Raw genomic sequence first — 144,179 nt, forward strand, 5'->3', positions numbered from 1 at the left:
CAAAGGTCTGAGATGATCAGGGCAGTTCCATAAAAGTCTGAAAACGTTGGGTACTTTATGGAAGTTTCGAAAATTTCTGTAGCATTTCGAAAACTTTGATCCATTTAATAAACATCAGAAAAAATAATGGAGGACTTTTACAGATGTTCCAGAATTTGAGAGTCTTGCGAACGTCAGACAAATTGCGAGAACTTGAATGAGCTTCAGGAAAATTTAGAAAAAATTTGATTAGTTCTTTTAACATATAACCGTTGAGCTACGTTGTGCATGATTTTAATTTGTGCATGATGTAGTGTTTATTAGATTAAGTGTTTGTCGGTAGGATTTAATTTAGGTTATCCAAAATTGTTGTTAATGAGTAGGGATTGTCAGAAGTAAGAGTCCAATTATTGAAAATATGAATGGGTAAGGTATCGAATGGGTGGTGAAAAAAATCAACTGTGGTAGGAAAATGGAAGCCGGAGGATCGAGCACAGATGTTTGGTCATAGTTGACACCGAGGAAAAATGGAGTTAGGAATGCCATGATCACTTTAAAAACGGCGTTCGTGTAAGACACAAGTGAGTGATAAATTTGGAAGTAAATCTACTGTAGTGCCTAGAATAGTGTGTCAATTTGGACTTCAACTACACCATTTCATTCAGGTAAATGGAACTCGAGTTATGCTCCATTAACAAGTCCAACTTACACTCTTGATTAATTCAACAGGGGCTTTTGTACTTCTGTATTTTTGTACATGTTGTGCCTTTTGTTAGAGTTAGTGAGGAATAAAAGTAAGAAGAAACGAGTGAGCGTGAAGTGCGATAGACCGTATGTAAACGGGATCCGATTGGTTTGAAAATTTTGATATAGCTAGAGGTATAAATATGAGGTAGGGGAAATGTTGGCTTCGGCAATACCTTTACCTATTATCATCAGGGGGGTAAACAACGGCCTTGAGAGCTCAATTTCAGCATGTAGATACATTGTGTTTCAGAGCATCTATTGGCCAAATTTGAATGCTCTAAGACTTTGTCTACCCCCTGACGATAAAAGGTTAAGGTATTGCCGAAGTCAACATTCCCCCTACCTAAGCTCGTTAATAGCATTCTTGTGACGGACTTTGGAGAGAGCGGACGGTCAGCAAAGAACGAACAACAAAGACAGAAAGACAGAAGGGATAGCAGCACTAGCGGACCAACAGAGGGAGCAGCAGATTCATAGAACCGTGACCGAGGCTGAAAACCTCGGTCCAGTCACGACAATGGTGCAACTCGGTAAGTTGAAGCAGATGGAGTCGTCTTGCGAGGATGCTTTCTCGCAAATTCTCGCGAGAGGGTAGTTGAAACTCCCCCGAGAGGGTAGATGGAATACCTCCGAAAGGGTAGATGAAATTCCCCGGAGACGGTAGAGTAAATTCCCCTAATCCTCAATTAAGGAGAGTAAGAGAGAGGAAGAATGTAGTAGATGGAGTTAGTGTGGAATAGAAATGAGTAGAATCGAGTGAGCAAAGACAGAATGGATAGCAGCACTAGCGGACCAACAGAGGGAGCAGCAGATTCGTGGAACTGTGACTGAGACTGGAAACCTCGATCCGGTTACTACAAAGGATCACCAGCTAAGCGTCAGATTCGTGGAACCGTGGTCGAGTTCAACACCCTGGTACGTACCAGAACAAGTGATCATTTCACCACACCAATAGCCCAAACACAACCAACTTTACACCAATACAATAATTTTAATAAATTTCATTTCTCATCAAAAAACTATCTAAATTCTTCAATATCCCGAATCCAAGCAATTCCACAGTTTGCACACAACAAGGATGTGGAAGCAAACTCTGAGGAGTAATTCGACGGCAAAGCCTAGATCAGGACGATTTCATGAAAGCAAAGGAAACACTTTGGATTACATAGGGCCCTTCGAAGTCAAAGTTGGACGCAGCGTGTTGAAAAGGTGGATCTGTCTATTCACTTGTCTCTCAGCCCCTACAGCTGGTCCACAGTCTTTCAGCCACATCCGAGCGACGAGGTGTTGGAAACGATCATGTTGGAGGTGGAAGCTATCGTCAACTTGCGACCGCTGGCCTACGTTCCCTTGAAGGCACCAGACGAAGAGGCACTCACGCCAAACCACTTTCTCCTGTACGGATCAACCGGCATCAAGTAACCAACAATCGATCCTGTAAACGGGAACATCCTTCGAGACAGCTGGAAACTTGCGCAGCACATCATGGACGAATTCTGGCACAGATGAATGCGGGAATATCTTCCGATGCTAATGAGGCAAACGAAATGGTTCCAAGCAATAAAGCCGCTGGAACCTGGCGATCTAGTCGTGATAGTCGACGAACATTCGAGGAATCGATGGAATCGAGGACGTATTTTGTAGAGCTTTCCGGATAAATCTGGGCAGGTGAGATGTGCTACGGTGCAGACAGCTAGGGGAGTGTTCGGTAGACCTACGGTGAAGATAGGAGTTCTGGACGTTAAAGACAACGACAAGAGGAAAGAAGAAGTCGCTGTGGATACGGAAGTGGTTTACGGGTCGGGGAATGTCGCCGACACCCCTCGTTGCGGTGATTTGTTAGTGAACCAACTGACGAGCGAAACGCCACTGCCGGGCGAAGTGAACGGTATGACAGATGTAGTAAACAATACATGCACACCGTTAGTTTTTATTTACTTATTTGTTTATGTTTATGGAGCAGGGAAAATCCTGCTGGAGTTGAGTGTCAAACTCCTCATCTTTTCTTAAATTACAAAAATAAGTTCAACGATATTTTCACATGACATGAGACACCTGCAGTGAGTTTGCACTCTGTTAAAGAGATGAGGTTATGAAAGCTTTTCTAATATTTATACAGATAGGCAGTTAGGTAGTATCTAAGGACTATTGTCGGTGCGCAGTTCAACAGATGAAGGTGGACAGTTGCTAGTGAACGGAACGTGGACTGCGATTAATCGGCCAGAAGTCGAAGGTATATGATGCCAGGCTAAGGATGTCTTAGTGAAGCAGAGCCGGTGGGAGCGTCGACTCAGCTAGACATTGAAAGCTTAGGATATCATGCTGACAGAGAGTTGGTGATCAATCAGACCGAAGGGCAGATGATGACCGCTGAGAGCGTTGGAACAGCTAAACATCAGAAACGAAGGGTGCCAAGCTAACATTGCGGATCTGACAGAGACCTGGTGATTCACCAGACCGAAGATGATGGCCGCTTGGAACGTCGAATCAGTTACATGTCGGGACGTAGGACACCGTGCTATCAATCTTGCTGACAAAGAGCTGATATTCAAACCGATCGAAGGGTTAGGAGCTGTGAATTAAATTGCACTTAAATTGCACAGTTTATTTCTCGTAGTAATTGATTACAAATAAATTTCATTATATAGAACGCTAAATATTAGAAAACTGCTATAGTAGTATCACACAGTGAGTGAAAAACTAATGATCACGAGGTATGTTACCTGTAAATAGAATTTTTTTTATTGATTGTCATTTAAGTGTTAACCTAAAATGGACCTTAATTGAATTTACTTGCCTGTAGATTTATCTGAACTCGTCCTTCCTGGGTTAATCGAAGATCAAAAGCAAAGAGAAGATAATACCAAAAATGTAAGATTAGATAAGTTTACTTAGCTTGAATTTGTTCCTAATTGTATAATTTAATAAATTAATAAAATTAGCAACTGAAAAGACCGGTGTTTGCTCCGACTTACGGGAACAATTTCTTTTCCATCGATCTTGTTCCAACACCTGGACCCTACCTACTCATGAACCGGAGACCGAAGGAAGGCATGATCAGAGATTTAAAGCCTCAGAAAATCCCGACGACACCAACTGGGATTGAACCCAGGCCCTTTGGAGTGAGAGGCAGTCACACTTACCACTACATCACCGGCACCACTAATCTAGCAATAGTTTTTCTCGAAAATCTATCGGTTGTAATGGATGAAACGAAGTGGTTTTTGTAATGTAATGTGCAGAAATCGATTGCACTAGGTTCCATAAACGTCAGACTACAGGAAATGTTAATTTTTCCCCAATTTATCTTTTAGTCATTCCAGTTCCACAGTCTCCAATTGAGTGAATTCGAAGGAAGAGTTTAAGGTTATCTGCGTATGTTAATCGTGGTCGCTCAATTACTAGATTCACGTCGTTGAAGTAAGTCAGGAAAATCAGCGGTTCCAGGTGACTATTTACGCTGGGGTATGCCGGACGTATCAGTGAACATACGGGACTGGTGATCACCAATGACAACAGTAAGATAGCGATCGGTGAGGTACGACTGAAACCATAGCAAAAGGCAGCCGTGGATACCAAGCCTGCCCAGTTTTGCGATAGATATGCGGTGATTCAATTTATCGAAGGCTACAGATAAGTCAGTATAAATGACATCCGTTTGAACACGACCCGACATACTATAAGAGATGCAGGAAGTAAGGCACAGCAAGTTAGTGGCAGTGGAGCGACCAGCCATGAAACCATGCTGGTCGATACTAATATACGGCTTACAGTGAGCAAGTAACGGTTCCATAACAACGAGTTCGAACAATTTAGCAACAGCGCTAAGCGAAGTAATGCCACGGTAGTTGCCAACGTCCTGTTTGTTGCCTTTCTTGTACACTGGAAACATGTGCGCTAGCTTCCAACAGGATGCGAAAACGCTGACGTCCACGGACCGTTGAAAAACGTGCAGCAGTGGAGACAAAAAACTGTCAAAGTGCGTTTTGAGGAACTCCGATGGAATTCCGTAAGGACCCGGATTGTACGACGACTTGAGTTTCGAGGAAGCCCTGGAAAACATCTTGCGATTGATATGAATTCTGCTCATGGTTTGACCAGAGAGTGGTACATAACTGGCAGCCAGTCGGGCATGGTCGTCACTCAGTCTCCCGTCCGTGAAGACATTAGCAAATTTTCAAGAGAACAGCTGACAGATATCTTGCGTAGATGAGGCCACGTTACCGTTATGTATCATAGACGACGGCAGGCTTAACGTTGTTCGTTGACAAACTTCCAAAACTGCTTGGGACGTGACTTGAGCTTTCTCTGCAATCCACGTCGATACTGAAGAGAACACCGTTTCGCAACTCGTTTGTATTCGTGATTGATCCTGACATAGCGACGTTGAAGGGATAGTGTGCGGTGCTTGGTGAACTTCCTAAGAGCGGCTCTCTTTCTGGATTTCAGTCGACGAAATTCGCTCGTATGCCATGGTGGATGGGTCATATGATGATGAATCTTTTTCGGAACGTGTCTGTCAATGATATATGCCAAGACATTGGAAATAGTTTGAGCGGCGGACTCAATGTCAACGGTGTCCAATAAGTCGTCCCAATCTAAATTGGAGAGTAACTCGGCGATACTACCATGGTCGGCATTGCGAAAATCGTAGGAAAAGGTGGCAGGTGAAATATTCAAATCATGCATCAGCTTAGTTCTTAACGTCACCAGTAGTGGCGGGTGGTGCTGATCCAGTCTCACCAGAGGAGTGGGTGCCTCGCATAAGAAAGGAGATATGTCCTGGGTGGTTTACAAGGTTACACATGGGCCGGGAACAACGGCTTTACTTCGCTTCCGAAAGAAGAAGTGACCAGACATTTTTATGCCTCAGAAAAATCCCACTGACCTCAGCTGGGATTGAACCCAGACCCATTAGGGTGAGAAAGCAGTCATGATTACCACTACACCACCGGCGCCGGCTAAAAACATCCTCAATGTATCTGTAATCGCAAACAAAAACTGAACCATTTCGTGTGTTCTTCGAAGCACAAACGCTTATCATCAACAACCGTATACTAATATTCTGTTAAATTGTTCATAAAATCGATTACGCTATGAGGCTATTTATGAACTACGATTTTGAGAGGTTTTATGGGAACACCCCTCCCCCCCCCCCCATACGTACGTAGTTTATTAACAGCCCCTAGGTAGTTTTGATCGCTGACACAAGTGATTATGGTGAGAGGCTAGGATGAGGTGAACAGAAAAGTTAACTTTTCCCATAACTTCAAAAGGCCAGTCAATTTGTGGAAGAATGATCTGGACCTGATTTAAAATCTACTGCGCTGGGCAGGGTTGCATCCACTCACTTGCTGTAATAATTTTTTTTCGGTATTATGAAATCATTAGATATTGTAACGATATGTTGTACTTGTGAGTAATAAGAAGAGGGTGTAAAGTATGTGTTTGACTCATAAACCCTGTTAATTTCGCTTGCAGAGCATCACAATCAGCGATCTTATGATTCGTGAGCGTTCACTCAGAGTGAGTGCTCACGAATCGTAAAATCACTGATTGCGGCGCACTGAAAGCAATATTGACAGGTGTTATGCGTCAAACACATACTTAACGATCTCTTCTTGTTATCATTATAACTTCTAAGGATTTCATAATTCAGAAAAACAATTTTATATAGCAAGTGAGTGGAAGTAACCCTGGCGCTGGGTGGAGCAAAATCCTTATTTTTAACGTGATTTTTCGCGCTATTCTAAGACAGTAGCATTGTACGTGGGGGAAGCTCTCAGTGTAGTGATTAACATCCATACAGCTCACTCCAAAACCACGAGTTTAAATCTCATCCCCGGACGAGTTACCGAAAAATAGGAAAATGGCAAAGAAGAGCATTTTACGTTACGGATCTGCTCCACCACATCCACCCTGATGATATGCTTTATGACGAAGGTACCAAGCGAACGAGGATCCAACCGCTTTCCAGAAGTCGGTGATTCTGTGCATTAGAAATTAATCCACTTCAATCGGAATTTATTCCATCTGATGCCCTAGGGAACCCCTCCAAGCCGGGAACGGGAATCCACTGCACAAGCAATGAAAAATAATTATCCCTTTTTTGAACCCACCACTCTTCATCATTTGTCGACCACGAAAACCAAACAGAGCCGGTTGAAAATTTTCCTCCGCTAAGCCTCGGAATCAGGCGAAAGGTTTACTTTGCAGATTTAAAGGAAAAAACGATTGATTTTTACTTGCGGTTGGTGCCGACGATGAATGTTCTCACTGTGTACATTTTTTGGTTGCTTTCAATTTCCTCTCACAGCAAATCGTCGTAGAATATTTGCTTTCCACAAATGGAGTCGCTGCTGCTGTTGCTGTTTTTTTTTCTGTTTGCTCTCTCCAGTGACTTCCGCGCTCGAAGTGAAGATTTGAATTTTCGCTTATGCTGTCACTTGCGATTTTCCGTGATGGCATGTTTGCCGAGCGGTGCAATTTTCCTACCAAATAAAAATACGTGTACAACACATACACTCTCACTGCCCCGATAACGACGAGCGAAATGTTAGTTTTCTTCTCGGGGAAAATGGCAAAAAAGAAGAAGAAGAAGAAGAAGGTTGGAAGAAAAGGAGAAGCAAAGTTGTTGGACCGACCTAACATCATCACAGCGGGAGGAAGGCGGAACAAAAAATAACGAAACATCGCACAAGTCAAATAATGTTTCGATACTTGTTTAGCTGAGCGGATTAAGGAGATACCCGCGCCCGGTGCGGTGCGCTGGAAGGGAAATGGAAAACTATTTCTTTTACCGCTCGCAAAGACGTCAGGACGATCTTCCGTCGTTTCCAAAGGAAAAGTTGTTGCAACGTCTTTTGTGAAAAGAGTATGTATCGGATGGCTCTCACTAAACTGAAAGCGGCAGCAGCAACAGCAGTAGCAGTTTGTTTGGAAATCAAGAATAATCAAAACTGATTCAATTTGCAATTTTCGATTGGTAATTTTTTAGTCTCTCACTCTCTCTCGGAAGGAGCGGCTTTCGCTAAGTTTGTGCTCTTCTTGTTTGGAGCTGATTTGTTTGCTTAGGAAGCTTTGAAAAAAACATCTGCTTTGGGAATATAATTGGATTCTTAGACATTAATTTGTTGGACATTAAAAATAAGCGATCGTCACGCACATGCATCAATATTAAACAAAATCAAAATAGTCTTTGAGAAACGTTTTGGAAGTTGTATCCAATATTGATTGTAACGTACAGGAATTCCCAGAAGAACGTGCTGGATGATGCAGTTCTCGCACCACTACATTTCAGCATACGTTCAACCAATTGGTGTACCAAAAACTAGTCACCTACAAACAATTATCTCAATTGCTTGGAGCACTGCTGATAAAACCGGTGGGTGAACTTGTATCGCTCGATGTCGATTGCGCTATTGACATTTATTTATCGGACCACGTTAAAGCTCATTTTAATACTAAGTAACGCAAAAAAATGACTTTTTCACATACCCAAGTATGAAACGTCATTTTTTTAATATACGTATAGTATACAAAGATTGAAATAATAGGCGAACTTGAAAACCTCAAGTCTCTTATTGTTTAAAACTTACTTTTGCCAAAATTTCTGAAAACCATGAGGGAGGGGGGGGTGTATTTTTATGATGTTTGGATATAATATCGACCAATCTCTTCCGATCGAAACCTAAAAGCAATTCGCGAAAAACGGCTATAGGTTTATGTAGTGTAGGTCATAAGTATGTATATATGCATGTACAATCCCATGCAGAAAATATGTTTAGAATTGTCTTTTAAACTGTAACTTTTTTTAAAAGGAATGAGAAGCAAAGAATCAAGCGAGTTTGATGTGATGGATTTTTAAAATTAATAATCGATGTAGTCCTTACTATTTGATGCAGTACCATAATTTAAATGATGATGATGATGGTGATGATGATGATGATGATGATGATGATGATGATGATGATGATGATGATGATGATGATGATGATGATGATGATGACGATGATGATGATGGTCCCACCTTTTACCCCTACAAAGGTTTGAGCTAGACGATTTATCTTTAAGATAATTAAATATGATAATTTAACCAGGTTTGCAAACAAAATCGAACTGGTTTCAGTTACAGATATAAATTTCTTCTAGAGTTTACAGTTGCTTCACAACGATATGAATGTGGAAAAGCTCAGGCGCCCACCTCTTAGCTCGCCTTTTTGATGTAAAGGGTGATACGGTCAAAATTTGGTCAATATCAACTTGACGTATTTCTTTCAATTTTGAATTTAAAAAACCTGAACACCCCTCATTTTGAAGGTGTGTGTGTGTAGAATGTTGCTCCTATTTTGGTTTTGGAATTCACTCTACAGTTGTCAAAATGCCGTCCAAGCAAGAAGAGCAGCGTATCAAAATTTTGCTCGCGCATCGCGAAAATCCGAGCTACTCGCACGCAAAGTTGGCAAAATCGCTAAAAGTTGCCAAATCAACCGTTACAAATGTAATTAAAGTGTTTGGGGAACGTTTGTCGACAGCCAGGAAGTCTGGATCGGGGGGAAATCGAAAACCGGAAGCCGCTGAGACGACAAAGAGAGTTGCCGGTAGTTTCAAGCGAAACTCTAACCTCTCTCTCCGAGATGCCGCAAATAAGCTGGGTGTATCGTCTACAACCGTGCATCGAGCCAAAAAACGAGCCGGACTATCGACTTACAAGAAGGTAGTGACTCCAAATCGCGATGATAAACAAAATACGACGGCCAAAGCGCGATCCCGGAGGCTGTACACGACGATGCTGACGAAGTTTGACTGCGTGGTAATGGACAACGAAACCTACGTCAAAGCCGACTACAAGCAGCTTCCGGGACAGGAGTTTTATACGGCAAAAGGAAGGGGAAAGGTAGCAGATGTTTTCAAGCACATGAAACTGTCAAAGTTCGCAAAGAAATATCTGGTTTGGCAAGCCATCTGTACCTGTGGCTTGAAAAGCAGCATTTTCATAGCTTTCGGGACTGTCAACCAAGAAATTTACGTGAAAGAGTGTTTGAATAAACGTCTGCTGCCTTTCCTGAAGAAACACGGTTGTTCCGTACTGTTTTGGCCGGATTTGGCATCTTGCCATTACGGTAAAAAGGCCATGGAGTGGTACGCCGCCAACAACGTGCAGGTGGTTCCCAAGGACAAGAACCCTCCCAACACGCCAGAGCTCCGCCCAATTGAGAAATACTGGGCTATTGTCAAGCGGAACCTAAAGAAGACCAAAAAAACTGCTAAGGGCGAGCAGCAGTTCAAGGCAAACTGGCTTTCTGCGGCGAAGAAGGTGGACAAGGTGGCTGTACAAAATCTGATGGCAGGGGTCAAGCGTAAGGCCCGGCAATTCGGATTTGGAAAAGCGGAAGCCTAACTGAATATTTTTCTTGAATTTTATACTAATTGAACTTGAAAAAGAAATTTAATTTGATTTTTTAAATAAACGATATCACCGATTTACACGCGTTTTCCCTTGACCAAATTTTGACCGTATCACCCTTTATTACAAGCAATCAAGAGTTAATGACCAGTCCGCATCGTGCTCTCTTGCCGTGCGGATCTATTTGCTTTTTGCTGAAGGAAGTGTTACTACTACCTAAAGCTACAACAAATTTAAACAGCACTTTTCAGTGCTCAACCTGTAAAAAATTTCTACCTTGTTCAACTCTTATTCCTCTTCGATCCTTGTTTGGACCCTACCCGAGGTAATCCTTCTTGGATATCGATTTGGAAAATTCCTCTTCGATCCTTCAGATTCTTATAGTAATCTGCTTGGAAGTCGATTTGGATAAAAATTTACTGCCGCCATGGCGCCTAAACGCAAAAGAAAGGGGCAAACTCTTGACCCCCCTTCTGATGAAATTAATTTGAGTAATCAATTTGATTTGCTCACGGATGATGAGAATGATCCATCATCCAAGAAAAATTCTAGTAAACTTTCCCGGCTTAATGCCAAGAAGGAAAAGATTCCCCCTATTGTGATAACCACTACCGATTTCCATGCTCTTCGCATGGAACTTTTGAATTTCGTGAAAGTTAAGTTTTCACTACAAATTGGACGTCGGGGTGAATGCCGTGTATTGGCTGAAACCTTGGACGGATTTAAATGTCTTCTCAAGTATCTTACTGAGAAGAAGCACAAATTTTTTACTTACGACACCAAAACTGAACGTGTGTTCAAGGTTGTCATGAAAGGACTGCCCAGTGGTGAATCCCTGGATCAGATCAAAGATGAACTGGCAAAATTACTTGGAGTTGTGCCACTCCAAGTAATCAAAATGAAAATGAAATCCCGTCCTGGCGATTCACGCAACGGGATTTCTAATGATTTTTATTTAGTTCACTTCAAGTCTAGTGAACTAAACAACCTTAAGGCCTTAGAAAAAGCTAGCCTTATGCTCCATGTCCGAGTGAAGTGGGAACACTTCAGGAAGACTGGAGGAAATTTCCAAAACCTCACCCAGTGCCGTAAGTGCCAGGGATGGGGTCACGGAACTAAAAATTGCTACATGCCAGCTAAATGCATGAATTGTGGTGATTCCTCTCACGCAAAGGACGACTGTCCTGTGAAGGAAGATCCTAAGAAATTTAAATGTTCAAATTGTGGTGAAAACCACAAATCCAATTTTTGGGAATGTAAGACTCGCAAAGCGATCCTACAATCTCGTTCTAACCGTCAGGTAGGAAACGCTCCACGTTTCCGACCAGGTACAAATTCCTCTGCTGTTAACAACGGTCAGCGAGGAACAAATTCTACATTCGTACCCGTAGGTACAAATATCTCCCCTGCTTCAAATGTTTCATCTGTACCTACTCCCCTCGCTGCTAACAATGTTCAGCGAGTTAATGGAGCTACCTATGCTGCTATTGCAGCGGGTAGAAATCAAAATACTAACCAACGTTCTAATGGAAATTTTGACAATTTTGACTTAGGAAGCATTACTGCCCCCAAAATGGAATTTTTACAGAATTCATTAATTGACATGATTTCTGATATGCTTAAATCTAACTCCATGTTTGATGCTATTCAAACTGGAGTAAAATTTGCAAATAATATTGTCATGACTTTAAAATTCAGTAATGGATTTTAAAGCATTAAATATTGTAAATTGGAATGCTCGATCTCTTAAAGATAATGAAGACGAGCTATTTAACTTTTTAAGAGTTCATAACGTGCATATTGCCGTTATAACTGAAACGTTCCTTAAACCTGCCCATAAGGTTAAGAAGGACGCAAATTACTTGATTTATAGAAATGATCGTCTTGATGGACCCTGTGGTGGCGTTGCCATCATTATTCATAGACGAATCAAACATAAAATTCTTTCTTCATTTGAAACCAAAGTTTTTGAAACTTTGGGGGTTTCTGTTGAAACAAAATTTGGACAACTTACGTTTATAGCTGCCTATTTGCCATTCCAATGCGTAGGCCAGCAAAAGAATTTTCTCAAGGGTGACCTCCAGAAACTTACCCGTCATAGGTCTAAATTCTTCATTATTGGTGATTTTAATGCAAAACACCGCTCATGGAATAATGCTCAAAGCAATTCCAATGGTAATATTCTGTTTGATGATTGTTCTGCAGGTTATTACACTATTCAATATCCAAACAGCCCAACATGCTTTTCTTCTGCAAGAAATCCCTCCACTATTGATTTGGTCTTAACTGATTCATGTCAACTTTGTAGCCAATTGGTTGCCCATGCTGACTTCGGTTCTGATCACCTTCCAGTAACTTTTGAAATATCCCAAGAAATAGTTTGTAATCCCAACAGCTCTACTTTCAATTACCATAGGGCTGATTGGGAGCAATATCGAACATTTATGGAATATAACTTCGATCCAAACATTCCTTTGCAAACCAAAGATGAAATTAATTATGCTCTTGAAACTTTGACTACTTCTATAGTTGAAGCAAGAGCTGCCTCAGTACCAAAATGCGAGGTTAAATTCGATTCAATTATAATAGACGACGATCTTCAGCTCTTGATCCGTCTTAAAAATGTCCGTAGGAGACAATATCAAAGAACACGCGATCCTGCCATGAAAGTTATCTGGCGGGATTTACAAAAACAAATTAAAAAGCGATTCTCTGCCCTGAGGAACAAAACTTTTGAAAATAATATTTCTAAATTAGACCCGAGTTCCAAACCCTTTTGGAAACTCACAAAAATTTTGAAAAAACCTCAAAAGCCTATTCCAGCGCTTAAAGAAGGGGGTAAAATTTTGATCACAAATTTGGAAAAAGCTCAGAAACTTGCTAAGCAATTCGAGAGTTCCCATAATTTCAGTTTGGGTCTTACTAGTCCTATTGAGAATCAGGTTGCTCGGGATTTTCTGAATATTTTCTCTCGGGAAAATATTTTTGATGATTCCTGGGGGACTGATTTGGACGAAGTAAGGTCTATAACTAAAAATTTTCAAAATATGAAAGCTCCAGGTGATGATGGAATTTTCTATATCCTCATCAAAAAACTCCCAGAGAGTACCTTGTCTTTCTTGGTAAAATTATTTAACAGATGTTTCCATTTGGCATACTTTCCTGATAAATGGAAAAATGCAAAAGTTGTTCCAATTTTGAAGCCGGATAAAAATCCAGCTGAAGCTTCTAGCTACCGTCCAATAAGTTTGCTTTCTTCAATAAGTAAACTTTTTGAAAAGATAATTTTGAATAGAATGATGCTTCACATCAATACGAACTCAATTTTTGCAGATGAGCAGTTTGGATTTCGCCATGGGCATTCAACTACTCATCAACTCTTAAGAGTTAACAATTTAATTCGTTCAAACAAATCTGAAGGCCACTCAACTGGAGTTGCTCTTCTAGACATAGAAAAAGCATTCGACAGTGTTTGGCATGAAGGTTTGATTGCTAAATTGAAAAAGTTTAATTTTCCACTTTATATTATGAAATTAGTTCAAAATTATTTAACTGACAGAACTCTGCAGGTAAATTATCAAAATTCCAAATCTAATCGACTACCTGTTAGAGCAGGAGTTCCTCAGGGTAGCATTCTTGGGCCTATATTGTATAACATTTTCACTTCGGACCTCCCTGATTTGCCTCAGGGTTGCCACAAATCTTTGTTCGCTGATGACACAGGCATTTCCGCTAAAGGAAGAAGTCTTCGTGTTATTTGCAGCAGACTGCAGAAAAGTTTAGATATTTTCTCTTCTTATTTACAAAAATGGAAGATTTCTCCCAACGCTTCCAAAACTCAACTTATAATATTTCCACATAAGCCTAGAGCTTCGTTTTTGAAACCTAGTAGTAGTCACATAGTCACTATGAACGGAGTTCCAATTTCCTGGTCAAACCAAGTGAAATATCTTGGATTAATACTTGACCAAAAATTAACTTTTAAAGATCACATTGAGGGCATCCAAGCCAAATGTAACAAATATATTAAATGTTTGTATCCTCTTATAAACAGGAAATCCAAACTTTGCCTGACGAATAAACTTCTAATATTTAAACAAGTTTTTAGACCGGCCATGCTTTACGCTGTGCCAATATGGTCTAGTTGCTGCACTACCAGGAAAAAAGCACTTCAAAGGATTCAGAACAAAATTCTGAAAATGATTTTGAAGTTGCCTCCCTGGTACAGTACTACCGAAGTACATAGAATTTCGAATGTTGAGACTTTAGCACAAATGTCCAACAAAATAATTAATAATTTCAGGCAAAAATCGTTGCAATCCTCAATTGCAACGATTAATTCCCTTTATACTTAGATAAGATTTAGTTTTAGTTTTTAGTTTTAAGATATCAATTGTTATACTGACATGCAGGTTAAAAAAACCTGTTTAAAATACTGAATTGCCAAGACATGAACAATGTAAAAACACTTAGATATATATCATAACAATTAAGGCTGGTACGTTACTGCAGTAACTGGAGCACCTAGGTTAAAATGAAATGTAATTTATTTTGAATTTGGAACAAATAAAGAGTTAAAAAAAAAAAAAAAAAAAAAAAGAGTTAATGACCAATCAACAAAGCATCCTATTACACTAGTAACCCCGCAATCTGATGCTATCATAATTTTCAGCAATGTCAGGAATGCTCACGAACCCCCAACATTTGCCAGAAAACTGTAGTATATCTAGATAACATTAACGAAAGTTAACGAAACAATCATGTATTTCCGGTTAGGTTGATAGAGGTCCTATCAGGCAACACTAATGTAAATTATATAAAAGCAGAACAACCCATTGTATCGGTCTCTTTTTCCTTGACCGCTCTCGAGCAGATAACACCACTGTAAATATAGGTAAGAATAAAGTGCTAGATCGTACGAGTGTGTTTCACTACATAACCTCCGAATGCCCCCGAATAGAACAATTGTGGCGACGAAGGTTGTAGGATTGAAAGCGTGCACAAGTGTAGTGAATTGAAAAGACCACGTGCTGCGTACCGATAGTAACGGAGTTGAAGACAGGGCTACCGTTTGTTAAGCACAAGTGAATCGTGAACAGTATCGTCCGCGTACAAATTCGTATCCAGTTTTGAAGACACGTGTCGTGTGTCGTGTAACGGAGTGGAGTGAAAAGCTACCGTTTGTACAATACGAGTGAGACGCGATAAGTGAGGTTAAAAATGACCGAAGAAAACAAGCCCGTAGTGAGGAATTTCGGATCGTTCGAGAATTACGTCGCGGGTGACGATTTCGAGGTGTATGAGGAAAGGATGATTCAACACTTTCTTTTGCACGACATTCCGGAAAATAGAAAAGTGGCGTTTCTTTTGACGCATTTAGGTATGGACACTTATGCTATTCTAAAGAAGCTCTTGCAACCAGTGAGTCCTAGTGCGAAATCGTACGCCGAGTTAGTGACGGCACTAAAAAAACACTTCAGGCCAGATGTGAATAAGATTTCGGAGCGCTACCGGTTTCATCAAGCGGATCAAAAGGCGGGTCAATTGGTGACTGAATATGTAGTGGAGCTGAAAGCTCTCGCGGAAAAGTGTGAGTTCGATGCGTTTTTGAAAGAAGCGTTACGTGATAGATTCGTGTTCGGTATTTACGACAGCAGGCTTCGTACTCATCTGCTAAAGCAGAAAGATTTAACGTTCGACAAAGCGGTGGAAGATGCGCTGAACTGGGAACTGGCCGAAAGAGATAATAAGGTGCGTGAAAACGTGTTAAGTGCCCACGTGGTGCGATCGGGTAAGCCCAACCGAAATAGAAGCAAAAGTCGTTCGAAATTTGCTAGTGGCAATGGCGGTCAGAAAAATCAAAATTTCCGAAGAAAAATCTGTGACAAATGTGGTCGTGATCATGAACAAGGCAAGTGCCCAGCGAAAAGCTGGAAATGCTACGCGTGTGGTAAGCAGGGCCATACGGCAAACGTGTTTTACAGCAAAAGTTCAAATCAGTATCGTAGTGGTAGTCGAGAACCCAGGAGGAACCAAACCGTTGGTACGGTTGATGCTGGTGAGGAGCTCGCAGCAGAAATCGCCAACCTCCGGATGCAGCTGAACTTGGTGGAGAATGAAACTCCATTGAGAAAAAGCAGTGTGGTGACGGAAGTGTTATTCGTTGAAGGTCAACCGATTGAATTCGAAATAGACAGCGGGGCCTGTGCTACAGTGATAAACGATCGGTTGTATCAGAAGTGCTTTTCGAACTTACCGCTGTTCAAGATAAACGATGAATTTTCAACCGTGACGGGACAGGGTATCAAGGTGATCGGAGGATTTAGTGCAAATGTGTCGAAGAATCAACGTGGTCCGAGTGAAAAGCTAGTGCTAGTGGTGATCGAAAGTAACAAGGCTTTCAGACCGCTACTTGGACGTACATGGATGGACGTCATGTGGCCCGGATGGAGGAGTAAGTTCAAGGAGAGTATCGTGAGTATGAACCATGTTGAAAGTTCCCTTGTTGATTCCATCCGATTGAAATATCCAAACGTTATTTGTAACGACAATACTCCCATTCGAGATTTCGAAGCGGAGGTTATCATGGAAGATAATGTAAGTCCTATCTTCCACGTGGCATATTCACCTCCTTTTCAACAACGCCCTGCCATTGAAGCGGAGTTGAACCGGCTTTGTGAGGAAAATATTTTGAAGAGAGTCTCACATAGTAAGTGGGCTTCTCCCATAGTAGTTGTACCCAAATCCAACGGGAGTTTGAGGTTATGCATTGACTGCAAAGTGACGATTAATCCATATTTACGATCAGAACATTACCCGTTACCGAGAATCGACGATATTTTCGCTCGACTGGCGAATTGCACATTCTTTTGCGTGATTGATCTTCGGGGTGCATATCAGCAGCTGAATGTTTCAGAGAATTCGCGGCAGTTTCTTACGATTAATACCCACGTTGGACTTTTCCAATATGTTCGATTGCCATTCGGTGTGGCAAGTGCGCCATCGATCTTCCAAAGCTTTATGGATCAGATTTTGGGGAACGTAGAGGGTTGCGTGTCCTATCTAGATGACGTACTAATTGGAGCAAGCACGTTAGAACAGTGTAGGCGTATTTTGGATCGTGTGCTAGAAATTTTGAGCCGGTATAATGTGAAGATTAACATGGAAAAAAGCAAGTTTTTCTTGGAATCAGTGGATTATTTAGGTCACACTATTAGCAAAGATGGCATTAGGCCAAACCAATCAAAAGTAGATGCAATTGTTAATGCCCCCTCTCCGACAAACATTAGTGAACTGCAATCATACCTTGGCTTGTTAAATTACTACTCGAAGTTTATACCAAATATCTCAGCAGAGTTGAGAGTTCTGTACAGATTGCTGCGGAAAGATGTACAATTTGTCTGGGACGCGGATTGTGAAGAGTGTTTTTCAAGAAGCAAACAGCTCATTTTAGAGAATAACTTGTTACAGCTCTATGATCCTCAAAAACCGATTGTAGTCGCAGCAGATGCAAGTCCTTATGGTGTGGGTGCTGTCTTATCCCACATTGTAGACGGAGAAGAAAAACCAGTTCTTTTTGCCTCGTGTACGTTATCTCCTGCTGAAAAGAATTATTCACAGCTTCACCGGGAAGCTTTAGCAATAATTTTTGCTGTAAAGCGATTCCACAAATACATTTACGGGCATCGCTTCAAGCTGGTATCAGACTGTGAGGCGTTGAAGGAAATTTACCACCCTCGGAAAGGAACATCAGTGATTTCGGCGTCTAGGCTACAAAGGTGGGCGGTGATTTTGTCCATGTACGACTATGAGTTTGAGTACAGACCAAGTCGATGTTTGGCAAATGCTGATGCTTTGTCCAGATTACCAGTATCTGACGGAACAGATATTGAGGAACTGTCCATAAACGTGTTGGAGCAATGTCCTGAATTACCCTTGAAAACAAGTGATGTAGCAGATTTTACGGCGAGAGATGAAACTCTTGCTCAAGTGTTGGATTTTGTACTGTCGGGATGGCCTAATCAAGTTCCGGTAAAATTGAAGTATTATTTTAATTTGCGTAAGTCGTTAAGCTGCCAAGACAATTGTTTATTTTACGGTGATCGATTAATTATTCCGAAGATTTTGCAAAATATTGTACTAAAGATGTTACACACTAATCATGATGGCATTGTGAGAGGAAAAATGTTAGCTAGAGGTTTATTTTGGTGGAAAGGAATGCAAAATGACGTTGAGGATTATTTTAAGCAATGTGAAGTGTGTGATCTAAGACGAAGTGTTCCAAAGGAAACGGTCGTGTCCAAATGGCCAAGTTGTGCGAGCCCCATGGAAAGAATCCATATTGACTTTTTTGACTTTGAAGGTAAAAAGGTGCTATTGAGTATTGATTCATTCACTAAATTTATTGAGGCTACAGTAATGAACGGAACTAACGCTAGTCAGGTGAATGAGAAGTTGGACGATTTTTTCAAATTTGTTGGTTTGCCAGAACAAATTGTGTCCGATAATGGACCACCGTTTAATTCGAGTGAATTTGTACGATATTGGGAATCGCTTAATGTCAAGGTAACAAAATCACCAGTGTACCATCCGCAATCAAACGGAGCAGCTGAACGAGGAGTTCAAACGGTGAAGAATTTTTTGAAAATTATTAGATCAACAGTTGAAGAAAAAATCATTGTCACGAAAACTAAACGAAATACTTGCTTGGTACAACAGTACACCAACAACTGTTACAGGGAAATCCCCAAGTGAATTAATTTTTCGTTATAAACCTAGAACGGTCTTAACTACCATAAATCCAAAGTTTGTATCGTATGACAAGAAGAACAAGAAGTGAAGAACAGTAAAAGTGTGAAATTTGATGAATCCAAAAACGAAGAATATGTATATGATTTGAGGAACAGTGAACGCAAAAATGATAATTGTAATCCCAAGAAAGACTTTAAAAAAGGGGAAAAGATAATGTACAGAAACCATTTGAAGGAAATCGTGAGATGGATTCCAGCCATAATTGTGGAACGTATTGGTAGTTTAATGTATAAGATAAAGTTGATTGAAAATGGAAGCATAAAAAATGTACATGAGAATCAGATAAGATATCCAAGTTCACATGTTGATAAACATCTAACGAAATTGCCGGAGAAAATGACAGAAAATGTAACTTCTAAACGTAAGCGAAGTGAATCACTAGGAGATTCACCACCAAGTAAAATTCAAATCGATATGAAACGAGAAAGAAGTGAATCCATGAACGATGAAATTTTCCTCAGAAGATCAATAAGACCAAAAAGATTTCCGGACAGGTTTAGATTTGAAGATTACTGAAAAAAGTAATTTCATGTTAAAAAGGGGAAAGTTGTAGTATATCTAGATAACATTAACGAAAGTTAACGAAACAATCATGTATTTCCGGTTAGGTTGATAGAGGTCCTATCAGGCAACACTAATGTAAATTATATAAAAGCAGAACAACCCATTGTATCGGTCTCTTTTTCCTTGACCGCTCTCGAGCAGATAACACCACTGTAAATATAGGTAAGAATAAAGTGCTAGATCGTACGAGTGTGTTTCACTACATAACCTCCGAATGCCCCCGAATAGAACAAAAACTTACTTCTAATCAAGGTATCTTCCAAATAAGCTTCAAAATTGCATTTTTTTTTTATCAAATGTTAAATTCAGTCCTCTCCATAATACGCGCGCGAGGCTCAAACCTTTGTAGACTACTTTTTTTTTAATTAATCTACTATAAAATCAAATATTAAAAATCCATCATCACCATCGTGACGAACAGAAATAGTTTTTGCAGTGCTACAATAATTATTAAAAATAAGTCGTTATGACAGCTATCCATATAAAACAATCCGTTAGAGATAACTTCGTCAAGATACATAATTTGTCAATTAATAAAAAAAAATCACTGGATAACTGTTCAAAAGACAGTTTAACGTGTGAAATGTAGTGTCTTTTAAATTCTGTATGTGTTGCTGAACGTTGTATATGTCTAGGCATCGAATTGAAAACATTTATGTCTTTATAATATAATGAATTTTGTGAAGCACAAGTCAAGAAATGTGGTGTTCTTATTTCGGTCGCGTTAGCAAGTATTATATCTATGAAAGTCACTTCCTCTTTCAATTCGATCACACTAATATAGAGGCAGCAAACCGTTAACTGCTTTAAAAATGAACACCATAGTCAAATAAACAATATTATTTGTTTCACCGACAACCATTGTAAGGCGTCTAGCATCAAAGTTGAGGAAGTGAATCTATTACATCTCATTTATTTTATTCTGCAAGCGCTGCAATCTCGATATTTGTGTTGCATTGAACAGAAATAATATTGAGGAGCAAAAGTCTAGATGAGGAGAGATGATTGATTTGTATAGCTGTATTTTACTGGCAAAAGTTAAATCGTTTTTCATTCGACATTGAATTCCATACTTCTTGGCCATTTTCTTGATGACATTGTCAATGTGAGAGTTGAACTTAAGTTTGTCATCAATAATCACGCCAAGATATTTAATCTCCTGAACGCGATCAATAGTCTCATCATCAATTACAACAGAGACGTTCTCATTTACTCGATTCCGCGAAATTACCATAAATTTAGTTTTACTTGTTATCAATTTCACTTGCTTATACTTCAACCATCTTCTCAGAGAACGCAAATCTTCATTCAAGTGTAAAACGGCATCATCTATATCCTTAGCTGCAATGAATAACACAGTATCATCTGCAAAAAGATTAATGTCGCAAAATCGTAAAACACGTCGCAAGTCATTAATATACATAATAAATAACAGGGGCCCTAATACACTTCCCTGGGGCACTCCAAGGTTATTCCCCACGGGACTGGAAACAGAATCATAAAAAACAGTTCGTTGAGTTCTGTCAGACAAATAGCTTTCAAACCATTTATATGCAGTACTCGTAATTCCAAAGCGCTTGATTGATCTTAACAATAAGGGCCTAGAAATTGTTTCAAAAGCACGTTTATGATCCAAAAAAAAACAGCAACAATCGTATCTTTACACTCCAAGTTATTTTTCCACTTCACTAATACCAAATTCAACGCGGTTTCACAAGATTAGCCTTCCCGATATCCTGATTGTTCTGGTATCAACAAACTATTACTATTTGAATACTCCAACAGCTGGCCTTTAACAACACGTTCTAATTTTTTTCTCTAATGTGTGCAACATGTTGATGGGACGAAACTCTTCGGCTTTAATCGTTCCAGCAACTTTTTGAATAGGAACCACTAAGGATTCCTTCCAAATTGTGTGGCACATGTCCAGTTTGTAATGATTCATTAATAAGGTCCAGCAAGATGTGGCCAATGACATGAAAGCAATCTTGAATAACTCTAGCATTAACATTATCTACTCCAGCCGAGTTTTCTAATGAAAAACAAATAACTCTTAGTTCATCTAATGTGATTGGGTGAAAAACTTCAAATCTACAACTACTATTAACTGGCTGTTTTATTTCGTCAGGTTCATCGACCAATTCAATAGATTGATTAATCAATGAAACGCTATCTACGAAATAATCATTAAACTTAGCTGCAATTACTTGTTCTGACTGTTCTAATGTGCCATTAAAAGTTATGGACCGCGTTTTGCAATTACTACGCTTTAATAAAGATTTCAAAATTTTCCATAATTCTTTGCTGTTGTTTTGATGCTGATCAATCTTCCTTTGAACAACGAGTTTTCTTTATCGATAGTGAATACTTATTACGCGCGATTGGGTACCTATTCCAATGATTGTCATTATTTGATCTACAAAACTTTTTGTACCATTTATCCCTTTTCCGTTTAAGACGCAAAAGATCCAAATTGTACCAGCTGTTCGAGTTTTTCAAAGAAACAAACTTTTGCTCAACTAGTTGATTGGTACACGTTTTCAAAGCGTTATTAAGAACAGCTGTAGATTCATCTAAGTTACCGGCCGCGAATGGAAAATCCAGGGGTCTCTCAACAAGATTCGAAACAGCTTGCTTCGAATATTTCCTCCAGCACTTCAATTTTACAAAATTATCGTTATCGTTAACATGGTCTAAGACATTAATCACTAAAGTCTCATGATCGGTTATTTTCAAATCAGTATCCGTAACTGAACAAATGGAATCAAAATTGTAATAAACGTGGTTAAAGTTCTACTGTGCCTGGAAATACGCGTACACTGGAGTCGCTTTTTACGCGGTTTTTTCTTACACGGTCTTTTTTTACGCGGTTTTTTTTACGCGGATTTCGGAATTTACGCGGTTTTTTTTACGCGGATTCCGGAATTTACGCGGTTTTTTTTACGCGGGACGTATCACCCGCGTAAAAAGCGACTCCAGTGTATATTCATTAACCGTTTGCTTTAAATTAAAAAAAACTCAGCTAAACGCTTCAATTGATACGAATTATGGTTATCACGCCAATTAATATTAAAATCGCCAGCCAATATATTTAATTTACTAGAATCAAGGAATATCTCGAGCCAGTTATGAGAATGATACAAACACCATAATTACCCATCTTCATGCCACGTACAACTGTAATGCCCAAGAACCAGTTGCCATCAATAACTTCGTTGGTACGAACTGAACTGAACTGATTCTTTGATATAAATAGCAACACCACCAGTGTGTCTAGAATGTGATAAACAAGCAGCAACACTATATCCCGGAATACTATTTTGATCAAAAGCTACAGTTTCTACAATATGAGTTTCAGCTAATAAAACTAAAAGAGGACGTTTTTCCTCAACAATCTCACGTAATGCTACGTAGTTTGTTGACAAGCCCGCAATATTCAAGTATAAAAAATTGAATTGATTCACATTCCTGGAACTTGGCTGCTATTTATTGAAACGCAAGTTGCTTCTCTTCTGATCAAAAAGTCTTTTATAGAGCAAACATTCCGAGCTAAATGCGGCATGGTTGACGTCCAAGTTCATTTTTCGTTCTTTATTCATTTTCAAACAATTTATACATTTCACTCATTTCATTTCATTTTCACTCACATTTCACTGTACGTACACTCCGACGTTTTGTGTTGTTGGCTGCACCTAGAGCATCTATCACAATTTTTGCAATCCATGCTCTTGTGCCCAAATTCTCCACATTTGAAGCATCTCAACACATTAATCGCGGGAACTATCGAGCACCGATCAAACCCTGCATTTACTTTTTTCGCATATAACAAACATTTATACGTATCGAAATCGACTTCAATTATAACACTAAACTTGTTGTAAGTGCATGGATTTTCAAACATGTTCAATACTTTTATCATTTAAACATCATTTATAGCGATGTCTTCATTTTGACTTTTTAAATAGTCAATGAAGACATCGGAGGAATACTGATCGCTCATGCCCACTATTTTCAATCTTGGCACCGAAGTGGGAACAACAGCACTATATTTTTCACCCAGATTGCTTTCAATACCAGTTTTTACATAATTTAGATAAGCTCCTGTTGCACACTCAACAATAATGGAGCCATCTTTACCATTCCTGAAATTACTGATTTTGTGTGTTTTTGGATCAAACTGTGTTTTCAAAAACTTACGAGTATCTTCGCAGGCTTGTTTGGACTCTTTTGGTTTGATCACAATGACCGGACGAGTCTTGCGATTACTCTGTTTGTTACTGTCAATGTTACTGTTACTGTTACTAATATTTTTACTTTTACTTGCACGACTATGTCTTTTTACAACATCCGCAAACTTCGCATCGCAACTCTGATCTGATAGACAATTATCACACTTGAACAGAACATTTGCATTGTCTGTGATAAACTTTGCCTGAGTCCGCGTAAGTGTAGTGCATTTGGAATGAAATACACGAGCACACTTACCCACACAGATAACTGGCAAATTACTTACCAAAATCCCCAAATTACATATTGCACACTCAGCCATATATCACCTATACACATAAACTTTACATGCAACACTACAGAGACACAAGTAAACACGAACGAAAGCAGAAATTTACAATGCCGTAGCTTACTAAAATTGTACCAAATAGCTTGCCGGGCGAAGGAAAAAAACAAAAATTGAACGAGAACCAGCGGCAGCAGCAACCGTTCTGTAAGTGTTTGGCATCGAATTTAAAACATTTATTCCTTTAAAAATTATTGAATTTTGTGAAGCACAAGTCAAGAAATGTGGTGTTCTTATTTCAACCGCGTTTCTAGTATTATATCTATGAAAGTCACTTCCTCTTTCAATTCGATCACACAAATATCGAGGTAACAAACCGTTAACTACTTTAAAAATGAACACCATAGTCAAATATACAATTCTTTGCTTCACCGACAACCATTGTAAGGCGTCTAGCATCAAAGTTGAGGAAGTGGATCTATTACATCTCAAAATCAAACGCATAATTTTATTCTGCAAGCGCTGTATTCTCGATATTTGTTTTGCATTGGCCAAAAATAAAATGGAAGGACAAAAGTCAAGATGAGGAGAGATGATTGATTTGCATACCTGTATTTTACTGGCAATAGTTAAATCGTTTTTCAGTCAACATAGATTTCCATACTTTTTGGCAATTTTCTTGATGACATTGTCAATGTGAGAGTTGAACTTAAGTGTGTCATCAATAATCACACCAAGATATTTAATCGCCCGAACGCGATCAATAGTCTAATCAACAATTACAACAGAGACGTTCTCATTTAATCCACACATAAGGACAAGTTGACTCAATTTCTGAGACCCACCTGAGGGCAACCCGAGGCCCACCAGGTAGGTGTGGAGTTACTTGTTAATGCTGTATAAGAGGTTGATTGGTTGGTTGGTTGGTCGTCTTTATGAAGAGGGAATTTGGGCAAAGTAGACTTTTTCAGAGATTTTGAGCAAGACGAGCTAGTTTCCTAATGTTTTCGATCCAGACAGGTGGAGTGTAATATTCAAACAGTACAGGAGTAATTCGGGTAAAATAGACCATTATCTGCAGTGTTCCATTTTTTAACGTGCAAATATGTTTCACAAATATGTTTCATCCATGAAATGTTTTAAATTACCCACACAGATTTGAAGTACGGTACATTATACGAGGATTTTCTCAGATTTCCAATAGATTTGCCATGATTTATTACTTAAGAATATCTAGTTTTTAAGGATCTCAGACAGCTACAAAAATAAATTGCTTTTTAAGTAGGAAAACCGAAAATGGAGCATGTAACGAAATAATGAAAGATTTTGCACGATAATAACTCAGCTGCCCCTGGACCAATTCCAATAATTTTATCACCAATCGATCATAAAAGTTTCTATACAACAATAACAGTCGAGTATTAGTACAAGACACTGAAGAAGTCTGTGCATTGTAGACGAAATACGCGTATCTGTCAAGTATAAGCAAATAAAGTAGTGGAATTAAATGGAAAATACTAATCCTTCTCTTTTCATTAAACAATAACAGCGCTTCCGACTTTTGATTTATTAACGAAAAACTATTGAAAAGTGGTATATTTCAAGCATTGTTCAAAATCGTCGAAATAACTAACAAATCCACAAATTACGTACATGCATATGCTGCTTTCCCAGCACTGTCATCAGAGAGTCATTAGTAGACGAAACAAGTTGAAGTGGCATTCGCCTCTGATCTTCGGGCATGTGGGAATAGGGATGATGCAATTGCGTAATATTTTGCACACTCATCGCCATATTCAGAACCACACAAAATGCTCTCCAGAGTTGTAATGTTGTAACCAAACTTGGAAACACTTGCACCCCAGTGATTTTGATCGATTTTCTTCATCGACTTTCTGTTTCGGTAATAACTCGACGGCAAACACATTCATTGATACGTTTGTTGTTCTGGATGATAGAAGAGCATAGCAGAAATAGTGCGAAATAGGTTAGTGAAGCCATGGTCATCAAAAGAGGAAATCGATGAAGAGAATTTACTTCCCCTCTCTGCTTCTAAGCCCCTTAATTCAGTCGTCGTCATAGCAATGAAAACTAGCATCGCACGGCTTTTGGTTCTTGGATTACACTTGCTGGTTTCAATTCTGCTGTTCGATACTTTCGAAGGACCACCAAAAAACATGAAATTACACTATTTTCTAGGGATGCCTAAAAGTCCAATTATTCGATTAACGATTATTCGTAAAGAATTTTCAATTATTCGATCACGTAACCCTTATATATACTCGTTTGATTTAGTGCAGTAGAGTAAATAAATAAAATTATTAACTTATCTGAACAAGCAAAGAGAAGAACCATGACGTGAAACAGGATCATAAATTCGCCAAAAAAGTGTTAAGCGTCTTTCTGCTAAAGGCTAAAATTTACCAACTTGTTGGGAGAAGGAATTTAACGAGAACAACCAAAAAGAAGAGGAGCTTTAGCTGGGTGGACACTGATGTGCTGCGGTCTTCAAACCTGTCGCAGACACCAGTTCAACCCCTGTCCAGCAGCAGACGGGCCGAGACTCTTGCGAATGACCAATCATTGAACCGAAGAATATGGGATTATCCGGTCCGATTTGCTGATCCAGCTGCCTACACGTCATCATCATATTTCAAACCTGTACTTCCATCGGCCCTGTTCAGGGCCACCAAGATTCTGAACATGTCCCAACTAAAATTCATATCAAAAGGTTCTTGTCAGGGCAATCCCAGTCATACTAGAGTATAAACGGAGAGAAGCCTACGCAAATTCCTATTCCTAAACAAAACACAAGCTCCTGCTGCAATTAACAAATAACATTTATTATATAAGACCACGTAGTCCTAAGTCACCATTGCGTATAACCCCATAGGGCTGTTCCTTGTAGTTTTTTTTTTTGCAGGATTTTGCCCACTGTGCGATGGCAAGCTTTCTTTTTGAGAATCAATTTTAATACAGTCAGCAATGCTAAAAATTACAAGACCAAATTTCGTTCTGTATAAGCAATTCATTGTATTCTAATCCAATTTCAACCGGACTTACCATTCAGACAACTCAATAGAAAAGCCAATTTCCAACTAGTTACATGTCATCAATGAGGGTTATTTTCGGATCTCTGTCAACTAGATTGAGTACTTGTTTCGTATTTCAATTCATCGTAAATTTTTTATTAGTCCTACTTTATGTACAAAAATAATACACTCAATCGGCACCTTCTCGCGTATGTACAAAATATACATGTCTAACAACTGGCTCAAGTGTATCAAATATGGATATTACAATTGTCTACACCGCTTCTATCCCCTAATACTAGCTGTTCCACTTGGTTCTTTTCTAGTTAAATAATTCGAAACCCTGGCAGTTATCGCGTCAATCGCCGACCATTCCTTCTGCTTCTGCCCCCCTGCCATCATCCATTGATTGGTCGTTTCGCTTTAAATACTATTCAACAGAATCTGTTCAAATGACTAGCGATTTTCTCGACAAGAAAACCGAACAAAATCTACCGCTTCACAATAAAGAAAACCTGTACAAAAATATTCATTTCTTTCTCCCGTTCCTTCTTTCCTCATCTCGGTCATTCTCGCTATCGCTATACACAGTCTTGTTTTTCTATGGTCTCTCCTCGGGGTGCCCTCTCCCGGTGCGTCCCTGGACTACATATTTCCTTAGGTTTCCTCTTTCTTATTTACGCTATTTTACTACCTATCACCAATCACAGCGCATCATCTCGCTCATTTCACCTTCACATCATCGTCATCATCATTGTCGTCATCATCATCATCACAGCACCGCCGCTAACCTGACCGTATTGATGAAGATCACAAAGAGCGCCACCTTGGAGACCACGGTTGTGGTGCCGGACTGTGCCATTCCGGCCGTCGTTGAGCTGCGGATTGACTTGCTCCGCGCCGCACCCTCGATCACATTGTTGTTGTCGTCCTCCTCCATCATGGTCCAGCTGGGCCCGTTGGACGCATCCCGGTCGGTGGCGAACCGGTTGACACTGTTGAAGCCACCGCTGCTGCCAGACGACGAACTCGAAACGCCACACGTGGGCGTCGGTCGCCAAACACGGGTCAGGTTCGGAGCATAGGCGTCGATGTTGTCGGTGCCCTGCGGAACGAAATCGGAGGAAAGAAAAAAAATCGCGGTAAGTAATAAATTCCGGTGCCGGGGAGACAGGGACACAAGGGTTTTTTTTCCCCCAAGTGCAGTGAAAACTATTGGGGAAAGTGGTTTCCCCCTCTTTGCCGGAGGATAAAGGAAATCTCAATATTTGCATAAAATTGATTTATAAAGTACTTTGCCAAACTATTGTATAATAAATAATCCTCTTAGCGATTTGCCCGGGAAGGGATGCTGAAAATGAGAAGCAGTTGAAAGGCAAAGTTTTCCGCAAGCTCCTTGAAGCGGTTTGGAATCGGTTTTGTGATTTCTGACGAACAGGGAAAATTAATTTTCTCTCATCAGTTTAACAACCGGAACGGAAGGGAAATTAGGTTAGACTGTTTTTCGGGGAGAGTTGCAAAAGTTTTCCATTTGAAAAGGGGTTAATAGTTTTCGGTGGTCAGTGTTTGATCATTGAACCGTGTCATTTTTCGACTTACCGGGATGGGAGTGTTCCGGGCGCTCCAGCAGAGCGGCTTGAAGGCACCCTTTCGTATCACATACTGGAACGCGTTGAAGTTGACTCTCCAATCGTAGGAGAGGAGGCGTTCCTCCAGGGTCATGCCGGCGATTTCCGGAGGCGATGCTATCCGGATTGGGTTCGCTCCGGTGGCCAGCTCGTTGATACCGACGGCGTGCAGCACCGTTGGCAGACTAGGGATTGAGTGGCAGGACGTGAGCTCCTTCTGGCGTGGATAGTACAAACTGAGAACCAAGCAAGTTTCATCTCGAGACGTGTATCCTCCGAGGGCGATCGTTTTTCTCGACGTGCTATCATAGGAACATTCAGCGATCAAGCGATCGCCTGGCAGTGCTTTGACTGGGCTGTGCAGTCTCCGGAATTCCTGATAATTTGCATCCACGTTCAAATCGTGAGCGATCGTGGGCAATTCCTCGCGGTACCGGATCTGCCTCAGTCGGACCTGCTTGCCCATATGGCTGGTTTGCATCATGACGGCGAATATGTTGATCCCAGGTCGAGGGAACGCCCGCTGGGTGCACTCTTCGATGCAATGGCCCTCGGAAACGACCTTTTCCTGACCCGGCGGGATGATGTGGCGCCAGTTGGGTTGAATGCCAACCGACAGGACACCGGCGTCGTGCTTCCGCAGGGTCGTCGAGTAGTACAGCCGCAGGCCGGAGTTGTCCATCCGGGGGCGCATGTCGATCGAGTTGCTCTGGAAGCCCATGTAGTGCGTTTCCATCATGTAGAAGCGGGCCTGGTACGAGTCCAGCGGGTAGCCGGCTTCCAGCGGAAAGGTGAATCCCTGTGGTGAAGGAGAGACGGGAATGTGGGTATGAAAAATTGGGTAATTTTTTTCTTAAGGAGGTGGCAGAAGACAAAATGTGATCCAAAAAAATTAATAGAATTCTAGAATTCAGCCCCTTCATGGAACATTGACAATGTTTTTCGGAATTTTGGGAACGAAGTTTTACCGCTCAAGATCGAAGAGGCACTAATTTGAAGCAAAGCTTGCAAATGTTCATTGCACGCTAAAATGCTATTTTTCCGAAATTAGGAAACTAAAATACTTTATGGGGGTGACCCCGGCGTAGTGGTTAGCATCCATACCTCTCACGCCAAAGTCACGAGTTCAAATCTCAACCCCGGACAAGTAACGAATGACCCAAGAGCGTTAAAGTGACTATAATAATATATAATAATAATTTATATAGAGGAAATGGCTCTTATGTTGGCCTATGGATCTAAGACTGAGCCCACCGCTAAAAATCTGATATTTATAAATTTTATCTAGATGAACGCGTCATTGGGACGGTACTAATGGATATTTTTGGTCGCTTTTGAAAATTTAGTCGATTGCTGAATTTATGTATGGGCCCAAGTTAGGGGCATTCAGGTCAACATTACATCCATTTCCCCTATGTAAGAAGAAAGAACAGAAGGTAAAGTTTGTGTATGACACATTCAACCTGTCAATTCTGCATTCAGAGGGTCACAATTAGCGATTTTAGCTTTAAGAGCGATCGCGATGAGTGAGTGCTCACTGTTATAGCTAATCGCTAATTGTGACACGCTGGAAGTGAAATTGACTGGTTTTATGTGTCATACCTCCCTTAGCTCAGTCGGTAAAGGCGCAGCTACAAAGCAAGACCATGCTGGAGGTGGCTGGGTTCGATTCCCGGTCCGGTCTAGCAATTTTTCGGATTGGAAAATTTCTCGACTTCCCTGGGCATAGAAGTATGATTGGACTTGCCACACAATTATACCAATGCAAAAATGGTACAGGCATCGAAAGCTCTCAATTAATAACTGTGGAAGTGCATCTAGAACACTAAGTTGAGAGCACGCAATAAGCTAATATGCGATATGCTATAAGCTTGAAATGCGAAGAAGAAGATGTGTCATACTGAAACTGTACCTCCTTTTCTGAATTTCACAGATAAAACATATCGTTATAATATATCATAGTTTCATAATTCCTAATTACAACATTTAAGATATGATGAGTAATTGCAGACCTGATTTGAAGGATTTCTTAAGTGTTAGGGAGTTGAACTTATGCAAAATAAGATTTAAAATAAGATTCTAACTGGCAATAACCTAATATTTTTTCAAACGTTCCAGGTTAAATGTTAATTTCGTCAAAAACATAAGATGCCTAATGAGTAGCAATCAAATCATTCAGTACAAGTTAAATTTAGAGCTGGTTTCCCAGCAGAGCTTATAATTGTGTGTAACTTTGAAATGGAAACACTATTTAGTTCCTTCTAATCAAAATAAGGGACTGGTAAATCTTGTCAGCAATCAGCTCGCCATAAAACTGAAAAGTACACATTTTTCGGGTGTTGACTTTATGCTTTATGGATGTTTCTTTAAAATATCTAAACTTTCCTTATCCTATGTGAAGTTGTCATTCATTTAGTTCCCTAATTTTTCAAAAAAAAATTTGGAACTTTCTTACGTTAAAAGACTAATTTGACGATTGCAAAAACTTTAAACAAGGTTCGGGATACTCAGGGAATTTTCGAAAACTCAAGCATAGTTCCAAGATCTTCAGGGGTATCCAGAGCTCTTCAGAGAAGTTTAGAGATGTTTAGGCGGTATCATTATTTTCAGGAATATTGTTAACTACCCCGGCCTATTAAGCACAACCCGCACTTAGTCTTAATCTAGAGCAGCTTAGCACCAAACGTAATGTTATTATTACTGATGGCTTTCAAATTTATTTACCTTTCCGTACATACCGTAAGATTTGATAAAGAGAAACAAATTGTTGAGATATTGTTAAAAGTCTAACACTGCTTCTTGAAGCCAAACTCGGCCTACGGATTCTAAACTCGGCCTAACGCATTGAAACGCCAATGAATTCACTTCGGCCTATCGCATGAAGATAAAGATTGATAAATGGGCGCTTAGGCCAAAGTAGTTTTCTACCGTATTCAGAGTACTCAGAGGGAGATTAGAGAACATTAAAGCGGTTCCATAGATTAATTACACGAACTTTTAAGAAGTTCCGAGAAATAATCGGAAATTCCGAGACATTCAAGAATGCCTCATAAATTGCAGAACAATTGCGGGATCTTCAGGGAATTTTCATGAATATCTGGATAATCAAGGGAACGTTAGAGAAGATCCAAGAATTTCTTGAAACATTAGGGAATTCGATGCAGGAACGAAAACTGCAGACAAGTTTTAGGATAGGATCAGGAAAGATTAGATATGTCAAGGAAAGTTCCACGAGCTTCAGGCACGCTAGACTAAAATCAAAGACTTCAAATCAAGAAGACTGGCAACTCTGCCAGAATCCAAGCAACATATACAGTAGCGCTGCACTCGAGCAAAGGTGGAAGTACTGCATAGAAAAATAAGCAAATACACAAACCATTCTTCTGAGGTTGTAATCTTTGCTATAAAATCGTTCGAAGCAATAACCTTTGAACGGCAGATGACGCGATTGTGTCGGTCTCATAGTGGTCGCATGAGAAAATGGAAGAGTTGCCATATATGATATGCTGTCTTTGCTTAAATGCTGTTATCAGCTTTATGCCGATGATCTCCAAATTTACATCTCTGGCAACGTTGCCAGATTGTTTTAAAGCTTTACGGTATCAAAGGTAATAAAAAATCTGTATTTATCGGTATTTACTATTTAATTAATTCTATATTTTTACCGTTTTTAAAGCGAAAATTTTAACAATGGTGATGACTGGGATTTGAGGGGAATTGCTTTGTTTAACTTAACGACATTCGACAGTCTTATTTTTTAAATAAATTTTTAAAACTATCGTTTTCCTCAAGTGCTGATCAAAATTGTGAGAAAGTAGTTTTTTTTTCAATTATATATCATTAAAAAAACAAAATATGGAAAATCAGCCACAACAACGACTATTAGCAGATTATATCGTAGTCGTTGCAGTGTTTTAAGACCGAGAAAGCCGTTAATCAAAGCAAAATTTTAGCTTTTGTACAATGATCGGAAAATTCCGGAAGAAAGCTCAGGGGAATGTTGGAATTAGCTTCTGAACGAAGCCGAAAAAACATCCAGCGAAAGACGAAATAAGCTCTCTTGGATGAAGTTCGAGGAAAGTTCTAAGTAAAGTCTGAAGAACATCCGGGAATCTTCCAAGACACGAATTGAGAATCATGTGGTGAAAATTTAAATAAACTATCGGAAAAAATCGGATGTCACATCTAAAGGAAGCCAGAAATGTTTCGGAAACTGGAAGTAAATTTTCAGAAGTAGCCATTTCCAGGGAGAGCTAGAAGAAGCTCGGAAAAACCTTCCAATAGAAGTCGACCAAAAAAACCTGGCTTATGGTCAAACTTCCAGAATAAGACGAAATAAATTTCTGGGAGAATTAATTGAACTTCCTGGAAAAGACGAAAGAAACTTCCTGGAGACGCTGGCAGAAACTTCCTAAGGCAGATTGGAAGAAACATCTGAAAAAAGTCGGAAGCCAGAGCGCTTACGGAACAGTCGAAAGAAACAAGGACATAATTCCGGAAGAAAGATATTCCTGGTGGATGTTCTTATGATCCAGAAAATTTTCCTGATATTCATAAAACATCTCTGAACACTCCGCAATTTTCCTGAAGTTTTCGGAACATTCCTGAAATGCACTTAGAAATATTCCATAATTCCTCGAAATTCCTTAAAAGTTCTTGTAATGTTTCTGAAATTAGGGGCTGTTTAGGAGTTCTCTGGTCATCCTCGAAGTGCTCGGAACTTCCCTTATTATAAAAATACTACCGGAATATCTCTAATCATCTTTGAAGGTCTCTGGACTATCTTAAAGATTACGAAATCTCTTAAGTGTTCTCACAATTTTCTTGAATTTATTGTAACATCAGAATCTGATCTTCTCGATTTTTTTTTTTTTAATTTTTAAAAGTTATCGACACTGCCATTAAAGAGCATAGAACTTCCCATAAAATGTTCTCACAATGTTCTAATGTTCATGTAACTTCCCTTACGTTTCTGCTAAATTGCATGAGCCCCTCAGGACATTGCTGAAGATTTCGGAAATTGCCTGAGTTTCTCGAAACTTCTTTATAATTTCAGCAATTTCATTAATTAATTGATCTGTCCTGATGATGTCTGAGCTTCACTAAAGGTCATGAAAACCATTAAATTTCTCTGAAGCTCTTTGGACTTGTGAAAATTCAAAAATATGTATGAATTTTCCTCAAGTTCACTGGAGTTCGCTGGACTTTTCCGAAATTCTTGGGTTTTTGAATTTTAACAGAAGTAAATGAAACTGTCTTTAATTTATCGAAACTTACACAAAAGTCTGGACTTTTCTGAAGTTTCAGAACTTCTTGAATGTGCCTGCAACTAGTGTGGATTTGCAATAAAAATCTGATAGCATCCTTGAAGTTCCGGGAAAGTTGAAAAAACTGGCGGGAGAAGATGAATGAATCATTCGAGCTGAAGAAGCTTCCCAGGTAAGGTGGAAGAAAATTCCAGGGAAAGTTAGATATTTAAAAAATGTTTCTCGTTTCCCTAGAAATTACCGGAAAGAGCCATCGACTATTTCTCGATTGATGGGTGTCCAAAAACGGTGAGGAAAAGCAAACATTAGCCGAAAGATTGTCAAGCACAAGGCACCTTAGAGATGATTGTTTAGAATTTTGAAGGCGAAAAAAATATGAGGTATTCAAAGAGATACAAGTCTCGCACAAAAAATATCTCGGTATTCTGAGGAACCTTATATGTATATACCGATATATCCGGTATATCTGGCAACGCTGATCTTTGGTGCTGTACATGATGTAGGATAGTACCTGAAGACCATCGAGCGATGAGCGACATCGAACCACCTTTTCCCAACTCCAAAAAAGGCGCAAGCGATCGTCTTCTGCAAAGACGCCACAATAATAGGGTATAGTGCTACTTCGTCGTAATCACCCATTTCCGTTCTATCGATCAGAAATGATCAAAAATATCAATGATTTCACCGTGCACAAATCAATAATTGGTTAGTTCCGATGCGTAAGTTCAGTAGCTACAACATAAATCCTATTAGAGCTCATTGTATGAATATTTACGCTCATTGTTCTCAAAACAAAAGAAGCGCTCCTAGCGTATCCCCTTTTCTACGTGCTATGTGCTAAAACTATAATAGCAAAACGTTTTCACTCATTTTTTTGCAAAAACATCTTTGCTTACAAGATTAATTACGATTGCCATTGAAACATTTGCGATAACCCGTAAAATGAGCGATTTTAGCGGTGTATGACGAAGAAAAGCTGAGATACGACGGACCAGCGTGAAGCCCTATCTAATGTCTGAAATTTAGAGATCTATAAGGCCCTAAAACTTGAGATTTTTGTTTTTGAAGCTGCGATTTTTTTAACTTTAATATTGAGATTTTTAGTTAACGGGCTAGTTTATCTCAAGATGAAATTGCGAAGTCTGATATGACTGAGGACTTTTTAAACAAACCTTTGCTTCTAACAATTTTACGGATTTCCAGTTTGTTTAAATTTTCCGCAAATTGTCAACGATTAAGGATCTTATTTAGCAGAATTGTGATTACAACATGATTTCAAAATCATATGATTAAAAGATTTCATAAACAACGCTGGTTTAATAACTCTTATTATTAAAAAGACTGACTGCTGAAGTTCATAGAAACTCCCTAAAGTTCGTAGAACTTCCCTGAAGCGTTAAGGTATTTACTGAAGGTTTCATTGAAGTTTGTATTGCCTGAATTTCATGGGACTTCCCCGAAGTTCGAAGGACTTTTTTTAAGATCTTTGGACTTCCCTGAAGTTCAGAGTTTTTTTGAAATTCATAAGGATTTCTTAAATATCGTAGAAGTACCACGAAGTTCGTAGAAATTCTCAGAAGTTCGTAAGACTTCTTCCAAGTTCGAAGAACTTTCTCGAAGATCTGAGGACTTAACTGAATATATGAGGACCCTAAATTTAGCAGAGCTTCCCTGAAGTTCATAAGGCTTTAAATATCGAAGGGTTTTTCAAATGTTTGTGGGTCTTTCCTTAATTTCTTGGAAATTCCCTGAAGTTTGGAGAGCTCCCATGAATTTCGTAGGACTACCTGTAGTTCAATCGACTTTTCGGAAGTTCTAGGAACTTTTTTGAGCTTGAAGAACTATGTTAAGTTCAGAGGACTTCCCAAGAGTATTGAAGACTTCTCTGAAGCTCGAAAAAAATCCATAAGTGTCATAGGATTATTATTATGTTTTAAGCAATGCCTAAATATCGTAGAAGTTACATTAAATCTGTGGAAAATACTGTAAAATTCGTAGTTATTCCCCAAAGATTAAAGGACTTTCCTAAAGTTCGTAAGACTTCTCTAGAATTTGTAGAACTTCTCTGAAGGTTCAGAGAGATTTCCTGACCGTCTTAGGTCATCACAGTAGTTCACAGCATTTTCCTGAAACTTGTAAGACTTTCCAGAATTTTGTAGAACTTGCATGAAGTTCGAATGCCTTATCTGAAGTTTATAGAAATAGAGCTTTTTTATTGAACATGTTGAACAGGTACTTCAAAGTAGTTACGCGTCGGCACTGCTTAAGTCTGCTATCAATAAAGCAAAAATCATACATGCTATTGATTCGAGAAAAAATTAAATTAAATATAAATACAAAATATATTTACTAAATTATCAGGGTAAATTTTGTTCATCAATGTTTACTTGTGTGAAAGATTTGGCTTGTACAAAATGGTGGACTTATGAAATTCCTGGTTTTTTTTCCGGTTTTTCCTGGTGAAAATAAATTCCTGACTTTTTCCCGGTTTTCTGGTTTTCCTGGTTCACTTGCCACCCTTTTAGTGTGTGTGTGTGTGTGTGTGTGTGTGTGTGTGTGTGTGTGTGTGTGTGTGTGTGTGTGTGTGTGTGTGTGTGTGTGTGTGTGTCATCCTCTATCCCTCCACTTCACCCGGGAGCTCATTCCCGATGCTTCCACGCATATATATATTTTTTTTTTTTCTTCACTTGCCACCCTGTTAGTAGGACGGAAATTAGATCCAAAACCCTACCGAATACATACATCGTTTTCTGCGGAGAGACAATTGCGCTTTTTTATTGTGTTGTGAACCTTGATGGATAGGTGCCTCAATTGACGACAATTGACCTCAGTGGAAGAATCAGGTGAATGTTGTAGCAACCCAAGTCTTCAGTACGCTGCGTACCAGTCAGTTTCACCAGTCCTGTCCACCCCAATCAGAAGAAAATTAGTTCAATCGGTGATACCGCAGTAGGTGCCGCTGTTTACAATCCGGGACTGTCTGCGGCGTTTAAAGATCAGCTGGAACGCTGTTTCAAAGCAGCAGTTCTATTAGTCTACAAAATCGGGCGCAGGGAGTCAACAGTCGCTGTACTTAGTACAATACTAGGACACGACCTGATAACGAACTATCACCCGAGGATATGCTGTTTCGTGCGGCAAGGATTTGTTGGGAATCTGCCCGACTATCTACAGCAACAGCAACAGAAACGAGCACGTTCATTCATCATACCTTGACTCACTACCTCAGATAGAAATACTGAGTGCATACTCATAGCAGGGCCCATCATTTGGAACCAGCTCCCTCTGTCGACTAAACAACAAAGCACGATACTCACATTTACAGGAGCTCTATAAAGGCAAGGGTCCTGATAAAGAGTTCATCCACCAGGATTGCGTTAGGCTAAATAAACTACAATACAATACAATACAAGACCCTATTTGAAAAAAAAAATTAAATCGGGCAAACAAATCTGACATAGGGGAAATGACGGCTTCGGCATGACAGACTATTTTCGGCAACCCAAATTGAAACACTATTTTCACTGGATTTTCTTACGAAAACACTTCGCTGAATGCATGCAAACGATTCTTTATGCTTTCAGCTTCAACTTGACTATATTTTTACCACCGAGAAAAAGCAATCTAGCAGGGTTTTCTTGAAATGAAACACACGCACTACAAATTGTAGCTGATTTCGAGTTGCCGATAATAGAACAGCAGATTTACATGCAGTTCAAATGGAACGGTTGCCGAAGAAAAACTGGTTGCCGACAATACTCGCTCTCACTAGAGAAGATTGGAGCTTTGTTAAAGCGTTTCAAAACAGTTTTTGACAATTCTTTCGACTGAAATTGTTAGAGCAGCTGGCAGCAAAAGATTGTAAACAAACCAATACTGCATATGTGTGCGTTCCATAGAGAAAAAGGGTATAGAAAGAAGGTCGCTGCTTAGGTTGCCGAGAATACGTAAATTCCCCTACGTAATTATCGTGGTATAGCTATTATCTCTTGCATTCCGAAACTTTTCGAGGCGATTGTAAATGAATAGCTATTTCTTCAAAATAAAAACAGAATAACTACTATGCTTCTTTAAAGACCGTTCAACAACTACGAATTTGCTCGAATTAATTAATTATTCCTTTAATGCACTGGATGATCGAATTTACATACCCATGCTTATTTTTAAACTTAAAAAATGGGAGCTCCTTACGCACTCCTCAAGTGGCTTGAATCATATTTAACTGACCGCCATCAAATAGTACAATACAAAGGAAAGACATCAAATCCTGTTGATGTCACTTCAGGAGTTCCTCAAGGCTCCCATTTAGGTCCGCTTTTATTTATTATCTTCGTCAATGACATATCTTTCATTATTAAGAAATTGAAAGTTTTAATCTATGCTGACGACATTAAACTTTTTTCAGAAATAAAGACATCATCACATTTAAAGAGAAAATACAGATATTCCATACTTGGTGTCAAAAAAGCCTGCTTCAATTAAATATAAAAAATGTAACTCAATTACCATTAGTAGAAAACGAATCCTACCCGATATAACAATCACTTTAGGAAACCTGATCGTAGAAAAGTGTGATAGAGTCAGGGATCTAGGTGTTATTTTGTACTCAAAACTTACTTTCACAGATCATTATAACACAATTATTAACAGAGCTAACAACATGCTGGGTTTCATAAAACGTTTCGATACGTATACGATAAAAACATTGTACATTGCTTATGTTAGGCCGTTATTAGCATAGTTTGGTTTCATCCACACACGAAGAAAGAATACAGTCCGTTCAAAAGCAGCTTCTATTGCATGCACTCCGCAAGTTAGGTTGGACTGTATTTCCTCTGCCATCTTACACAGCTCGGTGTATGCTCATTAATATCCAAACATTAAAAGAGCGTCGTGAATTTGCTTTGACTTCAGTCGTAAACGATATCGTATCACATCGCATTGATTCAATAGAACTAGTGTCATCCTTAAATTTATATACACCATGTAGGCATTCACGAAATAGAAATATATTTGCTATAAACTGTCATCGTACGAATTATGCCAAATTTGGACCCTTGAACTAAATGATGGACACATATAATAAGCACTGCAATAACATTGACTTTACAATGACAAAAACAAAATTAAAGCAATATTTTAATTCCTCGCATAACGTCAGCTAGAGGTAATTTTTTTTAATTTGTTCTCAAGACATACTATAAAAATATAAACAAAGACAAAATTGTAAAAATAGCACTGAAGACAATAATTGTAAAACGGTCTACACTGATTGACGACAAATAAATAAATAAATATTTCTGGAGGATCTAGAAAAAAAAAATCAAAACAATATTCCACGGCCAAGTTCGAGTGGTAGGAAACATCATTTTAAACTGCTCGAATGATATGATCCATTGAATCAGAAAGGCGCAATTCAAGCTCCTTTTTCATTATAAATTAACAGAAGCTCTGACTAGAGGCCTCCCGATTGGGCAGGATGTCCTGTTCATCGTCATCACGCTACGTCAAAATAATTAAAAAATCCTCGTCGAGGTAAATTATACATTCAAAGCGCACTGTCTGCACCACCAGGAAACGTACACCATCTATCCAAATCAGTGAAATCAACCGTGTCTGCCAAACAAACAGAATCCAAATAAAAAAAATTGTATCAAAATAATCCATTTATATTTCATACCCATCGCACACAAAATCCAAACAAACGCACACAAAAAAAGAACCTCCTACAGGGAACAAAAAGCGTGAAACAACACGGGCTATACAATAGGCCCACGAAGCACAATAATACCACATAATGGGCATCAAACACAGGAGAAATTATTATTATTCCAAAACAGTTTTTAAACGACCCACCAACGACCGAACGCGTTCGCGAGAGTTTGCTCAGCTCACTCGCGTCTTCCGCATTACCACCACCGATCTCCGAATGCCCATTATATTTTAACAGTCGAATGCGCGTCGCCCGGAGGCTTCGTTCTTACTACCACAAACCGCGAATACTATTGTTCGGCTCCCGACATTCTTGGAATGACGACGACAACGATGATGATGACGTGACGACCAACAAGGTTGACAGATTGATGCCTTCCAATGAGCGCGAGCGAGCGAGCACAAAAAAAAAACACTGAATCATAATACGAAGGTATGTATATATACCTAACAACGTACTACAAACATTCACCAGACAGCAGCCGAAGAAGCCGAGATGAAATAAAAGCATAATAATAAAGAATTCATAATCGTGAAAAAAGCACTTTGAATGAAAACAATGATAAATTTTTCAAACGGCGCGCACATTTGCGCGTTATTTGGAATACTGAATAGGCAGGTAATCTACGGTCGCTGACAGGACGGATGGACGGACGGACGGACGGACGGACGGACGGACTGCGATTGATGGACGATTGTCCCCCAACTTCTTCATGCGCTGGGAGGGCGTGAAAAATGGGGACATTGTTCCACCGCGGACCATGAATCAGGTGACACGTGATTTGTCTTCTGCGCTGAGTGAGCAAGTAGTAGGCAGTAGTGGCGGGACTTACCTCGGAACCGCGAGACCAGGCGGCCACAATCGAATTGCAGGTCAGCAGCTCCTTCTCGGCTTTCAGGCACGATCGGCCAAACTCGCGGGACATGATCTCCAGCTCCGGCGTCGAGCCCTGGCACTCGTACAGCACGATGTGCTTCATGAACGGGAGATTCGAGCGGGATTCGATCACGGGTTCGTACTGAAACGGAAGGAGAAAAAAGAAGAGGAAAAAGATGTAAAGAAACGATCATCATCATCAGTCTTTTTGGATTCATTGCTTGGTTGGTTGGTTGGTTGGATGAAGAGATGCAAAAATGTTTCTCGAATTTGGACGTTGTCTTTTATATGTACATTGAATCGAAACAGAGGAAGAGAGACAGAGAGGGAGAGCAAATCGGAGCAATGGGAAATAAAGATTGTTTTTAATTGTTTCGAGATTCGTGAGAATCGACTTAATTAATGGCGATGGGCTGACGGCTGGGAATGGGAAATCGGTGCAGCAGCAGCAGCAGCAGCAGCAGTAGCATAAACTTCTCCAAACCGAAGCAAACACAATAAAAACGATTAAAGTTTATGTTGCTTCCCGGGTCTCCTAGGTTGGTTGTCTGTGTTGAGGAAAGTTTTTCTTCCTCCGTAGCAAAGAGGAAAACCCAAATTGGTGAGAAACATTTTCTTTTGGGGAGCTTCTTCTCCAAAAGAGGGTTTATGAAGTTATAAAAATTAAGCTTTTGAGTAGGGTTAAACTGGGTGCGGTATTGTGTGGACTATAATGACGTGGGTAAAAATTATAGTTGAAAATCAAACTTGGCAATAGGGGCATGGATGGGGATTTGAGGGGAACCGTTGTCAATACAGACATCACATTTTATGCAATGAACATCGAAATGTGCGTCGAATGTGTCTTTCTAAAATTTAAGTTAGGTATCACGTATCTGTTAATCTGTCAATCTTTCAATGTGTCAATCAGTCAATCTGTTAATCTGATATTCAGCTCCATAAAAAAAATCTATCCGATGTTCTCCATGATGGTAAATTTGGAACTGGTTACCCAATAAGAATTACCGTTTGTGCCCTTGTAGGAAAATATGAATAAATCATAAATGGTTCTAATTTCTACGCCAAGTTACACAGCAAAAAAATTATTTTAATATTACATCCAAGAGGATGCACTTCAATCATGTCGAAAATCTCATGTAATTTTTATGGCCACTAAAATAAACAAATGCAGTAAAAGCAGTGTAATGTCATTTCATGCACTGTATTAAAGATATTTTTTTCCTTTTTGGCAAATAACATTACACCATATTTTTGACACGACTGAAGTGCATCCACTTCGATTTGATATTAAAATTAATTTTTTGCTGTGTAGTCTTTGAACACATAAGCGGGCACAGAAGAAGTGGCAAACATCTTCCAAACTGGCACCGACACACGGAGGGGTATTTGTTCTACGCTAGCTGGCCTAAAGTCAATTTCTCAAAATAAGCCAAAACAGATTCTGAATTTTAGGTATATTTTTCTTGTTTCATAATTCCATCAGATGCGTGTGGATATGAATTCTGATACGAGTGTGCTCCACAGTTGAGAATAGTTTGTGGATCCAATGCAACTATAGTTTGGCAAAACCCAACTCCATCTTCACCTCGCTACTGTCGCCCAATACGCATTATGTGTATCGAGGAATCATCTGAGGTAATTAATGAAGACATCACATATATTAAAAATGAAATTGATTCGCTATGGTTACAACAACATTTACATTAAATGGCAAGCAGTTCACTATTAGACATACTTTTATGCTCACTATGGTTAATGCGAAAGTGTGTAATGCAGCAGCTGAAACGACATCAACGATGAAATATTATGTATGTGGCGCAAGTTCAAAGGAATTCAATAATCTTGGTGTTAAAAAATAAATAAACACAGATTTTCTTAAATTCGGATTATCCAGTTTTCATGCCAGGATTCGTATTTTTTACATCTTTCTTACAAGTTGCCGATCAAAAAATGGCGGTAAACTGGCAATGAAAGGCAAATCGTCAAAGAAAGAAAAGAACACATTCAAGAAAACTTCAGAAAGAAATTAGGACTCCTTATGGAATTTCCAAAACCAGGCTTTGGAAATTCGGATGGCAACCCTAGTCTTAGATTCTTTGCTGATTCGGAAACCGCTGCTCAAATAACAGGGTTGATTTTAATTTAATCTACCGGCTTAAAGTTATTATTGGAGACACTAGCTAGTGGTTTCAAAATTGATACGGAAAAATTTGAAACATTTACTCAAGAAACAGCGGAGACATACGTTCGAATGTATCCACGGTATTCTGTGACTCCAATTCTGCATATAATTTTAATCCACAGTTATAGAACATGCACTGCTGCAAATCAAGGTTGCAAAGACTCATTTCAGCTAAAACAATGTTTTTCTAAATTATGAAATAATTAGATGCCATGATCAAATTTTGAATTGGTAGGATACAAGAAGAGGTTGCAAAGAATGTGTTTGACATATTAAACCTGTTTATTTCACTTCATGAGAATCACAATCAGCGATTTTTCACAAACTCACTCACTCACTCACTCACTCACTCAGCGATCAGCAAATCGCTGATTGTGACTCATAGAAAGCAAAATTTACAGGTTTTATGTTTCCAACGCATACTTTGTAACCTCTTCTTGTAAGTTGCAAGTAAAACATGCCATCATACCATCTTTTGGTTTTATTATTCCGAAAAACATAATTTTAGCTGAAATGAGTCTTTGCAACCTTGCTGCAAATATGACAGTTGTCAAAAGAAGCTATACAACATGGATGTACTGAATAGACTGCTGCTTAGTTCTGATCCTGAAATCACAGGTAAACAGCGTTATGATTATCATACGTGAAAGACAATAAATATTATTTTAGGATTAATAAAAATCCCTCAAAAAATGTCAAGGGTTTTTACGACAGAAACATTGCAAATGTTACTCTCAGAGGACTTCATGCAAAAAAACGAAGATCAGCTGGAAAAATTTGAGATGGAAGAAACATATGAAACAGACATAAAGTCATTAGGCATAATGGACGTTAGGCATAATATACGTTAGGCATAATGGACGTTAGGCATAAAATACCTTGCTGCTGTGCAACTCTAGAAACCTGTTTCGAGCATGGGAAACTATGCTTAAATTAGGCTAAGCATTGAAAAAAAAAATGATACAAGTTAAACAAACATAGTTTATTTAATAAGCACAGTTTGGAATCCATTATTTATCATATCATAAGTAACGTAGCTACATATTTACTTAGATCCAAAATTAGTAGCGATAGCGGTTAAGTAATCTGGCAATAAAAACTCAGCATAGTTTTGAACTATATCTTGAAATCAATCAGATCTAGAAATAAAAAAAAATCACTCATTTGTTGTAATACATTCTTACACACACATTGCAATTGTCAAAGAAGAAAAGGTTTTCCTCAAATAACAGCTCATGAAATAAAGAATGGTAAATTCTGTGATTTTTCATTCAATTACAAAAAAACAGCTAAGGTTGAATAAAATATGATGCCAAAAAACAACTCATGAAATGAAGAATGGTGAATTTTCAAAAAAAAAAATTGAAAAATTCAAAAACAAAAAAACATACCTGCTGCTTATAGGATTTCCTGCCATACTTTTCGATACAACGATTCTGTTTTTGTTGTCATCAGAATGAAAACTAGCGGAACCGTCTGCTGATGTGAGGGAGCGATACTTTCATGAACAGTAACGAGTTGCCGAAACAAACAAGGAACTGTGGCAAACGTACCATCTGTAACCCAATACTTTGCCTGTCCAAGACGTCGCAAGTTTTCATGAGTTCCAAAAATTAAGGCTCACCGAAGTCAGCAGTCAATAGACGGTCCCCATTATCATCCTTCTCGAATTCATCGGGTAGATTATGCCTAGCGTCCATTATGCCTAACGCCCTTTATGCCCAACGTCCATTATGCCTATCGTACATTATGCCTAACGACCGTATGCCTAACGTCGTGCACCCTGTTTTTGTGATTGAATTGTAAAATATGTTGTTGCTGTATTATACTCGGTGTAATATAATTATTTTCCTAAGGTGAAAGTTGATGGAATCCACAAATTGCCGCTATTTTGTTTATTTTGCCATACCACTTCGAATTTTTGGCGCCTCGAATCTTTACAAAGTTTCCGTGCATGTATGTACGCTGCAGTGCTGCAAAAGAGTGATTATAATTTGGCACAAGAAATCCTTTTAGTTTCTGAGATCTGTGCCGTCAAAAATTCGAAGTAGCAAAGCAAAATAAACATAATAGCGGCCATTTGTGGATTCCATCAACTTTTACCTTAAATCTCAAATCTAAATATAAATATCTTGTTCTTTTTTAGCTGAACTTATTTTACAATGGCTGATTGTAAAACGTCAAAAAATCTTAAAACGCTATTATTTTCAACATTTATAACCATATCGCCAATTTTTCCAGGAGTTTCGAAAAGTTTGGCCTTTTGTTCACGGAAAATTCAGCATATTTGTGGTTCTGTGTCAAAATTTCAGCTCAATTGATCATAACAGAACAACAGTTACAACATGTCAAATTCGGCAAGTTTGTAAACATAGTTCGGCCTTTCGTGCTTTTTTATTAACCGCAGATGTAAGAGTATTTATATATTTTTTTATTTAAAGTATTATTCGTTCCCAACATTTCATCCTTTGACGGTAACTAAATCCTAAGAATACTTAACGACTTACAAATTAAAAAAAAACATCCTTATAACATGATCCTCCTCCTCCAAAACATGACGCCACCCTTGTTTGACCAAACAATTTTATTATCCTTGAATAATAAGATGTATGTGACTAGTTAGAGCGGTTAAATATTTTTGGCCAGCTAGAATTAATAAATACCCCACAGTGCGACATGCGACATTTTATTAGCATGTAAGTAATATATGTATACTAGACTGATGAGAAATTTGACTTTTTCGCTCCACAGTGCTTAAATGGTTTCAAATCGGGTCCTGATTAGCCTCCCAAAGTTACATCTCATTTGGTTAGAAACAGGCTTCGCACAAGCCATTTGAAGTTTACATGTAAATTACTATGGGAAATCTGAACTTTTTGTTCATTGCCTTCTAGCCTTTTTCCATATTGAGCTACGAAACAGTTCGATAGCCATTCTTATAGAAAATTTTCTCAGCTACAACTTTGCTCCAGATCGTTTCTATGTAAAACGCGACAGGAAAAAGTTATTAATTATTTAAGAGATTGATAAACTTATGACATGATCAAGCAGCTGCTCTGTAGGCAACACTGTATTTTGCAGTGTGACATAGTAGCCATGATTTTTGTGTCCTATTCAACGCCCCAGAAATACCAATGTTGCCTGCTGAGCAGTTGATTGAGCATGATCATAAGACATCAGCGCAGTGAACCATTGATAACTTTCGATCCTTGCATTGAATCAAAAAGTGGTCTTAAGCAAAAGAGAGAAAATTCCCTACAAGTACAATTGAAAGTTTTTGAAGCAGACCGATATGGTGAATTATTAGATAGACATGAACAAAAATCTTGGTTTTACCATAGTAATTCCCGTACAAACTTCAAATGGTTTGTGCCATCTCAGTCTCTCACCAAATGGGTTCAAATTTTGAGAGGTTAGTCAGGATCCGATTTGGAATCGTTTAAGTATTGTGGAGCGAAAATTTCAAATGTTGCATCACTCTAATGTATATACTAATAAAATTCCCGGGCATCCATTTAGGGTGTCCCAAAGCTCCAAAAACAGCACGCAGCGAGTTCGCCAGCCGTCACCCCTGCTGCGCTTGAACATTTATGAGTCAACTAAACAAAGGATTCATAATTTAGGGGCCTCATAGCCTACACAGCTTAAAAAAGTAGTGTGAATTTCCGTTACTATGATGCACATAAATGGAGCGTCATATATCATACAAATTTAGATCAAAGATCGTGTAAATTTATGAGACATGTCATGCAATATTCCATACATTGTATGCAACTGTCTACTTTTGTTTGCAACATTTCTTGAAAGCTGCTAGTTTACGTGAAAAGGAAGTTTACATGTATGAATGTTTGCATGCATGGATGTTTACATCGCCAGTAAAATTCAGAATGTTTTGGTGTGTAGTCAGTAAAGGCACGGTATTACCAATCCGGAGGCGGACGGGTTCGTTTCCCGGTCCGGTCGAGGGAATCTTTCGAGTTGGAAATGTCTCGACTTCCCTGGGCATATAGTATCATTGTGCTGCCACACAATATCACATTTCATTACAGCAATTTTCGAAATCATCATCAACGACGCATTATTCTCTAGCTGCAGAAATTACATTTCGCCTGACCAACACGGTTTTTATCCCAAAAGATCAGTTTCAACAAATCTAGCTCCGTTCATTTCTTTATGTCTTCGGAGTATGGAAGCTGGGGCGCAGGTGGACGTTGTATATATATAGACCTTAAGGCTACATTCGACCGGGTTGACCACTCCATACTGCTAGCTAAACTTGAAAAACTCGGTGTATCCTCGGGTTTAACTCGTTGGTTCAAGTCCTATCTGACCAATCGGGAACTTTGTGTTAGAATTCAGATCAGAGCAATCGGACTATTTTACAAACAGCTCCGGTGTTCCTCAAGGTAGCAACTTGGGACCATTGCTATTCTCGATTTTTGTGAATGAGGCCGGACTGATCCTCCCAACTGGTTGCCGATCGTTCTACGCGGATGATGTGAAGATCTATGTGATTGTTCGTAGCTTCGCCGATTGCTTGCGGCTTCAGCACCTAATCGATACCTTCGAAGAGTGGTGCTCAAGAAACTATCTCACGTTGAATGTACAAAAATGTAATATTATCTCATTTCATCGCAAGCTGAAACCAGTGGCATTCAACTATACGATAAATCACCAACTTCTGCAACGTGTGGACAATGTGACCTAGGAATCACGCTGGACTGCGCCTTAACATTCAAGGATCATTACTCGGGCAGCGTTGCGAAAGCTAACAGGCAACTCGGGTTCATTTTCAAGATCGCTGACGAGTTTCGCGATCCTGCCTGTCTAAAAGCTCTATACTGCTCTCTAGTGCGATCGATCTTGGCATTCAGCTCGGTAGCATGGTGCCCGTATCAAGCAGTTTGGATAGCGAGGATTGAATCCGTTCAAAGGAAATTTGTTCGGTATGCCTTTCGTCACCTTCCTTGGAATGACCCTGTGAACCTTCCACCGTATGAAGATCGTTGTCAACTCCTGGGTCTTGAAACACTAAAACATAGGCGGACGATTAGTCAGGCCGTGTTCGCAGCGAAAGTACTTACTACGCACCCGAACGAGTTTTTCGGTCGAGGAGTTTTCTGTATCTTGGACGTCGTGCTGCGAACTACAGCTTGCATGACCCAATACGGTTCATGTCTGGGCGTTTCAACGAGTTTTACGAGTTTTTCGACTTTAACTGTGCAGCGGAAACCTTTCGTCACCGTATTAAACGCAGACTCCTGAGAAGGAGTCACTATGTCACACGTGAAGGATTGTGCTACCTGTTTATTTTTGTGTGTTTCCGGTTCAACTGCATGACGAGGATTTCTACCTGATTCACGGACAACTCTATGCCATAGGAAGATAATTTTTTTTATGCTATAGACTTGATTAATGTTCGTTGTAATTGTATTGTATTATTGTGATTCATGTATTTCGAAAATATATGGGGTTTTGACGCTTTTTCTAGGCTTTTCCCTATCAGGCTTCATTTAGACACGTTAAGTCCGATGAAGAAAAACAAATAAAATACAATAAAATAAAATAACATATGCGGAACTTCCTTCAAAATAACTGACTCAAAGTTGACTCCTTTTTTGTATTGCCTCAGTGGTATAACTGGCATAGATGGACATCGATTTGCCAAATTAAAATTTTCGTGATATGGACACTTTTTTTTCCTTCCTTTATTTAGAAGATTTTAAGCCGTAGGCTAGTTCATCTCCGTTGATATGGACACTGAGCGTTCATAAGTATCAATGTCGAAAACATAAATAATGAATTCGTTCGTAAATTTCTCGTATGTCAAAATCAATCCATGTAAGCCACCAATTTTATCGGATAAGAGGCCTCTTCCTCTACACAATCATCGTGGTGGCTTATTTGAGTGAGTTTTTATTTTCGAGAAATTTACGAATTGTGCCTGGAATCTAACGGACTTTGTCACCATGGCAGTCTTTTCACGCAAAGTTTGACAGAATCTTAAGGGATTTTCATAGGAATGAAAGGGTAAGGAAATGTTCACCATGTTTTACGCACAGATTGATGTTTGCTTATGGGATTTTATCATAGGAGCAAGTAGTTACAGAGTGACCGAAAAGGCGAACTGTCAATAGTCAATATAATTCACAACGAGATGTTAACAATTGAGGCCCAGATAATTTTTCATCTTTTTTGTTCCTCCGCTGTTCAAATGCTTGACGGAGTTTGACGTGTGGGCATTCTTTCTTCGACTAGCTTGACAGGGGGCTTTCCAAATGATTTTTCAACTAGTATTTTTAAGTCAGTCAGAAGCCAAAGCGTTGTTATCCAGTATTGCCTATTTACAGATGTCATATTTCTTCGTCTCTTCGATCTAATTGCATTGGATCGATTGCGGAAATTATTTTAATTGAATGGAATTTAATGCAAATAACTCGAAGGTTTGATGATTACGTTGAATAGGTAATTGAGAAACATAGGGAGTCTTGAAATCATGGGTATTACAGGTATCGATAAGCGCTCGATTTCATTGCAAAATTCTTGCGAATGGAGTCTGCATATTTTTCATATAAACCTTGAACACTTGTTGCAAAATTTCGGTGCTTCTCTCTGGACTTCAAAATGTAAACATCTTCTTGTTCGCATTTCAAGCTTATTGCTTAGCGCATATTAGCTTATTGCGTGCTCTCAACTTAGTGTTCCTAAATGCACTTCCACAGTTATTATTGAGAGCTTTCGATGCCAATACCAATGCATGAATTTGTATATTGTGTGGCAAACACAGTGATACTCTATGCCCAGGGAAGTCGAGAAAATTTCCAACCCGAAAGATTCCCTCGACCGGACCGGGAATCGAACCTGCCGCCTCCAGCTTGGTTATACCGTGCATTTACTGACTAGGCTACAGAATCATTCATACCGAATACATGTGAGAAATTTTCATCTGTCGATTTATGTGTTTCTGCAAATTTCTAGTACATAATTTAATTCCTTTATTTTTTGTCTATCTTTATACGTTTTGGTTTTTCATTTCCCCCCGTCTCGATGAGTCACATCGTCGCCTACTGGTCGCCACTCGAGACGAGTCTAGAACTGCACTACAGTTCATACTGGCGACAACGTTCTGATGATACAACGAAACCCCACCCCCAAGCTCCTTCCCTGATCGTATCCTTCGACAATGTACCCCTCAAACCTCAGGTAAGCCGCGAGTATTCGGCCCAACTCCTACTAGACATAAACGTAAGTGAATTTTGTCACAAAAAATAGTCCATTCATTATCGGCTCCGTAAAGCTAACGCGATTGAGCCTTCCAAATAAACGATCTTTATAAAAAAAAGCTTTTATATATAAAACCTAGCGTGGGTTAACAGCATCATCAGCAGAGGAAACTATCCGGGGTTCCCGAAGATTTGGTCGCAAAAGCTGATGTGCTCTTTTCTGTTGTTGGTCGTGATATGCTCGATGGGTTCCGCTATTTGACAGCTCAATTAGTTCCCGAGATTCTAATCGCCAGACTATAAATAGTAGAAGCAGCCTGTACAAATATGTTTGTCTAACGCATTACCACGTGTCTGTTTTAAAATCAGCTCCTCGTTGTTTTCAATTGATTTAATTAAATTTGATAAAAATCAATTCTTCACATTGTTAAATTGTCTAAGCTTTACGAAAACGAAAATGTGCAAATTCAGCAGCGGCAACTCTGATGTCGCTTGATTCAAAACCCCAACGCACTTAAATGAGTACTCGCCACCAGCTGGTTCACGCTTTCGAAAAAAAGTGCCCTTCCAAGATCTTTCTCTCCGAGTCAATCGGTGATAGATCATAAAGTTTATTGTTTTACTTTTCTAACCGTCACCGTATCCCCTTTACGACTTTCACCTTTTCGCCCTCCACCACCGTTCTAAATCCAAACAATTGTCCCATGACTGCCAGCGAAGTACCTTCATCCTACTCTTTGCACCCGTCACACATTGATAGAAAAGACAAAGAAACCTTTCCGCACACTGCACCCCCTCCCCCCCCACCCAACACAATCGCTCACGATTTGAATAAAATCACTTTTATTGACTGAGTGGCAATGGCCCTTACCCGTATCATGTGATGCTTCCGCACAAACTGGTCCAGCTTGAACATCTTGCACCAGCGCAGATTATCGTCCCCCATCGGTATCTCGACGTCTTTATTGCGCAGCTCCAGGGTGCGGGTTCGCGAGTCCAGCTCGATCGGAACCTGGTTGACCCGCTGGGTGAGGAAGATGGGCACCGAGTCCTTGAAGGCCTCGTTCGGATCCGGCAGCGTCCCGATGGCCTGGGCTCCATTCTTCGGGTCCCGGTTGTGGTACATGTAGATGATCCGGATGGTGTCGTTCTGCAATGGAAAAGAAAAAAACGGGAAAAGCGATGATTAAGCGGGTGATTAAGTGGATTGGTCGTGAAAAATCAAAATAATTGGATGGGTTATGTTTAAACCATGCTTAGACTTCAAGTACCATCTACATGTCGTCTCGTTGCCGTCGTCATCATCAGTCGGAATAACGGCGCTTGAATACATTACAGACGATTTACTCCCGTGCCCAGAGACCAGGCTGCTGTCGAGGCACTTATTCCTTTCCAATTATCAGCTTATTCAAATGTAAATTTATTTAAATCTCTTCCTCTTGGCGAGTTGCAGCAGCAGTGGCAGAGTGGTATGCTCACTGCATGTGCAACTGGACTGTAAATACTAGATGATAGACAAGCCATCATCCTTCCGGTGAACTGAGCTTGCAATCGATGAAGCGTTTCCAAAGGGAGGGTGGCTCCAAACTTCACTCCACCCACTACTTTCCAAATTTATAGAGAACCACCCTGTGGAGGAGGTCAGCAATGACCCTCGAAAACTTTTCCCCCACTCTTCAGATTAGCTCCGGCTCTCGTAGTAAATCGTTCTGGGACCTCTGGAGCGAACTCCATTCTCCATTACTTCCACAACTGCCGGCAGAGATTTATCGTAACTCCTTAAACAGCTGTACTGTGCCCATTTTTCCTCCCCTCCTGATTCCGAATTCACATGCACGCTCTGGTAAAATCTGGCGAACCAAGCGAGGTATAGCGGGAGAGAGAAAGACATAGCACACATAGTACAAGCGAGTAGCTGAGGCGGTCTCTGGAGGCCCGGCTGTTGTGCCGGGCGCGCTATAAGCGTTTTATAATTTAAATTTGCATTCATAACAGCGCAATTTTGATATTTGCATAAATTCATCACTTTCCTGAGCCGGTTCCTCCGTCTTCTGTCGCTCTAGCACGCTGTTTGCGAGCACGTTAGAGCGGTGGACGATTTGGGAGATGAATCCTACTTCCCAGCCAATTTGAAACCGGCGATGTGGAGGGGGATGGGTACTAGTTTTGGGCAGTTGTGGCACAGGCATGGGAAACTGGCCGCAGAAGGATGTAAATTATAAGAAGTGTTTTGATAACGTGGGGAAGGGTGAGATTGTAATGGAATGATTGGAACAGTTGGTTCGAGGTGGACTTTCGGTTGGGCGGAGTACGAGAAAACCAAAAAACAATTACGTTTTTAAAAACTAGCGTGTGGGAAGCTTTTTCCCAATATAGTCATCCGAATGCTTTCATGGTTGAAAGCTCCAGCTTGGATTAACTTTTAAAACCAGAAGAACTTCCAAGATATTTTCAAGGATCGTATTGATTAATATCAACGTCGATATAACAGCAGATCGACATTCGTGATTGGGATTTAATCCGAGGATTAAATCTGGAGCTAACCACCAAAAGTGTCGCAAACAAATTCCAATGATTCTTAAGTTAAGTTCAAAATGTCAATCTGTCCATCTGTTTAAAGGATAAAGTCACCTTTTAAAGATTTACATGATGAATCGTGTTAGAAAATTTCCAGGCTAAATAGCAAATTTAAAATTCAATTTCAGACTCAACTTTCTCCGATTTGCATGAAGCTTTGCATAATTGGCCGAATTTTATCTCAAATGTGAATGATTGACCATAACAAACAATTATGCAAAGTTTCATGCAAATCGGAGAAGGTTGCACCAGATCGATTCGTTATTTGGCGTGGCATTGCTCAATAGCGATAATTTCCGAGCAGCATCGTCAACTCCCGTCACTAAGGATTCCCCAAGCCAGGCGAAAATAATATGCTTATCTCGACATTCCGGCCATTTAGAAAGTTACTGTCTTCGGCAAAGTTGTTCCGATCACTAAAGCCATATGACATGGTCAGTAGAATGAAAAGTTTAGTTCAGAATTATGCCACTACGAGCCGCTAGTTTGAATGTGAAATTTGAAAATGTGCTAGGGTTACTGATCTTCACATCGTACGACTCAAAATCACTCTTCTACTCCGAACGCTTTCGAAAGAACGAAGCAAAGCAAGTATTCTCAAGCGATGCAAACGATGCTTTGATTCGAGGCTCTGTGAGTGACCAGTGAGCGAGGATTATTCCTGCTGTTCTTAAGCTGGGTTTAGACAGGGCAAGTCAATTGATCAAGTCAGTTGAATTCAACTGACTTGAACTCGAATTGAACGTGTAAACCATGCAATTCAGCTGACTTGATCAACTCACTTAAATTGAAAAAAATTGAACCAGGCTCAACTTTTCAAGCTAATTGAATTCAACTGAGTTGATCATTTGACTTGCCTAGTCTAAACCCAGCTTTACAGCCTCGTTCAATTTGCATCGTCCTTATGAATTGATGTGATCGGATACGAATGAAGTTGCGTGCGATACAAAACGATGCGAAGCGATTCGCGACGAATATTCGCCGCGAATGCTGTGTGGGAATGTTAACTGTAAAATGTTGAAAAAAAAAAGCTAAGTGCCACATTAATAAAACGACATGACTATTCATTGTTGCTTTTCTCTTCAGTTCCAGTAGCTTACGCATTGCTGTGAAGCATTCGTTGTGAATATTATTCGGGTGCAAATCGAATCGCTGTCGAATGCATCACCCGAGTCTTCGAGCAGAAGTAAGCAGCTGGTGAGTGACGGATGTTTGATGGAAAAATAAAGTCACTCAGCGAATGATAGCGAAGAGGAGAGGGAGCAAAAAACCGGAAAAAAAACGAACCATTCGTGCAGCACTGTATTCGTGCATAACTAGCGCAACGTTTACTATGATAGCATCAAATCGCTGATGAGCAGCAGACAATGCGATGCATGATTCGTTGCGAATATCTGCAACCTTGGTGCTAGGAGATTCCGATGAACCCTGCAAGGGAACTCAGAGGAGTGTTTCAAGATAATTCTATGAAAATTACAAGAGACAGGGGATATTTTGAGAAGAATTTCAATGAAATTTAGAGGTGATTCTTATGTAATTCTGCGGTGCAATCCAAGGAAATGTTGGGAGAATTCCGAGGAATATTCCAAGCGAATGGTATAGAAAATTACTAAGAAATTAAAGAAAATGAAGATGAATGTAGACTCTTGCAGATTTTACCCATAAAATTTCCCATCGTTCTGCTGCATTTGATTGATAATAGCACATAATTAAATGCAGTTGTGTACCAAAAAATAACATCATTTTAGAGAATTCGAAAAATTGCAACTAACAAATTGGACACAGAAGATGCCATAGCAATTTTTTTCTTATAGTTTTGACCCTTGGGAATTAGCGAAAAATATAAAAGGGTGAGGTTCCACTGAAATTTAAAGAACTGCTATGAAAAATGGACTTTTTTTTTAAATCTCGTCGGGGTGACCTCTAAGCAACATTCCTTAAGTTGCTGCCATACAAAAGTTTGTTTGTTACACCCTTAGCTATCATTTAGACGGTGAGCTCCCAGATTAAAAGACATAGTGCAATTTTGGGATACCGTAATTTAGAGTGTATTTTAAGCATTTTTTGGAGATAATTCTTCAAGTAGTCTGCATTGAATTCCGAGACTGTTATGGAGTAAATTTCTAATAAATACCGGACAGAATCATAAGATTTTTAAGAGTAATCCTGAAAGTAAAAGTAATTCTAAATACAATTTAGAATGATCCGAAGGGAATCATTGAGATATTGGAAAAGGTATACTTCGAAAATTCCATAAGAAAAAAAATAAGTGGATAGGGAAATTTACGTATTCTCGGCAACCTAAGCAGCGACCTTCTTTCTATAGCCTTTTTCTCTATAGAACGCACACATATGCAGTATTGGTTTGTTTACAAACATTTGCTGCCAGCTGCTCTAACAATTTCAGTCGAAAGAATTGTCAAAAACTGTTTTGAAACGCTTTTACAAAGCTCCAATCTTCTCTAGTGAGAGCGAGTATTGTCGGCAACCAGTTTTTCTTCGGCAACCGTTCCATTTGAACTGCATGTAAATCTGCTGTTCTATTATCGGCAACTCGAAATCAGCTACAATTTGTAGTGCGTGTGTTTCATTTCAAGAAAACCCTGCTAGATTGCTTTTTCTCAGTGGTAAAAATATAGTCAAATTGAAGCTGAAAGCATAAAGAATCGTTTGCATGCATTCAGCGAAGTGTTTTCGTAAGAAAATCCAGTGAAAATAGTATTTCAATTTGGGTTGCCGAAAATAGTCTGTCATGCCGAAGCCGTCATTTCCCCTATACAAATTTAAAAACCAAAAAACAAATTCCAAGTTTCGTACGCAGAAATACAACATCCAGGGATAACAATTTTTTTCGAGATTCTTTGACTTTAGTTGGGAACAACTTTCATAATCCAGATCTTAGGAAACTGTTCATGATTATCGGACTATAATTTTAAGAAAAGTGTAGCAATAATAAATGTGTGATCTCAAGCTTGAAAATATTTGAACTTTTATTCCTAGCAATGAAGACATGTTACAGATTCTGCTACGTGAAAAGCTGCCAATATTCTAAAATAAACATTTATTCAAAATGTCAGACTCTAGGAATTGGTTTTTTTTTTGTATTCAGTACTATTGATAGGTAGAAAAATATTGGCTTCAATAATTAATCAAGTTTTGAAGAGAAATATTAGAGATACCGGACTTATATAATTATCAGCAGAATTCGATTAAGGTACAAACCATTTTTTTTTCAAAGTTCCAATAAAATTCCCGGTATTTCCCAGTTGTTTACCGGTTAATTCCCTTATCCATCAGTTTTCCCAGTTTACTAGCCACTCTGGATTTTTTAATTCAATTGTAAGTCCCTTCTTTTAATCATATTCTACACACAAACAATGCTTCCTAAACCCCAACCTAACAGGTTTTCCAGCCCTTTCTCAAATTGGGGCGTGGCATAGGATGCATGTTTTGTGTTAAGTATACTTAAATTTTTGAACACACACGGAGATTTTTACAAAGAAGTTTTGCTGCCCGAAATCCTTCCTACCTGTTCACACGGGCTACAATTGCCGGCAACAAAATTATCCTTAACATAAAAACAAATGGCTTGTGACGCTTGTAAAATATTCAAGGCGAATATTTTGAAGCGACTTTTTTATAGCGGTGGTTGCCTAGGCTTCCAGTTGTACACGCTATTTCAAAACTACCCAAATTTGGGAAGATCGGTCAAAACTGAACCTACCCAAAAATGGATAAACAAACATTTACCCAAATCTGGGTAAACGTACCTGCGACAGAAACTGGGTTACTGTTACTCAGATGTTGACATTTGATAACAGGGTAAACTTTACCCATTTTAATAGAAATTATTTGATATGACCGATGCAGTAGCTCTATCAAACATAACCTCACCCGGCTAGCTCCTCTAGCCTGTTATTGATGGTTGAGTTCGTATTGTCGTAAAAATATATAACTACGGAATACGACATTGAAATACCCAGAAAACTGTAAATGCTAACCATTTATTGAGATTTGATTTTAAATGAGTTCTATAAATTAGGAACAACAACAAACATTTGGTATCGAGAAAAGCGTCACAGAATATCTCGATAACCTAGAATAAGGAGAATGTTTAAAGTCCAGAAACTAACAATATACTTACTAACTATAGCTGCAGGTAGCATTAGCAATGAAAACAGTTCCATATCTGTAAATTTTTTAGAATCAGATTTATATATTTTAAGCATTCAAACTTTCACTGGCAGTGCAGCAATCTCCCTTTTATACCTGCGGCATTTTTTACTCTGGGAACATTTCGATTACAACAATTTACCCAGAATCTGGGTAGATTCTACTCATCTTAACAAAACTAGTTTACCCAGATTTTGACAACTCCTTACTGGATACAAAAATGGGTGCCATCCACCCAGCCACTGGGTAGATTCATAATAGCGTGTAGGGGTTTGTTTTTGATTTTGGAATTGTCAAATGTAAAATCATGGACGCCGATATTGTTTTTCTTGGTTCTTCTGCCATTGATGGCCAACCCCAGGGTGGCCACTGAACCGCGTAAACCAGGGCAATATGGAATTGGAAAATAACCGAGAAATTGATTTAAGCATTACAATATTTGGTTGTACCAAAACGAATCGAAATATTAATCTAAAAATCATGAATATTTCCTCAAGTCCGGATTTTTCATTTCTCTTCCACAGTGCAGGATATCTAAAATTTAGTCTATGATTATCTTTAAAAAAAGCTATCAATGTCCTAGACTTTGGCGTTTTTAATATTTTACCAACCATAAAAACTTTCATATCACAAATTTGAGAAAACTTCACCATTTCTAGGATATTGAAAGCACGTCCTTAAAGACTGTACTCAACAAAAAAAAATGCAACAGACTAAACCGATCACCAAAAATTCATTTTAAATCCGATGTTTTTGAAAATCTCAGGGAATAAAAAAATGCATATTAGCTATGTTTTTGCAACGTTGGTTTATTCAACATCCTCTCGTAGGCCAAATGCCCGCATCTTGGACTTAACACTACCCATAAAATCCTGTGAAACACTTGCGCCATCTTTCTTACACACTTTCATCAAGTTCAACCCTTGTCGTTTTTGAAGACCTTCCCTGTTTTCCGGAGCTTGCCCTTCATAATCGCCCAGAATTTTTATATTGAGCGAACTTCTGGCGAGTTTGGTGGATTTGCCTCCTTCGGCACAAAAACAACATCGTTGCCTTCGTACCACCCCATCACCGGTTTCGCGTAATGGCACGATGCCATATCCGACCAAAACAGAGTGTCACCTTCGTGGGACCGAAGGAAGGACAGCAGGCGCTTCTGGAGGCATTCTTCTTTATATATTTGGCCGTTGATGGTGCCGGTCGTTATCTACGGCTTGCTGAATTTGCCGCACCCACAGATTGCCTGCCACACTAAGTATTTCTTGACAAATTTGTCGACCTTCTTCTTCCGGATCTTCTCCGGATCACCCAGGCGGGACTTGCCGACAAAAAACTCCAGGCCGGGGATCTACTTGGTGTCCGCTTTAATGTACGTCTCGTCGTCCATTACGATGCATTTCGGCTGCACCAACCACTCGCGGTACAGCTTCCTGGCGCGGTTGGTTACCGTATTCTGTTTATCGGTTCGGTTAGGCACCTGCCTTACCTCAAAAACATGAAGTCCGGCCCGTTTCATTGTCTGCTGGACTAACCAGACGGCAGAATCGACCTTCTTGGCCCCGTCCCGAAACGAAAGGTTCGGATTGCGCTTGAAGTAATCCCTCACCTTCCTTGCGTTCACGGGGTCGGTCGTCTTCGCTTTTCTTCCACTGCCAGCTCGTTGCTGGGTCGTTTGGGTCTCCTGGGACGATTTTACCACACGGGACACAGTCGAATTGTCGATTCCAAGCTGTTTAACGATCCACCTGTGGGACTGGCCTGGACTTTCCACGACCGCTCCCATAATTTTTTGACGAAACTTTCTTGCTTAGAAGCCATCTCGATTACCACTTGACAGATTGTGACGAGATTTTGCGCATGTAAAGATTACACTCTAAACTAGTTTTAATCAAAATTTCATCAACTTTTACCCATTCAATAAAAAATTATACTTCACAGATAGAGCTGTATTTTTTTCGAGTACAATCTTTAGAAGATTTTACTCACCTACATTACTGTTACAATTCTAGCTCCGTAAGCTGGAACAGTTTTGGAATTTTCAATTTGTTCTCGATTGAAGTATCATAATCTCATGGTTTTTTGGCAATCCTGGATCTGAAATTTCTGGGCACAGAGTCTTGAATTTTTTTCAATATTTGAATTTACTAAACTGTTTTTTAGGTACTACTCATTTATCTCGCGAGAGTTTGTTCAATTTCGCTCCATTTTTTTTAGAATCCGCTTGGAATATTCCGTGGAAATCTATTGATGTGCCATTTTAATTAAAGAAATGTAGTCTCCTAAAATTTCCTTTGATTTCTCCGCTTATTTCATCTAAAACAACCCTTAAGAGGATTTCTTGAAATCATCTTGGAATTCTCTTGAAACTCTTCTTAGCATTCCTTTGAAAATATCTTCAGATTCTCTTATAGTTCTTATTTTTTTTTAAATGCTCAAAATTTCTTACCAAATCATCCAGGAGACTCCTTAGCACTCAACACAAAATTTATTTAAATTATCTAAAAATTCTCTTGAAAATATCTTCAAACTAGTACGAAATTCTGAAAAGCATTTTGTAAGCTATGTTTACAAAAGGTTTCCATGAAATCATTTTTAAGTTTTACATAGTTTTTACTAAGCAGCAACAGTTCCCTAAGAATTCGGTACTCGGTTCAGTTTTGTATTTTTTGATTAGGTTGAAATGTTGCAGCAACGTTCCTTGTGACCGACAATGCCATTTTGCATCTTCATATTTATCACCATTTTGAATTTAGCCTTATTTTTGATAAGGGCCTAAAGAAAAATATCAAGCTTATCTTCAGAAACGTTTTACTCGAAAATTGTTTGTTCGATCGGTTTGGTGTTTTGCGCAATATTGCAGACAATAGACGAGACTATTTGAAAAAAAATATGCACTCTAAAAAAAATCTCAACTTTTTTAAATTTCAAATAAAACCTTAAAAACAATTTTTCTCAAAAAAGGATTTTTTGTATTTATTTATTTGTTGATATGTTTAAGGGGACTAAAACTTCAATCTATTGCACTATAGGTCCAGATGGAGAAATGTTGCTAAGTCAAACCGTTTTCAAGATATAGCGGTTTTGAAAGTAGATGTTTTTAAAATGTAAAATTTGCATTTTTAATGTTAATGGCCAAAAGCTACCAACATTTTAAAAATATATACTTTCAAACTGCTACATCTCGAAAGCGGTGCGACTTAGCAAAATTTTACATAAGTGCTTTTTTATTGAAAATTTAATGTACTTTCAAACCGAAACAGTAATTGGACCATGTTTTGGATATTTTTCTAAAAACTTGAGTTATATAAAATATTATAACTTTTTTGTCCATCATTTCTTCATCTTGACATAAAGAGCAATAGATGGCATTTTGTGTCAATTACAACATATAAATAAATAAAAAAAATACAATTCAATACAATACAATACAATTATTCCAGAATCTTGGAAGTTTCTTCATGTACTGAATATTTAGAGAATAGAAAAAGAAATATTCAAAGGCTAAGAATAAAAATTTATTTTTAAATCCCGAATCTTAATTTATTCTTCTGTGTCCAGGATCTCGAAAAATTATCCAAAATTTAATCATATTGATCCCCAAATCCAAGGAAATTTTGCAAGATTTCTGTAATATATTCTGAAAAAAATAATTTTAGGATCATCTCAGAATATCCTCATCTATCCTCATCTCCTAAAGGTAGGAAGAGATATCTATCTCTGGTATTCCCTTATATTTTTTTCCGTAACACTCATGCAAATCTTCTTAAGAACACTATTTGAATTCACTCTACAATGCTCATCAAATTATCAATAATTACTGCTGTAATTCCTAGGAATTTCCCGAAGAATTGTCCTGAAAATCCACTTGGAGTTCATCTCAGCATTCACTTAATATCCTCCTGAACTTCCCACGGAATTATCTTAAAATATTGTTTCAGTTCTGCTAAAAAATCCCTAAAAATATTTGAATTGCTGCTCCTATGGCACTCTCCTTTGAATTTCTAAAAAAAAGATGACCGAAATATCCTTGGAATACTCCTCTAAATCCGCTTGATATTTTCCTCAGATTTTCTGTTTAAATCCATTAAGATTATTCTCAGAATTTTTATTGTATATATTTCTGAATTACCTTTGAAGCTTGCTCCTTCCCTTTGAATTCAACTATTCGTCTTATTCTTCTTATTATTATTATTTTTATTCTTCTTCTTCGCATTTCAAACTTATTGTACCGCATATTAGCTTATTGCGTGCTCTCAACTTAGTGTTCTAACATGCAATTCTCGCATCACTTTTCAAATAGACCAATGTAACATATCCAGCCACCATTTTGAGAAAATCGAAGTTGAAGTTCTACAGATTATTATTTTATTTGCTTAGAAACAATACATTTTGCGATACTATTTTTAATGTAGTCAATTAATAATAACGTTGAAAATTCAGTAGAAACGCTAAATCACAATTTTCCTTTGAGTGTCATGCTACAATATAGAAAAAAATCACATAGGACGTTTTGACAAGTCAAGTACATCGGGCATGTTACATTGGACGATTTTTGTCAATGACATAATCAATGAGTGTTACATTGGTATCTCATAATACTAGATTCCCTTTCATAGATTTCAGGGTAGAGTACCTAACTTTAGATTGGCCCCGCCTTTGGAAAATGAGCACCAATCATTTTAGGCAGTCCGATTGACCGAAGTTAAAATCATGTACCCATCATTTCAAACTGTACATTGGGCAATATTTGACCTATGATTATCTTAAATAAATGAAAGTAAATTTGGATGGATGTTTTTGTATCACATACAATGATAGAAGAGCAATATTTTGTATCGCTAAACTCGATTTGTCTACATTTGCTACTTAGGACCTTTTGAAATGTGACGCGAGAATTCCACAATTATTAATTGAGAGCTTCCGATGCCTGCACCATTTTTGCATTGGTATAATTGTGTGGCAAATACAACCATATTATATACCCAGGGAAGTCAAGAAATAGACCGAACCGGAATCGAATCCAGCCACCTCCAGCTTTGCTTTGAAGTTGCGCCTTTACCGATTGAGCTAAGAAATTCAACTCACAAATATGAAATTCTCACCTAAGAAAAGTTCTTTTAAGATTACTCTCAAAATTTGTCAGAACGCTCTAGGAATTTCTTAGCCAAATTTATTTGAGATTCCATAGGATTTATACCCAGATTTAATTGTAATTCACCCTAACATAAACTCTATGAATTCTCCGAAAAGTACTATGGAAATTTTCTCCTTATTTCTTGTCTCCCAGAAACTTCTTTAAATTAAGAAAGTGCTTACATTCCTCTTAAAGCTCTCTCCATAATCATAATGGTAGAATCCTCTTTCTTGTCCAAATTTTCTCATTATTCCTTAAGAATGAACGTTGAAAATTGTTATGAATTGTTAATAAAATTGATTTTAATCCTATTCAGGGTTGCCTTGGAATTCTCCTCTACCTTTTTGTGGGCTACCGGACATAGAATTAAGTGAACTTTGTTACAAGTACCCGGACAACCAGAAGTCGTATACCAGCGTACAAATAGAATCGTAAATTGGTCTTGATAAAGTCAACATCGCATGCAATAATGAGATGCGTCGTATGAAGTTTAAGTTAAGTCGCAAAGAATGCAAACTTTCGACCTATTGGCGATGATCCTTTTTTGTATAGAACCGTATCAGAAATAAACTCGGATGAAGTTGTATGGTTTTTGAGACTGACATTGTTATAACAGATGAGATTGTAAATTATGCCTAATCAAATCGATGAAAATTAATTGTCAATTAACTCGTATATGGCTTCTCCAGATAACCACAGATAGCATAGGAATGTACACACTGGATCGCATTTGAGTTTGCCGCAAATCAAAATCCAATAAGACTATAAGAACATTCGATCATGTAGCAATTCAAGATGAGATTAATGCAAAACTGCGATCCAAATGCGATTTTCTCAACTGATCGTAAATGGTTACACCTCTCTATTGCGTAGAGGTGTCGTAGAATCTAAACGGACTCAAGATCCAATTGTTAACATAATTTGATGATTTTTATCAACATCAAAATCTTTCCAAGTCCAAGAAGGCTTTTGGAAGCGCATTGGCACTGATTTAATCCTACGTAATTATAAGTGCTTAAATGGTGTAGTGGATTCAGCAGTGGTTTTTGGATACGAAGGTAAGGTATCGAGACTAGCTGCAAGAAATGTTTTTTTTTTTTTTTTAAATCGATCGTATGATCGTATTTCTGTTATATTTAAATCGGCAAAATCGTTATTGGAGAGCCAGTATGTATGTACATGGCCTCCACTTTGGAACGCATATATCAAATCTGTGCATCTTATACGACTTTTTTGGTTCGTGTGTATATCCGGAATTATAAGAACCAAAATGTTGACTGAGTAATGAACAATGAATTATCGGCTCCGTAAAGCTAACGCAGTTGAGCCTTCCAAACAAACGAGCTAGATAAAAAATACCTTTTTGAGGGTGACCCCAAGCTTATGATCTATAACATGAATTACTATGCTATTGATTTAAAATATTTTCTAAATTTTTCCAGTGATTTGTTGTCACATCAGTTAATTATAGTTTGAGCTATTTGTTTAGTAGTAGCATTAGCTACGAAAGGATATTTTTTTATCGCTAGCCAACAAATCGGTCCTTTTTCGCAATTTGGTGAGACTCATGGACCGGGGACCAACGGCTTTTCTTGCCTAAGAAAGGCGTGATCAGAGATTTTATTTATGCCTCAGAAAATCCCGACGGTGCCGACTGTGATTGAACGCTGGCCCTGTGGAGTGAGCGGCAGTCACGCGGCAGACCTATCTGAATATAAATAAAGTTTAACTATTTCCCTTCACAATCACCATTGGAGAAGCTACTGGGCGTGCCTAGGGGATCAAGCCCCATCCAGAATGATCTAGGACCCTTTCAGATTTTTTAAAAGATTAATATGAATTGAATTGACGGTGCCAAGTACCTTGGGGAGGGGGATTAGCTACACCAAAATTAACTTTTCCCCCATCAAAAAACGAAAATCGCCATGCAGTCAACAAACTGGTCTACTCACCGTGATGGGCACGTCCTGGTTGGTATCGCAGGTATCCAGCTTCCGTCGGAATCGGAGCACCGTGTGGGTTGCGTTTTCGTACCCCAACAGTAGGATGTAGTCCTGCGAGGGATCCACGTGCGGCTCGCCGTTGCTGTTCATCTTGAAGTGCCGGTCCTGTGTGTGTGTAGATAGAATAAGGGAAATGGTTGAGTGATTCATTCGTCATTCCGCGGATGAAGGTTGTCTCCCCAGATAGTGGCGAATAAATTATGAGCTTGAGAAACTACGGCGACGGCGCAGAGAAGCAGAGGTGATAATTAATTCGCACCTCTGCCGGTCTAAGTTCGGAGCGATTTTGGGCAAAATGAGCGTGGGAGGAGTCTCATGCGGCAGCGTATAATTAGCTAGCGTGAACCAGAAACCGAAGGAAGACGGATTATCTTGATCGCCGTTTCGTGAGGCAGAAATTGGATACTAGCGTGAAGACCTGGACATAAATCGATCACTTTATCGATCGTGTCTTAATTAGAGACATCCGAGTGTATCGGAGAGTGTGTCTTCTTTGTATTAAAATGGGATTCGAAAGTTCGTAGAAACGATGAAAAAGAGAAGAGTTTGCTAACGAATGCCAACGACTTGGCGAAAATTTACACAGATAATTAAAACTTGCGCTCCTGGGTTGCTTCGCTGGCTTGAAGGCAGGTGATAGCGATACATGTCAATAATTAGTATTGATGAGAAAAATGTTAAAATTTGTACGACCTGTTCGTGTTTAACATTTTAATTAATGCTACCATAAGCTGCAACTTTCATTGCTAGAGCTATCGATTTCCTCCCCTTTTCCGAGTAATGAAGGCGCGCTATCTTGCGACCATCTGGTGTGACCATTTGCAATCGACTCTGTTTACACCCACGATGACGACGACGACGACGACGACGAAGCTGCTGTTTACCCCCATCATTACTCATTCTCCGCGCTTGACAAAGCTGTCTCGTAGTGTGGATCATCGCCATCACACACCGTTCATCGTCGTCGGCGGCAGACAGCCACTATTCAAACCATCACGCAAATGATTGATTGGAAAAATATCGATTCGCTTCCTGAAGTACAGTAGCAAAACGCGCATGCCGCCCCATTGTCCTTTGCCACAGCCGACAATTATCATGCAATCTGATCCCATCCGTCGTCGTCGTCGTCGTCGTGGAACTAGCAAGAAGCTACCACGCAAGGATATTGGTTTGAATTCCGACACTTTCCATCTCTCACTCTCTCCGCGCCTAGCAGCCGTAGCGAATCTAATAAAGGAAAAGGAAATTGATTTCAATCATAATGATTGTTTTTCGGTGCAATTTTTTCAACGCTGTTGACCACGACGGAATTTCACTTCCTCACTCGGCAAGGATCCAGCATTTTTATGAACCGTCTTCCAACCGATGCGAAACCGATTCCCGGACCAACGACGTGATGGACGACGCCGAAGGTGGGGAAGCATAAAAATAGATTGATTTTCCTTTGTCTATCCCACGTCGGTCGATGGCCAAAAGTTCCGGGAGCCACAGATATGAGTACTCAATTTCCAATGGTCCGTTTTGTTTGCACTCGCACTTTGGAGCTAATCTGCCAGCGTCATCTTGTCCGTCCGTCGGTCCACGCTACCGATCCTGACGACACGGGGGCCAGGATTTGGGTCAAACAAACAGCTTGGCGTGGCCGTCGTCGGTCGTCGGCGCGCTCGGAAGATGATGGACGATGTCCATTACGTGACCGGACCGGCGAGCGAAGTGTGCATAGTTTTCGGTGGCAAACATATAAAGTCCATTGTGTCTATTGTGAGACGAGCTACCGTGCTCGCGGAGCAGGAGAAAGATGAAGTCGGGGAGATTGAAGTCGTAAATTGAACTTTTTTTTTTTGCTCCCTCAGGGGATTGCTTGCGCTTGATGATAGTGTTTGACGGGTGGTTTCCCCCATCGATGTTTACAGCTAATAATCAAATATAAAATTAGCTTTCGGGATTGGATTGATGAAGCGTTCACGTGGAAATTCTTACTTTGTTGGTTGCGATATTCAGCTGATTTCGTTGGAAGAGATATAAAGTGATTGTCTACAGAAGAAGATTTTTGCTTTCCTAACACAGTCATCAAAATTGATGTCGCCAGCAAAGAGAAAAGAAGCAGGTCGTTTCGTTGGAATGTCAAGGTGAGTATGATTTATCTGTCAATCTGTCAATCTGTCAATCTGTCAATCTGTCAATCTGTCAATCTGTCAATCTGTCAATCTGTCAATCTGTCAATCTGTCAATCTGTCAATCTGTCAATCTGTCAATCTGTCAATCTGTCAATCTGTCAATCTGTCAATCTATCAATCTGTCAATCTGTCAATCTGACATTGTCCAATCTGCTAAGCTATCCATTTCTTTGCAACTCGCCTGCCACCATCCGAAGCATTCGGGATACCTCTTGCAAAAGCAACTTTCCCGCAGAATCCCACCTCTCGCGCAGAAATCCGACCAGTTTTGCCTATTCAAAACTGCTCATCTGTACCGCTAGCTTGGAATACCCTCGGGTGCCGCCACGCCACACCGACCGTAGCCCAAGCGTTAAAGCTGTTCATAAAATTAATCGCACAACTTGCAGCACCAACATCACAACATAACATTTACCTGGCTGGCGGTCTGCAGAAAGCTTACCACTCAGGTGCTCGCCGCTCTCCGCTCATGGGGATAATGATTATGACCGTGCTCTTGAGTGGCCAAACTTAGCCAATTAATCTTCCTCGCGCGGTGCGGTCGCTTACGCATTGCTTTTTACAGAGAAGTAAAGCGCTAACTCGCTCCATTCCGCACCGACCTCAAAGAGCCATTCCGAGCCGAAAAGCGACGTACGTAAACTTCCGGCTGTTGGGTCAAAGAATTTTTATTATCTCTTCACTGGTAGGTAGTAGCATTCGCACAGCCATCAACGGCGTGCTTGACTGGATGATCGGGGTGACAGTCCTCCTTTTTCTCCGTCGGTTGGCCTCGCAGCAACTTGCCGGCTTTAGTCTTGTTTCGGTTTTCGTTCTCCGAATTCCTTTGCATCGGGTCGGGCAGTCAGGACTTTACGTCAGCAGGGGGAGGATTTGAAAGACGAGAAAGCTATTTAAAGTATTTTCAAGCTTAATTACACTTTAATCCTTACGCTTTTTCCCCGAGCTTCGGTCGGTCCGTTTCTGTTTTAACTGTCGCGGCGGTTCTTACAATTACTTGGCTGGTGAGCCATGGACGAATGAAAAGAGAAAGGAATATAACTCATTCCGGAAACGAGATCGTGGTTTGGGCGATGAAATATATCGGTATGCCGGGAGAAGGACTAATCCTGATGGGGATTGACCTTTTCCGTAAAAACCACGCTCTTCGGTTAGTCTAGGGAGGTGCTTGCTGCTTTAATTGATATTGAGCTTAAACTTCGGCGGATGGAATTTGTCAGGTTGGAAGGCATAGAAAGAAGCAACAGCTCTTCGAGACTCGATTTGAATTTAAATGTACCTAATACAGAACTCTCGGAAAATGATCAGTAAATCGATAGTACTTTAGTCAATCAATGAATCCAGTGGATCTCAGCATTGACCCACATTGTGAAATTCTATATGCAGTCCAGCGTTGTTTTGACGATCTGACGTTTGAAGTCAATGTTTACTACTCAACTTACGTTTGACAATTTGTACCTCCAAGTTGCGAACAAATTTTCCTATTTGTTCATTTTCTCACACGTGAAAATGCTTTAGGTAACAGATTTTGAGTTCAAACCTTCAGGAATGTTTTGGGTGCCCCTACGAGAGAGACCAGAATATGAAATAATGCTATTTTAAATATTATACGAGAAAGGCGCTTGTCGACGGTAAGTGGATTAATCGAGGATTTATTGCAAAATTTATGTTTTGGTCATATCTCCGGAACCAAACGTTCGATCGGGATGAAATTTGATAGTCAGATGTAAATAAAATAAAACCAATTGCACTTAAAATGGCTCAGCCACCGCCGAAATCAGTGAGTGAGTATTACCATAGAGGTAACTCTAAGACCAGAAGATCCCGAAGAAACGTGCTCATCTTTTTGGCTCAGCTCTGGTACTATCTTTGGTCCCAAACTAATCGATGCACCCCTCGAAACATAGGAAAATCCACGAACCCCTCATTCTATCTGTCAAACGTTCATAGCGAATCAAAACAAACATAGTGTAGTATTAGAATTTCGAGTAGAATGGGGTACGTTAATCGATTTGCTTGGTACCAATAGGCTAGTCAAGTAGTGAGCCAATTTAAAATCGTTAGATTCCACCGGTTGGTATTACGGCTTTATAGCCAAATTTAACTTTAAAGTCTTTGAAAGGATGGTCAACCGGCGGCTAATCCGGAAGCGGCAACGAAACTTATTTCGCGGAACTGGAAAGCTATTTACCCGGAAAAGACGACCACTGTCTAATTGCGTCTCTGTACCTGTCAAAGGAATATGACACCGCCTGTAGACATGGGATTTTACGGACACTGCAGCAATGGCACTTCTCTGGACGCATGTGCAACGTTCTGAAAAGGTTCCTGTCGGACCGCACTTTTCAAGTGGCCTTAGCGGGACAACTCTAACACCTGTCTACATTGGAGAACGGAGTCCCACAAGGCTCGGTTCTGTCTGTGACTTTGTCCTTCGTGGCTATGCAACCACTTTTTTGGGTGGTTCCAAATGGAGTCAAGGTTCTTCTTTATGCCAACGACATCCTTGTGATCGTAGTAGGTTTTAGGTCGAAAGCTTCAAATTGGTTTTAAAGCGGTGGTCCTATGGACGATAAGCATTGGTTTTTCTATATCAGCCAACAAATCAAACATACACGGAAATAAATCCGATCTCCGAAATGAGACAAATGACTCATGATTTCATGAACAAAGCGTATTTTCATGTTATGGAAATACACCATGAATAATATTCATGATATCATGAGCGACTTTTGTGTAACGTAGCAAACATTCCCAGAATCATGAATCATCCGAGTTGAAATCATGATCTAAATTCATGGGTTTAACTTTTAAGCTAAAAATGTTAAAAAAATAAAATAAAGCATCAGACTGGATTCGAACCATCCGAGATCATTATACCCATTCTTTGACCACTAGACTATCAGTACTTGCATAAGATGGAAGACAAAAGGCGTATAAGAGATACCTATGTAGTGCGATCTAGGAACACGGTTTGCCAAGTACGTGTAACGCTTGTAGTGGTCTGCATTATAAAACCATGAATTTCCATGACGAAATCATGAATCATTGTTACGTTTTCATGGGATGGCAAGTTTTTTTTTATTTCATAATTTTTTATTCATGAAAATGGAATCGGATTTGTTTCCGTGTATCTTACGGTAGCCCTAATTCTCGTCGCCAGCTCAAGATATAACCATAGATCGCATCGCAGTACCTAGAACAATGCGGCTCAAAGCTATAGGTTTCACGCTAGACCAGACCTTCACCGTTAGAGCACACTGTACCCACATGAGTGGACCCCATTAGGCATAAATACGTTAGGCATAATGGACGTTAGGCATAATGGACGTTAGGCATAATGGACGTTAGGCATAATGGACGTTAGGCATAATGGACGTTAGGCATCAAATACCTTGCTGCTATGCAACTCTAGAAACCTATTTCGAGCATGCTTAATTAGGCTAATCGTTGAATAAAAGATGATACAAGTTATGCAAACATAGTTTATTTAATATGCACAGTTTGGAATCCATTATTTATCATAAGTGATGTAGCTACATATTAACTTAGATCCAAGATTAGCAGCGATAGTGGTTTTGAACCATATCTTGAAATCAAACGCATCTAGAAAAATCTGTCTGTTAACATAAAAAATCACACATTTGTTGTAATATATTGTAACACACATATTGCAATTGTCAAAGAAGAAAAGGTTTTCCTCATAGAACAGCTCATGAAATGAAGAATGTTGAATTCTGTGGATTTTTCATTCAATAACAAAAAACATACCTGCTGCTTCCAGGATTTCCTCCCATACTTTTCAGTACAACGATTCTGTCTTTGTTGTAATCAGAATGAAAACTAGCGGAACCGTCTGCTGATGTGAGGGAGTGATACTTCCATGAAAGGTGAGGAGTTGCCGAAACAAACAAGGAACTGTGGCAAACGTACCATCTGCAACCCAATACTTTGCCTGTCCAAGACGTTGCAAGTTTTCCTGAGTCCCAAAAATTAAGGCTCTTTCATTATTGTCACCCATATCATCCTTCTGGAATTCATCAGGTTGATTATACCTAACGTCCATTATGCCTAACGTCCTTTAGCCTAACGTCCATTATGCCTATCGTACATTATGCCAAACGTCCGTATGCCTAACATCGTGTACCCGTACCCACATTGTTAAAAACTGCACCACGCGACTACAAATCCTGACCATGGGTGGATCAAGACTTCCTAGAGGCACCCGTTGCTCCCTGCTGCAGGTAGGATCTGCTATCATTACGTCACGCCTTCTGTGTGGACTAGGTCTGGTTTGCATTGCTTTTTTTTTATTATAGAGATTTTTAGCCATATGGCTAGTTCATCTTTTAAGATTTTAAAAAGGAGAAAAAAAATAGGTTCTCAGAAGGAGATTCCCAATCTTGGCTGTGGTTCATTTATCTTGCTATAATGAAAAGATACAGAAAACTGCCAAAAGGGCCAACAAAACGGAAATACAAACAAGGAAACACTCAGATATTGTGGTAAAGGTTCGTCTCCTTTAGGAAGGTGATGAGGGCAGCTGCTGCCGGGGACTCGTCGCCCAACAGGTTCCGAATGCTGATTGACTCCAAGCCGAAGGTCTTCCAACTTCACGCAGTTCACGAGGATGTGCTCCACGGTGGCTGGCACTCCGCAGGCTTCGCAGGTCCTCCGAAGTTGTGGGAGACTCTGCTGTGCCCGGTGCGCAGCCTTGACAACACTCGCTGTTCTCGTAGGTTTGGTCGATCTTTCCAGGTTCCGGTGGTCGCCTTGATCTTCCGAAGATGCTGTATCCTGTTGTTCCTCCACTCGGTGTCTCAGGCTCTCCAAATCGTCCGCTTGATCCACTTTTTGACATCTTGGAGCGGTACATTGCCGGTGGACGTGGGTCCGGTGTGCCTGAGCCGGCGAGGTGGTCGGCTATTAGGTTCCCTTGAATCCCGCAGTGACCGGATACCCACATGAATACTGTGTTGGGTGGCGCGTGCTTTACCGTTCCTTGGATCCACGGATGCTTCGGGGTTTCTGTTGTTAGGGCCAATATCACGCTGTGTGAGTCAGTTACGACTAATATCGGCCGGTTGGCCGGTAGCATAACCGCGTGGAGAATGGCCGCTGCCTCAGCTGAGAACACCGAGCATTGGGTCGGGAGCGACCATCTCCGGAGACCCCCATTCCCACTCCGCTCCTGGAGAGAGAGCCGTCGGTGTACCTAACTTCATAACCTTGGTAGTGCGCCCCGAGAGTTTCGACAACTGTCCGGCGTAAAGCCAGCGAGTTGTCTCCTGCCCTGAAGCGGTCCTTGATTCGGCTGTCAATTTTGATCTTGTGCGATTGCCAACTTTTGTCTCCGTGCCAGTGGACCCTGGCCACTGGAGGGAGATCTACGTCGGCGGCCGTGTGGAGGAGTCGGTTCGTCTCGTCGAGGAGAACGATCCTAAGCGAGCCGAAAAGGTAGGATACCGGCTTCAACGCATGCAGCGTTGGCCGGGGTAGAGGGCAGGAGACCGGAGACTGTTCAAACGTAGCCGTTGTACACCGGTTCCAGAATCTGGACGGCTTTCTCAGCGGCAAGGCATGTAATCTCTACACCGTACAGTAGGCGACTGTCGACGATGGCTCGAGCTACGAGGAAACGGATTTCGCGATTGTTGGATCGGTGGGGTCTTAAGCAGGTTGGACCGACTGCGCCAGTCCTTCTTTTCTTGTAGGAAGTGCAGCTCAAAGGATAAATTCCGATCGAGGAGCTCTCCCAAGACCCTCACGGTGTTTTTGGTCGGTATTGCTTGTTGTTTAATCATGAGGGCTTTCCGTTGTTGCGATTCCAGGTGGTATATATATGGCAGCGCACGCTCTTGCCAGCGAAAAGCTGGAAACCAACAGAGTCAGCCCATCTGACCACCGAGGAGACTGCAGCTTGCGCTCTCAGTTTCGTCCCACCGTTACAATGAGGACGTCATCCGCGTAGACGAAGATGTAAACGTTCTTGGGTAGTTGGTCAAAGACCCCATTCATGGCCACCAGGAAGAGCGTGACCGCGATCACCGAACCCTGAGGTCTGGTTAGCAAAGGAGACCATACGGCCCTTAACATCCTCTCCCCCATTCTACAATCGGATGATTAGACTCGCATCTGGAACATTCGTCACAAGCCCTATACTCGCTATCATTGCTGCATCTGGCATGCTTTAATTTGACCTTCTGGTGCTACAATCGTTACAACATTACAGTTGTATACCGAAAAAAAAACAATTCAACTTTCCCAGAATCCGTCAACGCAATAGGATCACAGAACGCTTCTGGAATGCACCAAAACCTACGATCGTCTGGGACGTCAAACAGACTATTAGGGCTGGAGACCCCCCAGAAAAAGTACGACCCATAGTACAGGATGTAATTGAACGACGCTTTCTAGGTCACGCCATATTATGCACCGATGGCCTTTTAGGAGCTGGCGCACAGTGGGACGAAATCAAAAATAGCGGGACATGGCTATTTGCGACGAAACTATTGAGTGTAGCATTTTGATGCCTTTAAGAATGTTTCTTCATTTGTTGAGTACTTTAATTGAGAAGTGAAAATTTTTGATTAAGGTATTAAGGTATACACTAAGATAAAAAAATAACTTTTTTTTATGTCTTGTTGAAATTTATGAACTTCTATGGAAACATTGTAGATGAGGTCATTTTAAGAAACTTTATGCAAGACGTCCATTTTCTATCTCTCAAGTGTACGAAGTTATAGGGTAAAAATGGAGTTCTAACGCAAGTACCCCCTTGAAAACCTTTTATTACCATAACTTTTAAGTTTGAATTTTTAAATTTTTCAATATTCTACAAAGTTGTAAGTGCTCTAAAAATGCACATTTTGCACAAATGCTCTTCATGTAAAGGATTTACATACGTATTCATAATTCTTCAACACTAACTTTAAAGGGGTGTATCTTGCAGGTTAGCAGGTGCTAGCAGTTGAACTTGACGTAATTTCGTTCAGCAACTTATATCCTACTGTTACATATACAATTCATAGGGCGATCGAAGGAGATGCCTAATGAATTTTCTTTTATAGTACCTCAATCTTTTGTTACGTTTTGCTGTTTTCATGACATGATGTTTTCCAAGTATGTACATTAGAGTGGGTTGCTGCTTCAACAAAGTTGTTTGGTATAGTATTCTCAATCTTAGTCCGAGTTTTGGTGAAATTTGAGTAATATTTGGATTTTTGGTAAGGAGTAGGATCGTTCCGTTTCCCATACCAAATTTAAAATTCTCCCGCCAATCGAGATTATTACCAAATTCGTTCAAATTTTGCCAAGTTATAGGGGACCAGAATAAGCATTGAAAGAGCATTGGTAAACCCATGTAAACACTTGGAAAAATGGTCATGAGAAAAACGTAACAAAACATTGAGGTACTGTTTTAGAAAATTAATTAGGCATCCCCTTGGATCCCCCTATGAATTGTATATGTTACAGTAGAGTAGAAAATGCAGAACAAAATAACGTTCAGATTAGCTGCTAATACCTGCGAACCTGCAAGATACACCCCTTACAGATAGCGTTAAAATAATAAAAAGGTTAAATCCTTAAAATAAAGAGATAGCAATTTGATTTTTGCAGCAAAAATATGACGTTTTAGAGCACTTACAACTTTGTAGAACATTGAAAAACAATGTAAAATTCAAACTAAAAAGTGTCTTTGACAAAGTTCCTTATAATGACTTCATCTACAATGTTTCCATGGATAATCATCAATTTCAGCAAGACATAAAAAAGTAATTTTTTATCTTAGTGTATACCCCCTCAAGGAAAAAATTTCGCCACAGCAATATTTTTTTAAAAATTGAATAAATATTCTAAAATACATCAAAATGCTACACTCAATAGTTGCGTCGCAAATGGCCAAGTCCCTCTTTTTTTGATTTCGTTCCACTGTTTGGCGTTAGCAAATTCGTAGCCATTCCTCGTCAGTGCAGCGTATTCTCAGCAGAGGCCTATGCCCTCAACCTGGCACTAAAGACTTCACCCAAAAAGCCAATAACTATCATAACGGACTCAGACAGCTATTTTAGTAATCAACTGAGTGTTAAACAATCTGTTTTATGTCTATGTGGTGTCCAAAAAAATAGGAGTGCAAATCCTGCTCTAAATCTTCATCATTAAGGGGGTTAGAATATTAAAGCAACATTTTAAAAACGTCTTTCACATTAAGGACTGTCCATAGTCATTTTAAGAGATGAAGAGAGGTTTTGATAAGTGCGTGTACGGTCCAAAGTATCTTATAATAGTGCCCGTTTCTGTTTGTCACTTGCACCCCTTTCGTTCTGATCCACTCAATTAATATTGCTAATACTCTATAAAGCATGTCCACGTTAAATTCCAGACACATTTCTTTCAGTGTAGTTTTTGAAATATTTCACGAATCGCTAAATCGTTTCACTTATATGACAGCTGACGCTCTCCACTTTATTACGTGGTACAACAAGTTTACATTCTTTTTCAGTTTGTTAAAATGGCGTCGAATCAAGTGGAAGTACGCAAACGCATTTTGTACGAACGGCAGCAAAATCCAACGTTGTCGGTACGCGATCTCGCCAAAAAGCTAAAACTGCCGCAGAGTGCCGTGTTTAGTGTGTGCAAATCGGTTGACCAGCGCTTAACTGTGGATCGGAAGGTTGGAAGCGGAACAAATCGAAAAGTATGCTCTCGACAAATTGAGCAGAAGGTGGTAGCCATTATTGAGAGATATCCAAACGTTTCAGTTCGTACTGTGCTCGTTGGAAAATCAAAATCATATGTACAAAAAGTGAAGCAGAGGCATCTCATGAAGGTGTACAAGGTGAAAAAGGTGCCCAATCGTAATGAAAAGCAAAAGTTCACTGCAAAAAGTCGTAGTAAGGAGCTACACAACATACGTGCTCGAAGACTTTCAACAGCTTTCAGGTTTGGCTTTTTATACTGCAATGCAAAGGAATGCCGTTGCCGAGTAATTCTGGAAAAAGAAGCTTTCGAAATTGTAGTATCCATGAGAAGCAAAATCAATGAATTAATAATTTCATGTGGTAAAAATCATAACATAAATTCACCCCTGGTTTGGTTTAGACGTACCTATAGAGATTAGTGACGTTTAACGCACGCACACTAGCGGGTGCATCGTCGTGTAAACTTTATTATTATTTTCTTCTGGCTAACCTATAAAATGTATGAAATTAGGTCCATGAAGCCCGTGTGGAACGCTACCACAAAGCATCGCTTGTTGAGCAGTAAAACGAACCCCTTTTTGATTCACCAATTTGTTTGCACTTCCCCTTCTGTTCTGTGATTGGTACTCAGTACGGAAAACAAGATCGACGAAAACCAAAGCAAGGAAAAAAATGTCTTTACGATTTTTGCATTAGTATAATTGTGAGGTCAGTACAATCATACTCTATGCACAGGGAAGTTGAGAAATTTTCTTAGACCGGACAGGGAATCGAACCCAGCCACCTCGAGTATGGAGTTTGCTATGTAGCTATGCCTCTACCGACTGAGCTAAGGTAGGCCTGATGGCTGCTTATTAAATCCAATTTAGGGACGCTCTTTTTTATAAATATGGTGATAATCCGTAAACAGGAAATTTCCCTAGTAGTCTACTGGGTGTTGTGTTTGGTCCGTTATCTAGTGTTAAGTGTTCAGTGCAAAATCGCACTTAAGTCATCAACAAACATGAACGCAAAAATCGACTTAAAACGCGAAATTGCTCATCCAACACCAATCACCTTAGGTCTTAGAAACGCCTGAATGGCAGAACAACTTTACCATTTAAGGGGGTATTCCCAATCTTTTGCCTTTTTTCGGCCTGTTTTTCAATTAATTTTTTTTCAAGGAAAATGAATAGTAATGCGCCTAACTCTTTAGGATTCTTGTTTATTGAACATTAAAGTTTACAAATAATTTTTTTTCGACATAAAAAAAGACATTATTGACGTCACAAAATGGCGACAAACAGACCCCTGTTCGCCGCAAACGCCTGGACGGGCGAAGACTTTTCTCTGGAACGGCTTCATCTGAAACAGATTTCGTGATGAAATAATAATCTGCATAAGATTCTCTGGAGCTTCTCCCGTTGGCAGCAAAAAATCTTGCAAATTAACAAAATGGCGGCCATATGAAAAAACAGGCGATTTTTAGCCCGCTTTTTTGCAACTTTAAGGTGCTTCAAACAATGTTAAATGTTAATATTTTTGGCTGAAAGTGGGAGAAGCTCCAAAGAATTTAATAAGGAACAAAATGCGCAAAGATTCAAGTCAATATCTCTTATAGTTTCTGAGAAAAATCTTCGCCCGATAAAAAAAATGTGGTTTCGAGAAAAACGCGTTTAAAGTTTTGACTTTAGTTAAAACCATTTGGGGGTTCTTACCATTAGTCAGTTATGCCTGGACACCGAATTCGCTGATCGGAAAACGGCTTGGGGGGATGAAAGTATATAGTCTAAAGTACAAAAAAAACGTGAAAAAAAAAAATTTGATTTTTTGAAAAAAAAAGATCGGGAATACCCCCTTAACTGTAAAGTAGACCGAATAACGCGAAAACTGTTTGATAACTCCCAAAATAGCTGTCAAACCACCAGTCAAGAAATGTCAAAATCGCTAAAAACCCATCAAAACGGCTTAAAAATCACCAAAATGACTAAAAAACTGCCTATATTTTTTATTAACCTTGCTTTAATTGCCTACGAAGGCCAAAATAGACTGAAAGACTTTTTCATCATGAATCAATCCTGACCACAGGAGCAGCACCCCAAACACACCCACGTAATTTCCGTGCAGCAACATTTTTCCACCAAATCTCGAACCCTTTGAAGCCTTCTTCGAACGACAAAGCCTCTTAGGAACAGTGCGGTAAGCTCTCTTGCCCACTCCCACTCTCCCCTCCCCCCCCCCCACGGATCGGATCCAAAGCAGATGAAAAACACGTTCAAAAGTAGCGAAACCCGATAGGGACCGTTCTCACGCGCGGTTTACATTCCCCAGTCCCTTGCCCGGCGCGAGAAGAGAAACAAAAAATAAAACGACGGTAGGTATTTCGCTTTTATGTTTTGGCCAGTTCACTGAAATTCGGATTATGCCTCAGCCCTTTTGGTCATCGAACCGAAAAGCGGCCGCGATTGTCGACGGTGGTGCATCTCTCGAACTCTTTCGATTCGAACAACATCACAAAAGGAAGGAATCCGTACCGGGGTTGGTTATCCAGCAGCAGCAGCAGCAGCAGCGGATGTGGGGACCCAGCCAAAAGCGAGATACCAAAGGGGGTAATCTTAATTAAAAGTAATTATTTTTACACACAACCAACCGTTCGGCTCTCGGAAGGGTTCACCTGACTCCGGGGAAGCTTATCCCGGGTAGAAAAAAAAATTAAATTATGGACCGATCAATACTGTTGGAAAACAAGATTCACATTCTATTTGGACAAAGAAATCGAAACACATCTTCCAAAGCATGGACCTTTTTGCTCGGGTTTAAATCCAGCGTTTGCAATACAAAGCAGCATCTACGCCAGCCACTTAATCTAATAATAAAATTGTTTTAATTGAAATCTCAGGTACTCACACACGCTGACTAAACCTGCTCTTCGTGCTCTCAGCGTGTCATGGCCGGACTGGCCGGAATCGTAACTCATTCGGTTTCTTCAATTTTTCAATTTACTCATTTAATTTTAATGCTGCTGTTTATGAGGGGGGGGGGGGAGCTAAGACTATCCAGCAAAGTGCAGACCAAACCACTCACACTTGAGATGGACGAAGAGGAACCGCACTTGACGGCTCCGTAATCACGCAGCGTTGGTTCCGGCACAGAAGCTCTCCGCTGGTTGGATCAGGTTAAATGGAAATAAATGCCAGAGTGAAACTCGAACGCATCGAGAATGTACCCGATGCGGTCGTGGAATGGAATATACGGTTGAGGGGATCCACGAATCACGGGGATGGGGTACTTGAAACAATGATATTGTGGCAGGAAGTGATTAACCTAGTTCGGAGGGTACTAGCTGGTGGACTGGAATACAACTTTAATGGGTTTAATGCTGATTTGGTAATCTACGAGATGAATTGCTGAAGAATCTACTCACGTTCCCCTTACACAGACATCAGAATTGATATAGCGGTCAGTAAATAAATCTGTCAATCTGTCAATCTGTCAATCTGTCAATCTGTCAATCTGTCAATCTGTCAATCTGTCAATCTGTCAATCTGTCAATCTGTCAATCTGTCAATCTGTCAATCTGTCAATCTGTCAATCTGTCAATCTGTCAATCTGTCAATCTGTCAATCTGTCAATCTGTCAATCTGTCAATCTGTCAATCTGTCAATCTGTCAATCTGTCAATCTGTCAATCTGTCAGTCTTTCAATCTGTCAATTTGTCAAACTGTGAAACTAGTAATTTCTCAAATATCTGATCCTGTCCGTCAAGTTCAAAAGATCGCAAAATCTGAACCGCTGACACCGGAGATCTTGTCACAAATATTCCCACATGAAGTGATTCCATCGGCACACCCACAGCAGGATCTCAGCGTAATTAATAATTTTTCAAAACCAAAAATAACCACGCGCCCATTCCTACATATGAACGGACTAACGGTGCTCAAAAGAGTACGCAATTACGGCCCAAAGGAGTAAGATTGCGATCACCATCCTCATCATCATCATCATCTACGCAACCGCGTGCTCGCACCAGCAACTGGAACGAATTGGGGAAGACTATGGCAGTCGCCATCAACATAACCGGGACATTAACCTCTTTACAGGAGGAGGATGAGGAGCAGCTGCTGCAGGCTGCATTGCTCCGGCAAGGACCCAGCTGTGACTTGTCTACCGAGAAGAAGGGAGCGCGCGGTTATGATTATTATGGCACTATAGTCAGAGAGTGGCGGGTACCCGTGCAGAGGCAGTCAACAAATGAGGAATCATAAGAAAACAAGTTCTGCTGCTCGCTGGCTTGTGGGAGAAAACTTTTCGCCATCAAAAGGGGGATACATGGAGTTGAGCAGATTCCCTCTGTCGCGCTGCTTTTGTGGTGTCGTCATGTTAGACAAATGGCAAATTATTATTACTTTCGTTGAACAAAGACGACCGTCTTGGGGTAGACGTGCTGGTAGATAATACAAGATATTTGGTTGCATATGTCGCAAGATTTATCGGCATCGGTTTTCGTGTTATAAATTTGAACGCAAAATTGCGAAATTCCGCTAAAATTAGACGGCAATGAAATCATTCAAGTCCTAGCCAATCCTTGTGCAATAGAATTTTGATCATTTTTTTTCAGTTTTACATTCCAGCACCAGTTCAAACACTCCCAAAACAGCCATTTCAAGCCCTCGACGATCGACTATTTATCTAGCTCTGACTCTAACTCGATTCCACTACCCATTCATTCCATCTCTCCCGCTTTGTCTCTCCACAAATCGATCAATTTACCGTCAATTGGTTCCGATCGGCTAACTGATTTTGCCTTCTGGCCCAATTACAGCGAACAACCCGGGCCGCCGTCCATTAGGGCCCTACTCTAGCGAGGCGATGCACACCGAAATCAAGACAAATGGCTTGAAATTAGCTCTCAAGTGCGTTCTCTGCGTCGGTCTGTGCATGCATCACTGACTGCCATCGTCGTCATCCTAGTCTTCCGCCACAGTTCCACGAATCCAGCAGAATTGATGTAACTGGGGCACGCTTATCTGGTTCAATTTATTTCGTTTTGGGACCGGGAACGCTCGCTCTCCGTAAATAAATGTATTTCGAAAGAGTTCTTTTTTCCCTGGAACTACTAAGGCTTCAAGTTAAATCGCTACTAATAAAAATCATGATTACAGCAATCAAGCTTCTTCACTTTGATGGAACGTCGACGACCCTCTCGGAAGCCGCCACCGTTGGGACCATTCGGCTCATTGAAGGGGGAAAAAAAAGTGTCGTAAACAGCAATTGAAGGGAATTTCGGTCGATTCGATTCAATTTAAAACTCGGGAGGGGGGACCTCCCGAAAATTGATTGCGACCATTTTGGGCCCGGCGTTCTCTGTCTGTTTGTTTGTTTATCGTTCTTGGAGTGACATAACCGGATTGTTTGTCATGCTACCGAAAATCAATTCTGATAAATTTTCGCAACAATTTTTCGAAACAGCTCATTCCACTCAGTAGGACAGTAGAATGCGCTAATAAGATCCACTGGTCGTTTACCCGAGGTGGAACCGGAACGCCAATGGTTCCCCTGTGCTTTGTTTTGGTTTTTTTTTGTTTTCCAGGGGGAGGAGTTTCGCACCGGCGTTCCCGAAGAAAGCAGAAAGAGACAGAGCAAAAGTCGGCTAATAAACGCAAAAAGGGCGGCTGCAAATAATAACAAGAACTGCGATGATGAGCAGCGAGCCTAGTGTGGAAGCATTCACGAGCACCCGAGCCCGAGCAAGAGTCATAATTTGCATAACTTGTTTATTCCTTCCCTGCGCTCTTCGGTTTTACCGCTAGTCTTGTTGGGTGCGTTCTGTCGCGGTGTGATGATGAGAGTTGATGGGGCGTCTTCGTTTATTTATTTTTTATGGGTTTTTGTGTTTTTCTTTGTGATTGAAGAAGGTTGGTGTTGTTGTGTGTTTTGTTGTTGGCAATTGGCTCTCTTGACTTTGCTGAAACTTGGATTGTTAGATATGCAAAAATGTCATTTTTTAAAGCTATTTGTGTGCTTGGGGAGTTGGAGGGTTTTCTTGGAATCTTGACAAACAAGGTTAGATATTGCCACACCAAATAACCAATCGGAATTGAAAACCTGTGATGCTTCTGTTTAAATGTATTTATACAGATATCTGTGAACATAATAAAAAGATTCCTAAATTATAGTTTGTGCAAACCAATTTGAAGTTTTAAATATTAAGCATTTGCACCAAAATAGACCACTAAGCCGAATATAACCCTTCTTGAAACTAGCCTGTGTGAAAAAAATCTGATGGATCATTCCTAGCGCAGAGATCCACTTTGGTCTGCGTTAGGAGTTTTGGTTTGAACGAAACTATTTGTTTTGGAACATAACAATTGTACTCGAAAAAAATGCAACACTTTCTTTTGTGTATTACTTTTTATTGGATGGGTTAAACTCAATGAAACTTTGAGTCAAACTAGTTTAGAGTGTAATGGTTACAAGCGCAAAATCTCGTCCCAATCTTTCAAGTGGTAATCGGGATGGCTTCCAAGTAAGAAGTGCTTCGACAAAAAATTATGGAAGCAATCGTGGAAAATTCAAGCCAGTCCCACAGGTGGATCGCGAAACAGTTATATAATAAATCTTATTTGTTCAGTTGACGACCATTTCTCATTGCGAGAAGACGCTTTTGTACAATCGCCGCGCCGAAAGTCATATAATTAGCTATCGTTCGTGTGTGTTTCCTTGTCAGCCCTAACCGGCTACCTTTGTAAGGAAAAGGAAAACAAAAAGATATCCAGTGGAATCGTCAAGAACACACTGAATTTCCAGTTCCCGGATGGAGCCCCTGGACCCACCGTTGTAGAAATTGGTCGATTTGTCAAAGGGTTTGATGCGGACAAAGCAGACATGGAAACAGGCTACAAACTTTCCGATGAAAGGGTTGTTTGCATCAAATTCAGATCTGAAAGAGCAATGAAGGAGGCTCTCCTGCACAACCCGGAGGTTCATACGTTCCACTACTCCAATGGTCAATCCGTGGAAGTTCGCATGACGGTCGCTGGAGGGTGTATCCGCTACGTGAGGATCTTCGATCTCACCCCGGAGATATCGGATATTGACGTATCGTTGGTACTCGGAAAGTATGGAACCGTGAAACGCATGATCCGCGAGAAGTTCCCGGCGGAATTGGAGCTAGATCTCTTTACCGGTGTCCGTGGGGTGTATATGGACATCAAAAAGGACATCCCATCAACCATCCATTTCCCCAACCGCCGAGGGAGAATCTACTACGAGGGACTGAGACAGAAGTGTTTTTTGTGTAAGCAGGAAGGGCATCTGAAAGTGAAATGTCCACAGAACAACGCACAACAAGAATCAAGAAAGGATATGGAAGCAAAGCAGGAAGCGGAAAAAATGAAGAAGACGGCAGCTAAAGCGAGCCAAAAGGAAGAGGTGGACGTACCTTACAATGACACCTATGCTGGAGCCGTTCAGGGAGCGGCATCATCGTCTAAAAACAGTAGCAATTTGGAGCTGTCAATGGTCAGGTTAGTTTCGTTGACAAACGGGACCTCAGCCGGGGTGTCCAGCCCGAAGCAGATTCAGGATTCAGAGGTTTCCATCGTTGAGGTGTTGGAGGAACAAGAAGCAAGTGTCGTGGACAAGCCCGCTGAAGTTGAAAAAGTACCGGAACAGGAATCGAGCGATGAGGAGATGACCGACGGACAAGAGCGGTCGAACAAGCGACCCCTTGTTTCAAGCAGCAAATCGGAATCGGAGGAAAACGGCCAGGATTTCGTCACGGTTGATAGCAAGAGCAGGAAATCTCGTAAGCAGAAGCGCGGCGGTGGTTTGCCAACGGAGCAGAACCCGCTGGAAGTGATAGCTGCAGGGTCCAGTAGCGAAGCTAGATCTAAAAGTTCCAGATCACTTCGAAGTATGACGAATCGATCACGCTCTCGAAGTGGTGTGAAGGTAAGCAAGGCTGATCTTCGGAAGTGTTAGTGACAATCGAGATCAGCTGACTTTGACATATGACGACATTGGCAAGCAACGTCAAACGGACCTTCTTTATCGACAATACGTAACACCCGTTACTGAATACTCGATACTTTGTAAACAAAGAGATGAATTACGTAAGGAAAATCTGTACTGTGAATATTATTTAATGCTATAGCGATAGACTCTAAAAAACATTTGCTCAAGGAATTCATCTTACGCCACGATTTGGATGCTGTTTTCCTGCAAGAAGTGTCGTTCAATGATTTTAGCTTTCTGCCTTCACATCACGCAATTGTCAACCGTAGTGAGCAGAACGGACGCATCATCTCCGTTGTTGTCGACGGAGTGAACTTAGTGAATATTTATGGTCACTCTGGGACGCAATACAATGTCGAAAGGGATGATCTTTTTCAAAATCTGATATCCCCGCACTTAAGCAAAGGAAACTTGATGATCTTGGGAGGGGACTTTAACTGCATCCTGGATACGTTAGACAGCAAAAGTAAAAACAAGAGCTGCTGCAAAGGGCTGCGCACTCTAGTAAACCTGTTTAAGCTAGAGGATTTGGGATCCGCAGGCCGCCAATACACCTTCTTAAGGCATAATTCTGGCTCCCGATTAGACAAATTTTACTGTGACAAAAATTTTGTTCATCGAGCTAAAAAGTACGAGACTCTTCCAGTGCCCTTCTCTGATCATCACGCGGTAGTGCTTACGTTTGAAATCAACCCACAGGATGCCACTCCCATCCTTGGAAGGAGCCATTGGAAGATAAACGATTTTCTACTCAAGGATGAAGGCACATCTGAAGGTTTCATTCGAGTCTTGGCAGAGCTAAGGCAACGTCGCAAACACGAGATGAACTTTTCGGAGTGGTGGTCGTACGATTTCAAAAGCAAGGTAAAACATTACTACAAGAACAACTCTTATGAGTTCAATCAAACTAACGCAAGGAAGAAGGCAAAACACTACAATAAGCTAAACAAATTGATGGAACAGCAAGCAAAAGGTTTAAACGTGCTGGATAGGATGAACGCGGTCAAGTCTGCTATCATCGATGTCGAAGAGAAACGTCTTTCCAGTTTCCGCGGAAAGGTGCAACCGTCAACAATGCTTGAAAGCGAAAAATTGAGCATATATCTAGTTTCGAAATTAGTAAAACGCGGTCACAACACACCAGTGATGAGTCTGCACTCACCAGATGGTCTAACTACAAAGCAATTAGTACATAATCACTTTGAGGAACAGTTCCGGAAGCCGCAAAACCAGCAAGCAGATTATGCTGCGCTTCAGCACGTTCGCAAATCGTTACCTCGAGATCTTGGAATCAACCTTGTGTCACCAATAGAAGAAGAGGAGCTTCGCGTAACTATTCAAAATGCAACAAAAAAGAAATCACCTGGGCCTGACGATCTAACACAGTGACTCACGAAGAACTACTGATCCCTATCAATAGCGGTGCGGCATCTTCCTCCTTCTATGGATGCTCATGATGGCTGCAGCTCACTGCTGACAGGCAGCCTTTCGTTGTGTACTGGAGAACAATGTTCAACGCCACGCACCGAAAGCACTGCTGCTGCTGCAGCTGATGCTGACTACCAGACACCACCACACACGATGATTGGAACTGAATCCGATCAGCGGTTGAGGCCAGATTTGGTAGCTAGCTGCTTGAGGGGAGCCTTTCGTTGTGTACTGAAGAACACCGCCATACACCACGCGGTGATTGAATAAACACCGATTGGTGAGACCGAATGCAATCAACTTTGAAATCTGTGCTAGGGAAATCGCTTTTTGCAGGCAATTGGTGATTCGTGCAATTTTCAATAGTGAAATTTTGAAAAATGATAAAGTCTTAAATGTAACAGATGAGTAGAAATATATCTGATCAATAGGTGATAGCATTATTGAAATTGGTCCAGGGGCAGCTGGGTTATTAACGGTCAAAATCTTTCATAATTTGGTTACATGTTCCATTTTCGGTTTTCACAAAGTGTACTCCTATATAGAAATCACAGACATAGTCCTACGTCAACATAATTAAAATGCGAGATTAAAAAAAAAATCAAGATCACATGGAGTCATAATTTTAAATGCTCTGATACTTGAAAGCATTTCAAAGGGCTATGACAAATTACAGAACAATCGAAAGAATCTGGTGGACAAACCCTGGAATTTGATTTTTAAAGTATTCAAAGTGTTGATTTCAAACAAATATTGAGGAGGATTCCCACCTAATTTTCAAAGGAAAAGTTCTGAGCGAAATTCCACAATTCTTCTGACATGAAGTCCTTAGAATTTGTTAGATGAATTTGGAGGGATTTATGTAGAGAAGCGTACAAGTTCTACGCTAAATTCTTGCAGATGAATTATAAGAAGAATTCTAAGAGAATTATGAAGAGAATTCAACAAGACACAGAGTTCTAAGAGTGTTCTGGCGATAATTTTAACACTTGTGCGAAAGATTCATCAAAGAGCTTCAACAAATTTTAATGCAAAAAAAAATGCTAATAATTAGAAAGAAATTCTTTTAAATACTCCAAGGGGTTTTCAAATAAAATTTCGAAAGTTAATGCTGTTTTGAACAGCGTTAAAATAAACTTTTGAAAAAAATTTCAAAGGAATCGAAGTCTACGATTAGGTTCAAGGGAATTCTAAAAAGAATTCTAATCAAACTCTTAGAAGGAGTTTCGAGGATATTCAAAAAAATCAACGGTAATTATTACGCGGAGTGTTTTATGGTTAATTTCAGAAGAATTTCATGCTAATTCAGAGCAGAATGCCATAACATGAATAATGAAAAACTAAAACTCCAGAAAAGCATAGTTCAGTTTCGGTTCTTACAAATACACTGAAACCTCCATTTACGAACCAAAACGGGGGTTCGTAAATCGAATTAGTGCGTAAAAAAAAACCTCGTTATTTGGGATTTACTTCGTAAAAAGAGGTTTTTCAAAATATTGTCAAATACCCCACAATATGGGTATTTTTGGAATCGGATTGATGTGTAGGGACCGGAAATCGATGTCTGACGCCATTTTGAAAACCAAGATGGCGGCTTCCGGTTACAGAAAAACTTGGAAATTCTGCCAAATACCCCGCAATATGGGTATTTTTGGAATCGGAGTGACGTGTAGAGACCGGAAATCAATGTCTGACGCAATTTTGAAATCCAAGATGGCGGCTTCCGGTTACATAAAAACAGAAAAATAATGTTAAATAACCCCACAATATGGGTATTTTTGGAATCAGGGTGACGTGCAGGGACCGGAAATCGTTGTCTGACGCCATTTTGAAATCCAAGATGGCGGCTTCCGGTTACAGAAAAACTTGGAAATTCTGCCAAATACCCCGCAGTATGGGTATTTTTGGAATCGGAGTGACGTGTAGGGACCGGAAATCGATGTCTGTCGCCATTTTAAAATCCAAGATGGCGGCTTCCGGTTACAGAAAAACTTGGACATTCTGCCAGATACCCCACAATATGGGTATTTTTGGAATCGGAGTGACGTGTAGAGACCGGAAATCAATGTCTGACGCCATTTTGAAATCCAAGATGGCGGCTTCCGGTAAAAAAAAAACAGAAAAATAATGTTAAATAACCCCACAATATGGGTATTTTTGGAATCGGAGTGAAGTGTAGAGACCGGAAATCAATGTCTGACGCCATTTTGAAATCCAAGATGGCGGCTTCCGGTAAAAGAAAAGCTTGGAAATTCTGTCATATGCCCCACAATATGTGTTTTTTTTTTAATTGGAGTGACGTGTAAGCAGTGATGGAAAAGTTCGCAAAAAATCACTATGACTCGCGAACTTTTCCCCATCTTTTCAAAATGGCGTCAGATATTGATTTCCAGTCTCTACACGTCACCCTGATTCCAAAAATACCCATATTGTGAGGTATTTGACAGAATTTCCAAGTTATTATGATACCGGAAGCCGCCATCTTGGATTTCAAAATGGCGTCAGACATCGATTTCTGGTCCCTACACGTCACTCCGATTCCAAAAATACCCATATTGTGGGGTATTTGGCAGAATGTCCAAGTTTTTCTGTAACCGGAAGCCGCCATCTTGGATTTAAAAATGGCGTCAGACATTGATTTCCGGTCCCTACACATCACTCCGATTCCAAAAATACCCATATTGAGGGGTATTTGACAGAATTTCGAAATTATTATGTTACCGGAAGCCGCCATATTGGATTTCAAAATGGTGTCAGATATTGATTTCCGGTCCCTACACGTCACCCTGATTCCAAAAATACCCATATTGTGAGGTATTTGACAGAATTTCCATGTTTTTATCCTACCGGAAGCCGCCATCTTGGATTTCAAAATGGCGTCAGACATTGATTTCCGGTCCCTACACGTCACTCCGATTCCAAAAATACCCATATTGTGGGGTATTTGACAGAAATTCGAAGTTATTATGTTACCGGAAGCCGCCATCTTGGATTTCAAAATGGCGACAGACATCGATTTCCGGTCCCTACACGTCACTCCGATTCCAACAATACCCATATTGTGGAGTATTTCACAGTATATCCCAGTTTCCCAAAATCACAAAAAAAAAACTCGTTATTTGGAATTTACTTCGTAAAAAGAAAACTCGTTATTTGGGATTTACTTCGTAAAAAGAGGGACGTAAATTGAATACTGCGTAAAAAAAGACTTCGTAAACGGAGGTTTCAGTGTATGTCCAGGATCTTCAATATTTTCTTTTAAGGCGCCTTTAGACTTTGCACCTGAAATTGAAACGACAAAAATAAATTTGAAATATTGCTGAGTGATTAAATTCTAAAAGCAATAAGAAGAGAAACTGAAGAAAATTATGCAGCAAATAGAGCAAGACATTTATTTGGTAAAGAATCACTCTGTTTTAGTAGTGTATTATGAAATTTTTGTGCAAACATATGTTCCTATTTTTCCGGTTTTTTCATCGATTTCTCAGGTTTATCCCGGATCTCCCGTTTACTTTACAAATTCCCGGATATTTCCCGGTTATCCCGGTTTGCTGGCCACCCTGTAGACTGAGTAACACTTTCGTCAATATTTCTCCTATTCGTGCAGATTTTTGAGGAAAAGCGAGGAAATCTTTAATCAGTCTATGAGTAAACTACTATTTTGCGATTTTGAGTGATAAAAACAGGCTGCATGAAACTCCTCAAACTCACTGGAGGAGTTAAAATACTCTTGCCCTGCGAGTTTAGGCAGCCCTCGCCTCGAGTGATTGCTGCAGGAATATGAAAGAAGTAAACGAAAAAATCTCCGAGAGAGAGGAACAGTGAACTCAAGTGAGAGGATGATATGACGTGAGGAACGCTTTTCGAGACTCCGGATGACTTTTTTGTTCGAGACAAGAAGCTCAGAGCAGTGATGCCACATATACAGATTTATCTGTAATCATACAGATTTTTTTCAATATTTTGATACAGACATCTGTATATACAGATTACAGATTTTTGAAAAATATACAGATTTTTTCAAATAAATGGAATGTTGTTTATTAATCTATTTGATAAGGCTCAAACGAATTAACTTTACAGAGCCGAGGATTCTTGGTCACTATACAATACATGTTAAAACTATAGTCAAAAGGTACAACACAATAAACACTTTATCTTCCGCTATCCAAAAAGCCTCCTCCACCAGAACGGGAGCCGCTTCCAGTGGTTTCATTGTATGGCAGTTATGCCAACGGGGGTCAAAGCGCTTCCATTGCAGCAATGGACGCAAAACGTGGTCAGCACTCACACATTCATCACGAAACGGTTGCTTTCCAAAGTCGACGACGTATCGACTGAAAGAACTGCTGATGAAGAACAATGAGGAGGACCACACAATGGTTGCTGCCGAGAAAACAGACGATCGCGTGACCAGGCATGGAAAATCATTTACATTCATTTCATGCATTCATTAACATTCATTTGCCTCTAACTTTTTTCATCAACAGCATTCCGCAACATGTTGTTTAGAGCTTTAGTAGGTTTTGTTATTAGCTACAACTTTTGCCCATAACTAAAATCTGTATCAAAGCTACAGCAAATGAGCCTGGAAAAATAAACGAATTATTAAAAAAAAAAAAAATAAAATCTGTATCTCGCATGCATCACGAATTAGAGCGGGCAGAACTTGTTACTGTTTTTCAGTGAATGTAAAATACATTAACTGAAAAACAGTGGTGGCTTCTGTTCGCTCTGGTTCGTCGTGTTTAAGAGATACGGATTTGAGTTTTTAACAACAATTGTAGGTAATAGCAAAACCTACAAAAGTTCCATACACCATTTTGAGGAATTCTGATGATGAAAAAAGTTAGGGGCAAATGATTTTCCATGCCTGCGCGTGGCACATATCGAGAGTGGCCTGCTTTTGTCGACAGCCGTCTGAACACTGAAATAAATGGAATGTACGTAACATTATTTTTTGTATTTATTAATAACGATAAATAATCATTTTTTTTTTTCCTTTTAAGCAACTTCAATTCAATCTGAGCATCAAACCCAAGTCGTATTTTTCACCAAATTAAATATTATTATTTTAACTTCCAATGGACTTGGAATCTTTCGAACGGACTTCTGATGTTCAGATGTCCTGATTTCTCATTGTAAGGGATATTAGTTTCATTTTCTATTTGTTCAATTAACCATGTCACATGGTTACAGATACTAAAGTTAATTAAATATATTTTTTGTCAAATCGATAAACAAGCTATTTCAGACAACCATTGATTGGTTGATTACAGTTTGTGAGTCGAAGAGTCAACTGGATATTTTTATATTTGAAAAGCGTAATTTCAGAAATAACGATTTTTGCATGCCATTCGACTAAACTTTCAGTAAAAGTTCTGTGTTATGTCCAATGTCCAGATAATGGTTTTCGTAATCTCATACATAAAACAAAATTCTAGGGAATTGGGATAGTTACTTAATTAAGGAAATTTTCAGCCGGAAACAGATTTGTCTCTCATAACTGGTACTTAATGTTTTGTATTTTCAGATTGTTGAAGAGATACCTACAATATAATAAAAAATATGCAAATTCTTTAGAGAGTAAACTTGAGTCATTTTTCATGATTCTAAACATAGAACAAACTCCTTCTTAACTATGAATCTGCTCAATGGAGATTTACGTAAATCTGCACTGAGACCATAATACGGAAATTAGAAAGATTTTTTTTTACAGATTTCTGTCAGCCAGATACAGATAAAAAAGATGTTTTTGCGATGAAAATACAGATCTAAATTCGAAAACATGTGGCTCAGAGTTCACCCAGAGTGAGAGTAAGAGCGCGTGAAAAATAATTTAAAATTAATGGCAGCAAACCTCACACCCGTTTTGTCCCCCTTCGCTGTGAGACTCGGTGGAATGATTTGTAAGTAGGAATCCTACTACTCAGAAAAACGCCACGATCAGCTCATTTCAGACTCGCGAGGGAGACTCCATGAAGCCTCGTTTAAACCACTCATTTTTAGTCGATCTCATCGACCGGATACCAATTTAGATGAAAAGATGTTTTAATTGTCTTTAAAGTCGTTTTATTTTCGTTTTTTTTTATTTAGCCTAAAGCTGGTTATTACTATCAAAACGGCAGACTAACCCAATATAATTTGGAATCAAATTAAATCTTAAGCTCAGTTACGGATCTTCGAACTACCCATTGTGAACCGCTGCCACATGGCATTATTAGCCTCGTTTGGTAATCGTCAATGAGTTCCTGATATTTGTTTACGATGCCAAACAAAAACTGATTGGCGTTTCCGATGTTTCCGGATGTTACCAGATGTAATTTAACCTTCAAATTTGCATTCGAGACGCCCCAAAATTCACCTCCATTAAGCCGGAACGAGAACCGGATTTTATCCCCAGCCATTTCCATTCGAATGTTCCACGTGTTTCCATGAAAATTCACAGTCTCGTCGCAACCAATCCAAACCGTAAGGAAAAGAAAGCCCACGCCGCTTTGTCGCATCCTTGCACGTGCCTAATTCTTGTCTGCCTGCCTGGGTTTCCCGTGTCTACCTGTAGTGGATATTTGCTCAGACAAAACAACGGCCATGCACGAAATGGAAATCGGAAGTCGGAATACATTCCGATATTTAAATATTTAAGCAAATCCCTATCCGAGCCGACAACCGTTAAGCGACAGGAATTGTTAACGAGTTTGACTCAGTTAGTTGTCGGTGACCTAAATTTCCACTCACAAACTGGCATCCGCCGAAAGGGACAGATGCCGGGAATTAAAAGTCTTGATGGGACTTTTTTCAGCCCCGCCAGAATCACTTTGGGCCGTCGCTGCCACCGGGGACAAATAACTATTTAACCGAACGAAACCTCTGGCATTTGCATTTAGATTGAGTTCGACAAGTGTAGGTGTTTGTGTGTGGGTGAGTGTTCGACCAAGACAAAGGAATTCAATTGGAAAAGCTGTTAAAGTTGGAAAATTACTTGTGCAACAAGTTTTCTACGCCAGGACTAGCGATTTTTTTTTACGCCAGAAGGTTGAAATCCTTTAAAGACGGACTGCTTTCCTGACATCATCATTTGACACGAACATAGGCATCCGGTTCCGGTCTCGCACACATCCACGTTCGACTGACAGTTTTCTCCAGAAGGAACGATATGCGTCTGGCTGGTTTGCACACTTGTATCCGGAGGAAAATTGGAAAATTCTTTTCCCATTTCGTCCTGGCAGATGAAAAAGAAACACAGACGACGGGCATAAAGTTCCTGTTTTCTTTCTAAACAATGGCACCAATGACGTGGGTGTGTGTGTGTGCGGATGAAGACGATCTCGAAATTGACATCGACATGTGAATGGCACATCGGTTTCCCGAAGATGAGGAGAATTGCAGTTGGATCGTTGAAAAGTGGTCGTACGGAGTAGTTTTCCCTTGACTTTCTATGGAAGTTGGATTTCAGCGCCCAGCAAACAATGAAAGATCGGCGAAAATGGGATTTTGGCCATTATTGGCCAACCGGGACCGATACACAATAGACGATGGCCAGCAACGTTTCGGACGATTGATGCGGCGGATCAACGCCAATCACAGAACGAGAGAAGACGACCATCATAAAAGTCAAACCAAGCAATGCCAAGTCATACACCGGAGCGGTAGCAGAAGCCAAAGCGAACTGTTGGTTTGCCACAATTTGCATACACCCTACCTACCAACCAACCAGCCACGTATGCACGAATGTGTGCTCCTCTCAGGACAAAAAACAAAACTCGGAAGTGCAGAAGGCAGAAGCACACCGTCGAAAACGTCTGCACTCGAGATATGAGTCCTTTCTCATTTTAATACTTTCTGGCTTCCGCTGCCGCCGCCCGTCCCATACCCGACTCCGAGTCCAACGACAACGACGTAGTCTGGCACAGACTCCGGGCAAACCAAAAGGCCAAACGGTTCCGAGAGAGCTTTATGTGTACAACACAGACGAATTTACAATGAAGATCGGAACCAGCAGCAGCGGTCTTGGCTAGTTATGAGACTCTACAGAATCACAGGTGTGCCGGCTGGCTGCTGCTGCTGGCTCTGGTTGGATAGTGATAGCATGGGATTTTTTTTTCTCTCTCCCCTCCCTGTCCCTGGACGGAGAAACATCGGAGCGTTCGTAAATGTACACATGGCTTGGGAATGTAGCTTCAAGCGTACGAGTGGCACCCTAAAAAAGGGAAGTTAGGACGTCTCCTGGGATGGAATTTTTAAGCAGTCTAACGATGGTTATGTGGTTTTTGTGTTAGACGAAGAGGGGGTGGGGGGTGGAAGGAAGAAGGAAAGGGAAGGTCGGATCAGGTGGTGCTAGGTGCGAGCTTCAAGATTTGTTTATCCATTTTCGGGATAAGTGTGCGATATTAAATTGTTTTATAAAGTGTGTACACAGCGAACGAAGGGGAAGCATGCAGTTGTCAGAGATTGTGGATGATTTGTTAATTTTAAAATATTGTCACGAGGAACCGGTGTAGGGATCCGTTAGATGGAATTGAATTATTATTTTAATCAATCTGTGGGGCCTCAGATTGCCTCGTCAGTTAAGCTGGAGGCGGTGAGTTCGATTCCCGTTCCGGTCTCGAAAACTTTTCTTGTTGAAACTTTTATTGATTCCTTAGGGAATAGAGTATCATTGTGCTTACCACACAATATACAAATTTAATGCATAGGTATTGGAATAGAAAGCTCTTATTTAATAACTGTGGCTGGAAAGCACCTCAGAGCGTTAGCAAAGCAACTTTGTGCCTGCATCTCACAACACTCGACAAAGAGTGTGTGGTTCTCCCAATTACTTCGCACACTCTTTTCCAACTAATCAGTGAGAAAGCGATCCACACAATGAGCGGTACATTCAGTGTGACGCAGGGAGCGAATATGATACAACAAGCGCTAATGTCTTCTTTGAAATCTTTGCAGACTTTGCTTACCACGACTGCATATATAGGAGATGAAGAAGGGCATAACAAAGAAGAATTTCGTATTGTTGCTGTGTTTCCCATTTGCAACCTTACACTGAGTGGCGCTCTTTGCGTCGGATTGATTCTCACTTTGTATATTTTAGAAAATCAGTACATTGCGCGCATTGAGTGATCAGATGACAGCCCTGGTCGATATGCTTCAAGAACACTTTATTGCAAGCTGGTAAAACGCTCGGAAAAGAGGCGGTAAAAATACTAGAAGAATACTCACACCAATACACAATGTACCCACCACTAATGCGATTTCTATTCACCTAGAACGGGAGAGGATGTAAGGTGTATGTATTATATCCTCTGTATATGTTCCATACAACAAATGTAATGGCAGTTCTTGCAATGGATTGTAGCGTAAACGCATTTTTTTTTTTAGAATGCATATTTTAGTTTAAAATCTTCACGAGATCGTTTTCTAGACGCAGATTCTCTGCTTGACCGTCAAGCAGTTCACTTCGGTTTTAGCTCGCTCTCCGAAGTAGTTCGGAAAGTTCGTTGCGATAGTGTTCGCACTCTTTCTTTCGCGGTGTTTGGTGAAGCATCGTACGACCCTAGTATGGGGAAACCGCCTGCAACTCAACCGACTGCAACTCAGACCGGGAAACGATCCCGATCAGACACCGCCGACGCTCAGTTGGCGTCGAAGAAGCTGCTGGCGAACAACCGTTACGCCATATTGGAAAATGGCGATGAACCGAAGGCTGAAAGGAAGGAGAAACTTCCACCGTTTCTCGTAAAGGGATTCCCGTAAGGCTTGCGGGAGACTATAGACTAATACATTAGGAAAGGTCTCCAAAATAACCATCCTTTTGTGCACGTATGGCTACAAGCTGATGGTTCCGGCGATGAAATACTTCAAGGCGGTTCAAGCCATGCTGGACCAACTGAAGTTGGAATATTTCTCCCACGATCTCGAAGCCAACAAACCGCTCAAGGTGGTCCTACGTGGCCTTCCGGACATGGATACCGACACACTGTCGGATGAATTTAAGGCGAACGGCCACAAACTGGTGCTCGTCATAACGGCCACTTATAAGTATCGTGATCAGCTGTATCTGGTCCACCTCGAGAAGAATTCAACGTGAAGAAGGATCTGCATAATGTTTGAGTCCTATTCCACATCGTTGTGAAATGGGAACGGTACAAGCCAGTCCATCGTGACGTCACCCAATGCACGGACTGTTTATTGTTCGAGTATGGAACCAAAAATAGTCACATGCCCAGTCGCTGCATATAATGTGGCAAAAGCACAACTCCAGGGCTTCCGAGATGATGGAGGAGCTGATTCCATTTGTGATAACTGTGGGGCAGCACACCAGGTCACAAATAAAAGCTGTCCAAAACGAGCGGAGATCGTTGCAATCCGCTAAAAGGCTTTCACAAGCAACGAACCGGGGCACAGAAGGCTTCCGGAAAACAACGGACAGAGCTTCCCCATTGGGCAACGGTGTCCGATCCCGATGCTTCCGTCGCATCCACTGAACAACTGGCTGGCTGCTGCTGCATTGGTCTCGTGAACCGCTGGAGTGCCCAACCTTTCGTCAAACGTTTGCGGAAACCACTGCCGAATGAAAATACAGATGCTCTGTTCACAGCGGAGCAACTGATCCTCGTATTCACCCAGCTTGCCACATGTTTTGCGCAGTTGCAAAACCCGTTACGACCAGATTTATACTCTGGGCCTTTTCGTCATTGAGTATGGCCTGTATAGCATCCTAGAAATGTTCAATATTGATTTTATTGTGTAACAAAATGAAGATTGGATGAAGAAAAAATATCACTTCGATCGTATTTACAATGTAGCAGATGCGGATCGCGATTTGTGGGACAATGGGGGACCAAAAATTCGTCCCGGATCAACTGTCTTTTATACAGACGGCTCTAGATTGGATAATCGTGTAGGAGCAGGGGTAACAGGTCCAGGTATAAATATCTCAATACCTATGGGCTACTGGCCTACCGTGTTCCAAGCAGAAGTCCAAGCAATTCTTGAATGTTCTCAAATTTGCTTGCGTAGAAACTATAGACATTCTAATATCTGCATTATGTCTGATAGTCAAGCAGCACTCATAGCTTTGAAATCAGCAACATGTAATTCTAAACTTCTATGGGAATGTGAAATGTCACTCCAAAATTTGGCCTGCCAAAACCAAGTGAACCAATTTTGGGTTCCTGGTCACTGTGGAATTCAAGGGAATGAGAAAGCCGACACACTAGCTAGGCTTGGATCATCTCAATAATTTGTAGGACCAGAACCATTCTGCTTGCTCTCTTAGAATGGAGTTCAAGAAATGGGAAAAAATGAAAGTGGAGACCAATTGGAACAACACTCTCAATGCTAGGCAGTCGAAACGGTTTATTAATCCGAGCATTTCAATGACTAGCAAAATTCTTGAACTATCAAAGAAAGATCTCAGTATGTACACTGGTTTAATAAAAGGCCATGTAAATATCACTTGAAGCTAATAGGAAAACTTCAAGATGACATGTGTCGATTATGTGGCTTAGAAAAAGAAGACTCTGAACACCTGCTATTCTCTTGTGCAGCAATATTCAATAAGAGGCGTATTTTCCTGGATAAGAAGCTGACCAAACCCGTTGATATTTGGAATTCAGTTCCCAGCCATTCCTGACTGGGAAAATCCATTCGGTCAGTCTATGTTGGTCGCTTCATAAAATGGTGATACGACATGCTGATAAGCAGTATTAAAACGGGGCATATATCACAATAGATCTAAGTACTGGTCGCAGTGATCAAAATATCCAACAAGGAAAAGAATAGCCTCTGAAGTGTTGAAGCTAGTCAACTGGAATGCTTGCTCGCTCAAGAGCAAGAATATCGAGTTCGTTGAGTTTCTCAATGAATGAAGCATCGACATTGCCATCATAACTGAAACCCACCTGAAGCCCGAAATTAACGTCTACCTTCCCGATTTCCGGCTCTGGACGAGGAGAAATGGCTATTGCATTAAGGAGAAATGGCTATTGCATTAAGGAGAAACATCTGCTGCCGAGCTTCCAGCTAAATATCATCGCAGCCGTAGGGGTGAAAGTTTCAACTCCTATCGGCGCCATCACCATCGTTGCGGCTTGTTGCCCCAAATATATCAACATCAGGGACGGGTCAACAACAGACCTGCGACGAGATATTGTGAAGCTAACACGACAGCTGAAGCTGAACAACGACCTGCAGGAAGCGCAATACAACATCTTGAGTCAGGACACTCTCACCCGGCTGAGTCGGTCCGCTGATCACGCCATCATTGACATCTACATCAGCAACATGGTCAACATCTCGCAAGCGGTTGTCTACCAAGAACTCAGGTCGGACCACTATCTGGTGGTGACCGAAGTTGGTTCCACGGTGAATTTGAATTTGAAGCTTCCCGGCGCAACTATCATCGTGCGAACTGGGATCAAAATCAACATTGCGTCCCAAAAAAAAAATTTCCAAAATTTCCCCGGTCAGGGACCAACACGTGTCAGTGACAGCCCTACTAAAGACCTCATTAGACTACGAACACCATTCGTAGGCAGTACCAGCGTTCTGGCCGGGCAAACTTGAAGACCAATTGCAATCGTTTAACAAAGATCAATCAGGCCAGGATGGTGGATCTCAGAAATAACGATTTTGCGAATAAGATCCGTTCTCTCCAGATTGAGCAAAGCCTTTCTGGAAGCTAACCAGAATCTTAAAAAATAAGCCTAGACCCACTCCACCACGGGTTCCTCTGAATCGTCCTGATGATTCAGTGGCTCATCTGATAATTCCTGTTGAGAAGGCTGCTGTGATTGGCCAACACTTCATCAGCTCCCATAACCTCCGGCAAAACATGATTAGTCCACATGAGACTGCTGTTGCTGAAAATGCAACCAACCACTATTTGATTCCCAACCACTTCCCCGTAGTTTCATAGATTTCAGCTGCCGAACTGTTGGCCTATATCAAATATTCCAAAAACATGAAGGCCCCAGGTTTCGATAACATCTTGAATCTAGAACTCAATCATATGCATTCTAGATTCTATTAAGCAATCATTGCCTTAGGCTTGCCTACTTCCCCTCGAGCGTTAGCTAAAGTCATACCCGTCTGCACTGGCGTGCACAGGGTGGGGCAAGGTGGGGCAATTATGATGTAACATAAATGAATAACTCTGGTGGAAAAATTGAATCTCGCTAAAAATGTGGAGGTGCACATTTAACAGAAAATTTCTGTTGGAAAGTTCGCAACACTGTGGTGAATGTAGAAGCAAGGTTTATTGATTTTTCTGGTGCATAATTTGCATCGTTCTGATGAATACATGCATGAAGAGGCAAAGCCTGAAAATTGCACCATAAAGGTGCATGGTGAAACAAACTTCACTGACAATTTTTGGTGCACCCTTCTGGAGGAGCATGCTTTATTGAAAATTTCTGGTGCAATATTTGTATTGCTCTGATAAATGAAATGAACAGAAAATTACTGGTGAAAAACTTGCACTGGTCTGGTAAATGAAGGCACAGGCTTTATTTGAAATTAACCTGTATTGAAAATTTCTGGTGGAACATCTGCACCGTTCTGGTGAACGGATGGACAAGCTTTTCGGAAAAATTTTGGTCTTAAATTTGCATCCTTCTGCTGAATAGAGAAACAAACTTTGATAATAATTTCTGTTGTAAAATTTGCACCATTCTGATAATTGGAGGGAAGCTGCTTTACGAAAATTTATGACAAAACATCTGTAAATAGGGGCAGCTTTATTTGGTGAAAAACCTGCAACATTCTGATGATAGGAGAAGCAAGCTATATTGAAAATGTCTGGTGGTAGATGGAAAAAGGAAATCTGCACCAATCAGAAGATTGGAGAACCAATTTTTATTGATCATTAACGGTGGAAAATTTGCATTTTCTGGTGTAAAATCTCCTGGGGCAAGTTTATATTGAAAATTTGTGGTGTTAGATTTGCAACAATCTGCTGTCTGGAGGGGCAAGCTGAATTGAAAATTCCTGATGTAAAAATTGCACAGTTTTGGTAAATGAAGGGACAAGCTTTATTGAACATTTATGGTAGAAAAACTACAACGTTTTGGTGAATGGACGGACAACTTAAACTTGACTTCTGAGAAGAAACTCAAGGGTATTGAATTCTGAGGACAGTTGTAAAATAAAAGATTTATGGGAATGATTCGTGCAGATAATTACTAAAAAAATTCGAAAGGAATGCCGTGACAATTTTGAGTGAAATTCCAAAGGGATTTTAAGCAAAATTTCAAGCGAATCTTGAGCATAATCTCAAGTTCATTCCAGAAAAAAAATCTGAAACTCTAAAAGAATATCAGTTCCAAAGTGTTCTGAGGAAAGAGGAGAGTTCTAAATATAAATCCAGTGGACCTCTGAGAAGAATTTTGAAAGAGCTTTTAGGAGAGTTCTTAAAAATCCGATAAGAACCTCAAGGATATTGAATTCTGTGGACAGTTCCAAGGGATTTCTGGGGAGTATTCCATGAAAATTCTGCGAATAATTTCTAGTCAATCCTGCAGATAGCTCCTAGATAATTCCGAAAAGAATACCGTGAAAATTGAATTTTGAGTGAAATTCCAAAGGGATTTTGAGGAAAAGTACCGATAATTTATAGCTCATTCCGGGAATAATTCTGGATATTATGGAATTCTGGATAATATTGAAGGAATTCTTCTGAAACTCTAAGGGAATTTCAGTTCCAAGGTGTTATGAGTAAAAGTCAAGAAGAGTTCTAAAAATAATTCCAGAGGACTTCTGAGAAGAATTTCAAAAGAGCTCATAGATTTCTAAAAATTTCGAAAAGAACCTCAAGGAATTCTGAGGATGGACTTTTTCACTACTGTACAAAGTTTAGAGATAGCTTTTGGATTCTCTGGAGTTGTCTCTGTTTGCAGATGACACATCCATCGTCTACAAGGGTAGGGTCATCGGAGCTCTTCTGCCAAACTTCAGAGAAGCTTGGATGTCCTGTCTGAGTATTTCAACAACTGGAAGATCTGTATCAACGTGGCGAAGACAAGACTTCTCCCGTCTGAGAATAATAAGATCTGCTTGAACGGTTCAGTGATGGAATGGTTCAAAGAGGTTGTGTACCTTGGACTAGCACTAGCCAGCAAGCTTCTTTTCAGGGAGCACATTGACTACACTAAACACCAAGTGCAACATCTTGATAAGCTCACTGTACCCGCTTATCAATAGGAAGACCACCTTATCCCTGAAAAATAAGCTTGCTGTCTATAGACAACTAATTCTACCTGTTTTTGAGTATGGTATGCCATTCTGGGAGAGTTGTTCCAAATGCTTTCAGCTTAAACGGCAAAGGGTCCAGAACAAGATTCTTAGGATGATCCTAAACAGTCCCCCGCGGACTCGAAATTCTGAAAACCACCTTCTGGCTGAAATTCAGACATTAGAAGAACGGAGAGTATTCATCCTGGAATGGTTTAGGGACACCTGTCGGAGATCACTTCAACAGATCGTACATGATCTAGCACGTTAGGTTGAGTTGTACTCGTAGCTAGGTTGGTTATCACAATTTTTGATTCAAACTCACACACCCCCCAAGTGGTATTCTGATAAATCAATGTACAATCATAATCGTATGAAATAAACATAATTGTAATACCTACTGTTTTTCAGACGCAAACGTACTTTGCTAAAAAAAAATATGCGTGCATAAACCGGTAGCTTGTTTAACAAAAATGTCCGGGAAAAAACTAAACGACAAAGTCCCTGATTAATTTCTTTAGGTTGTCGTTTACTTTTTTTGACCTGAATATGCACCGAAATTGAATTCTATGGGGATCTTTATCACCTACCAGCGGAACAGCGCCATCTCTGTAGAAAATGGTCAATCAAAATGATTAATTCCCTGAGAGGCATACGACCCATTCGAGTACATCCAAGTTCAAATCTGTTCCTCTACAGTTGGTCACAATCCGAAATAGCGTACGTACGTCTAGTGTCGGGTGGAAATTTAATATATTTTAATCTTCAGAATAGTTTCATCTCCAAGGGCTCCCTCAGCTTGTGAAAAAAAAAATCACACAACACAGCGCCCTACCCGTAGGATAACTGTCCCGAATGAATTTACATGAAAATGCGAGAAGCTTTTAGTTGTATACACACAGCTACCAACATCAGGGAAGCCATCCTCGCTGGCACTGGAAGAGCGTCTGCTTCAGGTCTTCATCCATCTGCGCTACAAAACGGAAATTGCACTTGGTCCACAAAGAACCGGGATTAAGCACGGCAAAAAAGCTCTGCGTCTTTCGCATTCAGCAAAAGGATTACAAACCTTCCCTCAAACAGCTGAGCGCCGGTCGGGAACGCGCCCCGTTTTTCCCATCATATCCGTTTTCGGATCGGCTTGACCCGGACCGGACTGGACTGCACTTGATGGATATTTTGTGGTGTGCGGTCTGACGATTCCGCACACAGCAGCAGGCTTTAATTAATTTGTAAAAACAGGTATAGGCGGGGCACCGGTAAGCTCTGAATCGACTCTGCTCGCCCGCCGTCATGGGAATCCAATCCAATTTTTCGAACAAAAATGTTAATCCGAATCATACTCACTCGCAGTCGCCGTTATTATTATCATCATCATTATCATCATAGCCTTGTCTCCGGTGCGAGGTTATGATTGCCATTAGTGTTATTATTTTAAATCGGAATTTTACAGTTCCGGAAACGGCCTTATAAAAGCAGAACGCGCGCAAACTTAATCCGCTTTGAATGGCGTTGCCCGGAGTCGGTTGGTTTTTATTAGTTGCCAGATTCCTATCCCTTCCGTTTCGGTTTTCGGGCCGAGTTTTTGCAAACTGCACTTTTCGTTCCGAACCGGTCCGGGGCTGGTCAGAATAAATATTAAAAAAAAAAATGAGAAACACGCAAGTTCTGCTACCGGTTGCTACCCTCCCGTCCGAAACGAACCGGATGTCGTCAAATGATGAAAAAGGTACGTGTAAGCAGGCGAGCGAGCGAGATTTTTTTTAATGCGAAAGCGATTTGTAAGTTTACTTTTAACGACGCCACTTGCACGAGGTGCTCGGTGAACTGAATTTTATGACACACACACTGACTGGCCGGAATTGTACAGGATTTGATTGGCGAGCGCCATTAATGGGTGCATAATTTAACTCCTCTCGACAGCATGCTCCTGAAGTCAGCAGAACTCTTGATGGTTCGCTTGATTCATTGAGGCCTTTAAACTGAGTAATGAGCTTTTGGAAAGGTGGGCGGAACTGATTTGAAATTTTTATGTCAGTTTATGACGCCTTGGGACATAACAGAAACATCTGCTCGGAAAAATTGCAGCGTTCTGTAGACCAACAGAAAGACAGTAGAGTTTAGAGTTGGAGCGTATAAAGGTAAATATTCATCATGGTGAACGTGAAGCGAACAGTAGTAAAATAACTAATAATTAGTTATCCAGACGCGTTCTGCCCAGACATGCCAAGATAAAGTAAATAAAATTGCGAGTTGTGATGACTTTTTGCAAGAATTAATTTAATCATATATCATAATTAATGTGGTAGAAGGTGCCGGATTTTAAATTAAGCATTTTGACCAAAAGCTGCAACTCAGGTTTCAAATCCAAATCGCTGTAGAAGCCATATTGCAGAACCAGACTTGTTCTGCAATCTGTTAACAATCAAGGTTGCTTAATGTAAACTATTTAAAGCAAGTAAATATGCATGGAGACACGTAGCAGTGCAATAAAACAGGCGAGAAACTGAAATAATTTTGAAAACTTCTGCACCAAGTGCAAACCTTGACAGCATTGAAAGGTAATAATTTGACAATCAATTGGATTGATTTCAGTAGGTTTGTGTGTCGAAATTATGCTTTAGTTTATTGGTGATTATCTCTTCAAAACGGTCACTCAGTTGTTCCATTCAAATGCACTTGAAAACGAGGCAGCCTGTTAAAATGCAAATCATCCACACATTTGGAATCAGCCCTGGTACGCTCAGCTGATGTTTTACTCAGTTCTGCGTTCACCAACGACGAAATTCGAAAAAGAGTTAAAAGAGACGTAATCTGGTCTCGGATCCTCAGCCTGGGACCACATTATGGAACCAAGTCGAAACGAAGCATTCATACGAAAAACACTTTATTTTGAGCTCCCCAATGAGGATCCTGATTTATCCTGATTTTTCTAAACAATGTTAACCATATTCGAGTGTGCCCTTTGTAGTGTCCGTTTAGATAAATCTTCATCATTCTGTACGTAGATACCATCTATATTTCTTGCCGAAATACAACACTCCACTTATTTCACTTCCGAACCTCCAAATGAACCAACTTTTCACACCCCACCGCCATCCGCCCTAATGCCAAATTCAAACATTTACCAAAACAATCGAAATTAGGCTTAGTCCCCTTGCTACGAACGCCACCATCTTGGATCGCAGCAAAACTTCCCGATTGTAGCGAAAAAGTACACCCAGTTTGGCAACTTTTCGCGAAAAAAAAAAGAACATCCGTGCTAAAGTTCTATTTACTTTTTCGATTGTTTTGCCCGGGCCACCGCGAGACGGAAGTTTGCTGCTTCCCGAAATGTTCTCCCGGGTGTGGGAAGCTGGCATCAATCAAATCTCCGGACAATTTCACCGGCATTCGAATTTTTCCACCTCGACTGTTCCGCAAATTGTAGAATGATTGGCTTGCATTACCTACCGGGAGGGCTACACTAATTACAGCCGATCTATTTTGGATTTGTTCGGTTCAGCGGTTCGGATTTCGGATACGCACCCTCAGCAAATCTCTCGAAACCTTCGGGCAATTATCGAAGAAAACAAAAGTACTGTGTCATTAGGCAGACGAATTGCGATGGACCCAGGTAGGCGCAACGGGCAGAGCCCCGGTAGCTGCCGTAGGGCCTTCCGATTATATGGCCGCATTTGGAAGAAGTTCGGTTTTTACAACCTCGGTAATAAATCAAACAAATTAGGCCCTGCCGAGGCAGCACAATCGGTGGAGATGGAGAGGAATTAGCATTTTCTGGGTTTCAAGGTCTTCGGCGAAGAGACGGAAATAAGTTGAACTCCGAAAAATAAAGAAACAAAAGTGAACCAACGGAAAAACACAAACTACCCCAGAAGGCAAGAAGCAGGAGGATTGCAAATTTCTTTCCGTTTTTCGGCCCGTTTACGGGCTTTTATCATTTGTTCGACTGTTTGGGAAAAGGGAAAGAGAGAGAGATAGCCCAAAATGTGTGCGTACCTCCTACCAAATTAATGCCAATGGGTCCCAGGCCGGACGGAGTTTATCGGTTTCCTCGAGGCACCCAGATCATAAATCTATATTTTTCGGCTTTTAACGATTGTGTTTGGAGGGCTTCGGCAGCAGTGATAGTTGCATGCTTTTTTGTTTTGCAAAAATGGGACTTTGTCAGTCGTAAATGCCATTTTGAGGATGAACCAAGTTTGAATATGTGCACGTATTATTTTTGAAATGGCAGAAAATTGACGGCTGTAAGCAATGCAATGTTTGCGATTGTAAATCACGTTAATGGTCGTATATTGGACTCAGCAGTTTTTACATGCTCTAGGGGGTTTCAAACGACGAAAATGCATAAAATGCTTATTTGACTTTTAACAGACATAACGAAGCTTGCAAGAGAAATGAAGAGATCAATACAACTTTAGGTGACTTGAGGTGAAATTTGGACTTACTCATATGGTGTTTAATGAAGGATTCTTTTTAGAGTGTTTTTTTAGAGCTTGCTACATTAGACAATGCAAAAGCATACAATCAGATTTTAACACCACTTGACGTCCTAGATCAGCTAATAAACTGGGGTCTCTCTGAGAACATTCTTCACTTCCTGAGGAACTGGAGGTATGTATGTGCACCGCTCCTTTTGGGTATGTCTAGGAAACCAACGCTCGACGCAGTTTCGCGGAAGAAACAGATGTACCTCAGGGCTCGGACAACGCCGGCATTCGTGTACGCTGACGACATCAGGGAAAGATTCATGGATTCCAAATTCAAATCCCGGCAACGAACAGCTTTTGTAAACAATGACTTCTCTTGATGATTTCTAGAAAATCAAGGCTCGCCCACGCAAACCAACATCCTCATCGGTTAGGGAAAGACTTCCCCTATCCGATGGTTAGGTTGGTCTGCGTGGACGTGCCTTGAATTCCTAGAAATCATCGATAGAAGTCATTGTTTACAAAAGCTGTTACGCCCTAATTCCAGCTCTATCTACACATGGACACTCTAAAAACTCAGAATTGAATAAGGATCATGAAATGTTCAACTCCACACTATCGACGACAACCACCGCTATCACATGTCGACACAAATTGCAACGCACCCTCCTGGGGTATCAATTCCTGAGTTCCATCACTATCTAGCATTCTCATGTAACTAAGAATCAGCATCACAGCGATCAAAAGATTGGGTCTGTCTTGTTAAATAAATCGATGTGATCCTCGACTTTTTGAGTAAAGGAATCCACACAGCAAAATCTTTGAAAAATTTACATGAGATACATTGATGTAGTTTCTGACCTTAGTTGTAACATATTTACAGCCATATAGCATAAATTTTGTATGCAACATAAGTATGCAATAATACGCATGTGCGTTTATACATGGAGGTCAACAATTCAATTTAAATTGATTTTTTTTCGACGTTTTCTACAGCTTTGATAAATTGAATTTCAGATTTGCAAACCTACAGTTTTATATTTTAAAACTTTTTGCAGTTGTTAGTTGAAAATTTTAGAATTTATCAGTGATGTTAAGACATTCTTCTCAGTAAGCAAAAAAGGTTGCCACTAGGCAACCGAACTTCTTAACATCTGAAACATCGTTCACAGTGAAGAAGTCAGATGTGATGGTCATGCTACACTTTTTCGACGTAGGACTATGTCTTTAACGGCGCCGGTGGTGTAGTGGTAAGCGTGATTACCTCTCACCCCAGCAGGCCTGGGTTCAATCCCAGTCGGCGCCGCCGGGATGTTCTGAGGCATAACATCTCTGATCACGCCTTCCTTCGGATGGGAAGTAAAGCCGTTGGTCCCCGGTTCATGAGTTGATGGGTCGATAGGTAGGGTCCAGGTGTGGGAGCTGCCTTCCTGGCACGTCGGTAGCATTGGTGCTCAGCACGGAAAACAAGATCGACGGAAAAAACAAACCAAAGGAAGACTATGTCTTTAATTTCTATGCTGGGGGTCACATTAAAAAAAATGATAACTCAGACATGGTACGAAAAATCCCAAACACGGACGCAACGATAGAGCGCAAATCGAACACACGATGCATTGCGCATGCTCACATGAGCGAACTCAATTCTCGGTTGACCGCTCACCATTTCACCAATGAAAGGAAGGGAGGAGAAAAGCAGCGATAGCAAAAATGTAATTTATTAAAACATGCTTTGATAAGCAATTTGTATAAAGTAGATTAGGTTTATATAGTAGTTGTAGGTTAGTTGTAGTTGTATATAGTAGTTATAAGTAGTCCCACCAAGGTGGTCGTTCTTAAAACAGGCCTTATAGGACTAGGAACTGTAATTAATAATAATAATTGAAATTTCAAAGGAACTAAAGTTGAAAAGACGCATCTGTGTCACTTGATCAGTAACACTTGTATTTACTGTAACCACACAAATTCAAGAAACATAGATCATTTAAAGTCAAAAAAGTTTTGTTCGTCATTTGCTTTCGAGCAACGGACGAATGGATATCTCTCACGCCAAAGTCATGAGTTCAAATCTCACCCCGGCCAAGTCACGAATGACCCAAGAGTGTTAAAGTGACTATTATAAAAAAAATAAACAGCCCTGAAGCCATTAAATCTTAACTGCAGTTCTAAAAAAAATGCCTTTAGACCTGCCCTGAATCTATGGGAACTTACGTTTAAATGTATTAATACTCTCATGTTGTTCTGGACGTTCTTAATGCTATTGAAGCCACCCAAAAGTATTTAGGATTTCCTTTAAATTCTTGTAATTTCCATGAAGTGCTCAGAACTTCGTGTATGTTCCCTTATTTTTTCTAATTTTTATGATTAACAAAAATTTTTCAAAAGTGTCTATAATTCATGGCGCTCTAAACTCCCAAGTTTTCTGGAATTTGTTCTTGGAGCTGCAACCGTTTGTACAACTACTCGAGGTTTTAATAAAACTCTGGGGCTTAAGTGCCAACCACGATTAAAAGAGACAACTGGTCGCGTTTGAAATTTTGCCCGACAAATGAAGACTTTCCCCCGGGGACCTCTCAAACAGTCGTTGGAATCTTACGGCAATCTTTATGAACACGCCAAGAGTTCCAGGTATTTCAGATACGATTAGATTTCGACGGTTTAACCTAACTCATCGCGTATTTCTGTTCTCCAGCCGATTCGTTAACGAGGCAGATTAATTCCGCGAGCAAGAAATTTCTAAATGACCTTTCCCTTTTGAGATAGGTCATCTTCACAAATCCACGTTCTTGCGCCAAGCCATTTCATGGCGCCTACAGAAAGTACGTACATTTACAGTGGCTCTCAATAGGCTCAAGCTTTTATAGCAAAGCACAGGGATGATATGATCTCATATGCACGGTTTAAATATTTCATTTCTAGGAAAAATTAATGTAGGGGAAATGGCTCTAATGTTGGCCTATGGATCTAAGACCAGGCCCATCGCTAAAAATTTGCTATTTATCAATTTTTTTCTATATTAACGCGTCATTGGTACGGAACTAATGGATATTTCTATTGAAATTTTAGTCGAATTTATGTATGGGCCACTGAACCATGCGTTAAGAGAAAATCGAAACATTTAACGTCGCGTGAAAGTGGATCCTAATGAAGGCCTCTTTCGTAGCTTTTAGTTTAAGGATTTTAAAGATCGTCAGTTGCAGTGGCTTAATTACTTGTTTATTGGTATGTTGTAAAACTTTTCGTTGTCGTCGGTGCCGGGTTTGAATAGTTATAAAAACTTGAGTAACGATATAATGTGATATGAGGGGCTCGGTGGCCTTAGAACAACCGGTTTTGCTTACTGAGCAGAACATCATGAGTCTAATCTCAAGCCCATCCACATTCAAGATTCGTCAATCGTTTTATTTGTTAACATGACTACATGGTAATAACAGCAACTCGATGATTAAAAAGGAGCTCGTCTGCCTAGTGGCAACCGTTTTTGCTTACTGAGCAGAAGACCGTGGGTTCAATCCCAAGCTCCTTCGCGTTATACGATCGTTAGTACATCAATTCAGCTTATCGTTTACCAAAACGAACCCTGCTGCAAACCCAACCCTATTATCCAATATCCCAGTGATTCCTCGTGGAAGTGCAGAGGTGCTCTCGGCTTCCATCAAAGCGAGTGTCACGTCAACACATTCCTACCCCTTACTTTTTTGACCTGCGTTCGGGCGCGGCCGGCGCTGGTATTGCCTAGTTTTAGATCACCAGTTTTTACACATTGAGGATGATTGCTAGTCCCAAGCATCGTCTATTGGTTCTCTGTGTAATTACAGCTGGTCTGGCAATAACAGAGTAGCAACCGTGGGCGGCCAATCATGCTCATGCTCATGCTCATGCTTTCGAGCAACGGACGGATAAGCGTCAAACACGACGTATGAGTGGAACAGAACGCATCGCACCAATACGAAGACGAGACGACGTCGAAAGCACCCACATCAACCGGAGGAAAGGTTTCCAGCAATAGGCAGCATGACTAGGCGGGCATCATCCGGTCGGCAGTGACTTTTTAAAAACTTCATGTTTGTTCCATCAACATCAGAAAAAAATTGTGGGAACCTTGAAGGTGTTCAGAATTTCATGTAAATTCTAAGAATTTCAAAAACTTCAGGATACAGTCAACTTTCCTTTTCTTGATATTAGAGCGGCATTCAGAACAATTCTTCAAGGACTTCTGGTTCCTAAAGTATATTTGTGCATCTCGTATCCAATGCAAGCGTAGAAAAAAATAGTGAACTAGATTTTTTCCATCGGCTAATGGATAGTTATTTGTTTCTGTTCAATATTTTTAGGGAACATCGACATAGAGAACGATTGAGCTATAAAAAATTGAATGTTTAAGAATCTGCTCAAATCTTTGAGGGAAGGAGAAATATCGCGGTAAAGAACACCGAGAAATGGAGAGTTGGCTGGAGTTCTAAGAACATCAAGAACGTCCAGTACTACGGTGGCGATTTAAGTTCATTAATATTAGGTTCCAGTTCTTTCATGGCAGTTCCATAGATTTCAGGAAATGGTGAAGTTTTAATTAGTGTTCTTTCAACCAGGTTTCGTCTGCTGTATTGCCCTTTCGGAACCTCTTTAACCGCCGATCATCATCATCGATCGGTTCGGTCGACCTCTCGGGACCTAGCCTTGTTGGTTGTTCTTTCCGGCTGTTTCCCAAGTAACTAGCTGAACTGTAAGAACAGAAACTGAGGCGTTCGAACCTGACCTTTGTTTTTCCCGTGGAGTTTTTTATTATCTATTATCGATTGCTGATCTGGTCATAACCAGGCCCAGGAGAAAATTTCTAGCTCCTCATTCTAGGTCCCTATTATTTGCCACTTAGAAGCTGTTCCGAAGCAAAGTAGAACCTCCACGAGTTGTCCCATCATTCGTCTCATCATTCGTCCCATCATTCGTCCCATCATTACTTCCATCATTCGTTGAGTCACGAAAAGGCTTGCCAATGCACATCAAAAATCGACTACATAGGGGAAATGGCTCTAATGTTGGTCTATGGATCTAAGGTTGGGCCCATCGCTAAAAATCTGGCATATTCTGGGAGCTTCAGATAATTTCTAAAACAGAAATTAAGAAAACTTAAGAAACATAACAGAAACTTCACAGAAGCTTCAATTCAAGGAAGTGCAGAAAACGTCGGGAAGTTAAGATAATTTCAGGGCAGTTTTAGTAATGTCAGGGCTATTCCAGAAATATCCTCATAAGTGCAATGAAAACTTCAAGAAGTTCCAAGAATTTCAGGAAAATTTAGTGATCATCAGAATGGTCCACAAATGTCAAACCAACTAAGGAAATACCGAGGATTTTGGGAAGTTTCATGAACAGACTGTGGGATATTATGATAAGAGCTGGGATCTTCTATAAAATTTTAGCCACTTCAGTGAACTTCAAGGCGGTTCCTTTATGGAAACTACGTGAACTTTTAAGAAGTTCTAAAAAGTTCAGGGTAGTGATGAAAACTTCTTCTTATTCTTCTTCTTCTTCTTGTTCTTTTTTCTCATTTCAAGCTTACTGATTATGGCATATCAGCTTACTGCGTGCTCTCAACTTAGTGTTCTTAAATGCACTTCCACAGTTATTAATTAAGAGCTTTCGATGCCAATACCGATGCATGAATTTGCATGTTGTGTGGCAAGCACAATGATACTCTATGCTCAGGGAAGTAGAGAAAATTTCCAACCTGAAAGATTACCTTGACCGGACCCGGAAATCGGACCCGCCGCCTCCAGCTTGGTAATACCGTGCTTTTACTGACTAGGTTATGAGGCTTCATGAAAAATTGAATATACTTTCATACATTCCAAAAACCACAGGAAAATTTGGTCCACAGATCTTGAGACAATCTTGGGAGATCTTAAGGGCAGTCCCAATAACTTTCGAGAAAGTCCAGAATTTCAGATTTAAAGATTTGTAGAGATTACTTTCGATTAATTCTGGACAGCTCCATGAATTCCACGGAAATTTAGAGAAACTCTAAGAGTTCTAGGAATTTCAGGGAAGTCAAGACGATTCCTGAGAAATTTAGAAAACTTCATCAATATAATGGGATCTTTACAGAAGTCCAGTAATTTTCAGAGAAAATCATTAGGTGAAGAACTTCATGATAGTTGAACGAAGCTTCGGTAGCTTCAAGAACATGAATGAACATTAGTTCAGATCAATTAACTTAACTAGAAACTCAGGTTTACATTTAGAAATTATTACCGACTTCGGTAATTTTTTACCGAACTTTCTACAACCGAACGTTCGGTAAAACTTTGACACACATTTTAAAAGCTGTTGTACTAAATTTTAATTTAAAAATACTGTCAGCCAGCGTTGCCAGACAAACCGATTTATCGGTATTTCTACCGATTTCCGAACTAGATACCGATACACAGATAAGGTTGCTCAGAATACCGATTTTTGAGGGTTTATACCGATTTATACCGATAAAATCAAAATGATTATTGTCTGCCCGCGCTCGAATTTTGGAAAAACATTATTGGAAGGGCCTTTAACATTAAAAAAAAGTCATAATTAAAAATGTCTTATGGATACTCCTTCGATTAATGTTTCAATTTCCTCATCGTTTTTGGCTACCCATGAATCGATAAACAGTCGATGGCTCTTTTTGCTAATTCCGGGGGAATCGGGAAATACTTTTTAAATCCTATTTAACTTCCTGGATTTTCTTCCAACTTTCCCCTGCAATTTTCTTCCACCTTACATTGTAAATTATTTTACGATTCCTCTCGGAAACTTATTTCGACTTCCCTTGGAAGCTTCTTCAGCCTTCGCTCGAATGATTCTTCCATCTATTCCCGCCAGTTTTTTCAACTTTCCCGGAACTTCAGGGATGCTTCCAATGAACTTCTGGAAGTCCAATGAACTTCTGGAAAATTGAATGGTTTTCAGGACAGTTCCATAAGTTTCAGGAGAATTGAGAGAACTTTAGGAAGCTCCGAGAACATCAGGACCAATCAATAAATTTCAATGAAATTGTTGAAATTTTGAAGGAGTTCCAAAAAACTCATCCTATTTCCGAAAATGTCAGCAATGTTCCGAGGGGCTCATGCAAATTTAAGAAACGTAAGGGAAGTTACACGAACATTGGCGCATTGTGAGAACATTTTATGGAAGTTCCGTGCTTATTAAAGGCAGTGTCAATAACTTTTAAAAATTAGAAAAATCGGGAAGATCAGAGAACTTCAATGCTGATGTTACAATAAATTAAAGAAAATCGTGATAGCGCTTAAGAAATTTCGTAATCTTCAAGAACGTCTAGAGACCTTCAAAGTTGAGATAGAGATATTCCAGTAGTCCCATTATAATCAGGGAAGTTCAAAGTATTTCAAAGATGATCAGAGTACTCCAAAACAGCCCTATCAACTTTAAGAATGTAACAAGAACTTTTATGGAATTCCGAGGAAATATGTAATGTGCCTAAGTACATTTCAGGAATGTTTCGAAAACTTCAGGGGCATTGCGGAGTCTTCAGGGATGTTGGGTGACCAATTGTAAAATGTTCTGGATCATTAGAACACCCCCAAGAGCTCTTTTTCTTCCGGAATTATGTCCTTGTTTCTTTCGACTGTTCCGTTAGCGCTCTGGCTTCCGATTTCCTCCAGATTTTTTTTCCCAATCTACCTTACGAAGTTTCTTCCGTCTTAATCAGGAAGTTCAATTAAAATTCCCCTAGATATTTTTTTCGTCTAGTTCGAGAATTTTGTCCAGTCGTTTTTTTTTTACTTCAATTGGAAGGTTTTTCTGAGCTTCTTCTGGGTTCCCCTGTGTCCCGATTTCCGAAACCTGCCTGCCTTCCTTTGAATTTGAAATCCGATTTCTTCTGAAAATTTCTTTAAATTTTCGCCAGATTTTTCTCAATTTATGTCTTAGAAGTTCCACGGATGTTTTTCCATCTTCTGTCAGAACTTTCCTCAAATTTCTCCCAGGAGAGCTTGCTTCTTCTTTCTTTGGATGTTGTTTTCAGCTTCCTCCAGAAGCTAATTCAAACATTCCCCGGAGTTTTCTTCCAGAATTTTCCGATCATAGTCCAAAAGTTAAAATTTTCGCTTTCCAAAACGGCAAATAAAATTAATTAAAATAGTAAATACCGATAAATACCGATTTTTTAAAACCTTTGATACTGATAAGCTTTAAAACATTCTGGCAACACTGCTGTCAGCCTTGTTGAAACAATCGAGTCTTGTCAGTGCGGGAAAGATTTCCTTGGTTTGAAGCTTTAAAACTAATGAATTAAAATGCCCGATTTTTACCGAACAGTTCAACTGTTGAATGTTCGGTAAACATTATCAAAGCCGGTAATCTGTCTAATTTTCGAAAATTTCAGTTCTGAGATCTTCAGGGAGGTTCAGAGAACTTCATAGAAGTTTTGAGATGTTTAGGCCATTTAGAGATGTAAAACTTGTAGAATGATCAGAGAACTTCAGAGCAGTGTCGTTAATTCTAGGGCAGCATGTAAAAAGGGACTATGTGCTAAATGTAAACAATGGCTTCAGCGTCGATTTCTCACGGATTAGTACTCAGTAAGGCAAACCGACATCAGTATCTGGCAGAGGAAGTTTGATCTATCAAATAGTATAGTTATTTTGCATGGGCGTGTTGTCGTGATTTGTAAGCAATCGACGTCATTGTTTCCGTTTGTCTTGTATGTCCGTCTCTTATGTTGCTCCCCTTCTCAATTAATTGCAGGGATTTCAAAGAAGTTCCGAAGAATTATGGCAAAATCCAAGAATTTCAGAAACGTAAATTACAATAATGGGCGCTTCTTAAAGGAGGCTCATGGATTCAAGTTGGGTGGTGGCACACATATACAAAATCTGTGAGTAACCAGCTTTAAATTAACATTATTTCTCGTTTGCTTGATTCTTCACAAGTACGGAGCTAGAGATGGTCGAGTTGCGAGTTTTAAAACAAAATTTCAGTAAAATTCGGGATCAAGACAGAATCAGAACTGGTTCGGAAGGTTGGACTACTTCAAAATAATCGGGTTGGGGTCGGGTTAAGCTTTAAGTTCAATGAAAATGTAGGATTTGCGCCCGGCATGGCTTCTCGAGCAGAAACGAATATCTCGATACCTTTAATTGGTATGGATGAGCCTGACATAAGAGGTAAAATACCAAAAAATCATCAACCAAAACAATGTTCCCACAATACTATTCCAATTCCAAATTATGATAGTGCAATACCAAAACATTACCACACAGGTATTCTTCTGGTATCCAAGTATCAATTTTTGTTACTTAGTATTTTGCTTGTAATTTTTGGGTTTTATTCTTTGGTATTTTACCTCTCATGTCATGCTAGTCAATACCAAATTTCGGCATCAGGTCAAAATAAGGTATTCATTAGTTATTTTCTCCCGCTCGGTTTTAATCATTTTTATATATTTTTGAAGATCTCCATCAGCAATTCGCTTCATTTTTTGTTTTCTTGATTATAAGGATATTTTCTAAAACAATAATCACGCATCCTTTGCTGTATCCAAATGATGCTCTATGTTTTTCGACTGTGTGTAATTAACTAAAAACACGTATTTGAGAAACAAATCTAAATGACGCGTGGCGCATAAAATCAGATGATTTTCTCAGTTTACAAAAATCGGGTCTTATTGTTGAAAAAAAAAACCGGTTCAAGTTTAATTCGAGTTTTCATGGAAATAAAAACAGTCGAATGCGGAATGGGTTTGGGTTTGTCAAGATAAAATAAGTTGAGTTTGGGTCGGGATCGGATTAAACTAAAGAAATCAGTCCTATTTCGGTCGAGTTCAGGTTTGTAAAACATGAAATCCGACCCTCTCTACTCTGTACACGCAAAAAGGGGTTATGAAATGAAAACCAACCCCATTTCTCGAAAAATTACACGCAAGAAAACAACTTTCCACCACGGATAATCTCTAGTTTTATCGTAGTTTTACTAATCAAAGCACAATTACACAAAGTAGTATATCAACAAAGTTGTAAATAAGATGTTGTGCTTCTTATTCAAGATTTGACGATACCATCAGAGTTGCAATCTAGAAACTAATTTCTAGCTGCCGTTTCATATGATATCGCTCTTTCAACCTCGAGTTCCATGAATCGAGTAGAATTACATACATACAAATATGTTGATTTACGGAGTCATCAATACATGGTATGCAAAATATTGAATCTTAAGTATTGAAACCTTCAAACATTCAGAGTTGGTTGGAAATGCTATCTAACACGAAGCTTTAGTTTGATAATATATTAGCTAGAGAATGATCTTAGAACAGGGTAGGTAGATAGTTCCGTTAGAGTACGGCAGTTTTCATACTGCCTTACTCTAACGGAACTATCTACATACCCTCTTCTAATACCATTATCTAGCTAATAAATTATCACACTAAAGCTTAGATAGCATTTCCAACTAACTCTGAAAATCGCAAACTTTGCGTGTGAAGTAACATAAAAACATTTGGAATGTTGAAACATTCGTTGGACTTTTGAACAATAATCGTCAAACTTAAACCTGCACCAACATGAATCAACACTTTTCACCGAAAAGTAAATGCAACCCTTCACACCAAAAAATTATGAATATTAATGATGATGTAGATATCCATGCATGCTAAAATTGAAGCATGTAAACTTCCTTTTCACGTAAACTAGCAACTTGCAAGAAATATTGCTTACAAAGATGGATGGTTGCATACAATATTTAGAATATTTCATTAAATGACTCATAAATTTACACGATCTGTAATGTGTATTTGTATGATATGTGACGCTCCATTTATGTGCATCATAGTGACAGAAATTTATACTACTTTTTCGAACTGTGTTACCCGAGAAATACCCTATATGCAACGACAATCCCCTTCCCAGGAAATTCCGATCGATCATACCCGGTATCTTTCGTATCTCCGAACAAACTTTGCTACAAGTGTTGATTTTTCCACCCCCTCGTAAATGTTCATTCCTACATTGTCAACAACAGCGGTTATTAGAGTTGTCACCGAGGCAAGGAAAATTCCTGCCTGTTTGCGAAAAACAACAACAACGACATCGACCAAGATTCGAATCCAACCTACAACACTTCAAACAACAGCCAACACCAGCGCGACAGCGATTTTTTTTCACACGTGGGTGTCCATCCGCGCTCGCTTGTAAGCATTCGCTTGAGGGACTTCTACCTGTAGGCAACCCCCACCCGACACCCGGCTCCCCTCCACGCATCATGCTAATTTATTTCATGTACAAATCGCAAAACCAAACACTGCGCCACACCGCGGCCGCGACATGCATCGGGACATAAATTTTCTCATGTTGTACCAGTTGCAGCAGCACCACCTCCTCCACCTGGTTTCCCTGTCACTGCACTTTGCACTGGGTTGGTAATCGCATCTTAAAGGTGCCTTAAAAAATGCCAGCTATCAAGGAAGCGCGGTACGGCTTGTCAAAGACGCCCCCGCATCATTTGCGGTTCGGAGTTAAGAGCCGAACAACAAAGAAAATATTGAGCTTTATTTTGTTTGTGAAATCGAGAAGGACAATTGACTCCACTCATGAGAAGATTGTTGAAATTTGAGCAAATTAAATTAAATTACAACCACTGATTCCACTGAAAAACGGGCGCCTTGCTTTCCGAACCAATGCGATCATAAGTTTTTATGAATAAATTAATTACTTTTTCCGGCTCATTTGCTGCAGACGAGGGAATTATGCCAAGATTTTTAGTTTTTCCTCCATGATCGCCGTTCTGCATGCTGTGCTCATCTTGGCGCAAAACGACGCGCCACATTGCACATTGTTCCTCGACCGCGACAATTAGTGCTGCTCCTTTCGATTTCTTTTTTTTTTTGTTTTCAAAGTCACGCCGAACACGCACTGCTCTCGAAAAGTGGGAGGTAATTCTAAATTAGCTCTACCAACAAAATAAAACAACAGAAAAATCGCTGCTCCGATGGCAATCTTCACGTCTAAATTATCTCCCCGTCGGATCGGCTGTTGGTCCATCAGGCATCAACAACCAATCAAGGGGGAGGATCCCCTGAAGCGACCGGCGAGCCGGGCAACTTTCTAAAAACCGATAATTATCTCCCACCCGAAAAAGGGAACCGCACGAGTCACGCGACTAAAGCAAATCGACTTACCTGAAAGTGAACCTGCCCGTTGTCGACCCATCCGATCACGATGTCGGCGCCGTAGATTGACCCATCGGTGGAGAAGCCCAGACCGACGTAGCCCAAGGTGCGGGCCTGCACCTCGAACGTAATGTCCTGATTGTTGATGCTCCACAGCAGCCGGTAGTTTTCGTCCAAATCGACCGCGTGGTCCCAGTGGGCTCCACTCGCGACGCCCAGCAGGGCCACAAACGAGAAGAGACGCCACCGCGCCGAAGCCATCCCGCGCGCCGCGGAGGGTGAACTCACTTTGGTTGAACACATTTTTTTTTTAATTTTTTTTTCTCGGTAAACACCAATAGATTACCACGGTTGATTCTTCACGATATCGCACTCTTTTGATTGATTCACTTTTCACCCGTGGGGTGAGGGGGGATAACTTAATTTGGCAACACAACAGACTCACAAAAAGGGATTCTTCACCGTTCGTCACTCATGATGCTGAATCCTTCGGGGCTGCTTCGTTCTTCTGTAGACACTTGGGCGGGAAACCTGCGAAACGGGAGATTGAAGAGAACGGTTAGTCTTTTGATTTGATGGTGATGTAAGAGTGTTATATTAACTGAAAAAGTGTTGTCTTGACATTTTAAGTAGTATAGAGTTAAATCGGGATGTAGTTTTTGTTTCTATTTGAAGTGAACCCGATTTAGATGCTGACTCCTTGCCCTAACTTGATTGGCGTTGTATTAAGTTGTAATTTTGTTTTGGTGGTGAACTGTCATAACCAAATGCGTGCCTTTGACACCATTTGTGGGGCCGACTTCTTTTGATACTTTTACCACTGTTTCTTCAAAACCTTAGGTGTTTTACGAAGTCTGGCCTTCATGATGGCCCAAAACTTCTCAATCGGGTGAAGTTCCGGCGAGTTCGGTGGGTTGACGTCTTTTGATACAAAAAAACATTGTTGTCTCTGTACCAGTCTAACACCAGCCACGCATAGTGGCAGGATGCCAAATCTGGCCAATACAGCGTCTCGTCTCTGTGGGACAGCAGGAAGGGTAGGAAACGCTTCTAGAGGCACTCGTCCCGGTAGATTTGCCCGTTGATGGTACCCGTTGTGATGTACGGCTGGCTCATTTTGCCACAACCAGTGATGGCCTACCAAACCAAGAGCTTTCTAGGGAATTGGTCTACCTTCTTCTTCGTTATTTCTTCAAGGAACGGCCAACCGTGATGCAGCAACGTAAATCTCCTGCCCCGGCAACTGCTTTGTGTCTCGTCGTCCATCACAACGCACATCGTTCCTGGCCTTCACCGAGTCAGCTGTCTTCAGTATTCTACCGTAGCCTGCCCGCCGCTGGGTCGTCTGAATGACTTCACCACGTGGTAAATCGTCAAATGATGGATTCCCAGGTGTTTCCCGATCCATCTGTGAAACGCAGTCGGATTTTCCACGACACAAGATTTTTTTAACGGATCTACTTTTGCTCCGATGCCATCTCGATAACCACATGACAGATTGTGATGAAATTCTGCCAGCGTAAACATTACACTCTTAGCTAGTTTCGGTCGAAATTTCATTTTTTTTACCCACACGCTAAAAGGTTACAATCTAATCAATGTGCCTCACTTTTTTCGAGTACAGTCTTTTATAAGAATATCAGCCTTAAGGGGGTATTCCCAATCTTTTGCCTTTTTTCGGCCTGTTTTTCAATTAATTTTTTTCAAGGAAAATGAATAGTAATGCGCCTAACTCTTTGGGATTCTTGTTTATTGAACATTAAAGTTTACAAATAAAAAATTTTCGACATAAAAAAAGACATTATTGACGTCACAAAATGGCGGCAAACAGACCCCTGTTCGCCGCAAACGCCTGGACGGGCGAAGACTTTTCTCGGAACGGCTTCATCTGAAACAGATTTCGTGATGAAATTAATAATCTGCATAAGATTCTCTGGAGCTTCTCCCGTTGGCAGCAAAAAATCTTGCAAATTAACAAAATGGCGGCCATATGAAAAAAACAGGCGATTTTTAGCCCGCTTTTTTGCAGCTTTAAGGTGCTTCAAACAATGTTAAATGTTAATATTTTTGGCTGAAAGTGGGAGAAGCTCCAAAGAATTTAATAAGGAACAAAATGCGCAAAGATTCAAGTCAATATCTCTTATAGTTTCTGAGAAAAATCTTCGCCCGATAAAAAAAATGTGGTTTCGAGAAAAACGCGTTTAAAGTTTTGACTTTAGTTAAAACCATTTGGGGGTTCTTACCATTAGTCAGCTATGCCTGGACACCGAATTCGCTGATCGGAAAACGGCTTGGGGGGATGAAAGTATATAGTCTAAAGTACAAAAAAACGTGAAAAAAAAAATTTGATTTTTTGAAAAAAAAGATCGGGAATACCCCCTTAAACATAATTTCAAAGGACCGACACTGCTAAGCGGAGTCCCAACAAGCCTTTAAGAAGTGTCCCTAATTTGGACCCATATATAAATTCAGCAATGGACTAAATTTTCAATAGCAACCAAAAGTATCCATTAGTACCGTCCCAATGACGCGTTCATTTAGATACAATTGATAAATAGCAGATTTTCAGCGATGGGCCCAATCTTAGATCTATAGGTCAACATTAGAGCCATTTCCCCTAGCTAATAACTGTGTGTTGCTACTCTTAAACATGACATATGGAAAACTGGAATTAAAGTTTGTAGCCAATAGCAGATTCAATGTACCAAGTCTTAAAATTGAAACTTTGTTCTAAGTCGTTGAATCTAGAAAATGTTTTATTTCTGGAGCAAGATTTCACTTTTCTCTTTTTTCTTCAAATCCCGGGTTGGTAAAAATGATAACTTTTGCTATAGATCTTCAAAAAAAAAATCTAAGTCTCTTAGTCTTAGTTTGGGATCTAATGAAAACTATAAATAAGTTTTGACGAGAGTTTCTAGAGTAATCTGATGATGATTCCAAAAAAATCTGAGGGTGTTGAATTCTGAAAAAAGTTCCAAATTAAATTTATGGCAAATTCAAGGGTGATTCTAAAAATGATTTTAAGCGAATTCTGAAGAGAGTTCCAGTGAAATTCTGAAAATTTGACCAAGGGATTCGAACTTTGAGGGTGTATTTTCAATGTAATACTGAGATGATTTTTACGGTAATTCCGAGCATAATTATAAGGGCATTTTGAGGAGAAATAGATTCTATGCATTTAAAAATACAGCTTTAACATTTGCTTAATGTTTGAACGGACCATAAAACTACAAAAACGATCTTACGCCAATAAAAAGCTCAAACATATCGAGAAGAGTTTCTAGGGTGATCTGATGATGATTCCAAAAAAAATCTTAGGGTGTTGAATTCTGAAAATAGTTCCAAATTAAATTTATGGCGAATTCGAACGTGATTCTAAATATGATTTCAATCGAATTCTGAAGAGAGTTTCAATGAAATTCTGAAAATATGGACATGGGATTCGAATTTAGAGGGTGTATTTTCAATTTAATTCTGAGAAGATTTTTACGGTAATTCCGAGCATAATTCCAAAGGCATTTTAAGTAGAATAAAGATAATTTTGAGCAGGATTTTAGGTGAATTGCATGAAAATTCTATGCATTTAGAAATACAGCTTTAACCTTTTCCTTAATATTTGAACTAATAGTATAAAGTCAAGCTGAACAATGCATTACGTTCTGAGTAACATTGATCAATTTTCTTCAACGACTTTCTCTTTCGTTAATAACTTGGATACAGAACCGCCCGAATAACCAACAAGCTCACTAATCCCCCTTTTTATAAGGCTGATGTACGACTGGACTGAAGTTCGGAAATCTTAAATTTTCCTTATTTCGCAAAAAAAGGGCAATTATCGGGTAAGTGGGCTTGGTGGTTACTTGGGTCTTGTCGTGTTTGTCGTATTAGAAGCTATATAATAGCTTCTTTTATCGATCTGTGTGCTGAAAAGAGCTGGGATTGTCTTAACATGGTAGTGAGAATGCAAAGATAAAGTCGAAGAAGAGAATTTGTCAATGGTACTTAGAACCTAATACAATGTTCAGGTTGAAATAACTGTCATATGACAACGTTTGATTTTGATCTTATTCTTTAATTTTGTACAAATTTATCCATTTCTGATCAGAAATTTAAATAAGACATCGTTGATTGCTATTTTCACAACATTCTCAGCTTTTACTATGAGCAAAACTAAAATACATAAACAAGTGTCGGTCTTCGGCACCAGTGTCATATGATAGAGACTTTCAGATGACATTTTAGTTTGGTACTGTACTTTGATAGCTTGTTTTGCAAGTGTTGGAAGCAAAGGCAGCCGATTATCTTGGAAAATGCGTTGACTGTGAGATTTGATTTTTTTTATAGGAAATGAAAATTTCGAACAAACTGTAAAATAGCCGAATCATTGTTTACCAAAGCATTCAAGTACTCATATAAAAATAAATTTAACCCCACAGGCATTGAACTATTCTTCTTCAGGTGAATCCCGTCAACAACACTGAGTGAGGAGTGCTAGAGCCTCCATGACTCTAAACAAGTTTGTTGTCATGCTTGTGTTGCAAGAGTATATTTTATTGTAATTGTAATCCCAGCTTAGTCATCAAAACTGTGCTGGTTTTCAAGCTTTCTTTACTTTACCAAGGATATTGAAACCAATCCTCTGGCACGGTCATAGGTTCTTGAAGCTGCTGTCAGTGATATGAGCGGCGTTGATGTCAGCATGATTTTAAGCATCGTTCATACGTAACTATCATCATGGTTTGCCGAAGAGATCCACCCATCCGCGTATGACCAATCGATAGTACGGTCATTGGTTCTTGACGCTACCGTGAATCCTACACACTTAGAAATACCTAATCTCACACGTGACGGAATCCTTCTTTGACATACAGGATGAGACGCAAACAAGCATGTCATGTAAAATTAAGTGCTCCGAGACTGAAAAGTTCGGTACTCGACGAAAAGTGCGTTTGATTGAGCTGAGTTTCGCGTCTATTACTACTCAATTTTATGTCAAAATTGACGCTCGTATATGTCAGTCTCACACCTAAATTTACATGAATTTTTCTAAGTGTGTATAAGAAGTTTCATCAAGCGATACAAAAACATCTGAAATACACCAAAACAACCATCGAATGCATAACTCTGAAATGATTGAATATATCAGTTGAGAGTCTTCACAAAAGTTTCTCAGTAATCCCTTCTTATGGTACAAGCAATTGAACGATTAACCCACCTAAAAGTGATATACAAAATATAGTTTATGAATATGATGAGATAAAGAAAAACCTTTATTGGGCAAAGTTGCAGAGGGCATCACTGTTAACAACTTTGTTCAAATTTTAAACTTTCTAGCTCTTTTAGTTACTGAGATATTGAGCGGTTTTTGATCAATCTTCGTGAAAATTAGTTTTCGACCGCAACTTTGTTTACATATTATTTTATTTTTTTTATTTTTGGCATATTCTACCAAAATGATTAAACTGTCAAATAATTTCATGCATTAGATTGCAACCATCAAAATTTGTGAATAAATTATCCAACTTCCAATACCAATAAGTTCTAAACCTGAAAAAAACATGTAGGTCATTCATTGTGCTTGTTAAAGTACAAGGAAAGTCCTGTAAAATGTTCAAGTAGGCAGCCCACCCCTATGTGACCCTGTATCGACATTCTTGCATTGAAAATTGTCACTCGTCAGACTTTGAAATTGCGTTTGGAAAGTGACATTAAAATGGATAATCTAAGCAACCTGGGTTATTTTCGGTGGTTGACAAAACGGGTCGCAATTGGAACGTCGAATACCACACAGCTAAAACGTCCAAATTACAAGTGTAATTGCGTTAAACGTGTTCCACAGTAATAGGAAGTATTCGATTTATATGCAAAATTGAGATCGCATTTGCGCAGTCTTCACAAAAGTTCCAATTCAAAATCCAATCAGAATGTCAGCAGTTAGGTACATATATGAGTTGTGTTTTGATATCCTTGGAAAACCCAAGGGGTAAGTCACTCAGCACAGTGTGCCGAAAGCTTGGGCACATCCATCCGCACAATCTCGTAGGCATTGGATTGTTCATTAAATAAAATGGGAGCACTGCTGAATAGCTGCCATTGAAGTTGTTCACAACATTACGTGCTGTTTGACTGTGTATTTCAGAAACATACTCAAATTGAATATACTAGAGGAACTCAGGCTTGGTTCACATTTAAATTCGAAATGAAGGCTTCCGAGTGCTGTCAATTGCTATCGATGCCGGTCACGAGTCTTTCAGCTACTACGCAAATGAAGTGTACTACGAACCGAAATGCAAGAACAATTTGGATCGATTAGATCATGCAGTGGTGGCGGTTGGATACGGAAAACTAAAAGCAGAAGATTACTGGCTAATCAAGAACTCCTGTTCCAACTCTGAAGCAACGATGGATATGCTTTAATGGCGAATCTAGCCTTGTAAGGACCCTACTTTTCAGCAGCGCTCGGACAATTCAAGACCAACAATTGAAATGCCTTAACTCCATTTTGTAAACAAACCTTGTAAGGTCATTTTCTCGCGAACCGAAACCTCGGGTAGAGGAGAATTGCCCCTTCCTGTTCATTATGTTGGTTTGCCTTTGCGGACTTCAGTTCGCGAGAAAATGGCCTTACAAGGTTTGTTTCCAAATTGGAGTTAAGGCCATTTCAATTGTCGGTCTTGAATTGGTCATATTGCTTCCACTCATCCTAATAAACTTACAAAACCAAAACACGTCTTAGCTTGGGATCCTCCTTATTGGCATTATCCAACATCTGACGTCGAAAACCTCCGAGAGATTTTTGTCCGGGATCATCACCTTTAGCAGTTCCTCTTCCAGATTAAGCAGAAAGGTGAAGTGCTTCTGAATCGTTTCCGTTGGATTGACCAGCAACGTTCGGACGACACTGGAGCAGTACGACTTGTAACGCGCACTCAGAGCACAGATGATCGATCCGAAGTGCAGATATCTGTCTTGTCGCTGAATGCACTGAACTTCAATCTGCAATTGCCACCCGACTGGATAATCGCCGGTTAGCACATGTCCAACTAGTTGGTATCCACACCGGAGACGTACATTTTGTCCCTCAAAGCCTGCTGGACACCCTCCGACACCCTCTCCATGATGTGATCCTTGACGTACTTGTTGAATACGTCTACCGTCACCAGGTAGGCCTTCTTGATGATGATAACCTCGGCCTCGGTTCATTTCACCAGCATTTCTCCTTGGTTTTTGGTATACTGATGACCGATGCGATTGCAAACCAAAATATTTAAGCTGTCACAAATACCGGGTTGCCAAATATACCATAATATTCGTATTTTTAAAAAATCGCAGCTTGCTCTACACATTTATACCTCGTTGATGATATCGATATCAAGTTGAGGTGTTCACATTACGGTGACTTGATATACACTGAACCAAAACATCCGCAATACTTCGAATGATTATTGCATTGCTCGAGCCCTTTAACAATATGCATTCAAATTTCGGATGATTTTCTTATGGTTGAATTTGTCGTCAGATGATGAACATCCATATGACTGTCATCCAAATACAGGATGATTTTCGTTTGAAAATTATCTATAAAACATACGGCACTCAGAGGACAAACATTTAAGAATATTGTGACATGCAAGTGCTTTTAATTAGATTTATAATTTGATAATCTACAATTCCATACTGAATAGCCATTATAAGCCATTCCATTATGCATACAAAACATTTTCGTGGTGGAGAAAATCTCCTTAACCACGAATTAGCCAAACATTGGCTTTCATCCTTTACCTATGTTCGTAACAGCTCTGATAGCGATGCATATGCTTCCACCTCGTTTGTCAGCTCAGATCAGCAAATGACGTTCGATAGAATTATTTACATCATCGTTTTGAATGATTTGCGTTATGGGGCTGAACCAATACCATATGCATTTCCATTTAGTATGACAGTCATTATGCAGAGAGCATTACGCATTTCAACTGAAGGCCCTATCCCTTCTCATAACAAGTTTCATCCTGTATTCGAGAGAAAAATCATCTGATTTCAAAACAACCGTCATCCGGTTGCAGCTATCATTCGAAAAAGCGATTTCGGTGTTTTGTTTTGAATGGTCTGAGGTTTCATTCGATCAGAGGATGATGTTTGTGTACAGTGTAGTTTGTCATTTATGACAGTGAGAAAAAAGAACAACTTTGTTATTGTTTGCATGTGCAGCATCAGGGATTTGAGTTTGCTGTAGAAACCTATCCTGATGGCAGTATCTGATGGAAGCTTTCAGAGCGTACGAAGCCAGTGCCGAAGAGATCCGGATAATTTTGACCAACGAGTGTCGGAAGATTTGCTGCAGCTTGACCAGTTTCAAATCATACAAATAAAAAGCTGTTCAACGCTGCATTTTCACTTTCAAAACGATGGCTTCCTGGATCAGAACATTGTGTTGATTTTGCAGGCTACACAGAACAGCCAGAGCAATGTAAAGAAAGCCCACATGGGCATTCTTTAAATGCGGATCATTTTAGTATCATCGAACGTCTGAGGCGGAAACAACATGCACAGCGCTTAGCACCATTGATTACAGTTGGATCACGCTCGCGAGAAATATCTGATTAACCGACTTTCACCTTGATGTTAATGACGTCCCATCGGGAGAGCTTCTTGATTTCCTCCTACGGTACCTGGGTAGTCGACACAACATGGCGTCCGTTCTGGTGACGGGACGTTTTGGCTGAGAACCGGAGAAAATCTTTGAGTTGCCACATTTGTTTTGTTCGACGGGCACACTCCGAAGGCGATCACCACCGTGAAACCTTCCATTAATTGGCGCCAGTTGAATGGAGCCAATCCAATGGTATTGATTGCGGAAGAACTTGGTCTCGGGTAGGTAGGTCAGGAGATTTAGAATGGTTGCTTGAAACTGCCAGGTCGAATTTGTTAAATCTTTTGGTTGACTCGACGGAAAAGTGACATTTGAAGCCAAAAAATAGCGACCAGCTGTATCGTGGCCTGGTTGCCAGTCACTGCTTTTCAGGATTTTATCAAGTACACAACATGATAGGAGCTATATCAAAAACTATTCATGATATAGATTGACAGATCGTTTGTATGGGATATCACGTAATATAGAACATGATAAAACTAATTTTACACGAGATGGAATCCGTCTTTGACATAAAAGATGAGACGTAAACAAACATGTCATGCAATATTAAGTGCTCCGAGACTGAAAAGTTCGTTGCTCGACGAAAAGTACGTTTGATTGAGCTATATTTCGAGTCTGTTATGACTCAAATTTATGTCAAAATTGGCGCTCATATATGTCACTCTCAGAGCATCTAAAAGTACATGATTTTTTTAAATGTGTATGACTGGCACTGCTGGCAGAATCGGCACACTTGCGACACACTGCGAAACATGTTGACCCAAGATTGGTGTGTGGAGTGACCTACCGCTTGGGAAAACCAGATAATTTTTTTTTAATAGATGTGCATTAGACTGATGCAAAATTTGACTTTTTTGCTCCACAGTGCTTAAATGGTTTCAAATCGGGTCCTGATTAGCCTCCCAAAGTAACAACTCATTTGGTTAGAAACAGACTTCGCACAAGCCATTTGAAGTTTGCATGTAAATTACAATAGGAAATCTCAACTTTTTGTTCATTTCCTTCTAGTCTTTTTCCATATTGAGCTGCGAAACAGTTCGATAGCCATTCTTATAGAAAATTTTCTCAGCTACAACTTTGCTCCAAATCGTTTCTATGTAAAACGAGACAGGAAAAAGTTATTAATTATTTAAGAGATTGCTAAACTTATGATATGGTGAAGCAGCTGCTCTGCAGGCAACACTGTATTTTGCAGTGTGACATAGTAGCCATGATTTTTGTGTCCTATTCAACGCCCCAGAAACACCAATGTTGCCTGCTGAGCAGTTGATTGAGAATGATCATAAGACATCAGCGCATTGAACCATTGATAACTTTCGATCTTTGGATTTATTAAAAAAGTGGTCTTGAGCAAAGTTGTACCTGGGAAAATTTTCTAGAAGTGCAAATGAAATTTTTTGAAGCAGACCGATATGGTGAATTATTAGATAGACATGAACAAAAATCTTGGTTTTACCATCGTAATTCCCATACAAACTTCAAATGGTTTGTGCCATCTCAGTTTCTCACCAAATGGGCTCAAATTTTGAGAGGTTAGTCAGGATCCGATTTGAAATCGTTTAAGTATTGTGGAGCGAAAATTTCAAAATTTGCATCACTCTAATGTGCATGCATCAAACTTGAAATTTTTCTCAAAAATTATGGAAAGCAATTAATTATCCTTAAGATTTCGACTCTTTTTCACCATAATAGTTGAATCTATAAGAAACCAATGCGTTCCACTATTATAGAAACCAAAGTTAGCAACTACCCAAGGGGTACTTTGCACACCATAATCTGTGCCGCGAGATTAAGTTGTGCCGAGGCAAGCTCTATATGCCGAAGGTGCCGAAGTAGGCCAAAGTAGGCCGTACTATACCAATCATGACCCTGAAGTTATGATGACTTTTGTGATTGTGTTTACATTTTCAATTTCCTTGATAGTTTACCGCAAACATTAAGCTTCATTTTCATTTGAACGTGAGTGGGCAGTGGAAGAGTAACTCGATGCTATCCAACCTATACGGTGTTCACGCAAATTTGACCCGTCCAGAACGCAAATTCGACTTGTCCAGAAACGAAGGTGTAACCTGATTAATGGTGGACGAAATTTCCTCCAGCTGCCTGTTCCCCACTCAAATCAGATCCAGAACTCAAACGTGGGAAAGATTCTAGAAACAGCATCCTCGAACAGTTCATCTGATCAATTCAGAAGTACGGGACCTTGAAGACATCACCCAAGCCTATCGTGCCGCTGATAATGGTTTCTCTTTCCACCACCCAATTACACGCGTTCAAGCTTACCAAGTTCACGATCTTATGTAGGTGTGCTATCTTATGCAATGTAGTACCAATGAAATTAATTTCTGTTATCTAACAGATAGATCAATGTTTCCTCTATCAGCTAGCATTATTTGCGAGATATCAACGGCTAAAGCCACTGTTTACAAAAACATTTACGCGTATTTAAAATGTTAGCACGGAGACATTCTCCCACTCCAGATCAGTCATACCTCGGAAATGGTTTCTGATCCAGATAAGCATCGCTTTTGCAGTTCTACTGCAGGCAGGACCCTGTGGTCATCAAGTTGCTTAGTGTCGTCATGTGGGAACTATTGACCCCACCAGATTGAGCAAGAGCTTACTGGCCTTACAAGAACTCTACATCGGGGCCTCTTGAAAACAAAAAAAACTAGTTCAAGGATGGTGACAGATATGCTTCTGCAAAATGGCCTGATGATGATGGGTATGTGCTTGTTGACGTATTCACGGAATGGATTGTAATTGCATTGATCTGTTCCTATTAATCCTATACTATTTCGTTAAGGCAACCGTACATAGGTCCATATTGGATGGAATATTTGAGGTTAAAACGTATCGATATCCCCTAGCAGTACAGGAACTTCTATGGACATGAAGTTTATAAAGTCTATAAAGTCCTGTGGATTTCACATCGAACTACATACCCGATTGAAACCAATGGCTGGAAGGAATATCTGATGAAAAACGCAGAGGAAAACGATGAAATTTCCATCACAGAAGACTCTTGGCAATACCGGGATTTGAATTTTTGAATTGTGAAGCCCAGTGGAGTAAATAAAGTAGTCAACCTTAGCAACGAGTGGTAAAACGTCAACACTCGACAGTGATGCCGTTTTATGTTAAATTGCTTGTGTCCTGCTTGTCGACGTGTGTCCTAGCGTGCCGAACAGTGTGCCATACTGTGTTTCGGCACCGTGTGCAGAGTTGATTACCCCTTGCAACTACCACAACTACTAGAACTGCATTCCTTTAAATGGAGGACGAGCTTTCGAATAAACTTATACAATTTAATCACAATGTAATATTTTTCTAGCCAAATAGGGATTGAAAGCTATGGATTGACATATAAAAACTAAATGCATATCGTATGTATCGCATCCTGCATAAATTTAAATTCAGATAAATTTTTCACACACATTTTAGAACGAATGGTCAAGTTGTCTGAAGCCCATGCGACCCACCTAAAGACAGTGCGCAACCTATAGATTGAGAAACATTGCCTTAGATTTGATTTTTATACTACTATCTTCAAGTGTTTGGCGAAAAACCTCCGGTCACAGTTTTGAATTTGAAAACATCTTGCATCATATTTCGAGAAACACACCCGCAATCAATTTCGAATATTTCAAACTTAACACGAAATCTATTCCATTTGCAGTTGCCTCTCGGTGATTTGGAAAAGTTCACGTTTCAGTTGCCACCCTATGGCACCCATCTCGCACACCAGACAGTTCCCAGACGCATTCGGGGGACGAGCCAAGCAGCCATAAATTCCGGTCCGGTGGGACCCAAAATATTTATATTAATGAATCGAACGTTCCTTTTCACCAATGCTCACTGGGCTTGGAGAAACACCCATGACAAACAACCATTCAACTGATCATCTTTCTATCTCTCCCTTCCCATACCGAACATTCAGTCGACGGATTCTGACTGACTTCATTTGTGATTTCCACAGAAATTCGTTGGGCGGGGTAGGGATTCCTTTGCTGTTCGTTCGGTCGGGGATGATGATTTATCGGTCAGCAGAACCCGCTGCCACATTCGAAAAGTTCGTTGGAAACGAGTCAAAATTTATGAAGCTATGGAGGAACTCCTTCTATTTCCCCAAACATCGAAAGCCGAACGTTGATTAAATGATTTTTTTTTAATTCTCTCCGTTCGGTTTCTAAGTAGGAAGGTACGCCAAGCATATAGTTTAATTACAAACCAGTCACTCACGGCTCATCGTTTCTCCATTAGCACTGGGGTGTAACACTAATTCCAGGTTCTCGTACTTTGTTGCGCGTCTCTCGTGTTGGACGGTTAGGGAAGGGTAATTAAATGCACGAAAATATGGCCGGCTCCCAACGGCGAGGAGTGTACACTTTTTAATTGTGCGAGCAATTATCCCAGATCGTTAAATTAGTTTGGAAGATCTTCTTCCCGCCACTCCGAGCGAGGGAAAACGGGTGGCAAGTGGCGTGAAACCATTTTTCAAAAACTTTAAAAAGTTTCCTCTTTCCATCCCGTCGTTGACCACTACAGTGGGTTGGAAATTATCCTATTAGAGCGATTAAATAATTCACGATCTCGTTAAAAGCCTTCGCGACAGCCGTCTGGGTCTCGGTGGAATTTTAAACCTAGCGAGGGATCGAAGAAGCGTAATAAAAGTATTTACGACTGGTCTAATAATTATCGGAACGTTCGTTCTGGGCCTCGGGAAGGAGCGAGTATCTTGTGAAGGTGGGTTGGAAAGTGCGTGTCTGAGTCACCTTTGGATGGACCGACCGTCGCCGTCGTCAGCGTAGATGACGACGACGGCGGTGTGAATGAGATAATTGAGAGACGGATTTTGTTTTTCGATGGCGACACTGACCTGTTCGGTTATCAATGGAAAGTGCTCGGGCAGGGACAACGAGAGGTTCATTCATGATCTTGGATTGTGGAGGCATACCGGAGAGAGCGACACTGGCTGCGGTTCGATGGTCTGTTGCAGATAGGGAACCGGATGGTGACGCCTAAGCTACTCATCAGTCACGATCTAAAACATAACCATTCATCTAGACAGGGTAATACTTCCCAAAAGAACCAACAGTCAATCGTTGCCACCCTGTACCAGAGAGGGACTTCTCGGAATGGAATTCAATTTTCTGACCTGTCCGCAGCTGGCAGAGTGAAGCCTGAAGAAAAGAGCCGTTTATAACAGAACGTTGTTGGTTGTTTGATTTATCACTCTTGCACTTCTCCACCCTCTTATTTCCTTTCTGCCCAAGGAACAACCGCCGAGAAGATGGCAGAAAGGGATTTCTCGCTCTTTTGTCTAGCGGATGACAATATTTTGAGGTGGAACTGTCAGAAAAACGACAACACAAAATGTGTGTAGGTATGTGCAGAAAGTGACACGTTCAGGAAATGAGAAAAGGTGTGAAATTTTATGATGATCGCATCTTTTCCAGCCTTAAAATGAAAAGGAGGACAGAAGGCGGAGACGCAGCAAATCCTGGGACAACAGTGTGTAAACAGAAAATCATACTTTACATAAACAAACATTGGTTTTCTTTTAACTGAAGCTGCTCGAGGAGTGAATAGTTTTCCTGTGTCTGCAGGGACGACAAGACCAGTTACTGCTGTTTTTGTTGTTCGAAAGTCGTCCTTCGCTTTCAGCGCGTCCAGCGAAAAGAACTGTTTTTACCTTTTCCGATCCCGAGAAGGAAACGGGCAGCGTTCGCCTCTTTCCGCCCTTCTGTATAAATAATAATAGAACCAACGCTGTCAAAACACACAAAAGAATTATGAATACAAAAGAGCCCATGGAATATTGATGTAAGAAAATATTTTATTTCTGTTTTATTAACCTGGGCTCCGCTTTGGTACGGTTGTCCGCGTATTGCAAGCTGCGGATGGCAACCCAGCCAGGAACCGGACCACAGCTTTTCGCTCGGTGCGTTGCTTGTTGTTATTCCGGAGTTAATTTTGGTCAAATACCTGGACGGACGGATGGCTGGATGCTGACCAACAGATCGGGACCAGCGGTAACTCAAAACCAATATTCCCGGCAAACAATGCAAACGTTACACGGTACCTACGGGAAACAAGAGGACACCGTCCAGGTAGAAAGCAACGCACATTTACTCTAGTTCATTTATGGTCACGGCCAGATTGGATGACGACGAGAACAAAAGCTTCGCATCGCTTATCTTCGAGAGGCGATCAATTTTCGGCTGAATAACAACGACGATGATGAACGAACGAACGAACGATCGAACGATTGAACCGAGAAGTTGGAAGAGGTGAGAGGAATTGATTGTCGGGAATCGATTAGCAGCACACTTGTTCCGAGAGTGCGCGCGCGTTCCACTTGGAATCGAAGGTATCCGTTACATAATTATTGGAACGACGGATTGTCCCCAAAGCAACGAGACACGCAACGATCGGACTACGGGGTTTTTTTTTTCATGTTTCGTTTGTAGGTTGACAGTTTGACACAACTTGACAGATTTGGGATTCGATCCAATTAAAATACCGCACCGAATGAGTGGTGGGGTTAGTACGTTCCGGGGGCTGTTGTGTACAATGATGGATACATTGTTCCAACAACGATGAAATGCCGTTGCCGTTCGCTCGCAAGTGAGCAGTAGGTGGATGGATGGATGGATCGATTTGGGTGGTTAATAATGCGAGCGATGGATTTAACGAGGCTGTTTCTTTGGCTTCATTCAAATTGATTTAAGGATAAGTGCCTAAGTTTCAGAAGCGTGTTTCAAATGTGAGAATCAATGGTCTCTTAACGCGTTGAGTTCACTCACGATAGTGTCTACGATTAATGAACCAGAGAGTGCTTCTGTCACTTTTTGCAAATTGATTGACAAAGTCAAAGCGATCCGTGATAATGTGGGTTCGAAAAATCTGAGCTACACTGCTCATGAAAGCATAATATTCCCAAATGGATGTTTTCAGAAATCTCGCGCAACACGAGAAAAGTGGCTATCATTTCTGGTCGATTCTCTTCATAGATTTTCTCTTTCGCGAATAACCCGACTGCAAATGAATTTTCCATTTAGTGTGTTGTTTTGGACGCAAGCTAACATAATCTTCTGTCGAACTGTGCTGCGAGCTTAGCGAGAAATTCGTATATGTAGCCGTGGTAAACCAAAGTCGATGAAGAGAATCGATTAACGAGCATAGGCCATTTTCAAATGTTACATGAGAAATTAGTTATTCATTAGAACCGATTTTGGCTTTACATTATTACAGCTCGTATTGTAGTAGCTTTTACAGTTTAGTTGTTGAGATTTCAATAAAAATCGCATGCTGAGCTACACATCAGAAGTCAGTAGAGGTGTCTCAAGAAAGAGTGGAAACTAAATCTGTTAACAAGCACTGACCTGGAACAGTTGATCTTAAATATATAGGATTTACACGGTTTTTTAACCTACATTTCGGAATTTACGCAGTTTTTTACGTGGCTTTTTAGATCAACGTGGCGCGTATCCCCCACGTGAAACACAACTCCAGTGTATTTAAAAGGTCATGTACACACTGACAAAGTCGGTAAATGTTTTTAGGAATTTTAAACAGCTGAAAAAGTCAGTAAATTTTCAATAATAGAATTTGATAATTCTGTTTTTTATCATTAAATTGTGTTAAATTTGTATTTTTTTAATTTTTCTTAGTTCTTGTTCTACGATTTTCGACAAATTTTGAGTGTCTTTAATTTTAACGCTTCCATAATTTTTCATTTTTTAAGAGCCTACTCCTAAAATAAAAATGAAAAAATCAGACGAGGACATTTTTAAATATTAAGATATTAATTTGTTTTTTCATTTAAACATGAAGGATTTTTTAATATTTTTACAAAAAAAAAAAAACATTACTACACTCTGCAATTTTGTATCGGACGTCATTTCGATCCGAAGTGCCGTTTGCATGTTATATTTTTTTTTAATTTCAAGATCTAAAATGGCCGAATTTTAGCATTAATGTGAATCATTGCAAAAATTGGAGAAGGTCGAATTTTTTCCGATTCGTCATTTGGCATGTCAGCATATCAAGAAATATAGAAATGCGAATAAATGTCAAAATAGGGTTTATTGAAAGATGAACAAAACCGGCTTGTTGATCATTGTCATGACAACCACGTAGTTTTTAACGTTTGGACAACTACAATTAAAGTTAAAGCAATGTATGTGAAGATCAATAATTTCCCATACTAATTCACGGAAATCTCCATACAAAATTCAAATCATTGGCACAACCTCTAAAGCTTCATCAATTTATACCATTTTGGCACATGCTAATATTTTGAGGTTATGAATCGAACTGGTGCGCGGCCTATCAGGATTTCATCACTTTTGATTTTTATATGAAGCACCCTAATGTAGAGTAATGGACCATCGACTTAGTGAACGATCGAAATAGAGATAATAGCGAGATTTAAAACATCGAGAAATGGAGAGTTGACTATATATTCAGATTCAGATTATCTTTGATTTCGTATTAGAATTACTTCAGAAGTTTCCACAAAAGTTTCGATGTGCAACGCAATCATTTTTTTTTTTGTCGAGTCAACTTTCAACTTGATTTTTGCACTATGTGAATAGTCTTGCAATATCAAAGGAGCTTGTAAAATCAATATCAAGCAAGATATTTTGTTCCAATATCACACGTGATATTGAGAGCGTATGAGAGTGGAAAAAATAATTTGATTGATGATTTTGTCAAAATGCCTAGAACAATTATAGTTTTCTGGTATTTTTAACAAATAATTCAAGCGTAACTTTTCAAATAGACGTATCTGATTTTGTAAACAATCACTGCAATCGATGATTTGTGTCAACTGCTAGCTCACTCACAGAAACTAACAACAGCAGCTAGTAGGGGAAAGATTGTCCTACCTGACGATGGTGTTTGTTTGATGAGACAACGAAACTCTACCCCAAGCTCCTCCCCTTTTCCTATCCTTCGACAATGTACCCCTCTAACCTCGAGTAAGCCGCGAGTATTCAGCCCAACTCCTACTAGACATAGAATTAAGTGAATTTTGTTACAAACAAAGGACAATGAATTATCGGCTCCGTAAAGCTAACGCGATTGAGCCTTACAAATAAACGAACTAGGTAAAAAAATAAATTGTTACGCTTGAATTGTTAAGCCTATTTAAGCCCAAAAAATATATAGAAAAATTAACCCCGATAGAATATTTTCATACTAGCCTCAAATGAAAGAGGAGCACTTAAGATTTCGTTTGGTGAATGATTCATCTGTACTGAGTTGTTTATAATAATGTTGTTCTACCAGAGACACCGTCACCCGTTGAATAATTGTAGTCCTTAAACACGAGTAAGCCGCTACCGCAGCTGAAATAAGTAGATTATACAAAAATACACCTAGACAAAGATTGGTGTCCTTTTGGTCAATCCACATCCGACATTCGACCGTGACATGTCAACATAAAAAATCCCCCCTTCTATTTCCAAACCTGACTACGCTCTTCTTTACAGCAATGTCGGAGAACTTTCAGAAGATCGAACTACTTTCTCAAAAAGCCTTACAGAGTCGTAAGCAAGTCTAGAGGGCTTTCAAAGGAAGTTTTGAGTATTTTCCAGAAAATGAAAAAATCCACTATTCGCTTTTTTTGCGATCCAAGGTTGATACAGAGTTTCCAATTTTTACCTCTTTACTTTGCATTGAAAAAAGGGCAATAAGTAAGCTTATTATTTTCTTGAATGTTAGTGAACTTCCAGAACAAATATTGCCTTTCAAGAGCACTTGCAGGCAGTGTTGGGAAAATCATCATTCAAATGATTTTTTTCGCTCTCATACGCTCTCAATACTACGCGTGTTATTGGAACAAAATATCACGTTTGATATTGATTTTACAAGATCCATTGATATTGTGAGACTATTCACAACGTGTAAAAATTAAGTTGAGAGTTGCCTCGACTCAAAAACGATTCCGTTGCACATCGTTTTCTTATAAGGAGAAAGTATAGTTTGTAATCTCTCTTTACACTTCACCGATGGCAGACACGAAGCTACTGCTGCCAGCAGTGACAGTAGTTTCGGGTCGGGTTCGGATTTAAAGCAAACATCATTGAACTCAAACTCACCATGGTGTGCTTAAAATTGTGCTGGTGAGTTTTGTTCGCTTGATATTCGTTGCTACGATATCACTGCTGGTAATATCATCTGCAGCTGCTTGCTTGTTGATTTTTGTCTACGAAAATCAAGGGTGATCTTAGGCATTGGTGAGATTTGATTTTTTGAAACTTTCCCAACACTGCTTGCAAGTTTAGCCGACACGACACGAGGACAGGTCCAAAGATTCTTTTATTTAAAGTCCAGAGTTTTTAGGGTTCATGATCCAAACAAAAGATTTTAGGAACTTCGTAAATGTTTGCATGTTACCTTTGTTACTAGCGTAACATAGGTATTAGAATCGATTTTCACACGTCCTGCCGTCTGCGTCCGATAGCCATCCACACAAGCTATCTCACCTGTATAAAACATTCTCAATCGATAGAGCTCGGCGCGATCTGGCTCGACAGTTTAATTACGACATCGTAGAATCAAATTGAATATGAAAAATCGACCCAGCAAGGTGAAATTTGCTGATGTCTGTATGTGCGTCTGTGGACGCGTTTCATCTAGGCAAGCTTTTTTCGAGATGGCTCATGCGATCAATATGGTTGATATCTCGTTCGATAGGCCTCATAGCGCCATTGATCGCTATTGAATTTTTTCTCGATCTGACTTCCGGTTTCGGAGATATATAGGCCAGAATGATTTTAGCGAACGATTTTTTAAAAATCAACGGTACACTTTATCAACATGATTTCTTTAACAGTAGAAAGATCTCATCGATATCTACTTGGGGAAAATTTTTCATACCGATCTGACTTCCGGTTCCGGAGATTTACAGGATAGAATGATTTTAGTTAACGATTTTTTACAAATCAACGGTACATCCCATCAACGTGAAGTTTGCAGCAGTGGAAAGACCTCATCCATATCTACCTGCAGAAAAAATTTCATACCGATCTGACGTTTGGTGTTCGAGATTCCGCCTTATTACCTTTGTTACTAGCGTAACATAGGTATTAGAATCGATTTTCACACGTCCTGCCGTCTGCGTCCGATAGCCATCCACACAAGCTATCTCACCTGTATAAAACATTCTCAATCGATAGAGCTCGGCGCGATCTGGCTCGACAGTTTAATTACGACATCGTATGATACCTGCAATAATTAATCAAGAATATGGTTGATACGTGCATGTCGGTTAACCTTTGTTTTTTTTTTTTTTTTAAGTCAGAAGAAGGCTTTATGTTTAGTTTGGGCGTTATCATGAGAAGAAGAAATCGTAGGCAAAATCGTGGAATGTAGGGGAGAATAGTCCATAATGCACCCCTGAGGTAAAATGGCCCCGTGCAGTTTTTCGATGCTTATCCATTACTAATTCTGGAAATATCATGTGCCAGAATGTTAGTTCAAGTACTGAACTAGCAATGCTGATTTTTAAATTCACGAATTGACAATCGGAAAACTATGAAAAACAGCGCAGGGCCATTTCACGCCAGGGATGCGATTTGAACCATCCTACCCTACATATTCCAATAGACCTTTTCGATGCTTAGTCGTCGTTCTCTATCTATCACACATGTATGAATCGACGGTGTATTTTCCCACTAATGTGTTTCCCTCTTGCTCGCACTCGTTGGATTTAAATTGTACAGTAGTGTGCGCCGATTAGACGCCGAGAAGCTCTAGTAGACCAGTCAGATGTTGTCCCTTCATATTTGTGCACGGCCGATGAGATCAACCCAAATAAAAGCCTCAATAATCTGCTGGAAAATGAGGAAAATTTACCAAAATTTTACACAGTCTAGTAGTAGTACCAATAGACCAACTGGAAAAACATGAAGTAAATCGCACTTTTTGCGATTAATGAGTAAAGTAAAATCAAATTTGGGTTAATCTCGTTGGCCGTGTGCAGAGAGTTTTTCCACCTGTCTGCACACGTTATTTCTAAACAATTCAAATTTAAGTAAGATCTACTCATTTCCATTAGAATTAGGGCTAAACAATATATAGCGAACTAGATTGTAACTGACAAGATAACAAATTAACATTCGGATTCAGGTGTTCATTCGCCATCTTGTCAGTCTCAACTTTGTTTACTCAATTTTAACCTTGGTCTCTATATATTATAATATATATATAATATTCACAAGGAGGATAGTGTAACTGACGCTTTAAACCTTGGTCTATATATCACCCTCAGTTTTAAAAATCGCTATTAGAACTGGTACATCGTGAATCTCTCACCGATCAGCTCCTGCCGAGTTCACGGGTTAACTTATGTTAATCTGCTGAAAAAATTTTATTGGTAATTTTCCATGTAAAATATCACATGATTTTCATGTGGCCACACATAAACAGAATCCACCCAGAAGTACACATGATATTTATGAGTCAAATGAATAGTATGTTATTCATTTTACACATGAATTTGATGTGTACACATAAGAACTATTTTTTTTTTTTTTTTTTCCTTTGGTTTGTTTTTTCCGTCGATCTTGTTTTCCGTGCTGAGCACCAATGCTACCGACGTGCCAGAAAGGCAGCTCCCACACCTGGACCCTACCTATCGACCCATCAACTCATGAACCGGGGACCAACGGCTTTACTTCCCATCCGAAGGAAGGCGAGATCAGAGATGTTATGCCTCAGAACATCCCGGCGGCGCCGACTGGGATTGAACCCAGGCCTACTGGGGTGAGAGGTAATCACGCTTACCACTACACCACCGGCGCCGTTACATAAGAACTATGTGTCCGACATATATAGTTATATATCATTTGTTTATCACATTGCAAAAATTCATGTGTGGGACACATAAAAATTCGCATTGAATCAAATCCATCCGTGCACTCGTCTATTGGGGGTGCCGTAGGCAGTGATGCCACAATTGTTGAATTTAACTCGCGTAACATTTGAAAAGGACCTATCCTCGTTGATCGATTCTTTGTGACTTTCTCTTTGATTAACCACGGCAACATAAATGAATTTCTCGCTAAGCTCACAAGACAGTTCGACAGAAGATGATCTTAGCTTTATAGTCGCTATATTCATAGCATTCTGTATAGAATCTCGCGAACCAATTGAGCTGTTCTGTTTGACCAATTGAGCTGTCAAATCACGACCAACAACAGAAAAGAGCACATCAGCTATTGCGAACAAAACTTTCGGAACCCGTTTTCTCGTGACTTAAGGCTCGCCTACGCAAACTAACACCATCTTTGGGGAAAATTTCCTCTATTCGATGAAGCCGGTAATTTGCGTTCGATTGGTGAGGAAAGAATAATCAACGTTTTGCTTATAAAACTTGATAGCACCATTTCAATTGTTGGTCTACAATATATTTAATTTGTTCCGCTTTTTGATAGATTGAAATTCTATCCGCCAGACTATAAATATAGCGACTATAGTTAGCTTGCGCCTAAATCAACACACTGAATGGGTAATTCAATTGCACTCGGGTTATTCGCGAAAGAGAATATCGATTAAGAGAATCAGGCTGATTGATTATTTAACTTTATTGGCATTGGTATTGTATATAATAAGATTGTTCTAAAGTATGTAGAGCACAATAAAGCCGATTAAGTATAAAGTAATAAAGCTCCAGTTGTAAGCCAAGAAGAAGAAAGTGATTTATATATACTTTGCACTACGTAAAACTCATATCAGCTCCTCATAGATAAGCCACAATTATATCTTAAAATTATTGTCATGTTAGAAAATTAACGTGAGGACATTAATCAATTGATTATTGAATAATAATTGCTGTTCAATTGGGCAGAAACTGAGACCAGTAGAAATAAAAATATCCTCTAAGGCCTCGTATATCTATGGATAATATCAAAAACGAGATTATACTGGGTAACAAAGGTTCTATTCACCTGCCCGGTGGATCAATTTAGGTTTTTTACGTGTTCAAACAGAGAATCTGTGTCGTCATGTAGAACATTGAAGGAATTCAAATTATTTTAAAATCAAGGCCGGATAACCAACTCTAAAATAAGAGCAAACTTTATTTGATAGAAGATAATTACGACCTTCGCTCCATTTTCAAAACATTTGTTCATGTTGATGGGTCGGTAAAGGCGCAGCTACAAAGGAAGACCATGCTGGAGGTGGCTGGGTTTAATTCCCGGTCATGTCTAGGAATGTTTTGGATTGCAAAAATTCTCGACTTCCCTGGGCATAGAAGTATGATTGGACTTGCCACACAATTATACCAATGCAAAAATGGTACAGACATCGAATGCTATCAATTAATAACTGTGGAAGTGCATCTAGAACACTAAGTTGAGAGCACGCAATAAGCTAATATTGCGATATGCAATAAGCTTGAAATGCGAAGAAGAAGAAGAACGATTGAGAATTTGTTTTTTTGTGAATGAAGCCACCCACGGCCTTGGGCCCGAAATAAAATCCACTGCAATCTTAAATTTGTGCTCGAACCCATCGGACGCATTGTTCTGGAAAGTGCTCAAGGGTTTCTTCCCGGTAAAATCTTCAACTCGGCCATTCAGCTCTCTGCGGACCTTTCCTCGAAAGCACGAGCCTTGAGAAGTTCACCTGCCAGCCTTCACTCTCATTCACAAATATTCGGCTGAACCGGTCCGAAGTGGAGACGCCTGCGTAGGCGTAGGCGGCCGCTTCCAACCAAGAGTAGGAAAAATCCGAAAAGGATTTTCCAAAGAGGCATTTCATTACCATTTCAGCGGTGCGAATCGTTCGAGATCTACTTAAGTGGTTTCCCGTTCCTCATCGACCACCGCCACCGCCGCGAACCAACGAGGCTGTGAGCGACGAAACACGTAGGGGAACTGGGGGGTAAGACGGACATCCTGAGGATTGTTTTGGTTTTATCGTCAATATTTACCGCAGCTTGCTGGTTATATCAGAATTCGGTAGGTTGAACTCATGCTTAAAGAAACTATATGTAACAATTTATTGTAAATCTAACACGTTTTTTGAAAATCAAAATTAGTCCAAAAATTCACGCATTGTTAAAGGTGCGGGTGAAATGGACAAGTGCTGTTTGATTCTATATTATAATAATAATTGAAATAATTGTGTGATTACTGTACTGCCTATAATCGCATATCAGTCCCATATGGATTTTCGTCAATTTTGAGATAACAACGCTATCCACTATCAATTGAAATCAACTTTCATATTATTTGAGAAAACTACGAACTTTGAAAATGAAACATGTGGAAACAACATCAAGCCAGTTTGTCCCATCAAGCAAAGTGTAATTACATATCTTCCATCCTGAAATTCAATCGTCCAGAGTTCTGCAGTTCTGCTTTTTGAATTTGCCATATTTTTCGCTGAAATAACAAAACATGCAAGCCTCATTGCCTACACGGAGATGAAAAACTACCCAAAATTAAGCAATTTTACATCAATTCCCGGGATGAGCCCAATAGCCCAAATTTGACTAAATCGCATATAGTAGTCCCATTTAACACCAACAAAAAATACTTACTCTTTAGTAAATTCTACACACTTAAATTTTTTCGCCAAAATTCCAACAATTTTCTTTTTGCTGATATTCAGTGAAACAATTGCCGAGGCTCAGCTAACAAATAACATTTTGCTGAGATATCAGCAACAGTAAATGCTGTTGAAGATTTTACCGAGCTAGATTAAGTGTGCACCCAAAATTAAGTTTAATGCACGTAAATTTGAGAATATGCATTGCTGAACTATATCGCTCAAAATCAAGTAAAAGGAACGTAAATTTTGGGTACTATTTTTTCTCTGTGTACGTTTTCCATATGGGACTGATAAGCGATTATAGGCAGTATAGGTCATATATCGACCCAAGGACAAACCCCCTTTATTTGAATACTTGAGCCGTCAAACAATCGACTGTCCGTCTTACCCACAGTTCCCCTGAACGACCTACACCTACCCACCGACCGACAACAACCAGCAGGTATTCACCGGCATTGTTCCACGTGCCGGGGGAGAAATTTGAACCCTTATCGTTCAGTTTTATTGCCACTTTCTGCGAGTTGTTGCCCGTAGCTTGGCTCCCCCAGATCAATACTTTATCTGACGGCGTGTGAATGTTCCGGGCCTTGGAAGGACTCCCGAGGGTGGAAATATTTTCTCGTTAATAAGGAGAGAACCGATGGGGCTTACGGAAATCTATGTAGGCACACATATTTACGCATTCCTCGAACAAGTGAAAGAGGACACCTACACATTCACTCATATATCATCGGGTGGGCGACTTACTGAGCGTAGGTGAGATTCACCCGGAAGGAGATAGGAGATATAGCATATTAGAAGGATTAGCATTGCAAATTTCGACTGAACAACCGAGGGAGGCGTGAATTTCACCGTCATCTGATCCCCGCGAGCATGTGATGCTATGTGCGTTACCAGAGGCGCACCAGAAGCCGATAATGGAAATCTAATATCCCGATGAATCCGAACAATCCGGAATCGGAATTCCCCAGGCCCGGAGCCAGAAGCAATTACTGGGGGGTGCGAAATTTATGGCTGGAATTTCGCTAATCTATTTCCCATCGGTGATTCCATAGATATCGGGTGCCGGTAGGATCGATTTCCCCCCGGAAAAGATTTCCCAAGAAGCTTACTTCCAATCGCGGTGAGTTTTCTACGAATAAGTGGAAAACGAATGTGGCACAAACTTTTTAATCCAACTCCAACAATCTTCCCCTAATTCGGTTCCCATTAATTCCATATCCTGTGCTGCGCTTTCTTTTCCAGTTCGGTCGTTGTCTCAGTCGAGAGGACTCATAAAAAAGACCAACTTTACTCGTTTCAGTCACTTTCTTTGCTTTAAAAAAAGAAGAAGAAGAAGATGGGGAAAGGATGTATGTGGGTTTATAAGCCCAATTTCTTAACTTTTATGCCACAACATCCTGCTCAGCACAGTCAGTTGGCGGATCAAATCCTACAAATTACATCTTAGCACCTACACAGTTCTGCTTCTCGGGAGCTTTAACCCATTAACGCCCGGATTATTTCACGTTCATAGTAAAAACTTGATTTTTTCTGGAGCACTTTGATAAACAGTCACCTCAGTGTTATGGGTCACCCACAATTAATTATATGATTTGAGTAGAAGCTATACTGAAGATCCGAGAGATGTCGCCCCTTCAGTGGTAGGAAAATCATGTTTGCAGTATGGAGAATATCAGAAAATCTACGATTTGTGACTACACATGCTTTTACAGAAGGAAAAAAAAGTAAAGGGTTGTGTCCTAGACACGACCGCAGTATGACGTAGAACCACACAAAATTGATGTTTTTCATGCATTTTTGACTATTATACTTTATCTTAAAATTTTCAAGTATTTCAATGTTTCGGTTATGGTTGACTCAAAACAATTTACACATTTTTCTTGACAAATATCCATGTGAAATTCTACATGATTTTCATTTGACCACACATAAACAGAATCCACTCAGAAGTACACATGAAATTTACACGCAAATGAATAGTATGTGTGGTCACGCATGGTTTTTATATGTACATATTGTAAGTATGTGGCCGACACATAGATATTGATTTGTTAGGAGCGGTATTTGAGGGGTGGGGGAGGGGGTTTAGGAAAGGTTGTTGATGAGTGGTGGTGGGGGGTTAGGAGAGGTTGTTGAGGGAGGGGAGAGATTGTTGTGAAGGGGGGAGGGGGAGAGATTGTTGTGAAGGGGGAGGGGGAGAGGTTGTTGTGAAAGGGGGAGGGGGTTTACATCATTATTGTGGTCACGCCGTGATCCACCTTTAGCCGCTGATTTGGTCCTGCTTACTGCAGGACCAAGCAGTGATGCCACATTTTTCGAATTTAGATCTGTATTTTCATCGCAAAAAATCTTTTTAAAAATCTTGCTCACAAAAATCTGTATAATTTCCGTTTTATGGTCTCAGTGCGGATTTACGTAAATCTCCATTGAGCAAATTCATAGTTCAAAATAGTTCAGTTTGTTCTAAGTTTAGAATCATAAAAAATTACTAAAGTTTCATTGGCATAGCTAATGGGGGTGACAAGGGGGCCAGGCCTCTTCAGAAATACAAGTGCGGCAAACTTTATAGAAGTTTTGCGAATTTCGTAGCATTTTAATGAAGTTTGCTTTCTAAAGAATTTGTCTATTTTTAAAATCTTGAAATCCCACAATCTTGATGTGTTTTGTATCTCTTCTACAGTGAAAATTTTCGTAATGAATTACCCAAGGGAAATGTCGGCTTCGGCAATACCTTAACGTATTATCGTCAGCAGGGTAAACAAAGTTCTAGAGCACTCAAATTTGGCCAATAGATGCTCTAAAACACAATGTATCCACATGCCAAAATTAAGCTCTCAAAGACCTTGTTTACCCCCCTGACGAAGTTAAGGTATTGCTGAAGCAAACATTTCCCCTATCAAAAATCCCTAGAATTTGATTTTGTTTTTGTCTGAGGTTACGAAAACCTTTATCTGGACATTGGACATAACACAGAACTTTTACTGGAAGTTTAGTCGAATGGCATGCAATAATCTTTATTTCTATAAGTATGCTTTTCAATTATAAAAATATCAAGTTGACTCTTCGACTCACAAACTTTAATCAACCCCTTGGTTGGTTTTCTAAAATGGCTTGTTTATCGATTTGACGAAAAATATATTTAATTAACCTTCATATCTGTAACCATGTGATATGATTAATTAAACAAATAGAAAGAGAAACTAAAATCCCTTATAACGAGACATCAGAACATCTGAACATCATAAGTCCATTCGAAAGATTCCAAGGCAATTCGCAGCTAAAATAATAATATTCATTTAGTGAAAAATCGATTTGGATTTGATGATCAGATTGAATTCAAGTTGCTTAGAAGGGAAAAAATAATTATTTATCGTAAATAATAAATATAAAAAAAAAATATATGAAATTTATTTATACATTTATTTGAAAAATCTGAAAAATCTGTATATTTTTCAAAAATCTGTAATCTGCATATACAGATATCTGTATCAAAATATTGAAAAAAAAATTGTATCATTACAGATAAATCTGTATATGTGGCATCACTGGGACCAAGTGCCACGCCGTCCGAAGCGAAAATGAGCAAAAGCATGACACCAGCGCTCTTTTATATCTTTTCCGGTTCAGAACCTGATAGGATTTCCCGCAGTTTTTTATGAATGGGGCGGAGCAGAAAGTTTCTTTTGTGCAGAATATGTAAAGTAGGATGGACTTTGGATGTTAATATAATTGCATATATAGAGGCACCAGATATGTTTTACCGTCAGTTGTGTGTAATTCACCAACTCAATGTCATCAAACATGTCTTCAAAGCAATTTTTTGTTCGAATTTGGTAAAACTTAGTTTTACTAATGATTGTGGTATGTTTAAAATTTATTTCCCGGAAAAAAGGGATCGTCAAAGTCTGGCTCGCTTTCGAGTTATTTTTTGTTGAGGGGGGGTTAGGAGAGGTATTTGAGGGGGGGGGGTTTAGGAGTAGTAATTGAGAGGGGGGGGGT

General features: G+C 40.0%; 1 protein-coding gene across 1 annotated transcript; it reads right to left on the reverse strand.

The window, feature by feature from the left end:
- Window positions 1–27,192: 27,192 nt before the first annotated feature.
- LOC135700110 (MOXD1 homolog 2-like) lies at window positions 27,193–116,236 on the reverse strand. Its single transcript, XM_065220505.1, has 6 exons — window positions 115,958–116,236; window positions 63,778–63,933; window positions 50,813–51,091; window positions 40,493–40,678; window positions 28,652–29,479; window positions 27,193–28,157 (listed from the first exon to the last, which is right to left on the reverse strand). The coding sequence occupies exons 1-6, from the start codon at window positions 116,207–116,209 to the stop codon at window positions 27,825–27,827; spliced, it is 2,034 nt and encodes a 677-aa protein (XP_065076577.1). The 5' UTR covers window positions 116,210–116,236; the 3' UTR covers window positions 27,193–27,824.
- Between the last annotated feature and the right edge of the window lie 27,943 nt (window positions 116,237–144,179).

The sequence above is a fragment of the Ochlerotatus camptorhynchus genome, unplaced genomic scaffold (assembly GCF_037179485.1).
Source record: "Ochlerotatus camptorhynchus isolate MF236.1 unplaced genomic scaffold, CSIRO-AGI_Acam_v1.1 ptg000128l, whole genome shotgun sequence".
In the NCBI taxonomy this organism is placed as follows: domain Eukaryota; kingdom Metazoa; phylum Arthropoda; class Insecta; order Diptera; family Culicidae; genus Ochlerotatus; species Ochlerotatus camptorhynchus.

Excerpts from the sequence above, each read along its gene's own strand:
- LOC135700110 (XM_065220505.1), bottom strand. The coding sequence starts at position 116,209 with ATGGCTTCGGCGCGGTGGCGTCTCTTCTCGTTTGTGGCCCTGCTGGGC. Across the intron at positions 63,934-115,957 it reads ACGGGCAGGTTCACTTTCAG|GACCGGCACTTCAAGATGAA; the intron begins GTAAGTCGATTT and ends ACACACACACAG. Across the intron at positions 51,092-63,777 it reads ACCAGGACGTGCCCATCACG|AACGACACCATCCGGATCAT; the intron begins GTGAGTAGACCA and ends TTTCCATTGCAG.